The 134,204-nt window shown below is 40.8% G+C and overlaps 6 protein-coding genes across 8 annotated transcripts; 4 read left to right on the forward strand and 2 right to left on the reverse strand.

Moving 5' to 3' along the window:
* The first annotated feature begins 6,877 nt into the window (after positions 1-6,877).
* On the forward strand, positions 6,878-34,422 carry eppk1 (epiplakin 1). The gene is given in 7 exon segments (XM_034124993.1): positions 6,878-6,971; positions 16,295-16,401; positions 17,527-29,762; positions 29,764-31,230; positions 31,232-31,672; positions 31,674-31,736; positions 31,738-34,422. Coding segments are annotated over 5 exon segments (15,960 nt in total). The 5' UTR covers positions 6,878-6,971; positions 16,295-16,401; positions 17,527-17,540; the 3' UTR covers positions 33,505-34,422.
* On the reverse strand, positions 34,411-41,461 carry fbxl6 (F-box and leucine-rich repeat protein 6). The gene is made up of 10 exons (XM_034125005.1): positions 41,413-41,461; positions 39,577-40,180; positions 38,748-38,906; positions 38,577-38,640; positions 37,927-38,058; positions 37,072-37,179; positions 36,841-36,954; positions 36,001-36,232; positions 35,068-35,311; positions 34,411-34,871 (listed from the first exon to the last, which is right to left on the reverse strand). Exons 2-10 carry the CDS (start codon positions 40,104-40,106, stop codon positions 34,745-34,747), a joined length of 1,710 nt encoding a protein of 569 aa, XP_033980896.1. The 5' UTR covers positions 40,107-40,180; positions 41,413-41,461; the 3' UTR covers positions 34,411-34,744.
* Positions 41,462-41,541: 80 nt separating this feature from the next.
* On the forward strand, positions 41,542-46,057 carry LOC117478102. 2 transcript variants are annotated; one of them, XM_034125006.1, is made up of 3 exons: positions 41,542-41,627; positions 42,835-42,896; positions 43,176-46,057. In XM_034125006.1, the coding sequence occupies exons 2-3, from the start codon at positions 42,845-42,847 to the stop codon at positions 45,695-45,697; spliced, it is 2,574 nt and encodes an 857-aa protein (XP_033980897.1). In that variant the 5' UTR covers positions 41,542-41,627; positions 42,835-42,844; the 3' UTR covers positions 45,698-46,057. The 2 variants fall into 2 exon arrangements, with proteins under 2 accessions (XP_033980897.1, XP_033980898.1); XM_034125007.1 differs by having other exon boundaries at positions 41,579-41,627; positions 42,820-42,896.
* Positions 46,058-47,019: 962 nt separating this feature from the next.
* slc52a2 (solute carrier family 52 member 2) lies at positions 47,020-51,227 on the forward strand. The gene is made up of 5 exons (XM_034125008.1): positions 47,020-47,027; positions 47,179-47,319; positions 48,139-48,988; positions 49,084-49,207; positions 50,564-51,227. The coding sequence occupies exons 2-5, from the start codon at positions 47,190-47,192 to the stop codon at positions 50,768-50,770; spliced, it is 1,311 nt and encodes a 436-aa protein (XP_033980899.1). The 5' UTR covers positions 47,020-47,027; positions 47,179-47,189; the 3' UTR covers positions 50,771-51,227.
* A 2,698-nt stretch (positions 51,228-53,925) lies between these two features.
* si:ch73-196l6.5 (riboflavin transporter 2) lies at positions 53,926-66,318 on the forward strand. 2 transcript variants are annotated; one of them, XM_034125010.1, is made up of 5 exons: positions 53,926-54,001; positions 59,584-60,596; positions 61,193-61,316; positions 61,418-61,664; positions 66,109-66,318. In XM_034125010.1, exons 2-4 carry the CDS (start codon positions 59,599-59,601, stop codon positions 61,625-61,627), a joined length of 1,332 nt encoding a protein of 443 aa, XP_033980901.1. In that variant the 5' UTR covers positions 53,926-54,001; positions 59,584-59,598; the 3' UTR covers positions 61,628-61,664; positions 66,109-66,318. The 2 variants fall into 2 exon arrangements, with proteins under 2 accessions (XP_033980901.1, XP_033980900.1); XM_034125009.1 differs by lacking the exon at positions 66,109-66,318 and having other exon boundaries at positions 61,418-62,139.
* Positions 66,319-69,033: 2,715 nt separating this feature from the next.
* Positions 69,034-113,978, reverse strand: nfatc1 (nuclear factor of activated T cells 1). The gene is given in 11 exon segments (XM_034125011.1): positions 69,034-70,495; positions 80,440-80,665; positions 80,667-81,022; positions 85,932-86,064; positions 88,001-88,056; positions 98,055-98,195; positions 101,850-102,022; positions 104,267-104,469; positions 110,926-111,085; positions 111,384-112,422; positions 113,710-113,978. Coding segments are annotated over 11 exon segments (2,562 nt in total). The 5' UTR covers positions 113,729-113,978; the 3' UTR covers positions 69,034-70,439.
* Between the last annotated feature and the right edge of the window lie 20,226 nt (positions 113,979-134,204).

Raw genomic sequence — 134,204 nt, forward strand, 5'->3', positions numbered from 1 at the left:
GAAAAGTTTCAGTCTGGCTTCAAACCCATGCACAGCACTGAAACAGCCCTTTTAAGAGTTTTTAATGATCTGCTCCTAGCCGCCAACTCAGGTAGCCCAGCTGTCCTGGTGCTGTTAGACCTGACAGCTGCCTTCGACACTGTGGACCATAGCATCCTGTTGTCACGGCTTGAACAGTCCGCTGGCATCACAGGCTCTGCCCTTGCATGGTTCAGGTCCTACCTGACAGACCGTAGCTTCTCAGTGCAGCTAGGTGCCTTCTCCTCAGCCATAGCCCCTCTTACCTGTGGGGTTCCCCAAGGCTCGATTTTGGGCCCCATCCTTTTTCTACTGTACATACTGCCCCTAGGTTCAATTCTCACAAAACACAACATCCCCTTCCACTGCTACACCGACGATGTACAGATCTATCTGCCACTCAATTCAAATGTTAACTCATTACAGCTATTGATGGACTGCTTAGCAGAGATCAAATCCTGGCTGAGCCAAAATTTCCTCAACCTCAATGAGAGCAAGACTGAGGTCATCTTTTTTGGACCGCAACCTCTAGCCTCCCAGGTTGATATTCTGGGCTCCTTCAAAAATAATATCCTCCCCTCTGTCACAAACCTTGGAGTGACCTTCAATAGCGCTTTTAAATTTGATAAGCAGGTCAGCAGCGTAGTCAAAACCTGCTTTTTTAAAATACGACTATTGGCCAAGACCAAGTCGTTTTTATCTTTTAAAGACCTGGAAAGGGTTATTAATGCCTTTGTTACCTCGAGGTTGGACTACTGCAACGCTCTGTACGTGGGTATGGACCAGGCGTCAATTAGACGCCTGCAGCTAGTTCAGAACGCAGCTGCACGTCTACTCACTGGCCACAAAAAGCGTGACCACATCACCCCAATTCTGGCCTCACTGCACTGGCTTCCAGTTCGGTTCCGAATTGATTTTAAACTCCTTTATTTGTTTTTAAAGCACTAAATGGGCTGGCTCCGGCCTATATAACTGAACTGCTCCAGCGCTACACCCCAGCCAGAGCTTTAAGGTCTGCTGACCAGCTGCTGCTGGTAGTGCCCAAGACCAGGCTCAAAACCCGATGGCACCGAGCCTTCGCAGCAGCTGGCCCGAGGCTCTGGAACACTCTGCCCCTCCATGTGAGGTCGGCCCAGACCCTAGGGGTTTTTAAATCTACTCTTAAGACACACTTCTTCTCCCTGGCCTTCTAGTTAGAGCGGAGCACGACTCCTGACTTTTCCCTGTGTTTTCTTTTTAAATATCTGTTGTAATTTATTGTCTTTTAGAAATGTGTTTTTATGTGATTGTAGTTATTACATGTACAGCACTTTGGTCCGACCAAAAATCGCTTTTAAATGTGCTCTATAAATAAACCTTGATTTGATTTGATTTGATTTGATTTGAAAGCTGTTTAACTGTATAGTCCTCAACCTGAACGCACTCCTTAGGTTCTTGGGAACAAAGGAGGGGTTCGGTCTGAGTGTCGCCCCGCTACGGTCACCCCGGATCAAAAGGCAACTTGGGTCCACCGACAGAGTGGTCAGCTCGGACACTCTCTTGGCTAAAGTCAGGGCAAGTAGCAAAGCTGTTTTCAATGACAGTGCTTTCAGGGGGGAGAGCTCCAGAGGCTCAAATGGTTCTGTGACCAGAGCCTCGAGCACCAGCGGCAGATCCCACTGCGGGGAGGAGGCCCGCACCACTGGCGCTGTCTCCTGACCCCCTGCAAAAACCGCGTCATAAATGGCTGACTGAAGGCTGACCTGCCGTCAAATCTCTCATGGCCGGACGAAATGGCTGCTGCATACACTTTAATTGTGGAATGAGCAAGCCCCCTGTCCACCAGTATCTGTAAATAGGACAGAATAGAGCCCAATGTACATGATAGAGGCTCTAGACTCCTTTCTTCACACCACTGCTGGAATCCCAACCACTTCGTCCTGTAACAGGCTGTGGTGGATCCTGCTCTTGCTGCCTGGATAGTCTGAATAACTTTGTCAGACAGTCCCTCCTGTCTCAGCCTGTCCCTCTCAGGAGCCAAGCCTGGAGCGGTTGGCCCAGAGTGGGTAACGCCCCTATTGTACCTGCGGTGGAAAGGCGTAGAGCAGCTATCTTGGCCATGGCTCTACCTTGGCAAAAATTATGCATTGAAGTCAATGGGGAGAGAAAACGTATCTTTCGATCCCGTTTGAATTGTGCCATGAATTACACATATGATGTTTGTCAATCTTAAAAAATCATTTCCATGTCAAAAAAGTCACAGTTTGTCGTAAAACTGTTGAAATATAAGACTATGAAAAATACGCAACTAGAAAGACTACAAATCTTTTGCTATTGCTTGTGCTATCTGCACAAATGGTTGACATTAAACATTAAAAAGACCAGGCAGTTCAGAGAGAATCAAAGGCAGGCAGGCAGGCAGGCAGGCAGCTTTGCATGACATTCATAGTGAGGGTAGTCAATCCTTTTTTTGACAAGACAGCAGTGACGGCCATCTTGGTGACGTGTGTTATTGTGCGAGACCGGAGATGTAGTTCATTGAGCGTTTCACACAACCAAATGTGTTACTTCACAGTTTTACGACATATTATTTTTTTTTTGACTTGCAAAATTATCTTTTAAATTGACAAACATTATGTGTAATTCGTGGCACAATTCAAACGGGATCGAAAGATAATCTTTCTCTCTCCATTGACTTCCATACATAATTTTTCCGAAATAAGGTCCCATGGAGGTCCACCGGAAGGGGAGGGACTTCGCCTCTCTATGCCGCCTCTTTGAAACGGACATTATGGGGAAATGTGGAATTGTGGAGAGAGATGACTCTTTACATTTACTTTACATTTACTCTGGGATGGAGGGCACAGCCAATCATTTAGGCCCTAAATGATTGGCTGTGCCCTAATTACTTATTTAGGCTTTCTACATTTTTACCTTGGTTAGTATTAGCACGTTGCCATTTACATCCTGAGGTTGTTAGCATGCAATGTTAGCATTTCACATTTTCGTCAGTTGCACACACATCTTAGCTAAAGAACTAACCGCTAGGCAAGATAATGGATGATTGGCTTGGACCTTATTACTAATTCAGGCTTTCTACATCATTACCTGGTTAGTATAAGCATATTACCATTGACATTCTGAGCTTGTTATCACACTGACATGAGCATTTCAGAGCATGGCTAGCATGGCTGTAGACTCTGGCTTTTTCCTTTGTTAAGTTGGATACAAAAATAATTTCTGACCCACGCCAGATATACAAGGAATAAAAAGGATACGAGGTAAGGCTACTAGGCAGTGGCACTGAAAGTGGTGGAAGACATTTCAGATCAAGTTAACTCTTAGTGCTTCTCTAACATGCATTAACTAGTAAGTGCTTTGAAGAAAAGTGAAAGGCTCTACCTCATTGCAAAATGGCTCCTTTTTAAAAGAAAATATGAATATAATTTAACAGTAGCTATAACTGAGAAACAGAAGTGAAATATACTTAAAGGTCCCATGACATGCTTTTCCGGTTATTACCCTTCCCCTTGTTATGTAGCTTTTTCTGCATGTAAACGGTCGGCAAAGTCACAAACCCTCAAAGTACACCCTGTAGCCAGTAAAACTCTAACACAGAAAAGACGTGTCTATGCTGCCCCAGAACACCTCGTTGGAGATTTGTCTTTTTCCATTTTTTTCTTCCGGGGCCTATTGACGTCACTAAGACCGCACACACACACACTCACTCAGCCTGAGCTCCACGGAGCTCCGCACACACACACACACTCACTCAGCCTGAGCTCCGCGGAGCTCCGCACACACACACACTTACTCAGCCTGAGCTCCGCGGTGCTCCGCGCAGCAACCAGGAAACGACACCAGTAATCCAGCTCACACTGTCCGCTCCTTGAGCCCCGCAACGTCCCGCCAACACGGCACCCAGACCCCATGCAGCATTCTCATCTGTTTGTCGTTACTGGTGTCATTTTCTGGTTGCTAACAAACGCCATTGTAACACATAAACACTGATGTTCAGCTGTAACGGTGGTTGACTCATCAGAACAGAGTGGGCGAGCTGACCAATCAGAGCACACTGGGCTCACAGGGAGGGGGGGGGGCAGGAGCTCCAACAAGCCGTGTAGGACAGAGAGTGAATACACAATACTATACAGAGATGCTGTATGAGAAACCAATGTGAGTTTGGAACATTGAACAATGTTAATCTATTCTAGTAGACCTCAACAATGGAATTATGATCAGTAGAAATGACCAAGACATGGGACCTTTAAGACTATTATCAATATTTTTGACGATAAAACAGAGCTAAAAGGAGAGTGTTAATTGGACTTTTAGGTCAAGTGATCACAAACAAGGCCAGCATAAATGCTAACATTGCTTTGTGCCTGCTGACGTGTGAATAGACAGGTTATAGGTCAACTTTACAAGATGATAATATGTCAGTGTCGTGTTCACAGATTGTTTCTGCTGCCCCCATGTGTCCAGAAATATACTTAATATACAGACTGGCACATTTCAGGATTTAATAATATAATACAAATGAAAACAATAATTTGTATTTAAGCATTAAGCAGCAGTTATGTATTTACTTAGAAAGGCTTAAATAAAGATGTATACGTTTGTTATGTAAAAGGTTTATGCAAAGTAAGTAAGGCTGTCAGATAATAAATAAATAAATATGTCCTTTATTAAGTTGCATGAAAACGAAATACTTAAGTAAATCACAACTACCTCAAAACTGTACTTGATTGAACGTTCTGTGCTACATTCCATCGCTGAAATTCAAGATGAACAAGTGCCTATTCTGTTCCATTCTGTCTCTTAACACATGGTACTTGAGCACAGCACTTGTTTCTCATTACATGCTGTTAAACAAAAATGAACGACCAGACTGCTGTTTACACGTTGACATCAAGAGGAACATGCTGTAAGGCAAGGCAAGGCAAGGCAAGTTTATTAGCACTTTTCTGTCCGCGACAATTCAAAGTGCTTTACAAGTCATTACTGTAAGTAATTGCTTTTATGTAACTGTCAATAAATTACATTTAGTCACACATGCTTTGTCTTTACAAGCATGCGTATTTCTTGTTAACCATTACAGCTTGTTTCAATAAACATGAATTGACCTGTGCCGATAAAGCGGCACAATTGTGGTTTTTGTGTCAGTAAAAAAAAGGCTTCATGTACTCATTTCTTGCCAGACATCCCGCATGCTTCCACTGAACTCCAACACATCAGTTTCTCTGTAAGTAAGTAAAGTAAAGTATGCATATTCAACTTTCAATTAGCAGGTCAAAAGACAAATGTACGTGTTGGTACAGAGATTCAACACTGAAGTTATGTTATATTCGCATATTATTCTGTCTCCACCTGCTCCTGACAACATTTCTTTCTCTTTAGCCTCAAAATGCTTTTTTCCTTCAAAACTAAAACTCCTGAAAGCTGATGGCATTAGCTGGTGGTATTTGTAATAAGCCTTGAAGTCTATAAACCATGGTGACCAGTTTTTGTTGACATTTGTTGTTCTCTGAAATCATTCATGTTCAGAATTGCACATTTCTTCTCATCAGCATTTGCCAACATTGAAATGTTAGCAAATAATTGCTACTGCTGATTTCACTTTTGTTCAAAAGAGCAATCAACCCAAAGACAGGGTGGGACTTGCCCTGCTGTGACCCCTGAAGAATGTGTCAATCTGGTTCCAAGTCACACAAAGGCGTGTTGCTGCTTCAGAAGGTTGTGGGTCACCCCGCCCCACTTGAACAAAAGCACCTGGAGTTTGAAGATTCTGTTGGAGAAATGTAAATGTCAGTTTATATGTCTCCACAGGTGAGATAACGCATTTGGTAGTCGTTGTGTAACCTACCCACTTTTTCCCTCAGGGGACAAATGAATCATCTCATGTAACTATAATTATTTATGACTTTTTGACATGAATGTCAACTGTCTGTTGCACAACTGATATTTTCTGATATATCCAGCCATTTACAATACAGATACTGTACTATGGGTCTATTTCATTTGATAGAAACACAAACTCATTATTTGAAAGAATTTAAAACAGCCTAAATCATTTTTTTTGAACTGATGACGTCTACTCTTTTCAGTCATGAATAGGAAGCATTCTCACGCTTGATCAAGTGGAATTTTATTGTCACTTAATGAAGCCACCTGGACAAAATGATTCCACCTGCACTTGCACATTAGTAATTGAACAACGTCAATGTTTCAACATGACACATGTGTCTGCATCTGGTTTCGGGAACATTTCACATGTCTTTACAGTACAGGTTGTTTTTTATGTTACGCAATGGATTGTTATTAAGGATTCAAAGCCCACCACTCCCTCCCCGTCCTGTCAAGGTTTTGCTTCTCTCAGTTGAAAACCTGCAAAACCTGAGGGACGTTCGCACACAAAGGCAATGCTCTCTGTAATCACAAGGCATCCTGTTCTGCATGTCACAACCTGGCAGGTTTGATAAGGATGATTAGCATCTCTGCTCACTTTTAGTTTGTAAAGGAAAAATAATCAATCCAATAACACACAAAGAGTGTTTAAGACTCCTGTATTTGGACAGAATAATCTTCAAGACTCACCAAATGTACAAAACATTATGTGAGCTTTGTTTGAATGATTGTCAGTTGAGCAAATATGCTCACCTCTGGTACAGTAAGAAAGGATCAATCTGCATGCTTGTTATTGTTTAAGAGCACAATGGTTATGCGCTGAGGAAATCTGCAGGAATTCCTGGCATCCTGTGATCAGAGCAAAGGGATCTCCGGTCGTTGCTCCCTCGCAGGCAGGAGAGGAGGGTGTTTCTCTGAAGGGGAGGGGCTTAACAGCTGGACCTGCTTTATATCTGACCAGTGAGCACTGAGAACTGCTCTGAGATGTTTGGAGCACCTCTAAACATCAGTGAATCTCACACCGGCTAACACTGACTAACCACAGTGAGACGTTCTACACACATCAGGTAAGAGCAGCCTTATTTATCTTAATGTTTGGGGATTTAAACTTCAATAATTTCTTTGTTTCTAAAGAAATAATCAGTCTGTATAAGAAAAGGCTCTTTCTAGGTAGTGAAAGTGTTGTTAATCCAAAGTAAAAACACTTTTTAAACTGCAGCTTAGTTGCTTTAGAGTGGGACTGAGATAGTGTTGAAATTGCTGATGTCAGCCAACACCCTTCGGATAAAAAGGGAAAGCAAACATTCCTCACTGGTTACCACACTTATAATAATAATAATAATACTCTTTTAACACAAGGAAAACCTGAACACCCCTGTTAAGGCTTATCTGAACATTGTGTCTTTATTATTAATCCGGCATTTTCCACAGTCACAGAAACTTTTATGCAACAAGTGATACTCCATTGCCTCACTCATTCCTATTTTTCATTGTCAAGAATGCAATAAGAAAGATTGAGTGTCTATAGTCGTGATGCAACAGGCCATGCAGACATTGTGTCATTCAAAGGTGAAAGACATTTGCAGTGGGTTGTTAATCTTGTTCTACTCCGAACATCTTAAGATAGATTCTTGGCTCAGTTAAAGCTAAAGTTAATGCCCTACAGCATATAACTCATTCAGACAAGTGGGAGTAACATGGTTTTACTCTAAATACATTTCATATAATAAGCCTTACATACCATTTCACATATTTTAATACTGGAATATGAGGTATTTTTTCAAAGGTCATCTATGTTATGAACCATCTAATATGTCAAAGGCATCTGTATGTTCATTACAAGCAAACATAATGAACACAAATGTAGTTATTATTAGAATCAGAGCTGCAACGATTATCTGACATGTTGATTTACAAAAAAATGGATTGACAATCATTTGACAGATGAATTAGGATATTGTAAAGTTAAATAAAATAGAGTATTATAAAAAGTCCTAGATTCCTGAAGATATCATATCAGGCATTTTTGTGATGGTCACTTTCCCGAAGTTTTACAGTTTTACTCATGGGCACAAATATCTTCTATTTAGACAGATTGTCCTGGCTAAATTGAAGCTAAAGTTAGAAGCCCTATAACTCAAGCAGACGAGGAGGTCATAATCAAATAAATAATCTAGATAATACGTAGATAACAGATATTGAGGTGTAACTACTTGCTTGTACAATCTAATGTAATCTGAAACACATGTCTACTTGTTTGTTTTTGCCGACACTGTTACAGAGGTGGTAATTAAATCATATGTTTTAGCCCTGTGGCGTTGTAGTTGGACTGCATTCTATTGAGGAGTGTCTTTAATATTATGCACCCACCTTCAAGTGTCTTAATATGAATAACAAAATAAAGGATGCAGTACGTGCCCAATATCAACTGTATATAACATTTACACCTCTCAAATGTCAATAAAAGCGGACCAGTTTATGTTTCTGTAGACAGAGTTCCCGCCTATTTAACACAACATTAACTTTATTGTCACTATCTCCTCTGTGGTGTGAAAGTTAAGTACAATAGGCACATTATTACCAGTGAAGCTACAGTATCTTCACATACTTCAGGCAGGTGGAGCATCACGATATGATAAGCAAACAGCACGGTGCAATAAATGTAAAGTAAATGTTCAACATCTAATTCAGGACACGGCCTCAAACAGCACATTGAGCAGCACTGCAGGACAGCTGTTGTCATACAATACACGGTCTGTGGTTCGGCATGTTGTAAAAAGTACACACCTTCAGTCTACTGAGAAATGACAGTAGTGCCACTTTTTACTTGCTTAAGGTGCGTGAATGGTGATTAACATGTCATGCGGAAAAGGTAATTTAGTTGACTTTCTGACACAATTTGCACAGTAAGTGAAATGGAAGTGATTATAAAGAGAATGGAGCCTTGTCTAGAGTTACCCTCTCTGTTGTGTATTGCAACAGTTAGCAGGTTTGTGAAGGCCATGAGCAAGTTCCATCCACACCTTGTTTTCTTAGAGTGTGTTTTCAATCCTCCTGAAGGCAATGACATAATGTATCACACAGAGCCTGAGCCACAAATCTATCAACAGAAGGTCTGGAAAATAATGTTTGAATGATGTCATTTTGCATCAGTGAAACGGTTAGAACTTGAATATTTCGGTTATTCATTGTCAGTCTGGTACTGTATCGTCTCATTCACATTTAATTCAAAGCTTTTCATAGGATCTAGAACACTAAAACACTAAAATATATTGCACTGTTGTTAAGTTTTATAGTGTTGGATATTTTTCAAACCTCACTGGCTCTCTGCCTGTTTAAATCTTGACCTTTCCCTCCCACACACTCCCACTTTCCCTACTTTTTTTTTGTATGTGTTATTTCTATTTGTTGAATGTGATCTATTTGATTGCATTCCTGTTTTCTTTGGTTTTCTTGGTTTGTGAAGCCACAATAGTTTTGAAATCCTATTATTATTAATATTTCCCAAATGTTATAAATACGGTCAGTTTTTTCCCCTCATCACCCGATGTATCATAATATGCAATGCGTCTATTTTTCTCTTTCAGCAATGAATCAATCTATTCTAAAAAACGAATATTATCCCCAACTCTACAGTTCCCCATTAGTTTAAAGGAGCATTTAAGCGTCTTTCAACTCATTGTTCCGGTTTACATTCACTACTCTCTTATTATACTTGTGTCAGCTGCAGCAGGCATGCATTTTAAGAAAAAAGGTTAACCTCTGTACACTGCCAGAACCAAACAGCAGACAGATACAGTTAAAGAGACATTTCCTTCACAAGGCGGTAGGGGGGGGAAACGGTTAAAAGGAGTGTAAACATTGATCATTATAATGATTGGGTAATAATGATAAGTAATTGTAACTGCAGTGTGTCACAAATATTTCTGAGCCTTATCACAACACAGGGCATTTGGCTGGACCAGTTCTGAAGCATGACGTGTTGGCATGCCAAAGCAAATACATGATTATTGTGAAACAAGTTCATGAATTGGCACAGATTCTTTCTGATTCTTAAACAAATATGACGAAATGGGAAGAAGATTCCTAATTTAATTACAATATTTATTTCCCATGCACACTAATGTAGGGATTAGGTTTGAAGAAGGGTGGATTATGCAGTCAGAAAAAATACTTTCAATAAATTGTAAGGTATGTAGAATAAAGACCTCCATTTGACTGTCATTACAGGTACAGTTACCTCTATTAGGTTTTATTAAACATATTTTTTCAAGTGTTTAAGAATACCTAAATTCATATTTTGATTTATGTTTCTGCATACATTACTTTTTATATATACACAAGATGATGTCTGTACCGTCAAACTAGATATACTATTGATGGCATAAAAACATTCTTTGTTGCTTAAATCAGGGGTTCCCAACCTTTATTGTGCCAAGGACCGGCAGATACATTAAAAAAAATCGCGGACCGGTTGTCAATTTTATCTGATTTTAATATTTACTCACCAGCAGGTAGCAACAGAGACTAATTGTATTTAACAGCCTGAACAAATACTAGAACAATATGCATCCAAAACATATTAGGCTTGTTTGAGACGAGCTGCGGCTCGCCTCGAAAGTAGACGAGAATAGCCGATCGCAGCCGGGGGAGGTCTCAAAAAGCTCGCCTGAAGTCGGACAGCTCGGAGTCGGCTTCTTCTTCTTCTTCTTCTTCTCTCGGTTTTTTGGCGGATTTCAAACAACTTTAAGGTGCATACCGCCACCTCCGGAGTCGGCTTGACTCGGTTTGCATTTATAAATGCACACGGCATCTATTGCACGTCTGTCCGTCCTGGGAGAGGGATCCCTCCTCTGTTGCTCTCCCTGAGGTTTCTCCCATTTCCCCTTTAAACTGTGGGTTTTTCTCTGGAAGTTTTTCCTTGTATGATGTGAAACGTAAGGACAGAGGGTGTCGTATTGTCATACTGATATTCTGTACAAACTGTGAAGTCCACTGAGACAAATGTAACATTTGTGATATTGGGCTATATAAATAAACATTGATTGATAAAGAATGGACAAATGTGTTTAATCGTTAATGTCAGGTAGTAAGTAAATACATTTGTTCCTGCTCAAGATTAGATTCAACTTTATTGTTATTGCACAGATTACAGGTACTGAGACAACGAAATGTAGTTTAGCTTCTAACCAGGAGTGCATAAAGCAGTAAAGTGAAAAGTAATGTACACAATCTACAGAATAAAATATAGAATGAATTGAATGATGAATAAACAGTGAGGGGTATGAATACACTATATACACAGTAGCCTAGCCTAGTATGAACAGTGTGTTGTATGAATATGCTAAGATATATAAAGTATGACAACGGTAAGCAGTGCAAGTATAGTATACAAATATATAGATATTAATTTAATGATGATAAACATTGTGGAACAATGATGAAAAATGTGAATGGAAGTGGCGACGTAAAACTGACACAAAACAACAACACACTTTTGCCGAGCCAATGGAGAGTTTCATCCCCAGCACGGGGTAAAACCCACCAATGAGCGCTCAGCTCGAGATACCAGCAAGTCGTTTCCCATCAAGCATTTCGCTTCCGCAGCCCGTGGAGAGAAACTGCGCCGCCTCGCCGCGCCTCGCTCTCAAGTCTGCGGGCGTCTTTGTCCCGCGAGATTTCAACGTCTCATGTAGGCGAGCCTCCAGAGCAAGTCGGACAAAATGACTAACCATCATGCAACGCACAAGCAAGACGTTGATCGCAATTGCGCAGGTCTGCGCAGGTCTCGCTTGTCTCAAACAAGCCTATTAACAACGTTTAAAAAAAAAAAAAAAACGGTGTTTTTCGGAAAAACGGATTTTGACCGGTCCTGTTTTAACTGCTATTACATTAACACAAAAACCATTAATCATCACCAAATGTCATTGAACACCCTTTCAAACTGTAAATATGTATCAGACAACTGGTATACATGAAAAACTGCAGTACATATACAAAGACGAGACACTGAACATGTATTGCGTGTGCCAGGTGTGATCCATGTGGGGGGATGGGCACATAAGAGCGGGAAATGTATCAAATTGTTCTGTGTGTGTGTGTGTGAGTGCCAGGTGTGATTCACATGGGGGGATTGGGCACATAAGGGGGGGGACACATCTAGAGTATGTGTGTGTGTGTGTGTGTGTGTGTGTGTGTGTGTGTGTGTGTGTGTGTGTGTGTGGGTGTGTGTGTGTGTGTGTGTGTGTGTGTGTGGGGGGGGGGGGGGTGTGGGTGTGGGTGTGGGTGTGGGTGTGGGTGTTTGTGTGTGTGTTTTATCTGATCCGGATGGTTACTAATTCCTTTTCTTTATGGCGGTCATTTTTTACCGGGAACACCATGGGCGTTACAAAGTTGACTAAATCATCCAAAATGTAATGAAAGTGGTGATCAGCCATTTGATATGTTCAATTGTCTACTGTGAAGGATATCATAAAGCCTTAATACAATCGAATGTAAAACAAAAAAGTCATGATTGATGAAAGTAGTAAATCGGTCAGATTTGACCCGAAGACAACAGGAGGGTTAAACTGTTCTGAAGAAGGTAAACACAGTGAAGGCGGTGTGTAAAAAGGCACAGCTCTTGGCGCGCTGGTGCTGCACTTCTCAGAGGCGGAGTTATACGTCCCACTGCCTCCTGATGCTGCAGCCATTTCATGAAGTGAAGGAGGTTTTCCTTCCATAAAACAGCTGCGGGCATCAGATACTGTGAGAGTCCCGGACATGAATTCATAGATCAAGGCAGACTGGTTTACTCTCCTGTTTTGCCAAACCGGTGCTTAAACAAATAGCTCTACACCCCTGGCCGACATGTCCTTAAAATGAAATCCGAGTTTGAAATATATCTCAAATAATGTATGCACTGCCATTTCCCCACATAAACATAACAGTCTGCAATGAAACGGTTGTCTCCTGTGTGCTCCCAACCCACTTTCTTCAGTCTGCGTACAAATGACACGACTTTACACATTGGAAATGCGTGCAATAGAATTTGAATTTCAAAATAAAGTCACCGGAAACAGACGTAGGCCCTTAAGGGACATTTCGAGCATCATTGCGATACACACCACACACCCACTGAACTGATTACCCAAGATCCTCAGCTAGAAGCTCGGTGATTGGATTGTTTAGCCGCAATGCACGTTGGGATATGGTGTTAATGCGATATGAAATCCGAAAAACATTTTTAAAAAAAGAAAAGAAAAGAATACTTTATTCCGAGTGTGCTTGCTTTTCTCTTTGAAAGTCATCACATAAGGGCATTGTAATACACAGTTCGGCTGCATTAAATATTACACATCTGCCGTAGTTCTTTATTTATAGAGCCCTGATTAGAAGACTTACCTGACGTGGATCATAAATATATCAGCAATTAAACAACATCTTCAATTTCTCTTAACACAATACGTCTCCTTGCAGTATCAACATTAATTCGGCTGACTTTTATATTTGATCCAATTGGTAGATTGGTTATATTTACACCATAACGGTGCACAGCTGATAGAAAAGGACTTGTAGTTTTTAAAGATATTACTGATTTTCTTTGAATATAAGAATGTAAATAGTCAGGGTTTTTGGGTGATGGGAGACACATCTATGGATTCAGAATTTCAATAGCTTACCATTAAATGACGGATATACCTTTATATCGTGATGTTTTACAAATCAGATATTAATGTGTAGAAGTAAAACATGTGAAATATAGCAATATCCTGTAAAATTATGTGAAAACATGAATAAAACGACATCTTCAGATGTTATACATACATAAGTGTCCTACACTAATAATACAAAGTTATTATTAGTATGTGTGTGTACGTTGTGTGCACCGCCTAGTGGTTAAAGCACGTTATTTAATAATTTTTGTCGAATAATTTGATGAAAAAAATATTAAGAGTACATACAAAATAGGGGGAAAGTAGAAGGTCAATGATAGAAATATAGAATATAAAAAATCAAGAAGATACTGTAAGTGATCTCTACAATAAAACAGTTTAGTGCCGGATGTACAAAGATATTAATAGGAGGATGTGCAAAACAGACAAACTAATTAACCTTTATTTAAACATTAAAGAATACTTTAAGTTAAGGTCTTCTTTTGAATAAGAAAAAAGCTTTGGGGGTATCTACACATAAATATTAAGCCTGACAAAGTACTTAACGTCTAATATATTGCTTTCCTGCAATGTTAACTATGTTGAAGCACTTATTTTAACTGATATTATACATATTAATTATAGAATAGAATAGAATAGAATCGGAGGGATGAAACCCCTCTTTATTGGTCACACATGCAGAGCACACAGCACACAGCACACAGTGACATTTGGCCTCTGCATTTAACCCATCCTAGTACCAGGAGTCTAGTACTAGGAGCAGTGGGCAGCTATTGTACAGAGCCCGGGGAGCAATGGGAGTGGGGGGGGAAGGGGGTTTTCCGGTGCCTTGCTCAAGGGCACCATGGCAGGGCCCAGGAGGTGAACTGGGACCTCTCCAAGTAGCAGGCCACACTCCATATTTAGGTATGTTCGGGGACTTGAACCGGCGACCCTACGGCTCACAGTTCAAGCCCCTACTGACTGAGCCACTACCGGACATTATACTCTTATGTATTTAGATAGTATAAGAAATGTGCAGAATATGACAGTTTAATGGTGGAGGTACACACATATTGATAGATGTCTTGTAATGCACTGTTGAGGAACCTGCGACCCAAGTTTTTCATTCATTGCATAACTACACCGTAGTTGTGTATATGATATGTCAATAAACCTTAGAAAATCTTGAAATCTTGAAAGGGATGTGCAAAATAGCCATTATATACAGTCTTTAATTAACTATTAGTAGAGAATAACGAATAATGAATTTACTTTATAGGGATCTGCAGATAAATGTTCGAGTCCAGTTTTGGATAGTCTGCCGTGGTTTCGTTCGATTTCAAAGAGCTGTTTGACGCTCGGCGTAACCTTGGCACACTGCCACTCCAACATCCAATCCCAGAGCTTGAAGATTAATCACGAGGTTTGTCAAGCAATGGGACTGTAGTCCCAAACGATAGCTGAGGATTATGGGTAGTGTAGTGTCTTCGGCCATCCTAAACTCTGAAATGTTTTTCGGATATCACATCGCATTAACACCATATCCCAACGTGCATTGCGGCTAAAACATCCAATCACCGAGCTTCAAGCTGTGGATCAAAAAGCTCAAAATGTCCCTTATAGGCCTACGTCTATTTCCGGTGACTTTATTTACGGCTAAAAGGTCCAAGATTATAGAATTAAACGAATAAATAAAAACAAGGATAATTGTGTGTTATAGTAAATACAGTAACAGTGTGTTATTTAGAAAAGAATAACAAATTAGAAGGAAAAAAAGATTTAAAAAAATACAGATTTCAGTATTCTGAGGCTCTGAGGCCCATTTCTTTTCCTCACAGATGGCAAAAAAAGTCAGAAATTATACGATTTAAATAAAAACAATAATCGTGGCTTGGTATTGAGTAAGAACATGTTTTTATGAACCACACAGCTTCCGGTCTACCAAGACCCGACCGGACATAAATAAGTGGTGCAGGCACGAAACGTGGTGTATCATATACACGCAAAATCGGACTTCTGCGTATCTATTGCACGCATTTCCAATGTGTAAAGTCGTGTCATTTGTACGCAGACTGAAGAGAGTGGGTTGGTGCTCCTCTTCCTACTTGCCGCACCGGTAACTTTCTCGTGCAAACGAGAGGCTGAGACCTTAGGCTGAGCCGCCGAATCCCTCGGAACATCATAAAAGCCATTTTCAACGGTTTTCTGGTGAAAGTTTAACTAGGCACTTTGGCTCGACCAAAAATCGCTTTTAAATGTGCTTTATAAATAAAACTTGATTTGATTTGATTTGATTTAGGCTACTGGATGAAATAATATGACTGGTATAGGTGCGAAAATTAAACACTTTTTGAAAAAAACATTATGATAAAATATTTTTATATATTTATAATCCTGCAAATATTACGATAAACTCATAGCTATTTCGCGGCCCGGCAGTAACACCTCCGCGGGCCGGTACCGGTCCGCGGCCCGGGGGTTGGGAACCCCTGGCTTAAATAATGTAATTTGTTGGCAAAAAAACCACATTTATAGTGGACTGAGTGCCACTATCCAATATCACCCTTGTTGTTATCAGGCACATTTACACATCAAGTGTGAGTGTGTGTATTTATTGAGTTGCGAGTAGCCTAGATAAACTGGGTAAACACAAAGGTACAATTTCAATACATGATAAAAAGACTAGGCTGATAACGAACATAGAGAGAGAGATTTGATGAGCAGAATGTTCATCACCTGCCTTATCTCAACAGGGACCGAGTTTCAAAGCTCTAACAGGTCGGGGTACCTTTGGCCTTCATCAGGAGCGGCCCGGAACCTCCGAGGAGCTGAGGCTGCAGACTGATAAGGAAACAATAAGGTTAGGAAAAAAACTTGAACTAACCAACTTTTTCTTGCACAGTCTGGTGATTTAGAGGCTTTACTATATTATTTTTTAAACTTCATGGCCTTAACTCAATTACCAAATTTCACTTTCAGTATTTTGCTGCAATATATTAGATATTCCTATAAGGGCCAATAGGCAAACATTAGTGTTAAGCCTTTTTGCATTCCCTGAAATGTATTAGCATTCAAAACAAACAGAAAACAAGTAAAACAGCTGCAATTCTAAATTGAAAAAGAGAGCCACAGTAAACCCTCATGTTAATATGTTTAAAAATCATCACAGTTGAAGTAGTTGCAACTGTCTTCCCTTCATTTAGGAACTACTTTACTACAATTATTAAGGCCTTTATACCCTACGACGTTCTTGAATTTTTATCTTGGCTTCTTCTAAAGATTAAATAATTGACAGTATGAAAACACATTGGCCAAACAATTTGTGATTCGAAATCAAGCAAGGTTTTCATGTGATGAACTTGTGGACACCACAACATAACCAAGGAGAGTAGCAATGCAAGTCCAAAGAACAACATAATGCAAAACAATTACAAATCATTTTCATTGATGGTTTGGTGAGATTTCATAGTAATATTAAGATATTTATATAAGTGTGCCTTGTTGTCTACTAATAGAGGAACTGACTATGAGCAAGAAGTGTGAAATAAATAAATGTATAGTTATCCTCTTAGCGCTTCATATTTAGAGAAAAATAATTTCACAAATGTAGATGCGGAAAACAATTAATCAAGTTCAGTTATGTTGAAACTGTTTTAAAAATATAGTAATAATACTTTATGGTTATTGTAGAGGCTGTAGTAAGTGGTGCTGTTCAATTGTACTGAATTAAAAAGAAAGGGATTTTAAGAACTCCAAACTTATTTATACAAACGATGTATGTATTCACTATTATTATTATTATCAACAGCAACATGAACTACAGTCTCCAGAATTAACATAATGTATATCCTAGGCTTGTACATTTAACAATGTAAAGACTTTCTTCATAGGAATTTCTGTAAACATTTGTAATGGACACAACAACTATATAACTCACAGAAAATGCATCCAAACCAATTTAAGCAACTGTTTCTGTGTTATACAGCTCTTGAGGCAAAGATGGACTCCAAGCAAAATGGCCACACACAAGTCCAGGGACCTGTGGGGGGCATCTTTTTGGAGAAAACAAAGGAGAAGATAACCATATATCAAGCCATGAAGAAACGTCTGCTTAAGCCAGGAACAGCATTAGCCCTGCTGGAAGCACAAGCAGCCACAGTAGGTATCGTAGACCCAATAAACAACAGAATACTTCCTGTTGTAGATGCTGTTAAGGAGGGAATAGTTGGACCGGAGATGAAAGAAAAGCTCCTCATAGCAGAGAAAGCTGTCAGTGGCTATGTAGACCCCTACACTAACCAAATGATATCTGTATTCCAAGCAATTCGAAAAGATTTAGTCCCAATAGAATATGGATTGAGGCTGCTGGAAGCACAGATTGCCACAAATGGCCTGTTTGATCCTCTTGAGAAGTCAACTATTTCAGTTGAATCAGCAATTCAAAAGGGCTACTATGAAAAAGGTTTGCTCAATGACCAGATGTCCGAGCTCAAAGTATTCTACAATCCAAGCTCACAAGAAAATCTAAACTACCAAAACCTCCTAGAAAAATGCACCGTGGAGCCTGACACAGGCCTGGTGCTCCTTCCTGTTTGCATCACTTTTAAAGGTCTGCGGAGAGGTATTTCCTCCACTAAACTTTTTGAGTCACAGATCATTGACAAACAAACATTTGATGACCTACAGAAGGGAAAGACCAACACACAGGATGTGATGTTGATGGAAACAGTGAAAGAATACTTGGAGGGCAAAGGCAGTATCGCAGGCATTGCTGAACTCTCATCTAATCAGAGAATGAGCATTTATGAAGCCATGAAGAAAGGTATACTGATGCCTGGAACAGCACTTGTTCTACTGGAGGCACAAGCTGCAACTGGATTCATGATTGATCCTGTGGAAAATAAAAAGTACACTGTGGATGAGGCCATCAAAAACAACGTTTTTGGCCCAGAATATCATGCAAAGCTGCGTTCTGCTGAGCGAGCAGTTACTGGCTACAAAGACCCATATTCAGGTGAAACTATATCCCTGTTTCAAGCCATGTCAAAAGACCTCATGGTTAAGGAACATGGGATCCGCCTTCTTGAGGCGCAAATTGCTACAGGTGGAATAATAGATCCCATCAACAGTCACAGACTACCAACAGAAGTGGCCTTCAAAAGAGGTTATTTTGATGAAGAAATGAACGCCATACTTGAGGATTCAGGGGATGACACAAAAGGTTTCTTTGACCCAAACACAAAAGATAACCTAACTTATCTTCAGCTGATGCAAAGGTGTGTCACTGATCCAATAACTGGACTGTGTCTCCTCCCTCTCCTCTCCAAGTCAGACTGCCTGAATTTCAACTTTATTGACTACCAAACTAAAATGACTTTCAAAGAGGAGAAGGTCAACGTGACATGCGGGAAGTACATGGGAATGACAGTATCTTGGTGGGAACTCCTCATGTCAGAATACTTTGATGAACACCAGAGGCGAGACATCATTCAAAAGTTTAGAGAGGGGAAGCTCAATATCAAGATGGTTACCAAAACAATTCTGGAAGTCATTGAAAAGTCTGTGAAAACAACAAACTGCGTCTTTGAAGGCATCAGAGAAACCGTTACAGCCAAACAGCTTGTGGACGCAGATATCATTAGTAAAGAGGTTATGGAGGATCTGGAAAAGGGAAAAACGTCAGTGAAGGAAGTGATAGCAGATGAAAGTGTAAATGTCTACCTACAGGGGAAAGACAGCATTGCAGGCATTTTGCTTCCTGATTCTCAAATCATGAGCATTTACCAGGCCAAACAAAAAGGGAGGTTGATGCCAGGAACTGCTCTGATTCTACTGGAGGCACAAGCAGCAACCGGGTTCATCATTGACCCAATCGGAAACAGAAAGTTTTCAGTGGATGATGCAGTCAAAGCAAAGATTGTGGGGCCTGACGTGTGTCAAAAGTTGCGCTCAGCAGAGAAAGCGGTCACTGGATACAAAAATCCATATGATGGCCAAATAATCTCATTGTTCCAAGCCATGCAAAAAGATCTCATCGTCAAAGACCATGGAATTCGACTCTTGGAAGCACAAATTGCCACTGGTGGGATCATTGACCCAGTGAACAGCCATCGCATTCCTGTCCATGTGGCCTATAAGAAGGGATACTTCAATGAGGAAATGAATGAGATACTGGCTGACCCAAGTGACGACACCAAAGGATTCTTTGACCCCAACACCCATGAGAACCTGACATACTTGCAGCTCATGGCCAGATGTGTTAGAGATCCTAGTACAGGTCTTTGCCTCTTGCCACTCAAAAGCAAAAGCAACAGAATTAACATAGATGAAAATATGAAGGAGACGTTCAAAGCAACAACAGTTACTGTTAAATATGGAAGGTTCAAAGACAAACACACAACACTTTGGGAACTTATCAATTCAGAGTATTTGACAGGGGACAAAAGACAGGAGCTTTTCAAGCTCTTCAAATCAAGGAAAATCACAATCGAGCTACTGACTGTCACCATTTTAGAGATCATTAAGAGTAAGGAGATAAAACAGCAAGCAGGGCTGAACTTTACGAGTCTCAGAGGAGAGGTCTCTGTGGTGGATCTTTTGCAACTTGAAATAGTGAATGAAACAACGTACAACAGTTTGATTGATGGAACGATAACAAGCACTGATGTGATGAACATGGACAGTGTGAGAGATTACCTACATGGGAAAAGTTGTGTAGCTGGAGTGATACTGCAACCCTCCAATAAAAAGCTGAGCATCTATGAGGCACAGAGAATCGGCATTCTCACACCTGGCACTGCCCTCTGCCTACTTGAAGCACAAGCGGCCACAGGGTTTATTGTTGATCCTTTGGAAAACAAGAAACTCACAGTAAAACAAGCTATCAGAGAAAAGTTGATTGGTCCACAGATGCATGAAAAGCTTTTGTCTGCAGAGAGGGCGGTCACTGGATACACAGATCCATACACTGGTCAAAAGATCTCTCTTTTCCAAGCTTTACAAAAGGATCTGATTGTCAAGCAGCATGGCCTCCGTTTACTTGAGGCCCAGATTGCTACAGGTGGTATCATTGATCCTCTGAAGTGTCTTCACTTACCTCTTGAGGTTGCATACAGGGAAGGGTATTTTGATGCAGAACTTAATAAGGTCCTAACAGATCCGACTGATGACACAAAAGGGTTTTTTGACCCACAGACACAACATAATTTGACATACATGGAGATGCTAGGTAGATGTGTACAAGATAAGGATACAGGACTGTTTCTCCTGCCACTGACTGACAAGTCAAAAGCTACTGAGATAAAGGTAAAAATGTACACGGACACAGAGATAAAGCAAGAGCTTCAAAAGACAACAGTGACCATATCAGTGGGACACTACTCAGGGAAATCTGTGTCTCTCTGGGACTTGATTCACTCTGGGTACTTTACCGAGGATCAGCAGCTTGAATTCATTGAGAAGTACAGAGCAAGAAAGATTACCACAGAAACCATAATTACATCAGTGATTTCCACCATTAAAAAACTGGAGAAGAGCAAAACTTCCAAAATGATAATGGGCCTGAGAAAACCGGTCTCTGCACAAAAACTACTAGATTCTGATGTTATTGATGCAGATACATTCAAACAGGTGAATAAAGGAAAACTCACTCTTGAATCAGTTGTCCAACATGAACCTGTGAGAGGATACCTTAAGGGAACCGGAAGCATTGCTGGAATAAAAGTTCATCCATCTCAACAAGTAATGAGCATATATGAGGCAAAAAAGGAAGATCTGTTGACACCTGGCATTGCACTTCTACTGCTTGAGGCGCAGGCAGCAACAGGATGGATCATTGATCCTCTGAAAAACAAGAACTATGCTGTTGATGAGGCAGCAAAAGAACAAATAATTGGACCAGATTTACATGAGCAACTTCTCTCAGCTGAAAGAGCTGTCACTGGCTACAAAGATCCATACACTGATGCAACAATATCACTGTTTGAAGCCATGGATAAACAGCTGATTCAAAAAAGCGATGGTATACGTCTTCTTGAGGCGCAGATGGCAACTGGAGGAATCATAGACCCAAATCAAAGTCACAGACTACCTGTTCATGTTGCTATCAAAAAGGGATATCTGGATGACGAAATCAGCAAAACTCTGTTGAACCCAGATGATGACGCAAAGGGATTTTTTGATCCAAACACTAAAGAGAAAATCTCTTACCATCAGCTGATAAAGCAATGCGAGAAAGATCCTGAAACTGGGCTACTTCTTCTACCCCTGTACAAAGAGCAATCCCATGTATTTCACACTGATGAGCAGATAGAGCTTACACTCAAAAACAAAGCTATCATCATAAATGCAGGGAGATTTAAAGACAAAGAAGTGACATTGTGGGAAGTGTTACTCTCTGAATATATTTCGGAACAAAAAAGGGAGCAGCTCATACAACAATACAAGAAAGGATCCACGAAAATAGAGGAGCTCATTGAAATACTCACTGTTATTGTTACAGAGGTTTCATCCAAAGAAAGAAAGTTTAAAGGACTACGAAAGCAAGTTTCAGCCAGTGAGTTGTTTGAGTCTAAGATTATCTCAAAAGAGCTTTTCACACAGATAATACAAGGGGAAATAACCGAAGATAATGTTGACAAGATGGAATCGATTCAGAAATACCTCGGAGCTACAAACTGTATAGCAGGTGTCAGAGTTGAATCTACAAAGAAAGTGATGAGCATCTACGAGGCCAAGACAAAACGCCTGCTGACCCCTGGGACATCTCTTGTACTGCTTGAGGCTCAAGCTGCCACTGGCTTTGTCATTGACCCAGTGAACAACAAGAAACTCTCTGTAGAGGAAGCTGTGGCTCAAGGAGTGGTTGGCAGTGAGTGGAAAAAAAAACTGCTTTCAGCAGAAAGGGCAGTGACAGGATACATAGATCACTACACTGGAAACACAATTTCCTTGTTCCAAGCCTTGAAAAAAGATCTTATTGTGAAAGATCATGGAATTCGTCTCCTTGAAGCCCAAATTGCCACTGGAGGCATAATTGACCCAGTGCACAGTCACAGAGTACCTGTACAGGTGGCATACACAAGAGGCTACTTTGATGAAGAAATGAACCAGATCCTGTCCGACCCTGATGATGACACCAAGGGCTTCTTTGATCCCAACACTCAAGAGAACCTCACATATCTACAGCTGGTTGAGAGGTGTGTCACAGATCCCATTACAGGCCTTAGCTTACTGGTGATTGCAAAGAAAGGAGAGTTTTATTTCTTTGTCGATGAGGCAACAAAACTCATTTTGAAATCTACAACCACAACCAAAGCAGGAGGAAAATACCAAAGAACAACAGTGTCTCTGTGGGATCTGCTCTACTCCAAATACATCACTGAGGAGAAGAGGAGAGAGCTTGTGCAACAGTACAAGTCTGGATCAATCACAATCGAACACTTCCTGAAAATAATACTGACAATCATTGAGCAGCAGACTATAACAACCTCGTCCTCCTCAATCGTCATGTGCCAACCACCAGAAAGACAAGTGGACAGCAGCACACAATCTACTATCAGGACTACAGTCACAAAGACAACTGAAGTTCAAAACTTCCAGGGAATAAGAAAAGACGTCACAGCTAGTGAGTTGTTTAAATCACAAATCATCAATGAGGACCTCTACAACAATCTTACAGCTGGAAATGTCACAGTGACAGAAGTAAGTGAAATGGATTCGGTGCGAAGGTACTTAGAGGGAACTAACAGCATTGCAGGAGTGTACCTGCAGTCCACCAAAGAGACCCTGAGTATCAATGAAGCCAAAAGCAAAGGCCTGCTAACTCCTGGTACTACTCTTGTTCTACTTGAGGCTCAAGCTGCCACTGGCTTTGTCATTGACCCAGTGAACAACAAGAAACTTTCAGTGGAAGAAGCTGTATCTCAAAGAGTGGTTGGCAGCGAATGGAAAAACAAACTGCTTTCAGCAGAAAGGGCAGTGACAGGATACAAAGATCCCTACACTGGAGACACAATTTCCTTGTTCCAAGCCTTGAAAAAAGATCTTATTGTGAAAGATCATGGAATTCGTCTCCTTGAAGCCCAAATTGCCACTGGAGGCATAATTGACCCAGTGCACAGTCACAGAGTACCTGTACAGGTGGCATACACAAGAGGCTACTTTGATGAAGAAATGAACCAGATCCTGTCCGACCCTGATGATGACACCAAGGGCTTCTTTGATCCCAACACTCAAGAGAACCTCACATATCTTCAGCTGGTTGAGAGGTGTGTCACAGATCCCATTACAGGCCTTAGCTTACTGGTGATTGCAAAGAAAGGAGAGGTTTATTTCTTTGTTGATGAGGCAACAAAACTCATTTTGAAATCTACAACCACAACCAAAGCAGGAGGAAAATACCAAAGAACAACAGTGTCTCTGTGGGATCTGCTCTACTCCAAATACATCACTGAGGAGAAGAGGAGAGAGCTTGTGCAACAGTACAAGTCTGGATCAATCACAATCGAACACTTCCTGAAAATAATACTGACAATCATTGAGCAGCAGACTATAACAACCTCGTCCTCCTCAATCGGCATGTGCCAACCACCAGAAAGACAAGTGTGCAGCAGCACACAATCTACTATCACGACTACAGTCACAAAGACAACTGAAGTTCAAAACTTCCAGGGAATAAGAAAAGACGTCACAGCTAGTGAGTTGTTTAAATCACAAATCATCAATGAGGACCTCTACAACAATCTTACAGCTGGAAATGTCACAGTGACAGAAGTAAGTGAAATGGATTCAGTGCGGAGGTACTTAGAGGGAACTAACAGCATTGCAGGAGTGTACCTGCAGTCCACCAAAGAGACCCTGAGTATCAATGAAGCCAAAAGCAAAGGCCTGCTAACTCCTGGTACTACTCTTGTTCTACTTGAGGCTCAAGCTGCCACTGGCTTTGTCATTGACCCAGTGAACAACAAGAAACTTTCAGTGGAAGAAGCTGTATCTCAAAGAGTGGTTGGCAGCGAATGGAAAAACAAACTGCTTTCAGCAGAAAGGGCAGTGACAGGATACAAAGATCCCTACACTGGAGACACAATTTCCTTGTTCCAAGCCTTGAAAAAAGATCTTATTGTGAAAGATCATGGAATTCGTCTCCTTGAAGCCCAAATTGCCACTGGAGGCATAATTGACCCAGTGCACAGTCACAGAGTACCTGTACAGGTGGCATACACAAGAGGCTACTTTGATGAAGAAATGAACCAGATCCTGTCTGACCCTGATGATGACACCAAGGGCTTCTTTGATCCCAACACTCAAGAGAACCTCACATATCTACAGCTGGTTGAGAGGTGTGTCACAGATCCCATTACAGGCCTTAGCTTACTGGTGATTGCAAAGAAAGGAGAGGTTTATTTCTTTGTTGATGAGGCAACAAAACTCATTTTGAAATCTACAACCACAACCAAAGCAGGAGGAAAATACCAAAGAACAACAGTGTCTCTGTGGGATCTGCTCTACTCCAAATACATCACTGAGGAGAAGAGGAGAGAGCTTGTGCAACAGTACAAGTCTGGATCAATCACAATCGAACACTTCCTGAAAATAATACTGACAATCATTGAGCAGCAGACTATAACAACCTCGTCCTCCTCAATCGTCATGTGCCAACCACCAGAAAGACAAGTGGACAGCAGCACACAATCTACTATCAGGACTACAGTCACAAAGACAACTGAAGTTCAAAACTTCCAGGGAATAAGAAAAGACGTCACAGCTAGTGAGTTGTTTAAATCACAAATCATCAATGAGGACCTCTACAACAATCTTACAGCTGGAAATGTCACAGTGACAGAAGTAAGTGAAATGGATTCGGTGCGAAGGTACTTAGAGGGAACTAACAGCATTGCAGGAGTGTACCTGCAGTCCACCAAAGAGACCCTGAGTATCAATGAAGCCAAAAGCAAAGGCCTGCTAACTCCTGGTACTACTCTTGTTCTACTTGAGGCTCAAGCTGCCACTGGCTTTGTCATTGACCCAGTGAACAACAAGAAACTTTCAGTGGAAGAAGCTGTATCTCAAAGAGTGGTTGGCAGCGAATGGAAAAACAAACTGCTTTCAGCAGAAAGGGCAGTGACAGGATACAAAGATCCCTACACTGGAGACACAATTTCCTTGTTCCAAGCCTTGAAAAAAGATCTTATTGTGAAAGATCATGGAATTCGTCTCCTTGAAGCCCAAATTGCCACTGGAGGCATAATTGACCCAGTGCACAGTCACAGAGTACCTGTACAGGTGGCATACACAAGAGGCTACTTTGATGAAGAAATGAACCAGATCCTGTCTGACCCTGATGATGACACCAAGGGCTTCTTTGATCCCAACACTCAAGAGAACCTCACATATCTTCAGCTGGTTGAGAGGTGTGTCACAGATCCCATTACAGGCCTTAGCTTACTGGTGATTGCAAAGAAAGGAGAGGTTTATTTCTTTGTTGATGAGGCAACAAAACTCATTTTGAAATCTACAACCACAACCAAAGCAGGAGGAAAATACCAAAGAACAACAGTGTCTCTGTGGGATCTGCTCTACTCCAAATACATCACTGAGGAGAAGAGGAGAGAGCTTGTGCAACAGTACAAGTCTGGATCAATCACAATCGAACACTTCCTGAAAATAATACTGACAATCATTGAGCAGCAGACTATAACAACCTCGTCCTCCTCAATCGTCATGTGCCAACCACCAGAAAGACAAGTGGACAGCAGCACACAATCTACTATCAGGACTACAGTCACAAAGACAACTGAAGTTCAAAACTTCCAGGGAATAAGAAAAGACGTCACAGCTTGTGAGTTGTTTAAATCACAAATCATCAATGAGGACCTCTACAACAATCTTACAGCTGGAAATGTCACAGTGACAGAAGTAAGTGAAATGGATTCGGTGCGAAGGTACTTAGAGGGAACTAACAGCATTGCAGGAGTGTACCTGCAGTCCACCAAAGAGACCCTGAGTATCTATGGAGCCAAAAGCAAAGGCCTGCTAACTCCTGGTACTACTCTTGTTCTACTTGAGGCTCAAGCTGCCACTGGCTTTGTCATTGACCCAGTGAACAACAAGAAACTTTCAGTGGAAGAAGCTGTATCTCAAAGAGTGGTTGGCAGCGAATGGAAAAACAAACTGCTTTCAGCAGAAAGGGCAGTGACAGGATACAAAGATCCCTACACTGGAGACACAATTTCCTTGTTCCAAGCCTTGAAAAAAGATCTTATTGTGAAAGATCATGGAATTCGTCTCCTTGAAGCCCAAATTGCCACTGGAGGCATAATTGACCCAGTGCACAGTCACAGAGTACCTGTACAGGTGGCATACACAAGAGGCTACTTTGATGAAGAAATGAACCAGATCCTGTCTGACCCTGATGATGACACCAAGGGCTTCTTTGATCCCAACACTCAAGAGAACCTCACATATCTTCAGCTGGTTGAGAGGTGTGTCACAGATCCCATTACAGGCCTTAGCTTACTGGTGATTGCAAAGAAAGGAGAGTTTTATTTCTTTGTTGATGAGGCAACAAAACTCATTTTGAAATCTACAACCACAACCAAAGCAGGAGGAAAATACCAAAGAACAACAGTGTCTCTGTGGGATCTGCTCTACTCCAAATACATCACTGAGGAGAAGAGGAGAGAGCTTGTGCAACAGTACAAGTCTGGATCAATCACAATCGAACACTTCCTGAAAATAATACTGACAATCATTGAGCAGCAGACTATAACAACCTCGTCCTCCTCAATCGGCATGTGCCAACCACCAGAAAGACAAGTGGACAGCAGCACACAATCTACTATCAGGACTACAGTCACAAAGACAACTGAAGTTCAAAACTTCCAGGGAATAAGAAAAGACGTCACAGCTAGTGAGTTGTTTAAATCACAAATCATCAATGAGGACCTCTACAACAATCTTACAGCTGGAAATGTCACAGTGACAGAAGTAAGTGAAATGGATTCGGTGCGAAGGTACTTAGAGGGAACTAACAGCATTGCAGGAGTGTACCTGCAGTCCACCAAAGAGACCCTGAGTATCAATGAAGCCAAAAGCAAAGGCCTGCTAACTCCTGGTACTACTCTTGTTCTACTTGAGGCTCAAGCTGCCACTGGCTTTGTCATTGACCCAGTGAACAACAAGAAACTTTCAGTGGAAGAAGCTGTATCTCAAAGAGTGGTTGGCAGCGAATGGAAAAACAAACTGCTTTCAGCAGAAAGGGCAGTGACAGGATACAAAGATCCCTACACTGGAGACACAATTTCCTTGTTCCAAGCCTTGAAAAAAGATCTTATTGTGAAAGATCATGGAATTCGTCTCCTTGAAGCCCAAATTGCCACTGGAGGCATAATTGACCCAGTGCACAGTCACAGAGTACCTGTACAGGTGGCATACACAAGAGGCTACTTTGATGAAGAAATGAACCAGATCCTGTCTGACCCTGATGATGACACCAAGGGCTTCTTTGATCCCAACACTCAAGAGAACCTCACATATCTTCAGCTGGTTGAGAGGTGTGTCACAGATCCCATTACAGGCCTTAGCTTACTGGTGATTGCAAAGAAAGGAGAGGTTTATTTCTTTGTTGATGAGGCAACAAAACTCATTTTGAAATCTACAACCACAACCAAAGCAGGAGGAAAATACCAAAGAACAACAGTGTCTCTGTGGGATCTGCTCTACTCCAAATACATCACTGAGGAGAAGAGGAGAGAGCTTGTGCAACAGTACAAGTCTGGATCAATCACAATCGAACACTTCCTGAAAATAATACTGACAATCATTGAGCAGCAGACTATAACAACCTCGTCCTCCTCAATCGGCATGTGCCAACCACCAGAAAGACAAGTGGACAGCAGCACACAATCTACTATCAGGACTACAGTCACAAAGACAACTGAAGTTCAAAACTTCCAGGGAATAAGAAAAGACGTCACAGCTTGTGAGTTGTTTAAATCACAAATCATCAATGAGGACCTCTACAACAATCTTACAGCTGGAAATGTCACAGTGACAGAAGTAAGTGAAATGGATTCAGTGCGAAGGTACTTAGAGGGAACTAACAGCATTGCAGGAGTGTACCTGCAGTCCACCAAAGAGACCCTGAGTATCTATGGAGCCAAAAGCAAAGGCCTGCTAACTCCTGGTACTACTCTTGTTCTACTTGAGGCTCAAGCTGCCACTGGCTTTGTCATTGACCCAGTGAACAACAAGAAACTTTCAGTGGAAGAAGCTGTATCTCAAAGAGTGGTTGGCAGCGAATGGAAAAACAAACTGCTTTCAGCAGAAAGGGCAGTGACAGGATACAAAGATCCCTACACTGGAGACACAATTTCCTTGTTCCAAGCCTTGAAAAAAGATCTTATTGTGAAAGATCATGGAATTCGTCTCCTTGAAGCCCAAATTGCCACTGGAGGCATAATTGACCCAGTGCACAGTCACAGAGTACCTGTACAGGTGGCATACACAAGAGGCTACTTTGATGAAGAAATGAACCAGATCCTGTCCGACCCTGATGATGACACCAAGGGCTTCTTTGATCCCAACACTCAAGAGAACCTCACATATCTTCAGCTGGTTGAGAGGTGTGTCACAGATCCCATTACAGGCCTTAGCTTACTGGTGATTGCAAAGAAAGGAGAGGTTTATTTCTTTGTTGATGAGGCAACAAAACTCATTTTGAAATCTACAACCACAACCAAAGCAGGAGGAAAATACCAAAGAACAACAGTGTCTCTGTGGGATCTGCTCTACTCCAAATACATCACTGAGGAGAAGAGGAGAGAGCTTGTGCAACAGTACAAGTCTGGATCAATCACAATCGAACACTTCCTGAAAATAATACTGACAATCATTGAGCAGCAGACTATAACAACCTCGTCCTCCTCAATCGGCATGTGCCAACCACCAGAAAGACAAGTGGACAGCAGCACACAATCTACTATCACGACTACAGTCACAAAGACAACTGAAGTTCAAAACTTCCAGGGAATAAGAAAAGACGTCACAGCTAGTGAGTTGTTTAAATCACAAATCATCAATGAGGACCTCTACAACAATCTTACAGCTGGAAATGTCACAGTGACAGAAGTAAGTGAAATGGATTCAGTGCGAAGGTACTTAGAGGGAACTAACAGCATTGCAGGAGTGTACCTGCAGTCCACCAAAGAGACCCTGAGTATCTAATGAAGCCAAAAGCAAAGGCCTGCTAACTCCTGGTACTACTCTTGTTCTACTTGAGGCTCAAGCTGCCACTGGCTTTGTCATTGACCCAGTGAACAACAAGAAACTTTCAGTGGAAGAAGCTGTATCTCAAAGAGTGGTTGGCAGCGAATGGAAAAACAAACTGCTTTCAGCAGAAAGGGCAGTGACAGGATACAAAGATCCCTACACTGGAGACACAATTTCCTTGTTCCAAGCCTTGAAAAAAGATCTTATTGTGAAAGATCATGGAATTCGTCTCCTTGAAGCCCAAATTGCCACTGGAGGCATAATTGACCCAGTGCACAGTCACAGAGTACCTGTACAGGTGGCATACACAAGAGGCTACTTTGATGAAGAAATGAACCAGATCCTGTCCGACCCTGATGATGACACCAAGGGCTTCTTTGATCCCAACACTCAAGAGAACCTCACATATCTTCAGCTGGTTGAGAGGTGTGTCACAGATCCCATTACAGGCCTTAGCTTACTGGTGATTGCAAAGAAAGGAGAGGTTTATTTCTTTGTTGATGAGGCAACAAAACTCATTTTGAAATCTACAACCACAACCAAAGCAGGAGGAAAATACCAAAGAACAACAGTGTCTCTGTGGGATCTGCTCTACTCCAAATACATCACTGAGGAGAAGAGGAGAGAGCTTGTGCAACAGTACAAGTCTGGATCAATCACAATCGAACACTTCCTGAAAATAATACTGACAATCATTGAGCAGCAGACTATAACAACCTCGTCCTGCTCAATCGGCATGTGCCAACCACCAGAAAGACAAGTGGACAGCAGCACACAATCTACTATCAGGACTACAGTCACAAAGACAACTGAAGTTCAAAACTTCCAGGGAATAAGAAAAGACGTCACAGCTTGTGAGTTGTTTAAATCACAAATCATCAATGAGGACCTCTACAACAATCTTACAGCTGGAAATGTCACAGTGACAGAAGTAAGTGAAATGGATTCGGTGCGAAGGTACTTAGAGGGAACTAACAGCATTGCAGGAGTGTACCTGCAGTCCACCAAAGAGACCCTGAGTATCTATGGAGCCAAAAGCAAAGGCCTGCTGACTCCTGGTACTACTCTTGTTCTACTTGAGGCTCAAGCTGCCACTGGCTTTGTCATTGACCCAGTGAACAACAAGAAACTTTCAGTGGAAGAAGCTGTATCTCAAAGAGTGGTTGGCAGCGAATGGAAAAACAAACTGCTTTCAGCAGAAAGGGCAGTGACAGGATACAAAGATCCCTACACTGGAGACACAATTTCCTTGTTCCAAGCCTTGAAAAAAGATCTTATTGTGAAAGATCATGGAATTCGTCTCCTTGAAGCCCAAATTGCCACTGGAGGCATAATTGACCCAGTGCACAGTCACAGAGTACCTGTACAGGTGGCATACACAAGAGGCTACTTTGATGAAGAAATGAACCAGATCCTGTCCTGACCCTGATGATGACACCAAGGGCTTCTTTGATCCCAACACTCAAGAGAACCTCACATATCTTCAGCTGGTTGAGAGGTGTGTCACAGATCCCATTACAGGCCTTAGCTTACTGGTGATTGCAAAGAAAGGAGAGGTTTATTTCTTTGTTGATGAGGCAACAAAACTCATTTTGAAATCTACAACCACAACCAAAGCAGGAGGAAAATACCAAAGAACAACAGTGTCTCTGTGGGATCTGCTCTACTCCAAATACATCACTGAGGAGAAGAGGAGAGAGCTTGTGCAACAGTACAAGTCTGGATCAATCACAATCGAACACTTCCTGAAAATAATACTGACAATCATTGAGCAGCAGACTATAACAACCTCGTCCTCCTCAATCGGCATGTGCCAACCACCAGAAAGACAAGTGGACAGCAGCACACAATCTACTATCACGGACTACAGTCACAAAGACAACTGAAGTTCAAAACTTCCAGGGAATAAGAAAAGACGTCACAGCTTAGTGAGTTGTTTAAATCACAAATCATCAATGAGGACCTCTACAACAATCTTACAGCTGGAAATGTCACAGTGACAGAAGTAAGTGAAATGGATTCAGTGCGGAGGTACTTAGAGGGAACTAACAGCATTGCAGGAGTGTACCTGCAGTCCACCAAAGAGACCCTGAGTATCTATGGAGCCAAAAGCAAAGGCCTGCTGACTCCTGGTACTACTCTTGTTCTACTTGAGGCTCAAGCTGCCACTGGCTTTGTCATTGACCCAGTGAACAACAAGAAACTTTCAGTGGAAGAAGCTGTATCTCAAAGAGTGGTTGGCAGCGAATGGAAAAACAAACTGCTTTCAGCAGAAAGGGCAGTGACAGGATACAAAGATCCCTACACTGGAGACACAATTTCCTTGTTCCAAGCCTTGAAAAAAGATCTTATTGTGAAAGATCATGGAATTCGTCTCCTTGAAGCCCAAATTGCCACTGGAGGCATAATTGACCCAGTGCACAGTCACAGAGTACCTGTACAGGTGGCATACACAAGAGGCTACTTTGATGAAGAAATGAACCAGATCCTGTCTGACCCTGATGATGACACCAAGGGCTTCTTTGATCCCAACACTCAAGAGAACCTCACATATCTTCAGCTGGTTGAGAGGTGTGTCACAGATCCCATTACAGGCCTTAGCTTACTGGTGATTGCAAAGAAAGGAGAGTTTTATTTCTTTGTTGATGAGGCAACAAAACTCATTTTGAAATCTACAACCACAACCAAAGCAGGAGGAAAATACCAAAGAACAACAGTGTCTCTGTGGGATCTGCTCTACTCCAAATACATCACTGAGGAGAAGAGGAGAGAGCTTGTGCAACAGTACAAGTCTGGATCAATCACAATCGAACACTTCCTGAAAATAATACTGACAATCATTGAGCAGCAGACTATAACAACCTCGTCCTCCTCAATCGTCATGTGCCAACCACCAGAAAGACAAGTGGACAGCAGCACACAATCTACTATCAGGACTACAGTCACAAAGACAACTGAAGTTCAAAACTTCCAGGGAATAAGAAAAGACGTCACAGCTAGTGAGTTGTTTAAATCACAAATCATCAATGAGGACCTCTACAACAATCTTACAGCTGGAAATGTCACAGTGACAGAAGTAAGTGAAATGGATTCGGTGCGGAGGTACTTAGAGGGAACTAACAGCATTGCAGGAGTGTACCTGCAGTCCACCAAAGAGACCCTGAGTATCTATGGAGCCAAAAGCAAAGGCCTGCTAACTCCTGGTACTACTCTTGTTCTACTTGAGGCTCAAGCTGCCACTGGCTTTGTCATTGACCCAGTGAACAACAAGAAACTTTCAGTGGAAGAAGCTGTATCTCAAAGAGTGGTTGGCAGCGAATGGAAAAACAAACTGCTTTCAGCAGAAAGGGCAGTGACAGGATACAAAGATCCCTACACTGGAGACACAATTTCCTTGTTCCAAGCCTTGAAAAAAGATCTTATTGTGAAAGATCATGGAATTCGTCTCCTTGAAGCCCAAATTGCCACTGGAGGCATAATTGACCCAGTGCACAGTCACAGATTACCTGTACAGGTGGCATACACAAGAGGTTACTTTGATGAAGAAATGAACCAGATCCTGTCCGACCCTGATGATGACACCAAGGGCTTCTTTGATCCCAACACTCAAGAGAACCTCACATATCTTCAGCTGGTTGAGAGGTGTGTCACAGATCCCATTACAGGCCTCAGTTTACTATCATTGAGAAAGTGAATGAAACCAAAGCTTTCTTCATGCATTTTATTTTCTGTTGTGCTTGCATTCTTAGATTTTTACTCAACAGAATGCAGGATGTTGAAACATGAGAGAAAAATACACGCATACTGTAGTTCTCCAACTACTGTTAGTTTGAATGCTTCAGTTACAACTGCTTGTTGTGCAGTGTAGATTATTGGAACCAGCACCCACACAACCAGTGACACTGACACAACTCCACTTTTAGCCATTCTTAACCCCCCTCAAAATAAATCAACTTTGAGAAATTTAGAATTTAGTGGCCGTAAAACTCTATTAAACTGATGAAATCATCTAATTTCTCAAAACATACATACAGATCTTACATAGATAAACACTTAAAATACAGCATATTGTTTTTAAATCTTTGTTTTCTGCATTCATGGCTGTCACTGGGAAATAAAATCTTAGATTTGCAATACTTTTTGGGGATTTTGTATTCTTCTGCAGAGCACTTGGGTCTGGATGTTTTAGAGTGCGTAATAAATAAAGTTGGATTGTATTTGTGGGAATTATGAATTGTATTATCGTATGTTGATGTGGGTAGATGGAGTTAAGCTGCGCCTATAGAAGCTAGACTTAGTTATGTTACCATTTAGTCCAAAAAGATGAACACTTAATTCTTAATTAAGTTATACTTTGCTTTCATTTGAAGTCAGCCCTGCTCTTTTTGTATTATTGTAAATGATGTTTTGTTGAAACTGTTTCATTATATGACCAACTAAACAAATGAAATGCTACATTTTTTGTCAAAACATCTTGACATTTTTGGAAGTTGATGTGTATTGAACAACAGACTTTAAAATTATTTCCTGATTGAAGAGTCCTCAAATGTTCGACAACTCTTCACCCATAATCATTTCTGTTCAACAACAATAAAGCAAATACAATGAAAAACATGTGTTTTATTTCAAACAAGAGTGTGAAATATGTCTCTCAATTGGAAACACTTAAATGTATATCCGTAACAAATGTGTGAATGCAGCAAGAAAGCATTTGGTCATTCTGTAAATTAAGCTAAGAAGTGCAGCACCCTCTAGTGTAGTGGAAGGACAGTATTACAAACTTTAAAGTGACATGTTCAAGTTTTATATTTAATATCAAAAACAGTTATTGACGACATTCCTTAAAAAACAATCCATGAGGAAGTGTGTTTTTAAGACATTGAAATAAGCCTTTCGGATTCTGATTTTTGAAACTCGAATAAATGTGACAACCACTACAGTTTGTCCAGCAGCTGGCGAATGTCTTCTTGGCCACGGTAAATTCTCTTTATTCCTCTTGGAAGATAGCGGCAGGATGAAAGGTTAAGGTAGCTAAGAGCCGTCGTTTGGCCGATGACTGGCCTGCAAAATAAAGCAAAGACACCAATTTATTATTATTTTGTGAAACCCTTGGAAAGATAATGAAAATGCTAAATCTACAATACTCAAGATTTACAAATGTCATGCTGGATTCATGATCAGTTCTGATGATGTGATTGTCAAACGTTTATTTGATTAATGGGACTGGTAGAGTCAAGAAAAACTATGCATTAAGTACCTGAGGGCAGGTGGTGTGATCCTGGTCCCACTCAGGTTCAGTGAATGGAGGGTATCTGCCTCTGAGGCCTGAGCGAGGTGACTCATGGCTATCTCCAGGTCCTCCTCGGAGAAGAGCTGATTTGCAATGTCAAGCTGTTGCAGTGTTCGACTCCATTTCTGGGTGACCATGTGAAGCTCCTTCTTCGGTTTTGATAACCCAACATTGCTGCAGAAATACTGTCCCCAGAACAGACACTCCAGTTCTGCCAAATCACAGCAAAAATAAAGAAGTATTAATTAATAAATTGGGTTTTTAATGACACTCAGATCGGATATTAAGAACACAGCAGGCTATTTTATTAGGAACTTAAAAATAATAAACATTCCTTTGTAAATGTGCTTAAAGATAAGGCAATCACAGGTAAGTATTTAATCTCATCAATAATAGTTCAAGTCATTGTGGATTTCATATGAAAAGACCAGCCTATCATAATTAGTTCCCATTATAAATCTTGCTTAAAGCTTTTGGGGTTATTATGTTCCTGTAGTGTGCTAAATAGGTTTTTTCTGCATGTAAATGATCTGCAAAGGTTATAGTCCCTGTGTTCCCTCCAGATGGAGTTTCTCCCCCCCCCCCTGCCTGAAATGTCTCCATTGGTCTCGTTTACTTCGGTAACATAATGACGTCACTATGTAACACTAGCGCTTCTATTGGCTATAGCGCTCGAACACATTGTACTTGATAAGCTAAGAGGCGGGACATCTCTGAGCGGTTGACCAATCACAACAGAACAGAGCCGGCCAGCTAACCAATCAGAGCAGACTGGGCTCTGGTTTCAGACAGAGGGTGAAAAGAGGTGCTGCATCACAGACAGTATGAGAACAATAAAGAGCTTTTTGTAATGCCAAATCAACAAATAAACTAAATATGTATCACATGAGTTAAGCGTACCAAGACAGGGTAGTGATGAGAGACCGGATGGTGTGATTCGTGAACAGCCTCGCAGGTCCAGCACCCGCAGCCTGGTGGAGCCAAACAGGATGTCCCACAAATCTTTATCAGTCATGTAGGAACAAGAGGTGGTAGCGATACACAGCTCCTCCAGTAACGGGAAGCCTAATGTTGAATCTGCACTATTACGCATCGTCTTATGCAGGGGCCTCACATTCAGCATCCGGAAGGTCTGATAGGAATTACAATAAAAGTGCAAGTTTCATGGGTAAACAATGTAAACACATATGGTATACTAATGTAATGGTATACTCATGTATTGTTCAGTGGCAGGTAGCAAGGAGAGTGAAACATTTATCGCTAACAAGCGGCTAAAATGTAAAACTGAACTTGCAAATAACAATTATTCCAATGGATTAATCAGCCGATGATTTCCTCCATAAATCATGTTGATTTTAAAATGTCATAAAATAGTGACGGTTAGTGTATTGTCTGACCAGCAGTCCAAAACCGAGAGGTTCAGTTTATTTTATTTGAATATCCTAACAGTAAATAAAGAGCTAGCCTGTTATATAGGAATGAATTGTATTGTCTGTCTTGATCGCCAGGTGATGTGAGGGGTTCACTTTTATTCAAGTTACCCTGTGATCGGTAGGCTATTATGTTAGCTTCTATCTTCATAATGTGTTTTTCACTGTAATATGTGACATGTCTGCTAAACAGCTTGAAAGTGTAGCAGCGGCTTAGCCAAGGGTAAAATATTAACACAATTCAGTTACATTTAGTCAAAAAAGAAATCACATTGGCATAGTAAACTGAAACTTTAGGTTATTTTCTTACCTTGAGTTTAGGGCATGCCATCTGTAGTGCGTGGATGAAAACAGGAAGTTCACAATCTTTACTGTCTAGCTTTGTGTTGACCTCCAACAACTCCAAATCAGGACAGCTCCCCTTCTGAAATAACAAATCCAATATGTTGAGAGTAACAAGTGTATCTGCTCTCCATGGCTTCAGGTCTATGTGTAATGCATACACTAAAACAACATAGCTGGAGGGCTAGGTGTGACTTACGGTGATCGCTGACAGAAGCCTGTCATTCTTTATTCCATGAGTGAACAGAATCTGCTTGATCTGGCTCCCATGGTTTTCAAGATACTCCAGGAGCCCCTCAACCTGAAACTACAACAAAAAAAGGTTTATTTAGAAATGTAATACCAAGCAGGTGGTGGGAATTGGTAATTGGACAATTACCATACATCATTTGAAGTCTCATGTTTTTCATATTTCACTCGGTCCTGTAAGTACACTTTCATAAATGTCTATAGTTGCATTCAAACTAAATCAGGCATTGTTACGGTTAGCACAGGGTTGTACAGCAGTATTGAGGGTGACTATGAGATCCTCATTGATCGCAAGTAATGTGATTTTTCACCGCTGCCAGGGAGGGCGGTGTTTAGCTTAGTTTTATCTTCTCTCTCTGCTGCTTTTTCACTGTTGCAGCCCAAACTCACGTCTTACATTCTGACGAGTGGTATGATTGCAGCCTAATTGTTGGATATTTTATTGTAATGCAAAATTGATTTAACTGCTCTCACAACAAGGTCTGTTAAATATTGAGTTACCAGGTCATCTGGAAAGAAACATTGCTGTTTAGTTCTTCAAATGTATTTATTTGGTGCCAAGTGACATCGTGTTCCAATATAAGAAATACATCTGAAATGGCGATATCTCAACATGGCCACTCAGCAAAACAATCTTGACTGACAAAAAGAACTACAAGTAAGTGTTAAAATGTGTATTTTTGACTATGGGGTTAATGGTGCTTTTAAAGATGACAACATCTAATAAATTCTAGGATGCATCCACCACTAACATGTTCTTTTTACAGTGAAACTAATTCAACTGCTGAGCTGGTCCTGGACATACCTCTGAGTACTGCAGATCTATGCCCTGCAGAGACTGGCTGTGCAGACCGAGGCTGTGGAAGGCTGTCGCTGCCAGGCCTGTACAGTAGGAGATCTTGAGGGAGCGGAGGTGGGGGCAAAACTGCGACACAACCTTCATTGAGCAGAAACACAAAGGGTAAATACAACATGCAATGATAAAGACGGCATCCTATGAATTATCAGACAATATTTTGTAACAAAAATGCATTAAAATGACTCTCTACTCCAAACTGGGCCATACTTTGTTACACTTTTTTTTTAGAACAAAACTATTCAAATACAGTTTATTGGATTCGGTTAACAATTACTTCTATAATTGACGCACCTGATGATTATTTTCAAAATGGACATTTTGTTTTTAAAATGTCAGACTATAATATTCCTGTGCCCAAGGTAATGTAGTAGATATTCAAACACTCATAATCTTTAGCTTTTTGGATATATGACAAAAATAGAACCACATTTAAGACACGAAAAACAGCAAGTATTTAGATAAAAAGTGACAGAAACAATTAAATGATTATCAAAATAGAAGCCTGGTTGCTTTCTCAACTGATTGGTTTATTGAATAATCTTTGCAGTTAAGAAGCTTATGACATAAAAGACAGATATCTAGTGTTGATGACTTACCTCCACTGCATAGGTGACATTCTTTTTCCAGTGAGAGAGAGAGAAGTTTCGTAGCTGAGAGAATCTAAAGAACAACGACTACATGTTATAAAAAATGTTTAATCATATCGAAAAATACAAGACCTACAAGCACAAACTAAATAACAGTTTATAGTCACTACAAATGCAGACCTGTTCTGTGCCATCCAGTCAAAAGTCTCCTTAATCTTCATCTCAGTTTTAGGTAGCTGGGTTTTCCCTGGTGCAATCCAGCAGTGACCCACAGTAACTTTACGCCACAGGACCGGACTGGAGGCAGCAGCGTTCCACAAACGACAAACTCGTCCCACCCTGAACCAGAACAGCAGAAGAAAAGTTAGTTTGGTCTGAAATAAACGGAACAGCAAAAAATGCATTACATACATACATACAAGTATGACTAGGCAACCACCATTACATCAAACAGAATTGTCCAGCAGCAACAACAAAATAAGTACTCAGTATTATCCATCATTGCATTAAAATCAAAAAAGTCAAACTGCATTATCCAGTTTTTTTGCCCCAAACCATAAGCATTTGATGTTTTTTTTTCTACGGTACTTTATTGAATACATGTGGAATTGTATACTGTATAATAACACAATTGCCTGTTCAGGCCTATAATAATATTTCACATGTAGCTCTTTGAAATTGTGATTAAATGTGACATTAAATGGATCAAATCTTAAATTATGTGATAATCTGTCATCTCATTTCAACAATTATGTAAATAATGATGGCAATCCTAATTTATTTATTTTCTCAAGTTAAACAACAATTTTGGAGTTATAGATTTGGACGACAGCATTTTTAAAAGCCATTTGATCATCCCATTATAGCTTTCCAATTAAAATAGACAAGGATAATGTTGTGTTAAATGATCTGCTCGATAAGCTATATCCTCATCGAATCTTAGTATACATTCGAGATATTTGAGTAGTCACTAAGCTAAGCTACATCAAATCAAATATGTGTTTATTACCTGCATAGAAATGGTACAGCGCCATCCTGGACCACCACCATCTGAAAAATACTGACTAGCACCTCCTCAGGGAGACTCTGACCCCATCTGTCGTCTGTTGTTTTCTGTGGTACAAACAGATTAGTGTCCTCTTTTTCCTTCACAACAGGATTATTTGCCACTTTAGGTTTGGGACGGACTGTCGTTTTTTTCTTAATCTGACTAGCTTTTCCTTTTCCTTTAGTCAGCTTCTTTTTTTTGCTTCCCTTCTTTGGGGGGGTCCAAGCCGAGCCGTGGTACTGAGAAGTGGAACTGGATATGACCAGAAGCATATCCTCCCCTTGATGCACGGTGTAGCCCAGCGGGACAGGCCGGGAGACTCTGGCCTTTTTACGCTTCTTGGCCTTTGCATTTGTAGGTTTACTAGTGGTCCTCTTCAGAGAGGCCTTCTTGGTCTTTGGTCCGTCTTCTCCTTGACCTGATGTACTTGATGTGCTCGGTGTGGTGTCTTCACTTCTTTCACTGTGGGTTGGAGCCTCTGCTTCCATCATGTACTAATAATTAGTCTTTATCAGAAGCTTTTGTCAAATAACCAGACAGTGGCTGAGAAGTAACATATCGGCTTCTGAAAAAAAGAAAACAAATAAGATTAGTCTCTATCTGTGTGGGTGATTTATTGTAGATAAGAATGATGTACAGAATGGTAAGACATGCAGCACAGTGGATGGATGTAAATTCAGAGTAACTTGTGAGATTGCAATCATATCTAGTGATTTACATGTTTTACAACTTTCTTAATACATAAAGCTTATGCTAATGTCATAGTTTGTCAGCTAAATGGGATCGTACAATATAGCAGAATCCTGTATATAGTGTCATATAATGATATAAATCCTACATGCTTTAAACAAATACAGTATATGGACATGCACACATACTGTAAATAATGATTCTTCACTCTGTGTTTAGTATTTACTCCGTTGAGCGATTTGTTTAATTTACAACAGAACAATTTAATTTTAGTGTTGGTCATTTGTGCTTTTATATGTATATATAGGCTACTGTTATTAAACAATTTGTTTGCATACTTGTCTACATAATAGTCCTGTCTGACCTTAACCTTTGTTGTCCTTGTTCCTGAATGTTATGTCTATTTTTGTGCAAGTACATAAAGAGTAATGTAAAAAAGAAGTCCAGTCAAATTCCTTGTATGTGTACACATTATTGGAAAATAAGGCTATTACATTTTTCTATGTTATGCTTTTGGGTTCCAATCATGTTGCCTTGCTCAAGTATCTGTAATATTGTATTATTAATATACACTATGGGAGTTTCGTAAAATCGACCAGCAAAGTTATGTGGGTGAATGGTATCTTTTGTTTTTAAACTGTGCTGCTGCAATATTGATCAAGGAAACTGCAGGAATCCATGGAAATGTAACGTGTAACTAACAGACTTATTTCATAAATGTGTCAATGTGCGTGCGCATCCTCGATTGTTTGTAAACGAAAGCTAGTCAAGCTAGTCACATCCAAACTATGTCTATGAAGTGATAAAAGAGAAGACTGCAAAAATTAAATTAAAAAAACAACAGCGTTCTGTATGGTGCTAAATACTAATTAAGCATTTACTTATAAGAGCACATTGCAACGTTGATTTGTTAGCTAGCTAAATTACTCATACCAGCTCATAATGTAATGAGCTAACGTTACTATCTAGGAAGTTGACGAGCCACCGTGCAACATAACGCAGCGGAAAGGTGGAACAACATGTGCAACTGCGTTGACAACAAACGATATGAACACACACACACAACATAAAAAAGTACAAATGAATTCGTTGCTATTTTTGCAATACCTGCTGCTGGTTCACCAACACCGCTGGCAACCGGCTACTTCCATCTTCTGTAGTATACCCACAATGCATTTCACATCGCTCCTGTGATTGGTGGAGACCTCAAGTATAGCCCGCCTTTGTAAAGCTATCCAATCATTGGCCAGCCTGCTGTCCATGTTTTGACTCCCTCACGCTGTGTACTGAGGTTCAGAAAAGCACGGTGGTGTTGTTTTGGGGTAAGAACTAATACTTTAGAACGACTTTTACTGATACTTGTCAATTTGAAATGACTTGTAAATGCTATAGTACGCAAAAAGGTCTTATTCTCTGGTATCATTCAAGATTTATTGCAGTATATTATGCTACATTTCCTGTACATAAAGTTGGTGCTAACGCTAGCAAGTTGCTAACATTAGCATGCAGAGCTATTGTAGCATTTGCAAGTTGAGTGTTAAGGCTTTTTTAGTTAAAGTTTATTTTTACAATTAATCACGGAAATTGTCTAGTGTTGTCCTTTATAGTATTTTTTGCAAAAGCAAAATGTATGTGCTCCCAGCTAATAATCAAGGCGAGGGACTCCCTGAGTGGATAAGACCCCATAACTATAGTGGCTCATAATAAACAGATGTATACTTATTTTCCTGTTGATAAGGTATACCATTCTAAACAAATATATTGTCTAATACAATGGCCCTGCGCAAAAAAACGTAACATTGGTTATTGCTTAATGTTTGGACGCTGATGTCTGTTTCACTGTAATTTGTTGTAATTATAATGTTTAATATTTTGTCCACTTTATATCAATGAGTGTAGATCAAGATTTGAGAAACATTCTACAACATAATATAAATGTACTTTTTGGTCAAACTATTACAATCTTTAGATAAAATGTAGCATCATTAACGTAAAAAAAAATGTTGGAAAAAGTTTACAACTTAGCTTGTTTTTTTTTCCGGCAAGGTAATGAGTGACTTTTCCTACAGAACTTCAGTATAGTGTTATTGTGCATGCTACTGTCAGGGGGAGGCATTCTTCTGCTTTCTCCACAACATCACTGAAAGTGATTTTTCTGTGTAGTTTCACCTATTGCTCATTCAGGAGACAGACTATAAGAACTGTAACCTTCAAAGTTAATCTTATTCTTACTAATGCCATGATGCCGTCTTACAGCATTATTGTTTTATATTTGTACTGGTAGTAGTTTCCAGGATGGTTTTCTTTGCTTTTCAGGATTGAAAAAATATGTGATAAACTGATACAAAAAAAACTATCCTTATCTAAAATACATGGAAACAGCCATAGTTACAAAATGATTGTGGATTTAAGGTTTTACACACCCGGGTATTTACCAAGACTTCAAGTATTGTTACACTTGGTGTGGTTATGCTTCTGAATGATGAAGATTCCCCCTTTTTCTTCTTTGAACGGTGACTCTCTTTTCAGACAGCACACAATGGAAGATTTCTCCCTTGGTGGTGAAGAGGCAGTAACAGAAGCTAATCTGAGTAAGTCTAACACTTTAACCATGCTTTTAACGTGAGTAAGCCCAACTTGTAGTTAAATTGTTATCAAGATACGATATAATGAAATTCACTATATACTGCAAGTCTTTGTGAACAGTTTTCTGGAATTATTTTTATATTTATAGCATTACAACCTTTCAGAATGTTTCCATCTTCAGTGGTTTGAAATTGGGATTTTTCAGAAAGCGCAAATTAATTAAATCCATTAAAATCCTAGATTTTGTACTTTTCTGCTCACTTGCCAATTTGTCTGTTTTTCAGGAGATGAGTACTATTGGAAGCTTGTTGCAGACTTCATTGGTCCTCAATCAGGAGAAGGATTGGAGCTTGAAAGTGCACCATGCAAGAACAGACTTTTAATTCAAGTAGGACTTCTGACCGAGGACAATAATTTTCCATGGATTGCCATTGTATCTTGGCTAATGAAAATCTTCCCGAGTCATTGGTCAACTAACTTTCGTTGTTTGGTGGAAAGAGGCATTGCAACCACTTTGAGTCTGGGAAGTGATGCAAGGCAAATCTTTCTTGATTCAGACGTCAACTTTAACTTTGTTGGCCCAATATGTGACAGCATTGGAGTTGAACGGCAACATCTTTTGGAAATTAGGGATTTTAGTGAGCGAGCACAGTCAATAGAAGTCACTAATGGGCTGATTCTCGAGTTGAGCAACTTTGTCAGCAGGGAGAAACTTGCACCAGTTGTTATAGTGACTTGGCTTAGAAACTTCAACCCTGAGTTTTGTAAGAAAGGGGATTTTCAAAAGGCATATAAAGTCCTTAGACCTAAGATAAAGAAGTTAAAACTGCATTACCGCAATTATGAAACAAGGAGTCACAGGAGGAATGCAGCGATGGAAAATCTGCTTCAAAGTCCATTTGAACTGGTGCGTAAGAAAATGCCCAAAGTGACTGTGAAGAAGCGCATGAGAAAAGACGACACCATCCATTTTGAAAAAGTTATAATCAAGGAGGAATACGAGAGCAATGAAATCATGGAAGGGGAGGAATCTAACATGAGAAGAGACGTAAAGAAAATAATTGTGAAAGAAGACGCCTCTATAAACGATGACAGTGATGAGGATTTGGACGAGTCCAACAGTGGAGAAGAAACGTCAGATAACAAACAAGATACCTCGACTCTGCTTGACATTGCAATGCTGTCTGTCCAAAAGCTGTCCAAAATGTATGGTGGGAAAACCGAAGCATCCAAGCAAGTTTGCTTGGATCTCCTCAAAAATCATTATGCTCTGACATGCAAGGAGCATCGAGCCATGGCAGAGTTTGAGCAAAAACTAGACACACTTTGTGGAGAGCCTTCACTTGTATACCCCGTTGTGTTTTTAAACTACAATGCCAATTTCCTTGTTGACTTGCAAGATGCTGTGGAGCAGCAGATCATGGCCTTTGAGAAAGAGATCATTCTATCAACCGGAGAGAAACTAGGCCGAGACAGACTTTCAAAATTCAAGAGCTTTGAGAATTTGTCTGAAAGTGCCACTTCACGCTACATCCACATGGCTTGTGATATCCTAAATACAACCAACCCTGGCATGAAAAGCTACAGGAAACACTGGGTAGCTTTCTGCGAAGAAAAGAAAAACCCCTCCAGAATTGCAGTAAATCCATCACAACGATTCCAGAACTACTTCGAAGCTGCAGCGGGTCTTATCCACCATCACAAAGAGACGGCTCTGTTCTTTTCTGATTTGCTTGCAATGACAAACGACACAAACATTATTCTGGAGTGCGTTGCTGCTGATGCTAATGACTCTGTGATTCAGAGCTTTGTGTGTGTCCTGGCCATTGTTTACTGCAAAGTCCTCGGTCCTTACTGGCAGCTCCTGAATAGCAGCGGAGATTACTCCCTCTTCTGCCAGTACATACTCTTCCTGTACCAAAAGTTCCTCGATTGGTCCAAAGATCCTTCAACACTGCTAGAACCTGAAGCTGAGACAAATGTTTTTCTGCAGTACCCATCGCAGGAGAAAACCTTTGATGGAGTGTTTCATTTCTGTGGCCAGTGGCACACTAATAGGGACCTTATCAGAGCTTGCCTGAAAAGGATAGTGAAGGTGATTGCTGCTGTCACTGAGGAACACCTGAAGGATTTCCTGCCAGGAGGAACGTTTGGTCAAATCCCTTCACCAGATCTGATCTCACAACTGGAAAGTTGCACATTTTCCGCCTTGATGGCGAAATATCCTTTCCGCACTGCAGAAGAAAGTCCCATCAAGAAGAAAAAACCTGACATGTCTTCCAAACGCTCTTCACAGAAGAACCTTCAGGAAGATGATGACCAATCCGGGTCCTCTGACAGCAGCTCCGATGAATCTTCCAGTTGGCAAAGAAGTGGCCAAAATGATGCCGACAGTCCCAAGATTAAGAAAGTAAAAAAAGTACAGGAAGAGCGAGTGGAGAACAACGATAGGGATTACATTGTAGCTAAAGTGAAAAGAAACGGAGGGCCATGCAAGACACAGCAGGATGTCGACAAAATGATGCTGCGCTTTGACGGAAAAACGAGAGATGAGAAACGGGAAGGAATCCGTTGTGAGATAATGTACCAGAAAATGGTTTTGGACAACACAGACCAAAACTTGGATGCTGCTTTCAGCAACACCTCACAAATGGTGTTGAAGCTGAAGATTGCACTTCCTCGTGTTAAACCTGGTTACTCGCTTGTTTGGGCCCCTAAAAAAACAAAGACAAAGCCTGTGGTTCAACCTAATGCTGCTACTGGATGGGATGTGACAACAGCACATGAGAATTTTCATGGCGTCTGAAAAAAAGTGTGGTTTTGGAGAAAAGAGAATAATTGTCACTCTCTTATGATTTTACATTTGCAAACTAATCAAAAATATAAACAATGACCTTTATCCTTTTTATTGTATGATTCTGTATATATCTATTGCAGCTGTCATGTGTGTTACTTGCTGTACTTCAACTGCCTTTATTTAAAAATATAAGGTTTGATTCTTGTAGATTATCATGTGCAGATAATTGTATAATTTGTACGGTGCTGTTTTGTAACCAGCCTTTCTTGAAAGGTAACATTTTCAGTTACTGGGGGAAACTCAGTTGATAACTGCTTACTTAAAATATGTTGTATAAACCACTAATGAAATAAACAACGCCTTAGTGCATAGTTTGTTATTTACTGCCTGTAGAGATTTAAGCTTATGTTTAGGCTCTATTTAACATCGTCTCCCTGGAATTAGGTCCCTTAATATCGTGTTTTTCTCAGATTTGAAGGGTATATACAGCACACTCATATTTACAACCAATTAGTGCATGAATCATAGTCACCAACGAATTGTCAAATGAAAGTCCTGAAGTGTAACATTTTTAAGGAAAAACCCTGATTTTGATTGAGCCGCCCGTATCAGTTGTCAGCGGAGGAGAAAACGAACGCACCAGCCAGTTTCATCCAACCCGTGGTCTGGGAATGGTTTCTTTGACGATGGTGCCTTCAAGTGTCTCGGGAAACTGAAATGTTAAATAACACAGGTACTATGCCTGGCAACAACAACAAATAAAGACGCGGTATAAACTGTTATAATTCTTTCAAGTTAAGTTGAGTGCCTCTTTTTCTGTCTAACAGCCAGTATACAGATAAAAGGATAGTCCATGGAAATAGCTGGACACTGGTAAGAATGCGGAATAAATGTTTGGAATGGCAAATAAATACAGTTAACCAGACGTTTGTAACCATTGGAGAAATGGGGGTACATTAACTCGAGTTCACATGTAAGTATTTATAGGTCTATTTTACTTAATATTACAATATTTATATTGTATCCTGCTACTTTTGAAACAATTGTGCTCCTTCTCTCCTTCATTTTAGTCATCATATTGTACTTTGTACTCCACTATTTAGACTGAATATCTTAAGTCACTTAAAGTTAATTTGCAACTTTAGATTAATAATGGAAAATATACTATTAATGCAGTGTATAATGCTGATGATCACAGTAATGCATATTTAATAATAATAAAATAACATTCAATTATTCTAAACTAGGCTGATCTACATAATAACTAATTTAGAGTCTTGTACTGAAAGTTGAATTTACGAGGCACACGGGAAGGCAACTGAAGGGGCGGGAACTTTGCGTAAGTGTCCACCATTCTTCAGGTTAAAGCTATATATATATATACAGTCTATGGGTTAAAGCAGTGTGTGAAGAACAGACAGTGTCGTTGTTCAGCCTAAACAAGCCGGTAAAACGTGGCACCAGCCTTTTGTTTGTTATTATATCCGCAGTCCGCAGCACCATGTCCGGCAGCTGGTGGAGCAGTGAGCCGGTGACCCACGGGCTTGTGGCTCTGTTCGCCATGGGGTCCTGGATTTCTGTCAACAGTCTGTGGGTCGAGCTCCCGGTGGTAGTCAACGTGCTGCCCGAAGGTCAGTGATGCAACTTACCTTACCTGACCTTTGGTCTATCACAATTGAGCCCTTATTAATGAATAAAGTCATATAATGTTGACACTTTGCTTTATCATTCATTATCTTTGGCTTCAGTGGGACTTTGGTACAAACATGAGAAGTTAGCGTGTACCAAACGACTACAGCTAGCTACATATTTCATTCAGTCATTCATGTACTCGTGTGATGCAGTATTAAGAATAACTAAATGTAACTGTGTTGAATACAGCATAGCTACGGGTATAACAATATCAATCAATAAATAATAAGAAACAGAATAATGGTAAATCTTTATCCATATTCCAGCTACACAGTAAACTATACCATATAACAATATAATCATATTTTCAATAACACGGAGAGGTCCTTCTGTTGCCTTGAATTAATTGAATTAATTTTGATGTTGCGAATTGTATACTTTTATATGAGATTTTTCTTACAAACTTTTACTTGTAACATTGTGTTTTTTATTCTTACCTTTACATTAGTAAAATATCGGAATACTTCCTCACATCTTATTGTATGTGTCTTGCAAGCTACATTTGAATGTGTTCATGTATGGTAACTACTGGAAATCTTAACTTATATTAAGTAGCAATGTAACAAAAGAAGTAGATGCCTAAAAAAACAGCTGCATGAGTGATTTAAAATAAGTACTTTTTCATGGAAAAGAGAAGTTCAAGTTTGTGTTTTTCATAGCTCCCATTTTCGATCGATTTCGATGTATTGTAACATACAAGAATATATAATATAAACCTATTCCTCATTGCCCTAACTGATAATTGTATCTGCTTTCAGGCTGGAATCTGCCTGCCTATATCTCAGTGCTGATAGCATTTGGGAACATTGGTCCAGTGGCAGTGACCATCACTCACCACTGTGCTCCGGGACGTTTAAACGAACGCATTGTCATCCACTGCATCCAGGCGCTGGCCGTGGTGTCCTCCGCTCTTCTGGCTGTCTTCTGGTCACACACCCTCACAATAGCTGGAGAAGAAAGGTCGCTGCCTTTCCTGCTCTTCACCTTTCTGCTGTCTTTTGTTTGCTGCACGTCCAACGTCACCTTCCTGCCTTTCATGTTTAGTTACCCTCAACAGTATATTCGTACGTTCTTCATCGGTCAGGGCCTCAGTGCCTTGGTCCCTTGTGTTGTGGCCTTAGGGCAAGGCGTTGGCAAGCTGGAGTGTAAAACCGTGAATGGCACAGTGCATCCAGAATATTTAAAAGAGAACTTTCCTGCACAGAACTTCTTCTGGTCTTTGTTTGTCATGCTGTCAATCTCAGCTCTGAGTTTCCAGGCTTTAATGCAAAGACAGGTAAAGTCACAGGAAGATGCACCTGCACTGGAGTCAGAAAATGCAGCAACGGTGAAAAACGGAATGGAATCTGACCTGCTACAGAACGGAGGGACACCGGTGTCTGAGGAGCTGGTGCAGATGGAGGAAGTGCCACAGACATTTTGGACAAAGAGGAACATCTACCTGCTGTCTCTGCTCGCCATCTCAAACGCCCTCACCAACGGCGTGCTGCCCTCTGTGCAGAGCTTCACCTGCTTGCCTTACGGGACCATGACCTTTCACCTCTCTGTCGTCCTCGGCAACTTAGCCAACCCCCTGGCCTGCTTTGTAGCAATGTTTGTTGTTTTAAGGTGAGAAAATGCATCTATTAATTACAAAGTTGGGACTTGATTTTTTTTAAATATTCAGGTACAGTGTTTTGATTAACCCCATGTTTGTTTTCCAGGTCCTCCACTGGTCTCAGCTTCCTGTCTATCGGGGGGATTGCGTTTGCTTCATATCTCATGGCGTTGGCAGCAATCAGCCCCTGTCCTCCACTCCGGGAAAACTCTGCAGGAGCGGCTTTAGTGGTGAGTGGGGATAAATGCCGTTTTTTTTAACACATTTTAGTCTGAAGGAAAGTAAAAGATGAAACACTTACACACACAGAAAACTGTTTCGTTCACCAGCTTCTAATTTAGCCGTTGGAAATGAACACATGTTTTGACTGCCAAAGTTGTGTTTTGTTATTGCTTCATACCTAAAAGATTTATGTATGTAACAAGTTGACTGCAAAAAAAGGCGCACATGTTAATGTTGCAACATTAATACCGAAATGCTGCAAGTAGCACACACACAACCATGGAAACTGTTTCAAGAGGACACTCAGTGATTACTCTAATCACTCAGTGATTACTACGTGTTTTATCTGTTAGTTTTGTTGGAAAATTAAAGTTTTTTTTTGGTGGGATGACATCCAAGTCATGTGAGCAAGGTCATCACTTTTTTTGTTCCCTTGTGGCAATTGCATGCTTCTGCTTCTTGCTGCACGTTTCGGTTGTCTTGCTTTGCATGTGTTGTCAAATGAGTGAATTTGTTTTTCATAATTTGGGGTGTGTTAAACTCCTACAACAACAGCAGGGTATCACACATTTTTTTGAACCTATCAGGATTGAGCAAAAAGGATTCCTGTTCTCATATTAGATCTGACTTAAAGCCTTAGGCGCTTTCACACCGCAGTACTTTTCCCACAAAGGTTCATCAGAACTTAGTTCATGAGCACTCTTTAGTTCTCATGAACTAAGTACAGATCGCGTTCACACCGGAATAAGTCCCTGAGGGAGGATTAGGCAAATGAAGCCGCTGACGTCACTTCTTCTTCTTCTTCTTCTGCTTTGGGTTTACTGGCAGGCCGCAAACCACTTCACGGCGTATACTGCCACCCGAAGTCCCCGGAGTTGGGGACTGGCTTCAGTAGAAGCTGCTGGGACTCCCAGCAGCTTCTACTGAAGCCTTCAGAGTAAATCGCCAGAATGCAGACACCTCATCTCCACCGCTCTCATGTTTTCTTTTGTGTTGCCATAAGTTAGTCTCTCTGCGTTTGTGCGCTGGGCTAATGCTAATGCTAATAATGCTAATGCGAGGATAATAAAATGGCGGCTTCACAAAACTTTTTGGAGTTTTACGGGGCGTGGTTTGCAATCCGCCCAGCCAATCAGAAATAGGAACCTTTTTCTCCCACGAAAGTCCCTGCTCTCTAGCAGGGACAGAAAAAGGGGTAAAAAGGTTCTGATGAACTAATTTTAGTTCTGGATTTTTTTGGTGTGAACGCAACATTTCGGAACTAAAGTGGGAAAAGTACTGCGGTGTGAACGCACCTCTTGTCTGTTTTACCTCCCTGTTCATGTCCCCCACTGATTCCAGCTGCTTGCTTGTGCCCCCTACAGGTCATCTCCTGGATTGTTTTCACCGGCCTCCTCTCATATGTGAAGGTGGCGATCGGGACTTTGCTTCACAACGCGGGTCACTCGGCCCTGCTGTGGTGCGGCATCTCCATCCAGGCCGGCTCACTGATCGGAGCCCTCACCATGTTCCCCCTCATCAACGTCTATCAAGTGTTTGAACAGGGCCGAGATTGCGTGAATAACTGCTGACTGCAGGAGTGAGAAATGTAAGGTTTTATATAGGCTCAATTCCCATTTATACGTAACAGAATGACTACTTTAACACAGTTTTCGCGGCTCCGGAGTGAAGAATCTTCTTTTCTAGTGATGAAGCATCCTCTCCTGAACCAGAGGCATCTGAGCCTGTGACAACATTCCCAGATAATGGACGCTTTGTACGCTGCACATTGGCCAGGGGGAAGTAAAAAGCGTATGATGCCGTTACACCACAAGTGCTTTGTGTGGTGGTTTGAATCCCTCTAGTTGTTTACTGTTGCAAAAACAGCAGCTGATATTTTCACAACACAACAGTCTATGGGAAAAGCTCTTTACTCAGGGACACAATCATTAACTTATTAATTTACATGTGCTGCTCCTAAATATAATTCATAATAAATATTTACACTGTTAGTTGCTTATTCCAGACAAGAAGTATTTTACTTTCATCTTTTTTCAAAATGTTGCCTACCTCTTTGCTTTTCATTCCGTTGAAGCACATGATGCCTTTTTGTCTGGTATACAATTTAGTATTGCTGAAGCCAGCCGTATGAAACGTTCATATATTTGTAATGAAGTTACATAAACAGTTTCATAAATGAAGTGCCATTACTTAGATTTCACGCCAAAAAGATTTTTGCTATGTTAACTTTTCAAAAGAAGGTTCTCGTAATTTGAATTTTCCTTTACACTTGACAATGTTTCATAATGCTTTATATGTTGGAATACTAGTTTATTTACTATTATTTTTGATTGTCATTACTTCCAAATGTACAGTGATGTTGTGTCACCTTAAGGGAACAATAGCTGGCTTTGATGGGGAGTAAAGAGATTCTGTCATCCCAGTCACTAAATTAACAATAATTGATATCTTTGGTACGCATAAATTCCTTGTAAGGTAGTTGTTTCAACTATGCTGCTACAGTAAATCTCATTTAATAACTTCATTAACTCTACAGAAGTTTACAGAGGAAGAATATTTGTTAATGTTTCCTCAACTTTATGATTGCAATCCCATAGAGTAATCCTGCATTTTTTATATATTAATAATCGGTTTAATTCTTTGCCATCTTTAAAAAATGTTTTGAAAGTTAAATTATGTTTTTTATGTATTTTTCTTCGTATCTGGTGATTTTTTGTTGATTTTCTTATTTGAGTTGATATTCAAATGGCTGAAACGTTTATTATGAAGGTTATGGAACAACTTGGAAATAATAAAGATTTGTTGAAATAGTTTTTGTCTTAAAGCTGCAGTATTTGATATATTCTGGCTGTTCCCCTTGTGATCTGGGAAAGGTACAGGATGCACCTTGCTGTCAGCTGTTATCCAGAGCAGGATGCACCTTGCTGTCAGCTGTTATCCAGAGCAGGATGCACCTTGCTGTCAGCTGTTATCCAGAGCAGGATGCACCTTGCTGTCAGCTGTTATCCAGAGCATTAAGGCACAATGCACTGTCAAACCTGAACCACAGTAGAAATAACTGCAGTTCTAAAGAAACTTGACCTGGATTTATTATATCTTGCAGTGTTTAGTGTCTACATTTAGAGCAGGGGTCTAGTTTCAGATTTTGGGACTCGCTGACAGTGTTGGTTAAAAAAACTGTCAAACCCTATTAGTTTACCTATCAATTTCCGGATGCTAATGGAATTAGAATGATGTTATTGGATCCCAAAGACCCTACAAAATTACTTCAAATGAACTATGGCAAATGGCCGACTAATCACATTCTGTGTAGGTGAGCTTTCAAAGTCACCAAATTGCAGATCTGCTGAAGAATATTGGACTAGTTTCCATTTATAAAATGAGAGAATAAATATGTATTTTACTATATATATGAAAATAAAGTATATATTAGGTAAACAAAACAACGTTGTAATATTAAAGGAAAACTTCTGCTTAATTTGTTATAGGTTTTTGAACATGTAAATGGTCTGCAAGGGCCAAAATCTCTGTTTTCCCTCCACAGGTATTCTATCCCAGTAGTGACATCACTGTGTAACACTCGCGCTTCTATTGGCTAGCGCTCCAACACATTGTACTTTATAGGCTTAAAGCGGGACATTTTCGACACATCTCTAAGAGGTTGACCAATCACAACAGAGCTGGCCAGCTAACCAATCAGAGCAGACTGGGCTCTGGTTTCAGACAGAGGGTGAAAAGAGGTGATGCAGCACAGGCAGTATGAGAAACATAAAGAGCTTTTTGAACATTAAAGCATGGAGACATGTCCCAGCAGAGACACTACATACTGATATGAACCTGAAAATGAGCAAAACATGCCCCTTTAAAGAGATAGATTTTAAGATAAATAAGAACAAAATAAAAGTGATATAAATCTTTTTGTCTACGAATATCTAATATAAATTGTTAATTGTAAATTGTTAATCTATTCCTTTTACTTTTCTTATTTCCTTTCTGCTTTAGTTTTTTGTTGCTGTAAATACATGTTTGCACTTTTTTAAAAAGCACTGCTGTAAAAAAAAGTGCTTCATAAAAACATTTAAATTATAAATATAACAATAATTATTGCATTATTATTGTTATTATTATTTGTATTATTATTATCTTTTTTGATTCCTCAGATTATCAATTTAATCATCAGTATCCTTTTGGTAATTAAAACAATAATTGTAATGATTACATAAGGTTATATAGATCCTTTTATTAAATCAAAAATAATTGGATGGAGATTTAAAATAACATGCCTTTGAATCAACTGATGAAACATGTAGTTGTGTAACCGGTAAGCGTAAACACTCATTTTCAGCTCTGCTCCCATGATCCCCTCAGGAATTCTGTAGATTCTTGAATCATCGCAGTCATTCGCCGACTGCCTCAAGGTGAGAAGAGTGCAAACTGGGGGAGGCAATCAGAACATGTGATGTCTTCTGATGACCCTAAAAGTGACTGATGTGAAGGTACTTTAGTTTGAGACAATGATCGGTTAACTAAACATGTGTACATGCTCCCACACCCACTAACCCCAAGGAGGGTTTAATCCCTTGGCGCACACACACACACACACACACACACACACACACACACACACACACACACAAACACACAAACACACAAACACACACACACACACCCACACACACACACACACACGCACACACACACGCACACACACACACCCACACAGACACAGACACACAGTATACTGCACAGGACTTTGGCTTCCTCGTCTGCAGAAAACTTCAAGTCTCTCCACCAAACAGCATGTGAGTATCTGCAGGGGTGCATACCAATATTTTATTTAATAATACTGTAGTGTTTGTGCTACAGGGTAAACTTTGTAATCTATGTACAGAGATTTTATAAGCCACTATATATATATATATATTGTTATATAACGAGCTAAAAACCATGTCTCTGCTTCCAGATCAAACTGAGAATTCTTATTATTTTAGCTTTGAGGACTCTTCTAGCCGTGTATTGTTGATCAAAAACTTCACAGCATGTAGTTTCTTTCACAATAAACAATGCACTAGTCAGATGTTTTCATAGATGATATAATAGTTACCATAGGTGGTCATGTTTCTTGCTGTATGCTTAGTGTTTCAAGCGGGCTTAACATACCCTGAAAAAATGAAAACAACTGAACATAACTTGCACGAAATCTGGCACTTTGCATGTAAAACCTTGAGCATGTGTAGCAAGCTACAGAGATGGAAAAAGTACTCACATCTAGTACTTCATTGTAGGAATACTCTGTTAAAAGTAAAAGTCCTGCATTGCAAATGTTACTCAAGTAAAAGTACATAAGTATTATCATCAAAATATACTTTAAGTACCAGAAGTAGTCATTGTGCAGAGTGACCCATTTCAGAATAATATATATTATTGATCATGAAAGTGTTCTCAAAGCTGGTAAAGGTGCAGCTACTGTAGTTTGAATGACTTTGTATACTGCAGGGTAGCTTGTGAATTTACTCCAGGTGGAACTAAAGTATGATTTAAGAGTCGATTATATTTATAAGTAACTAAAGGTATTAAATAAATGTAGTGGAGAGAAATTAAGTGATTTGAAGTACAAAGTAGCACAACAATTGAAATACTCAAGTAAAGTACAAGTATCTAAATTGTGCTTAAGTACAGTACTTGAGTCAATGTACTTAGTTACTTTTCAGCACTGTTAAGCTCACGTGGCAACTGAGAATCTGCACAACATAAAAGCCGTCCAGGAGACAAGACAGTATAGTACACATTAATCAACTACAGGAGTGAATCACATACTGTACTTTAACGAGTGTTAGCAGCTTCTCATGGTAACACATTAATCTGCGATGCTGAGTTTTCCTTTGACATATGCAACTCTTTTGTAACATGTCGTTTTAATCATTTCAAGACCTTGTCATTCTTTGTTGGTTTACAGTTAACCCAGAAAAAGTATTTAATGTTTAACCATCAGTAGGCCTATTAAACAAAGCATGAATCAAAAATTGTATTTGTCACGTAGGACATTTAAATACTTAACCACGTGCCGTCTGTCGCTTATCTTTATCATAACCAAATATTTGGATGAAACGAGGGCTTACGTATGGTAACCCTTGTTATATAAACACAGGCGCGGAGGTGTGCTATGACGTGGAGGACTCCCCCCTCCTGCCCTAAAGCAGGGGGAAAGAGTCCTCCAGCCCCCTATGGGCCCATGTGCGCGTCACGTCCCCCGGGGCCGGGGGAAAAACGTAAGCGCATTACGCCCGGGGAGGGGGTCAGATGCCCACTGACCCACAGCCCCCCCTCCCTCCTCACCAGTCCTGCGTTGCCCCAGCAAGCACAGACGATGAAAAGGAGCCAGACATGTCCAAGAGATAAAACTTTATGAAGGGGCCTGGCGTTGACCAAGACGCCGCCGTGCATATGTCCTCCACACTCACGCCGTTAAATAAGGCTGTTGACACAGCCATGGCTCGTGTAGAGTGTGCACGGACCCCCGTGGGGAAGGCTCTCCCCGCCTGTCCGTAGGCATGTGCAATGCACTCGCAGAGCCAGCCTGCCAGGCGTTTCTTGGACAGAGCTTTTCCAGTAACCCCACCCCCGAAGCACACAAACAGCTGTTCCGTGCGTCTAAGGGCAGCCGTGTGCTCCACATAATATGCCAGCGCACGCACCGGGCAGAGGAGGTGTAATTTAGCCTCCCTCGCCTCACTATGGGGGGGGAAGATTAAAGCCCCCCAACTGAATAGCCCTCGACCTGAACGCACTCCTTAGGCTCTTAGGCACAAAGGAGGGGTTCGGTCTGAGTGTCGCCCCACTCTGGTCACCCCGGATCATTAAACAACTCGGGTGCACCGATAGAGCGGTTAACTCGGACACTCTCTTGGCTGACGTTAAGGCAAGAAGCAATGCTGTCTTCCACGACAGTGCTTTCAGGGAGGAGAGCTCCAGAGGCTCAAATGGTCCTGTGACCAGAGCCTCGAGCACCAGCGGCAGGTCCCACTGCGGGGCGGAGGCGCGCACTACTGGGCGCAGCCTCCTGCGAGGTTGGCCCAGAGTGGGTAACGCCCCGATTGCACCTGCCTCCTGAGAGATCGCCCCCCAGACTTGGGGGAGCGCCCAGGGCTGGCCCACCTTCATTCGTTGTTGTGTCCCTGGGCAAGACACTCACCCTAAAACCCTAAACCTGTGGTGATTGCCCACAGTACTGAATATATGTAACTCACGTCTAATAAGTGACATGCAGTGGCGAGCCGTGACTTTTATACCTAGGCCCTCTGACCCTCTCTATTTTCCTCCATACCCAAATCTCTAAAAAAGGGGCTGCAACGGATCTGATCAAAACTGATCCAGATTTGAACACTTCTATGTCGTCACAGAAGTGGCGCTACGGCTATTGGGCCAACTCTCCACCTATCAGGGGAATGTGGGGTTGGGCCACGGCCGGCCATTGCCGCTCGAAAGCGCTGGAGACGCTGTAGTACATATGCCAGGCCTGTAAGTGGCGCTGTAGTCTGCCACAAAAGCAGCGAAGAAGACTTCCCGCCCATAGTTACCATGGTTACCCTTCTGTTTATTCTCCGCTGTGGCTTTTTTTCTCCCTCCCAGAGGCAAGTGTTTGCTCCCGCTGCTTTAATTCAATGCAATCCCTCCCCGTCGAGGCAAGCACTGTAATTCTCTCCGGTTAGTCCACCAGCAGATGACAAACACCCACCTCTCCGCCTCTTCCAAGGAACGAGGAGACCGTGCGGCAGAGTTTCAGTTTCAGTTACTTTCGCCGGTCAAGATGTCCGTTAAAGTTTAAATCTTCCGGACAAAATTAGAAAAGTGCCGGTCAAAGGTCTTCTTTGTTATTTATTGAGCTTTAAAACAAATGAATAACGACTCTATATAATATAAACACGGAGGACGGAGATCTCTTTTTCTCCCCCTCTTCTGACAGCCCAGCAGCTGATCAGAGCACGCTCCCCTCTCCTGCAGGGGGGCGTGGTCAGCAGAATCAGACCCGTAGACAGCAAACAACACATAGAGCGAAATGAGGCATGGCTAAAATGCATGATCTGTTTGGTATTTTGAAAACAGAAACGTATAAATATACCTTATATAGGTATGGCCCTATTTAAAATATAGCATGATAGGTCCACTTTAAACACAAAGTCCATCCTCCTGTCCTTTTGGATGAAGCACTTGATGGCGGGGTCATGCAGCTGATCCTTTGCCACTCCAGTTTATCATTGTAACTCAATCTTGAAAATGACTCGGTTAATAATTTCGCAACGATGTCATCACTATCACTGAAATGAGCCATCATGAACGAACTTATGCTAATCAGAAATCTATCGATCAGAAATCTATCGATTAGATTTATGATTAGAAAATAATAAAAGTAGGGTAGACATGTGGATATTATCTGGCTGAACAAAACGTGCATTTATCTAACAGGTTCGTTTTCCACAGACCTTATTTCCAGCTATTACATCCATGAGAAATCCCATTGCTTTTCTGTCGAGGGAACCCGAGCGCAGCTTACTTCTGGGTTTTAGGACGCATCACTGCACCACTTGCATAAACCTCACAGCGGGCGGAACTTGTCATAAAGTCCGCGAAAATAAAGCCCACTCATTTAGAGGGAAGATATGATTGGTCAATTGTACTGTCATTTGACATTACTCTCTCATTGAGTTACTATAGCTGGCCCTCTGTGAATGTACAGAGGGACCAACAAGCTCTCCCGTCTTCACAGTAACTCGCAGAGACGGCATTTAACCCTTCACATTCCAACAGAAACTGAACAGGCAGATTCGAAGGATTTATTTATTTGGAAATGTTATTTTAAATACAATTAAATCAAGTTATTTTGGTAAAACTAATGAAAAATGTAAGAAAAAAAAATATTAAAAAAAATATTTAAAGGTGGGGTAGGTCATTTTGGAGAAACCAGCTCGAGATCGCTAAAATTTGAAAATACACGACCGGAGAAAATCTGCCACTTCCTTATAGAGCCCCGCCTCCAACACACACGAACGCGCACATGACCAATGAGGGCACGAGATAAGTTTGTGCACAGATGGAAGGCTGACAGGCAGGTTGGCCATCCAGTTATTTTAGCCGGGCCGGCTCAAATGATTGGTCGTACTTTTTACAGTACTACGGCTTCCACAGATGACATTTTTTTATGGATTTTTTGTCAAAGCACTTAAGATATTCATTGCTATCGGGATGTTAAGAGCATTCCATGGAATATAACAAAAAGTGTATCTCGAGCCGGTTTCTCAAACTTACCTACCCCACCTTTAAAACAAAATGTTTTTTTTTTTAAGTTTTCAAATATTATTTTTTTTTACAAAGCAAAAATGCATAAAACACTATCTGAATATCAATGTTCAGCTTGAGCTAAAATGTCTGTTGTTTGCAAGACAGGTGTACAGCCATGCTAGCAGCTATGGGGTTTGTGCAAAGAGACAGTCTTAAAGGTGGGGTAGGTCATTTTGGAGAAACCGGCTCGAGTGCGCTGGAATTTGAAAATACACAGCCGGAAAAAATCTGCCACTTCCTTACAGAGCCCCTCCTCCAACACACACGAACGCGCACATGACCAATGAGGGCACGAGATAAGTTTGTGCACAGGTGGAAGGCTGACAGGCAGGTAGGCCATCCAGTTATTTTAGCCGGGCCGGCTAAAATGATTGGTCGTGCTTTTTACAGTACTACGGCTTCCACAGATTAAAAATTGTTATGTTTTTTTTGTCAAAGCACTTAATATATTCATTGCTATCGGGATGTTAAGAGCATTCCATGGAATATAACAAAAAGTGTATCTCGTGCCAGTTTCTCAAACTTACCTACCCCACCTTCTTAAAGCTAAACTGAAAATATGAATATATTGATATAAATAAACATCTGTAAAGTTTACCACATTATTGCCTTCTATAGTAAACAGCTCAAATATTATAAATTGCTTTGGGAAATGGAACAAAATGAAAATATATAATATCAAATGCTCTTTTATTAAAGAAATTAAACATTGAACTGAACATGAAAGGCACCAATAAAAAAAAGAATACTTATTACATTACAAGTGCAGTTACATACATTTACTCTCCTTCAACTTACTTAAAGAATCCAGAGGGTAATATTGCAAATATTAGCACAGCAAAATGAAAGGAGAAATCCCAGGGAAAGACACCACACACACTTTCAGAGGGTCATTAGTGACGAGAAAGACAATTGTTATGGGTCTACACATTATTCTGCAGTAAACCAAGTACACATTGTGGCGTTAAGGTCATTTGATTAACACGTTTGGGGTGAAACTAATGTGAAATGTTGCATTTCCTTCCTTTCCTTCTTCCCTTCTTCTCAGTAACACACCTCCAACATGTCCCTCCTCACACACCTGTTGGCGTGTTTGTTCGGGATGGGCTCCTGGGTCTCCATCAACGGCCTGTGGGTGGAGCTGCCCCTGATCGTGCCCCAGATCCCGGAGGGTTGGTACCTGCCCTCGTACCTCTCCGTCCTCATCCAGATGGCCAACATCGGGCCTCTCTTCGTCACCCTGATGCACCGCTTCCGGCCCGGCGCCCTGAACGAAGCAGCCGTCATATATCTGATCATCGGGGTGGGCACCGTGGCAACCTTCCTGATGGGATTCTTCTGGAAGGAGACCGTCGTTGTAGGGGGGGTTCCTCGCAGTGTAGCCCTCCTGGTCCTGACCTTCTTCCTGGCGACTGTAGACTGCACTTCCTCCGTCACCTTCCTGCCCTTCATGATGCGCCTGAAGAGTCAGTACCTGACCACGTACTACATCGGGGAGGGGGTGAGCGGCCTGCTACCTGCTCTGGTGGCTCTGATCCAGGGGGTGGGAGTGGTCCACTGCATAAACAGCACTCAGTCTCTGAACCACACCATGAACTCCTCCAGCTCTGTGACCCTTGACTTCCGGGCCGAGTACCAGCCAGCTAACTTCTCAGCGGAGGTGTTTTTCTTCTTCCTCAGTGCCATGATGCTGGTGTGCCTGCTGGCGTTCCTGATGCTAAACTACCACCCATCTGTGGCCAGGGAGCACCCCAGTGGTCGAGTGAAGGAGAAATCTCAGAGGAACAGGAAGTGGGCGGAGGAGAAGCCCATGATGGATCCATTCAGACCCGAAAACACGAAGCGCAGGAGCGGCTTCGGGGCAGGGTCCTACAGCTGGGCGCAGGTGGTTTATATCTTTGTGGTCCTGGCCTGGGTCAACGCTCTGACCAACGTGGTGCTCCCCTCGGTGCAGTCCTACTCCTGCCTGCCGTACGGGAACAACGCCTATCACCTGTCTTCCACCATGGCTGCTGTGGCAAACCCTCTCGCCTGCTTGATCGCAATGTTCTTCCCTATAAGGTCAGTGTGCTCTTTCATAAAATAAATAAACCAAATAAATCCATTACATTTACATTGCTCAAAATCACAAAATTGTCTTTTGTTTTCAATCTGGACAGCTGTTACACTGTTTGTATTTCAAAGAAAGTACTCAAAATAGCAAAATACTTTATGTTTATAGTATGCTTTTTTTAAATTTGTTTAAATGTGGACATACTGTGTTCAACTTTAATATGATTTTAAAAAAAAGTGTATGATTATATGTATAAGATATATTTAATAAGGTTTCAGTGCAAAATGCATATAATGGATTATATATTATTTTTAAAATGTGTTCAGTACCAAGGAAACAGGTTGTTATTGAAAAAAGACTGAAATATTGTCATAGCGTTGGTCAGATCTCTGGTATTAAGAAAAATCATGTAAAATAAATGATAGCAGACTTTGTGTACATAACCCGATAGAAGAATTCAATTGTTTGGATGAGAAGGTGAAATAATGAATAATATGTAATTCTCTGACAACATTAATTTGAACTTTAACTATTTGTCAATAAGCTTGTCCTTTCTTAATTTAGATCTGTGACATCTCATAACATTTCCAACGTGTGGTTTCAGATCCCTGCTGTTGATGGGAGCGCTCACAGTGACAGGAAGTGGAGTTGGAGTGTATATAATGGCCATGGCAGTGCTGAGCCCATGCCCACTGCTGGTTAATGAAACCTCAGGGGGGGTCATCATGGTGAGTCAAGCTGCTTTAACTTGTGTGTGAATCTAACTAAGAAACCACATGGGCATACAAAGAGTATTTTTGAGGTTTCTAACTCAGTTTTCCCTCCACAGGTGTTGGCCTGGATCCTGTTTATCCTCACTCTGTCCTATGTGAAGGTGATCATCGGTGTGATCCTGCGCGACGAGGGCCACAGCGCCCTGGTGTGGTGTGGAGCGGGGGTGCAGCTGGGCTCTCTGCTGGGGGCTGTCACCATGATTCCAGTGGTCAACGTGTACTACTTTTTCTCATCAGGGGACCCATGCAACACAAAATGCCCCTGAATGAAGAAGTGATGAGAAGAGACTGGAGGCGGATTCGGTAAAGACACACCCTTATTGGATCCAAGATACTCAATGGAGGCAATCTCTAAACGCTTTTTTTTCCTTTTTATTAACATGATTGACCTACTTTGAAACATCTGAATTTCCCATTTAAGTAGTACTGTGGCCAAAGCAAGCATAAATTAGTTATGCCTTGATTATGCTGCCGTAGACAAGAGGAAACGTTTGCAGATGTACAGAAGATACTCACTTGCAAGTAGTAGTCTTGCTTTCAAACCCTAATAATATGCCCTCAACTTCATGTAAATAAAGTGTAAAAATGTACTAATACAATTTAAATAACTAAATGTACTAACTTACTTTATTACCCAATCTGAAAAAACATTGGACAGGAAGTGGAAGACAATGTTTTGTATTTTGTAAAGTAACTAAAGCTATTAGACAAATGTAATGGAGAAAAAAGTACAATTTCTGCCTTTGAAATGTCGTGGAGTAAAATACATAGAAAACAATAAAATAGGAATACTTGTAGTCAGGGCCGTCCCTCCCTACAGGCCGATCATGCAGGCTGCATGGGGCCTCACATTGCGCAGGGGGCCTCGCGCAGGGGGCCTCGGCTTATTTTTTCATTTAATTTCAAACCTTTATTTATCCAGGTGTATCCCATTGAGATCATTGATCTCTTTTTCAAGGGAGACCTGCTCAAGTAGGTTCCACATGAAACATAAAAACATAAACAGAACAACAAAAAGGACATCATACAGTATCATTACAGGGATTACAATTTACATAACTATCCACATGAACAGGTACCAACAGCTTCCGATTGAGTAGCATCCAACCGAGCTTTAAAAACATTTAGTGGCACCAGATTGCTCAGTTTCCATTTCAATTGCAGACTATTCCAAGACAGTGGAGCTGCGCATCTAAAAGCTATCTTCCCTAAGACAGTCCTAGCAGTTGGCACATTTAATAAAACCACAGCATGCGATCTCAGGCAGTAGCTACTTACAATTCGCCGTGAGATCAGGGAGCAGATGTAATGATGTTATGAGCTCGGCTTGTGCGCAGTTCTCAGCGCAGTTCCCCCCCGCTGACACGCGAGAGTGAGAGCTGACAAGGGGAGCACGTCTGTAACCCGACACCGTTGCAATGAATCGACATCTGATCAATAACGGCTTTGATACGGTCACTAGTGCAGGTGAAGAGATGTCAGCGATATTTACCATTTACCTCACTGTATAAAAAAGTAACTGTGTTGATAATAATAATAAACAGGAATTATGTTTGCGGAGTACTTTGTTTCCAAAACATTTGTTTCACTCCTGTTGGCTGGGGGGGGGGCATCATCTCACAATGTCGCTTGGGGCCCCAAGTTGGCCAGGGACGGCCATGCTTGTAGTAGTTCTAGAATTGATCACATTGAATTAAGAAAAAAGCATGGGGCAATTCTCTATTTTAGTTTTGAAGAAAACTTTAAAAAAACAAACATAGAAGCATAATTGCTATTCCAAGCTTTACATTATACTCATTTGTATGTACTGGTCTTATTTTTCGACCATATGGACTGACCGTTTATCTAGTCTAAAGTGTAATTTCCGTGTTCTGGTCAACCGGGCAGTGTGATAAAAATTAACAATATCTGTTACAAAACATCTGTTACAATAACAACAAAAAAAGACATGTATTGAAACGATAATAATCAAGCGGGCACATTATTGTTTTTTCTACATGTGCTTTAATCATATTTATTGAGACGACATAACAGTATAAATATATAATTTCAACATTACTAAAATACTTACACAAACTGGACAATCAGGTATCACAACATGTTCTTATTCTCTTCCTAAAGATTGTTATTAAGTACAATAAGGTATAAATAGATCATATTTTGGTGGATTACATGGAAAACACACATTGTTAAATAGTCAGGTGGCAGCCCGTGCCTACCCTTAGTGTTTTCTTGTGGCCAAAACATGAGAAACAGCCCACACACAGATTGACGGTATACAAAGGTATGAAGACGGACATAATGATCATCATATTTAGTATATTCAAATCAAGAAGAGTCTAAGTTTCTGCCCCACACACTATCCCCCTGCCTAAAACCATGAATATATAAAAAAAAAAAACCTGTATACAGCGACATAGGCGGGGTCCCGTTCATTCCTATAATGAACGGGGCCCATGAATAGTTGCTCTGTGGCGCGTGAAGCTCAAAATGGTGCGACTGTAGATTTCAAAAAGGATATCCAATGTGCACATCATTGTTCTGAAGTACAGCCTCTGATCTCCCTCTCTCGTCTCATCATTTAACAAACCTTTAGACCCTAATCATTTAAAAATAAGGGCTATAAAAGTGTTCTGGGAAGTTAATTTAGCTATAAAATTAATATATTGATTAACAGTGGTCTCTTCACTGTGAAAGTCTTTTTGGGCCCAAATTACGTTACAGAAGAGCGCCAAATTTGCTTTGGCGCTCTTCCTGGGGCATCGCCTGAAACGCCTCCATTGGACTCCTTTGTTTACTTACGTAACATAATGACATAACTATTAATCACTTGCGCTTCTATTGGCTAGCGCTCCAAGACATTGTACGTGATAGGCTCTGGTTTCAGACAGAGGTTGAAAAGAGATGCTGCAGCACAGGCAGTATGAGAAAATAAAAAGACCTGTGTGAACCAAATACAAAATATGAAACTGAAAATTAGCATAATGTCCTCTTTAAAAGTCTATTAGATAATGTCTTCAATCAAAATTTTTTTTTTTTTAAGAACACAGATGAGTTGCATGCAGGTATATCAGCCTTAAAGTGGACCTATCATGCCATATTTGAATAATATAGTGTAGGACCATACCTATATAAGGCATATTTATACTTTTTTTTTTTCAAAATACCAAACAGATCATGCATTTTAGCCATGCCTCATTTTGCTCAATTTGACATTTTTTAGCTCTGTTTTTGCAAGGGCAGATTATGTGAGAACAGCACCACCTACAGGCCTGGCATATGTACTACAGCGTCTCCAGCGCTTTCGAACGGCAATGGCCGTGGCTGTCTCCTCCTGATTGGTGGAGTTGGCCCAATAGCCGTAGCGCCACCGTCCTGACGTCAGGACAGTGTTCAAATCTGGATCAGTTTTTATCAGATCCGTTGCAGCCCCTTTTTCAGAGATTTGGGTATGGAGGAAAATAGAGAGGGTTGTGTTTTCTGACACTTGCTGAGTTCCCTGGAACACCGGGGACACATATTCATGTATAAAAGACGTACAAAAGTGCATTTTGCATGATAGGTCCCCTTTAAATTAAAATCAAGTGGCTTTCTGTTCACACTTAAAGAAGGGAAACAGCTTCCTTTGAGTGTAGAGATAACACACTGGATGCACAACACTCGCAGCAGACAGCAACACTAAACATATAGGCATAACTATACAATGATGGTTTCCTTCATTAACCATCTTATACCATTGTGTTGAAGCAACTCCAATGTAAAAGAACAGGGCGATGGAGGAAGTGGCACAGATTGTTCTAAAGGCTCTCTTCTTGGCCGGATGCAGCTGGTCTCTCCCCTGACCGGACCTCCTCAGCACATTCACAGTGTGGAAGCTGCACCACACTATTATTGGAATCATCACCATCATCACGCCGCAAGGAATCATTTCGATAACTTCGTTTTTGGAATGGAAAACTCTGACCAGAGCAGTGGGCACAGAAAACCACCACACTGTGGCGGAACAAATCTCCCTGTATCTGTACTTCTTGAGCAGAGGATAAGATGTGGGGTGAATGACAGCAACATACCTCTCCAGGCAAATAAAAGTCAAACTCATTGGCCCTCCGATTAGTACATACACAAACAAAAAATAGAGGACGAGTTGATGCTGTTTTGGCAGAAAATGAAGGACACATAAATGCAAGATGGAAATCAGGTACTGCATGTTGTGGAAGAGAGCTAAATTACAGTTTAGGATGGAGGTCTTCCTGGATGTGAAGGTGACCAACAGAAGTTTGACGATCACTGGCTGTCCAATGAGAAGACACACAATGTCGATCAGACCGAGAAGCACAAGATGAAATTTTCCGACCACACAGGGGAAGTCATCTTTGGTGGAGTTGCCTGTGATCAGAGCTGTACAAGGACAACATTATCTGTATCTGTTTAACCAACAAAATGATTCCATGTATTCATATAGAACACTGGACATGGTTTACAAAGGGAATAGAGTTAAATCGGATAAATTGTCAATTTTTTTAACCTAATAAATATGAATGCAATGCCATTTTTGGGCCTGTAAAGCTTGACATTGATTTGATTTGTGGCCGTATTATCTTCATCCTAGAATTTTAAACTATCCAAATCCCACCATCCCTTTTGCACTGAACTTTTAGAAACTGAATAATCTGTTAAACCTGTGGCTGATACACATTGACTATGCATCATATCAACTGATTTACATTGCAGTATTGTTTCCTTACAGGTTCTAAGGTGCATTGGGAATGGCAGCAGCCTGCGACTAAAGAATTAAGTGATGCATTTTCAAAAATGTGAAGTAAATAAAACAACCACAGTGATATAAATTGAAATCTGTGATTTTCCAAATAATGTATTTGGATGGAAATGATTACCTGAGATATTGCTGAAGGGCCTCTCCATGTCACCAGAGATATTCCCAGAGCTAAAGAAAAACATCAGGAAGAAGCTGCTGATGGACGTGAAAATGGCTGTGTGTTTATTTTTTAACATAAAATAATAAAAGGAACAAAACAGGGAGAACAACATTCTTAATGCCTATAAATACAACTTTTTTACAGAAGTAAAATGTATTTACTATCATGAACAAGACCAAATAAATCAGATCATTGCAATACAATAAAGAACATTCTTACTTTATCCTTCATTTCAGTAAAATAAGAATAACAGCAATGTACTAACACATTTCTTTGTTTTTAAAAGGAAGGTTTTACAAGAGACTTGATCAAATACACTTTTGTATATTAAGATACTTTACAGGATTTTATTTCCAATTGAAAAAAGTGTTTGGTCTCTGTAACAAAATAATAGCGTATATAGTAAACATTGAAATTAAGATTAGATATTAACCATCTTCAGTTACTTTTAGCTGTCAATAAATCATACAATTAGAAAGAAGTTGACATGAAGACAGAGCTTACCAGGTGTGTTCAGCAGCTTCTCGCCAGTTACCAAAGAATGACCTGTGAAATAGTTGAATAGCTGATTTTCCTAATGGAGTTATGACAGGTGCGGGGCAGACAGGCAAAACCAGCAAACTGTGATCCCGTCACGCCATGATTTCCATATCAGCACGTGTTTCTGTCTCGGCTGTGACATAATACAGTATGGAGAAATAAATCTAAAAAACCTACAGTAAACTAATAAGTGTTTGTCAGCTCTGAACCATTCAATGTGTAACAATCCAGCAGGACCCCTGCAGACCACAGGGTGTCAGTGTGCCCTGCAACACAACCTCCACCAGTGAGGAGGACAACCAGGATCACATCATAAACAGGTTTGTGAGATAGTTATGTAAAGCAGGTTCTTTATTTTTAACACTTTACAGTCTTCTCAGTGATCTTTCTCATGTGTGTTTGAATAACATTGACTGTGCAACAACAGGATTCAGAATTCTCAAGGAGGGACTTAAACATCCAGCACACTTTTACACAAAATTCTAATTCCACATATGTTTAGAGTTTGAATAACTTAGTGTGAATAACTACTATACCTTGTCGACTTAAACTTCGAAAGCACCCTATAGTGTAAGATGTATCAGGTATTTGTTCATTCAGCGTTTGATGTGCTTTTTTGAACGATAAGAACATTAGAAAGCTGACTCTTACCTTGCTTTGTATGCTAGATGCAACATGCAAAACCACTGGTATTGGCCTTCAACATAAACTCCTGCCGTGCAGCTAGGACTCTGCCCGCAGAAGATATTTCCACACGAACAAATCGATATTTGTTTGTTATTATCATTGTCTGTATTTGGGTAAACATGAAATGGATTTAAATTCTGAAATCGGTGGTTGATACATAGGCCTACATCATGTTACATCCTATAAGGATGAATATCGACTGTAACACAAGGTGTGACGACCCCTCCACACCACTAGAGGTTCTGTTCAGGCTCTGTGCTGCCTGTTGCAGGTTCCAGTGGGGGGGGGGGATGGATGTATAATAAGAGTGGGGCCGGCATTGGCTGATGAGATCCACCTGGGCCCAGTGATGCTTAAAGATAGGCCTTTGAGATTTCCCCCCCTCTCTCATTTCTCTCACACTCCCCATGTGAGCCTCCCAGCCTGTGTTTGCTTATTTGTGCTTTTTTAAATAAACGATTGTTATATATTCATACCCCAATCTCGACTCCCAGGCATTGAAAGAAAAAAGTTGATGATGTCCTTCTGCATAAATAGCCATGTGCTTGTGTTTGTTGCAGAGAGAGTGTGTAGGAAAAATGTACTTTTTATTAGATTGGGGTCCATTAATGGGCCATTGAAATAATGGACCTTTGTTTTCAGGATAATGGGCAGTTGGATAAATGGGCTTTCGTTCCAATGGGTCCGTTTCTTTGTCTGGGGTCAAATAATGGGCCATAGGGATACTGGTTTTTGTGTACATTCTAAAAGGCAGTTGCACACATTGCATCTTCGGGACACTTTTTTGGTTTGTGGTCAAGTAATGGCCCATCGAAATTATTTACATTTGCATTTGGATAATGGGAATGCACCATCAGAATAATGGCTGATTGTTTTTAGGATAACGGGCAGACGGACAAATATGGTTATGATCCAACGGGGCTTTTCAAAAGAAAATTGGGTCAAATAATGGGCCATTGGCACATGGGTTTTATGATTTTACTATATTGGTCAGTTGCACAAATGGAGCATCAGACCAATGGGACCATTTTTGGATAGCGATATATTAATAGGCCATCAGAAAAATGTAAGTTTGTTTTCAGGGAAATGGGCAGTTCCAGTGGGATTGTTTTTTAGATTGGGGTCAAATAATGTGCCATTGGAATATGGGTTTATATTTTCAGTATTATGGGAAGTGGAACAAATGACATTTTTGGTTGAATGGGACATTTTTTGGATTGAGGTACAGTAATGGGCCAGAATAATGAACATTTGTTTTCAGCAAAATGGGTAGTTGGACAAATGGGCTTTTGGTCCAATTGGACTTTTTTTGGAATGGGGTCTTTTGACCCTCCACAATACTTAGAATTTATTTTAAGAAATGACTGATGAAGCCAATCATGGCTTTTTTCCTGAATAATAACTAGCTTATTTTCTCTATTTGTGCTTTCCAGAATAACCTACATCCCCAACGCAAAGTATATATTGATTGGTTTTATGTTCTCTCTATGAAACAGATTATTCAGATATAAGAGATGAAGCTTATTTATTGACAAATACACAAAATAGGTCACAAAGCAGAATGACGAGTTGTAGACTTACAATAACCCCCTCTGTAAACGTATCAGTATGGCTTCAGTTACAAGGATTAAGACTCATAAATACATATAAAAACTTGAAACTAAATGTGTAAGCCCATTAAGTTTTACTACAAGAGTACAAACAAATGAGTAGATAAACCACATTATGTAGGTAACCATGTAAAAGAGGCTGTCAGATTAACATGAAGAAACAGAGCACATGCTACGAGAATAAATATGAAAATACAAAAACCTTAAAAGAATTTATATATTCGTATTGCTGTGTATTGTTAAGTATTCTTTGGATTGGAGATGTATTTGAGAGACTACAGGCAGATTGCATAGCTTCCAGGGAAATGTCAAACTTTAAAAAAACGTTTTCTCCAGAGATCATGTTGTTTTTAAGTCAAAATGTAAAAATAACTCAATATTCTGTGACTACTACACACAATTTATTTAACCAGGAATTGTTATTAAGTGAATTAATTGACAGTAACTTTATAAACTACAATTAAAACCATACCACAGGTGTAGTGGTTAAGTGCCAATTGTTGGTTTACACAAAATGTATTCAATTGTGTTAACCGTAGCCTCATTTTTACAATCAAATAATGCAAACCAAATATAATTTAAAGTGAAATGATGCAGCTTTCGAAAGAAAAAATGCAAAGTTGAAAATTTGACGAATAAAACGTAACCTTTAATCAATACACTGTGGTGTTCATTGCTACAGCTTCTCCTGGTCTAGTACGACCAATATGGCTTTTGGTGGCTCGTCTCTATTTGTGCTACTGTTAAACTTTCTTTCATCATTTAATATTACTTTACGATTACCATTTGTCGCGACTTTTCAGGAAAAGTAACATTATCTTTATAAATTGTTCTCAAGTTGAACGTGTGTCGCCAAACTAAGGCCACATCTTTCCAGTCAAAAAGGCACTTCTCTTTTAAATTGTCCCTCTGTAAAGCCAGATATGCAAACTGAAGCATGGCAGATACTGTATATACAAATAACGTAACTCACAGGCACTGAATCATTTACAAACTGCAGCAAAAAAGACATTTCAAAATGTTTTGGTCCTCTAAAGCATACGTTGCTGTGGGGTGGCGGGTTTGGTTGCTATACTCAATGTACAAAAAAAGTCAGTCATGTGCTAATTTCTGAGTAAAGGCATAATTATGTAAGAAAAACAAGGCACACGTTGGACCCTGGTCATCTGGACATTTACATTTGTTCTCTTTGCATTTCCTTTTGATGCTTCCAGCACGCTGTAGTCCAAGCATGAAAAGCACAATGTCAAATATTATTTGGTGTTTCCCTTTATTTTTGTTTCCCGCGTCAGTTTCGTGGGAAACTACGCGTGGCTGTGGACGGTGATGCTCGACAGGTCGTTCCTGATGATCTCATTGACTGTGGATGAAAAGAGAGGAAAGGATGGTGAGTAATTATGACCTGACCATGCTGGGTTTAAGCATGTACAGTACAATGTAACATTACAAATCTTTTAAGGCCTTAAAAAAAGTTGTTAACCTCCAGCTGGTGATAGGTTGACATGAACACAATGTTTTTTTCCAAACTTAAGCTGTGGTTTTTTTCAACCAGCTTTCAGCTTAAGCAACTTAATATTGCATTGATAGATTTTTAAGAAACACAACAAGCTTTGAACAAGTGTTGTGTATTTTCTCAAGAAAGAGTTTCCTCGCAGGAAAAGGCATCAGACCTGTAATACAATCTATTGCAGTAGGAAGCCTCATGCAGACCCAGATACATATGTTTTTATTAATCACCACTCAATACAAGATATAGACATACATTCATATACTATAAGTCACTGACTTTTGTAATTATATTATTAAATGTATTAAAAAGGGATAGACCATCACCATCAACAATATGTTGAATAAAAAAAAACGTATTTTACTTTGGATGAAAAAAAAGAAGCTGTAATTAAACGTGTAACCCGATGCTGATTTTGTATGTTAGCAAAGATGCTAATTTACACATATAGCAGAAAGGGAGGAACATTAGCATTTGTTTGAAGTTTCTGACCAAATAAAGTCCAATAATGACTCTCCTTTTATTCCTGTTTTGGGGGACACATGTTGTTCTTGAGTTGGTCAATTTTCGACTTTGATAACCAACTAGTCGCTAACTTTGTCGGTTAGCCATTTGCTAGCGAGCAGGTAGTGTACAGTGGGTTTATCAGATTATCAGATCAGTGGTGAGTCGGAAGAAAAACATTAAAGTTACAAAACGTAACACAAAAAACCATAACCTGAAATTTTACACATTTATTTGATTGTAATACAAACATATGTATTTAAGGATAGCTTTAAAGTAGCATGCCTCACAACGCTCTGAGCTCTGTAGACACTGTTACTCCTCTGAGCCAACCTAATAGAATCAGTGTTTATCTGATTTCCCCAGACCTCTTTTTGTTGCATCAAGAGAGATGATGCAACCTCCTGCTGTCCCTCAAGGATCCAGGTGCACTTGTTTATCTGTTTTGATCAGCTGTGCTCTCCAGCTGACGGATGGGGGAAGAGCGGGGATCCAAGAGCAACAGAGCAGAATAACTGAAGCCTAACCAGGACAAATACAAAATATCACGTACTGACAAGAGAAAAAGGAGGAATCATGTTTTCTTTACACACTTAAGGAGATTCAGCAGGCTCATTTTGTAAAACAGTTCTTATCTGTGAGCTTATTTATTACTCTTAGAGATAGTCTGCACATTCCCTGCCTCTCTAATCAGCCTCCAGGTTCAGATCAGGCCCGTTTCAGCTCTCACAGGGATGAGAAATGTGAGAGGAAGGGGGAACACCCCTGGCTGGGTCCGGCCTCTGAGAACCGGAGCCAGCCGGGCCGAGGAAGGAATTCCCTCTGACTGGACGCGGCCTTGGAAACCTGAGATTTCCCTCCACACAATGGAAATACTCCTTTTGTGTTTGTGTTTAATTTCATCAGCAGCCTTTCCCTCAGTGACCCTGCACTGGCACAGCAGCCTCCTACCAGAAATACCAACCGCTTCCTATTACGAAAAAAGATGACGGGGTGTACAGGCCTCGTGAAAAGTGGAGGAGGCTGCCATGGGGAAGGAAAACAAAACATCCAAGTGTGTCATTGTTACCTCAAAAGAATAACTCAGGAGGAGGTCAAAGGAGCACAAAGTGAAAGTGTGGCCGCACAACAACAAATCAGCCGGCGCAGAGCGATACGTTACACTCGTCTAGACATGAACTTAATGTGTTTGGCTGGCCGATTGACGGCTATTTATACAGCAACAGGAAGATCTCTGGAGAGGGTTGATAAAGTGCAGCGGGGATCTCGCATGACTGTGTGACAGAAACACGTTGAAGCTATTATGCGACTTTGAAGACAGGGTGACACTCACAGCAATATGTCTTTGTGAAGAACTTGGCAGGGTGGAAGGTACTTGTCAATTTATATTCAGGTGCTCTCAATCACTTCCTGTTGATTAGGAGAGGGCTACAAAATGCCTCATCATCCCTGATTAAAAGTGTATTCTCAAGGCTAGAAACTACAGGCAAAAAAATGATTTTCATGTCAATTTTGATATAAGAGTGATTTAAACCATATTAACCTGTATTGTTTATACATTTATTAAGGCTGTTTTCTAAAAAATTCCATAGATATCCATTGACTCCTTTGCAAGACAGAACGTTTGCCAAAGTATTCTCAGCTTGTGGCTGTTTTCTTCATCCTACAAAAATAGAGCTTTGATTAAAAAATGATACGAGTAGTTTCAAGTTTTTGCAAGTTGTTTTTTTCTTATATACTAAAACAGAAGCTCAAAAACTACTTAAAAGCTTGGTTTGCTCATGTTTTTTTGTCTTTCATAGGCAATCAGATACAATATGCAAAGCCATTGGTTCATTTTAGCTGTGTAATATATATCATGGATAAATGGCTTAACCCAAATGTAGTAAACTAAAGACTAAGTTAAACCTACACCCTCCTTAAGCTACAGTTTGAACTTGGTTAAGGTAACAGCAGCCTTAGAATAGTAAATATTGTTGTGTACATAGTAAAATAAAATGTTTGTATTGCTGTTGACAGTATATATATATATAGGGAGGCTGTGGCTCAGTGGGATTGTGCGCTGAATTTAGTGCGCTGAACTTTGAATCACGGGGTCACAGGTTCAAACCCCACTGCAGTCAGCATGTCGTTGTGTCCCTGGGCAACACACTTCACCCCAAACTGCTCCTGTGGGGATTGTCCACAGTATTGAGTATGTAAGTCGCTTTGGATAAAAGCGTCTAACAAGTAACATGTAATGTAATATACACTGAGATATTTTTACAAATTTTGCAAAACACAGAATTGTTTTGACTTCTTGTTAAAATGATGGCTGACATGAGCATTTCTGACTATTGAAAGGTTTCAGACACGTTTCAGAGCTTTACAAGTTGCCTGTATAATAAAAATGAATGTAGAAAAAACCACCTTGAAAAATAAAAGTTGTCTATTTGATTTGGTTTTATAGGCAATGGGCTAAAACATGCAAAGTCACTTGTTTTGACCCTTATTTAGCTGTGTAATATTCATCATGGATTATTGGGTGGACCCATCTGTTAGAGTACAGTATAAAGAAAATGAACCTGAATGAATCAAACCTAAACTCTCCTTTAGCTTGAAGCTACAGTTTGAGCAGAATCAAGAGAAACTCTGTTAAGCACAAGGATTACAAATGGTTCATATTTCTGTGTTTATGGTAATGCTACATGTTTTCTGAACTAGCTCATCAGAAGGACACTGCTGCCAGAAGCCATGTGAATGCAAGAATATGACCAATATCACCAAGAAGACATAGTTGAACCAGAATAAATAAACAGTCTAACCTCATCTCCACCCTCCTACAGCGGGTCGTTGGGCTGCCATGTGTGCTCTTCCCGGCCCAGACTGAACTGACTGACCTCCTCTCCTCTATTTGATCTGGCTTTGACCTTCTGCGCATCTGGAGGTGGAAGGATATAATCTTTGAGTTCAAAATCCTCAAGGGGACGTTATTAAAACCACTTCTCTATGCGCACATCGAGCCAGGACGTGGACTGTAAATCTAGGACATGAAGACATCAGACCTCAGCATCACCTGACGGTAGCTCTCAAAATCACAGAAGAATTATGGCTTTCAGATCTGTTTCCTTATGGATCATAGTATCCATATGTTGTAGAATAGCCTTCACGTGATAATGAAAGAATAAAAGGCAGAATTCAGCAGTTTCTCGTGACCTGAAACAAAGAAAGGCCACGCAGTAACACTGTTATCTTTGACGCCACAACATTGACTGTTTACGTGTCTGTTGCCATGGCCCACTTTTCATTGTGCCGCCACATTTGAAGTGGAGGATCTAATTGAAAAAAGTCGATCTATTGATCTCTAAGTGTGTTTACAACAAAGTCCTACAAATAGTCCCAGCACTGGAGTGACATCTGTGTCATGCGGTCACATCGATCTGCGTCACACACAGTGGAGCGACAGAGAGGATCAAACATGCTAACACCACCTGAGCTCTGGGCTAGCATCCAGAAGAAACCCAAAAGATTTGCAACATGTTCTTACAGTACTCTTCAAAGTGTACCTAAACTAAAGGATACCTATTATTGTACAAAAAGTCATTTTAAATTGAAGAAAATATGATAAATATAGTTTTAAAAAGACTAAATTCAAGGTCAATCTATTCTACAGGTTTCCATCATATCACATGATAGCAGAACCTGGAAGATTGTTGACATTCAATTGGATCCATTTTCTTTTTCTATACAGATGATCTTTTCCAACATTTGGACTGTTCTATATTGTAGATGTATTACCACGTCTGTCTGTCCTGGGAGAGGGATCCGTTATTTGTGTGGTTTCTTGGGAGTTTTTCCTTGTATGCTGCAGGGGTCTAAGGACAGGGGTCTAAGGACAGAGGGCTTGTATGCTGCACACAATGTAAAGCCCCCTGAGACAAATGGGTAATTTGCCGTTTTGGGCTATATAAAAACATATTGAGTGCTCAGTTGTTTTACAAATGTTCAATATTTCTCTACAGGATTTCTCATTCATGATTGATATGATTTATGAATGACTACCAGTTTGACTAATAAATGAGTGATATGTTTTATCAACTGCTGTTTCTAAGGTCAATAATAAACTTCGATTTTTAAGCAACATGGAAAAAAAGTTACTCAGAAAAGTGGACATTTGATCTACAATCCTGTGACGTATTGGCAAACTCCATCAGTTGAGGAAGACCATGTGACCTGATGGAAAGCCCCAGAACCTCTGCTACATGGACATTGTGGAGAGATTGCAAATACAACAATTAAACAAAAAATGCTGTGAAACTAATAAACTGAACTGTGATTATTGATAACATGTTAAAGTAGAGGAAATGCTACTTACTGTATATTACTTTATAGGCTGAATGGAAAACATATTAGGAATTAAAAGACCGCATTTACATTACTTTAACAGTCATTTCATACTTAAATAATTATTTTTTGTCATATCATTTTTTTGAACATGTAAATAGTCTGCAAAGGCTAAAATCCTCCTTGATAGGCTAAGGAGCAGGACATCTCTAAGTGGTTGACCAATCACAACAGAGCCGGCCAGCTAACCAATCAGAGCAGACTGGGCTCTGGTTTCAGACAGAGGGTGAAAAGAGGTGCTGCAGCACAGGCAGTATGAGAAAAATAAAGAGCTTTTTGAACATTAGAGCATGGAGACATGTCACAGTAGAGACACTACATACTGATATGAAGCTGGAAATGAGCAGAATAGGGCCCCTTTAAAGAGACATAACCCTACAAACATCTCTGATTAAACAGAACACATGGCTTTTAATTTAATACGAGCACTGTGATGTTGGTAAGTTATTCATTAGACTTTACAGTTAAGCAAGTTCCTGGAAGGTGGGGTTTGATATGAAGTAATCCAAGAACTGCTTTCCTGTCCCATGGAGCTCCACAGCAGCTGCAGCTGACTGATACAGGCTCTGAGACCAGGAAACCCCCAACACGAGGAACTCCCGAACAGTTATCAGGACACCACTGTTTGCCTCATTAAGGGCCCGAGCGCGTCAATGTGATCCGGCCGATAACAACACAACACATAATCTCTCTGATCGCTGTGAACGTCAGGGACAGGAGCTGAGACAATGAGAGAAAAGCTGAGGAGGAGAGGAGAAACCCTGGCCCCCCTCCCCATTTACCGCCACGTCAATTCCTGACCACAAGCCACGAGATGTTCTTGGCCTCACAATGAGCCTCCTACTGGGTTACTGCAGATCTGAAGTTCACCACACACTCTGCCAAGTTCCTCCTTAAACCAGGTATTATTATTATTTAAAGCAAAAATGTCTGTGGACAATTGCTCTTTGGAAATGTTGTAGGCTTCAAGAAAATAGAATAATAGAAATGGAGAAGCGAATTATTGCTATAATAAAAATGTTCTTTCAGACTCGAAGAAAAACAGAAAGCTCAATGTGGTAAAAAAATGAGTTTTGTGAACAATGTGTCATTGACATACTGTACACTTTCCAACTCTTGCACCAATGTCAATTATATTATTGTGTTATATTATCAGTTTTCTATTGTATCCATGTGTTAGTTAAAGAGGCCCTGCTATGCTTTTGGGGGCTTCCCTTTCATGTAGTGTGTTGTATAGGTTTTAGTGCATGTAAATGGTCTGCAGAGGCTCAAATCCCAAAGTTCTCTCCAGAGCGAGTTTGTCTCCCACGCACACGCAGTGTTGCATAGCATTATATCATACTTGTATTTTTTTTTTCATGGCCAGTCATTTATTTAGAAATGCAACTATAACTAACTCGGAACACATAGCAGATGTTGAAGAAAATGCAGTAAACCAACACAATATTTCCTCCAAAAATACTAATGTTAATGCTAACTACAGCTTCTTTTTGCAAGTTTTGGCTGTAAGTTATTTGAGGAACTATATGAGTTTTCCTTTATAAAATCAGTTTCAGGCAGAGCCTTCCCACAAATGTACTCCCAAATACCTTTCCTATGATCCTGTGAAGTCTCTGCTCATCAATCGTACTGTTCTGACATCTAACAAGGCCACAACACGCCATAAAAAAAGCCTATCGTAATGTTATTTGGCTCACACTTGACTTCAGAATGCACATATTGCTCGTGTTACCTCACCGCTGACTAAAGTCTCCGGCACACTACTGTGCAGCAGAACGTATGGCTTTGGCCCCCTCCTCCAGACTCTCTGAGCCAGAGGGAAGCGTGCAATCCTCTGAAGTCAGCAAGTTTTATGGCAGCGTGGCCGGACCTCATCTCTGGCAGCCTCAGCAGCGCTGGACTTCAGACTGAGCACCCTGCAGCCTAAACCTCCGCTCTGAGGCCAGACAGGGAGTCAGACTTTCCACGAGCAGACAGTTTGTAGGCTCCCAAGGGACGGGGTTAGAAACGTGAAACAGAAGAAGATCCTGAATTATCAAAAGGGCTGCACAAACAGGAAAAGATAACAGCTCTGATTACCAAGGGCAACAACAAAGCTCAAGTGGGACCTGAATATCACATTCATTAATAATTGAAGTTTACTACGGCTACTTCACAAGATAAGGGGTTAAACAGTCATGCCTTTAAGGGACTTTATTTGCGTCAGATTGTGTTCTGAAGGCAGAGGCAACAAGATGTTGGTACTAGAGGTTTTCTGAAATGCATTTGTTGTTCGAGTTGACCAATCATGTTGGAGCAAGCTATGGCTAAATGCAGATAGACAGTGGATGTGAAAAGCAGAAGGTGGAATTCATTGGCGAAAATGCATCGGATATCGTCTGACAATCACTTTTTATGTTTTTTTAGGGGAACGTTATCTTGTGACTTGGCTTCTTCTGAAACAATCCTCTTGTATATGTTTTTTTGCAACTCTAACTTCATTCTAGCGTCATAACTTGTTAATTGGACCGACCCACGGAAAAGGAAGTGATGGGCACATATCTGCTAGCTACACCAGATTCTCCAAAATATAGCTCCTTGCTTGGTTCTTGAGAATGCACTACATTAAATAAAACAATGCCCATGATAAATCTTGTATTCTGGAATAACTCCAATTCAATCTCATAAACACGATTCTATGTTTATAGATAGTCAGTGCCTCCGAAAAGGCTTAGATAACATGTATATTGAGAAGGGCCAACTTCAAATGACTGCAACACCGCACCTGAGTGAGGCCAGGAATCATAAAGTGGTTTCAAACCCTGCCAAAAGTTTTAATGAAGTTAGAAGCCACATTAAGTATGGAATGCCTAGTAAAACTTCCATCGGTTTGCCAATGAAAACAAATGTAGTTGGGGCTCAGCTCCTCAACATCCATTTACGTTATGGTAGCATCGCATACTATAAACACGGTTCCCACCACATTCCCAGGCATGACATGTAAGGACTATTCAAGGACAAATTGCCTGAGATTCTAAAGCCTAACTTTGCATATTTCAAGACATAAATCAATAAAAGGTACTGTAGCAATACTGGATAAGCAGTCTTCAAATAGGCTCACAGAAAAAAAGATCAAAAGAAATAAAATGTCTATTCTTGCAGAAAACTTAATTTCAAGGTTTTTTTAATAGCCTATTTATGACTTTGTTCCAAAACGTTCAAGGCCTTTGTTTCTTTCCTCAAATTTGCGAGATTCTAAGGAGCTGAAGGAGCCAAGGGGAACCATGTATCAAACTTTTGTTGAACACGTTCCTAAGAGATGTATTTACTTTAAATACACCTGGTTTAACCAATAAACCCCTTAATAGCCGTGAGCACCGGTCAGGATATAATCAAATCTGTGGCTCGAGCCGGCCAAATCCCCCCGCAGACGCGGCTAACAAGTGCTAATGTATTTACCCAGACTGTTCACAGGAAGTGGCATGGGAACAGTCTGCAGTCTGCGGCCCAACAACTCACTCTCCGTCCCCAGGAAGCCGGGCCAGACTCTGGTGACGGATCAAAGCCCCCCCGCTCCTCCGCTGATAGTTAGGGTTGCTTCATCTACTGCACTCCTTTTCTCTACAGGACACACAGCCAAGGACTGTTTCTTCTTACCCTGAGGAAGATCATTTATCCAATTTATTTCAGCGCAGAACCTCAGCGGTGAGAGAGAGGGCCAGAGCAGTGAGATCATAATGTTGGTTCTGTGAGATGAATAGGGGCTCACAAAAAACCGAATTCATGATCAGGGAGCTTCAGGCAGGCTTGTCTCATTGCAGGGTCTGAAGCCAGATATATCAAACACTAGACCACCAGGTTCCTTTCATGCAATAACCTCAGAAATACAGACGAAGAAAGCCCTAAGGGAAAAGTAGTAACACAAAAGATATAGAATTCGTAAAGAAATATAATTCAAGATTCCCAACAGCAGTGATAAACCTTTTGGTACAGTTTCACTTTCACATAAATCTACTCCTCCCACAGTGGCCTGTAACTGACACAAACAGTACTATCATGGTTTCACAATAAAGACAAGTGAGCGTGTTACCCAACAGAAACACTGACTGAAGAGTATAACTAGCACTTGGCTGAATTCTGTTTCCATAAAACGGCATTATCATCTACTGTAATCCGCCTTCTCAGGTCAAATGAGTTGAAATGGTGTTTCTTACCATCTGCTACCTGTCTAGGAACCCCAATGACACTTACCCCCTCCATATAGACACTATGCATTATATTACTGCACATCATCTGAGCAAATCTTGTTCAAGTTAATATCATAAACACTAACTCTCTCAAAGTAACACTTTTTCTCCACTATAAATTCCATTACAGCATATATTTTATTTATCCCAGTATTTTATTTTTAACTGTACTTATACTGTACTGTACCTTGTATATTTTGTGCAAATATTTATCTTTCATTTTCGCTAAACGTTAGATACCCTGCTGATACCCCATACTGTTTTTCGTACCCTTTATAAGACTGTACGGGTTAACCACTAATGTGTTGATCTGTGAGCTTTAGAGGGGTTATTAGGGGGATTTGCTTACCTTGAGATTGAGCCAGGAGCTGTTTTCCCTGTTGATGCTAAGCTATGCTAACCAGCTATAGAATCAATGTTCTCATTTAATCAACCATCAACCATAACGATAGTAGGAGTATCCCAAATGTGGATCTAAGTTTCAACTCCCTGCAAAGTGATTGGTGAGTCATACTGCATGACATTGATCAAATATCTCAGCACTTATATTATGATCAATTTGTGCTGGAGGCCATAAAACAGTCTTGTTTATTTAATAAGTGGGTAGTTTGATTTATAATTTTGAGCACCGTGTTAGAAACTAAGGCTTACATTTGTTTATTGATCAAAAATAATTTCACTGACCATCATCGAGGTACATCTGGTCCAGCTCCTGCGGTTCCTGTTTGATGCTGACAGCCAGCGGGGGGGGGCTGCCATCCTCCTGCAGCGAGCCCCGCCCCCTCTGTGGCACCTTGGGGTGCTGCTGCGCTGCCGGGCTAGTGTTGCCACTCCCCGGCTGGGGGGCGGGGGTCAAGCACAGGGCCGGAGAGAAAGGGCCGTCAGTCGGGGTGGAGGCCTGCGAGGTGGGGGGGGGAGGAGGAGGAGGAGGAGGAAGAGGAGCAACTGCTGGGAGGGTAGAGGATGGGGGGCTGGTAGCGCCCGGGGGTCTCCTGGATGATGGAGACGTGGGGGACGGGGGACTGTTGGCCCGGGAGCTGGAGAGCTGGACCCCCCCCCAGTTTGGGGCTCGTGGAGGAGGAGGAGGGAGGCAGGGACGAGGGCTTGGCTGCCAATCTTTGCTGGCTGCCAGAGTAAGCCCCGCCCACCACGCAAGGCCTGAGGTCAGAGGTCACCATGGGGGTCATGACCTGTGAGGGGAAATATGGCTTTTGATGCACCAGAGGGCCGTCGTAGTCGTCGTGCGGCTCCGTCTTTATCGTCGGAACTGAGAGAAGAAGAAGGAGAAGCTAAATGAGTAAACATATTCCAGCCGTGTGTGAGCGAGAGAGTGGGTTTGTGGCTAGGATACACACGCTGCCAAACAAACACTCGCATCAATGAGACTCTGTGTCTGCGCCCCAGCTCTCCCACCCCGCTGAAAATATTCACAAAAAGCAGGAAAAAAGGGATGAGTCATCAACACCAGAAGCATCCAGCTGCTTCTATAATAAAATGCCTATTTTCTTTGGATCCTGCTCTGGCGCTAACATCCACCAAACGCGCGATATGAAATATGTTGCTGTAACTGCAGCTTTATATCAGCTCAGTAGGGTTCGGTCATTTAAAATAAATTATTGCGCACTTATTTAGACGGAGAGGAAAAGTGAAGCTGCTTTCCTTAACCAAAGATGTAAAAGACAAGATGGAAACTCCAGGGTGTGTGAGGATAGTGGAGTTGAAATGAGGCGGGCTGTTATTAGTCACCAGCGACTTGGCCTCCTGTCCAGATCCCAGAAGACACATGTTGGACACCAAGTTTTAAAATGTGGTCAAATGTGTCTGCAGCCGATCTGACACGACATTAATCTTATATAACAAGCGTTTTAGTCCAGTTACAAGACAGCGACAGCACCAATCTGACTCTGAGCTTCATCACATCACTGGATCAGTTTCTTCTTCTCTTTTGTGGTGACGCTGGTTTAGATTATAATAGGAAGCATGTGCTCAGTTCTCCATCAGCAGCCAAAACCCTTTTAAACCGTGCAATGCAGGATTTGTTTTTGTATTAATACTAATACACCACTGTAAAATTGTATTACAGTTTTCAAGAAGTGCATGGTGTCCTTGGCAACCAGTGACATTATTGAGGTGATAGTGTTCAAAGGGGGAGACAGAGGGGGTGACATGCGACAAATGGTCCCATGCGAAGGGCCCAGATGCAGGTTATTTTTAGGTTTAAAAGAAAATATATATATATTTTTTTTTTGGGACATTTTACTTAAATATTTTGTTTATTTAAATATCTTTATTTATTTTATTGCATATTCTTACTGTCACTTCTTAGGTAAATAAATATAATTATTATTATTTATTTTTTTACATGTCTTTTTCTCATTTAAAATGGAGCAACTGTAACAAAAAATCGATTTCCCCTGCGATTAAAAAAGGTATTTTATTTTTGATTCATGTGCAAAGCTGAGGCAATAAAAACTCATACCTTAACTCATAACTTTTTTTTCTTGTATTTGACTGAAACACTTTGTTAATTGTTTGTTGTTTCTCTGCATCTCTTTGCTTGCCTAGGGAAGTCTCTTGAAGAAGATATTTCTAACTCTACAGAATAAGTGAATGAATAGACTCAAAGGAGTGAAACTAGACATGTGATGCCTCTCTGAAGCCTCCACTGTAAAAGAGGAACTGCGATGAGATGGTTACGCAGACCGCAGTCCCAAAATAGCACATGCACCCCTATTCCTGGCTGTTTGGAGGAAGTGTGTCTGTGGAGGGGGGGGGGGGGCAGATGCATAGAAAGGGCACAGAAGAAGTGCAAATGTTTGTGTTGCCACAAAAAGCAGCGTGCCCCTGGGTTTCCGGAGTGTGGAAATCAGCCGTGTGTGTACTGTATGTCCCAAAATAAATCTGCTGTTTTTCTACGAGCTGTGTTGTAACACCTGCTGCGGCAAGAAAGTGATGTGATTTGAAAAACAGGAAAAGTGAAATACATTTACATTTCATCATTGCAAAATAGATAGATTTGTGTTCCACCTGTGTTTCTTTTACCAGTGGTTATACACAATATTGAGATGTAGACAAAGTGTAGCAGTACTGTTTTACTACAACGGTAACAGAGTATAGAAATACACTTTATCATAGTACAGAAGTATCAGCATACAAAAAGAGTATGTAACATCTAAAGTACTCACATAGGTGTAAAGTAACTAAGTACATTTACTCAAGTTCTGTACTTAAGTACAATTTTGAGGTACTTGTACTGTACTTGAGTTATTCCATTTAATGATACTTTGTACTTCTACTCCACTACAAGTCAGAGGTGAATGTTGTACTTTGACTCCACTACATGTATTTAATACCTTTAGTTACTTTACAGATGTGGATGAATGATGTGAAATCTAATCAAGTGTTAAATCAGACTTTAGTTCCACCTGGAGTAAATTCACAAGCTACCCTGCAGTATACAAAGTCATTCAAACTAGCTGCACCTTTACCAGCTTTGAGAACACTTTCATGATCAATCATTATAAAACATATCATATATATTATTCTGAAATGGAACAATCTGCACAATGAATACTTTTACTGTCGCTACCTTAACTATATTTTGATGCTAATACTAATACTTGAGTAACATTTTGAACGCAGTACTTTTACTTGTAACAGAGTATTCTTCCACCTCTGAGTACTCATTATGGTGAATTGCTTTTTTAAATCTTTTTATCGTAGTGGATTTTCAAAAGTAATTACTTTTTATATACCTAATATTACATTTAATGTTGCAGCTGGTAGAGGTGGAGCTAATTTCTATTATATTAAATACTGCTGGGTATCTCATCCTGTAACGCAGTTATATAATGATTTATAAGTCACTAAATACTATATATATCATATATATTATTATTATTATATAACTTCTAAATATGTGTTGAAAAAATGTAGAAAAAGTAAAATATTTCACTCCAAATTATATCGCAAAGATTAAAGTCAAAAGATAAAAAGTCAATTTATTTAATCATTTTTTATTAATTTTTATTTATATTTTTAATGAGTTCATATTTGCATTATTTTATTTATTTTTATTTTTTTTCCAAGTATATTACTTATTTAATTTCCAAAACTTAATATAACACTGTCGTTTTTTCAACATTTTCTTGGTGACTTTCTGAAGACAGAGTTCATGTGGATGTCTCTCTGTACTGACTCACCCTTTAGGAGACACTGACCAGACTACCGTCCCCTGTCTCCCCCCTCCCTCACACTCTCTGCATCCTGAGGACAATGGTCCACTTTCACAGCGGGGCACTCCGTCGCCCCCGCGCAGGGCTGGGCCAGTCCACTTGAATCACAGCTTTGAACCACCCACTGGATTTTCTCTCCAAGTCCCGGAGCGTAATTAGCAAGTGGTTTTTACATTTCAGTTGGTGGGTCAGTGTTTATATTTAGCTTGGCAACAGGTTCTCTATTCAAATAACACACGTTTCCCAGGCCTCTCTTCCCGCCCTCGTAAGTTCACTCGCTGCAGTGTACAGGTACGGAAAAGAACAGATTTTATAGATTTTTCTTTTTTACAATGAAGGAATAATAGCGTTGCTTTGTTCCTCCCTAGCAAACCACAAGACGGGGGAATACAAACAGTTTGTTCTCGATTTTAGATGTAAAATGCTGGCTGAAATGTTTCTAATTAGTCTGGGATACGAAATGCGAAGAGCAGACGGAGAGTGGTGAAGTAAAAGAATAAGTGACAATGTGCTGAAGGCTTAGAGTTAATGAGGGGGTTCCCTCTTATTCTGGGCACACATTTGTACGGCAATTTAATGTTCATGAAGTACTCTGGTTTTTCGTTTTTACCAGATTTTAGCCCAATTCCTAACCTTACTGAAAGAGGCTATGGCTGCTATGGATTGGCTGACAATCACAATACAATCTTTCCCAAGTTGGGATGTCCCATAGAGGGGCAGCTCAAAAAGTCCTATTTGTATTGTGCAATTTCATCAAAAAGTAAGTTAGGTAGACAAGAGAAGCAGCTTCATGCTTTGACTCAAAATGAACATGATATTCAACATTTTCTAGAAGACTATAGAATTATTTGTAGTTAAAGGTGGGGTAGGTAAGTTTGAGAAACCGGCTGGAGATACACTTTTTGTTATATTCCATGGAATGCTCTTAACATCCCGATAGCAATGAATATCTTAAGTGCTTTGACAAAAAATCCATAAAAAAATGTCATCTGTGGAAGCCGTGGTGCTGTAAAAAGTACGACCAATTATTTTAGCCGGCCCGGCTAAAATAACTGGATGGCCTACCTGCCTGTCAGCCTTCCATCTGTGCACAAACTTATCTCATGCCCTCATTGGTCATGTGCGCGTTCGTGTGTGTTGGAGGAGGGGCTCTTTAAGGAAGTGGCAGATTTTCTCCGGTTGTGTATTTTCAAATTCTAGAGATCTCGAGCCGGTTTCTCAAAATTACCTACCCCACCTTTAAAGTGGCAATAGCTAAAACAAATTTGCTCCATCATTATGAAGAAAATGTTGATTGCACAAGGCAATGGCTGTAGAATAATGACATCATCAGTTGGTGCCCTGTCAGCCTCTCTTTACAATGCAAGTCTGTCCCCTTCCATGTCCGGATCTCCCTTTCACAATAAAAGCCCTAGACACATACATGGCATCACTGCCTACCTGGGAGCATTTTGCTAAGAGGCTACTCATCAAAAAGCTTACAACTTAATAAAACACCTTACAGTAGCTAACCCCAGGCATCGAAAAAGTAGAGTAACGTTAACTGTTTAAACTATACCCGCCAAAAGAGCCCCGTTGACAGAGGATAAAAGATGAAGAGGGGGAGTGATTCAAAAGGTTTTATCTAATAAGCTAGATCATTAAAGCACAAACCTGCCTACTTAATGATTCATAAAGGTGTTTATTCTGCCTTCATTATAGCACTGACATCACAGTTTCAGTTGGTGTCTTGCTTTGGACATTAGCGTTAGCTGCTAGCAGCCTTGTTGCTAACAAAAATCTAAAGACAGAAAATGTGTACTAAGGTCTCTGGTATGCAAAAGTGAAGTGTAATGTTTTGTTGGCAGCTCTGAGTAAAACATAGCCTCGCTAAGGAAATGTTGCAAAGTTGTATTTTTCCACTTTAATCAGCAGTAAATGTGTATGGGGAGTAGAGCGTACCATTGGCGGGGACGTAGGTGAAGCGCTGGTACTGGCTTCTTTTCCTCTTGCCATTACAGACGTAGAAGTTGACGTGGACCGGAGTGGAGAGTCTTTGGTTCCGATAGGGAGGGACTTCAATGAGTAGCGAATTCTGCAACAAAGTAAAATAAAGTAATTCATATTGTTTGTAACAAAGAGACAATGCAGAGGTTATTGTCCATTGCATGAAGCCTTTTTATTTGATTAGTTGTTTTTTATCTTACTGTTTTTCATCTTTGTTAGTGTTCTAGTTCCCTTGATCTTTTTCTTAACCCTTTTTGTGTCTCTGCCTGTATGTCTCTTGTGCTGCTCAATCACTTCATTTGTCACCTGATAGAGAGATAAGGCGTTTTTATCTTAATAAAAAAATGCATTACAGGAGGAAACTGGTCTTATTTTGTATTATATATTAAAACATTCATAAATTGAATTACAGTTAATGTTCTGTGGTTTAAAAGGGAGAAACACAATTGGGTTTTTGTTTTGTTTGAATTGAATTCTTGTATTCAAACAGTTGACTATTTGCTGCTAAGCATGAGCAAAGAAATCATATTTATTCTGTAGATGTGAGGTTGGGACTGTACTTCTTTCGTTTAAATCCAAAGCCTGAGGTTGTGTAAAATGGAGGCTGTGGATAAAATCAGAAAATCTGGTTCTAATCCCAAACCAGGGAGCCACAGAGAGACCATGAACTGAGGTTATGGAGAGCCATGGTTATTTGCACAATGAATAAATTAAAGTGGGGATTGTCCAGACAGTTTATTTCCCCAGCAAAGCTTCCTGCTGTCTGAGGGAGAGCGAAGGCCAGGAGCACGTTCATCAGCTCCATGTGTGTGTGTGTGTGTGTGTGTGTGTGTGTGTGTGTGTGTGTGTGTGTGTGTGTGTGTGTGTGTGTGTGTGTGTGTGTGTGTGTGTGTGTGTGTGTGTGTGTGTGTGTGTGTGTGTGAGAGAGAGAGAGAGAGAATGTGTGTGTAATGGAAGACACAGAGCAGGTGCAGCGCCTCACACAGAGACACCCTCGTATCCCCTCCTCCATCCCCCAAACACACACCACTACATCCCTCTATCTTTCTCTCCCTCTTTCTCTCTGTCTCCCTCTCTTTCTCTCAGTCCAAGACATGACACACTGCCCAGCACAAACTCCCACAGGATGAAGGGTGAACTTTTGAGAACCTTTCAACACTTTTAAAAAACACAACACTGCTGTTCCCCCTTGAGGCTGAGAACATCTACAGTCACATTCCAGTTACACTTCTGTGCGTGTGTCCTTAATGCTATCCCATGCTCATATCAGCCCTAAGGAATGCATGATTTACCACTATTAAATGTGTAAAACATCATGATGGTGCGATGTTAAACAACCACACTGCCATCATGGACCTTATCAGCCTATGGAGTGCATGATGTATATATATATACATATATATATATATATATATATATGTATATATATATACATATATACATATATATATATATATATATATATGGGCGTGATACATTCTAATCTCAAGCAAAGTTTATTGTAATTGATTGTATGTGTTATACAGTTATATATGTTTTGGTGCAGGTAAATGGTCTGTTCACTCCCACCCTGCCTGAAGTGCGCCCATTGGACTCCTTTGTTTACTTCCACAACATAGCAACATCACTATGTAACACTAGAGAGTTACATAGCACTCCAACACATTGTACGTAGCAGGCTTAGGGGCGGGACATATCTAAGCACTTGACCAATCACAACAGAGGCAGCCAGCTAACCAATTAGAGCAGACTGGGCTCTGGTTTCAGACAGAGGGTGAAAAGAGGTGTTGCAGCACAGGCAGTATGAGAAAAATAAAGAGCTTTTTGAACATTAAAGCAGGTAAACATGTCGCAGTAGAGAAACAAAACACTAATGTGAGCCTGAAAATGAGCATAGCAGGGCCCCTTTAAAGTGATTTGACCATACAAAGTAGGAGTTGTGTAGGTTATGATTCAGAACAACTGCTTTAATTCTGAAATTAAACCGGATTGGTCACGTTAAGAGTGTCATGTGTATCACTTACAGCCTTCGAGACGTCTCTGTCTACCTTGGCCTCAGTCTCCCAGAGGTGGTGTCCATCTGAAGGAAAAAGGAAAATGACTTTTTAAGAGACAAATCAGAAAATAAGAGATGGCATGAGCGATGTTATTATTATCTGTTACATCAGTGATGAATTAAACAGCCGCACCACGTATCGTCTCTCCCGCCGCCATGAGCTCATAGTCTAGCAAACCTGAGACAGAAAAACACTCAGACAGAGAGAGAAATCTAACGCAATCCTAAAAAAAATCGAGTCATACCAAAGAGATGAGCGATATCTTTGGTGGAGAGAAACCTTGACTTCATCGAGGAATCCCAACATGCGGCAGCAGCTGCAGGACTCATTAAAGCCGGACGACTGGAAACTCGCCTCAACTCTCAAACTCCTAATTCCTTGTGTTCTCATAGGAATCGTTCTGTTATCCCCATATAATGATTGTTAAATAGTAGTTTTCCCATTAGACAGTAAAGAAACGAGGCATCATGTGTTCTGTTGGAAAACACTTTTGTCTCCCTGCCCAGTGAGGTGTCGGAGTAAAACTACCAATTCATTCAACACAGAAGGAAACCATTGCAGTTTCTTTGGACGCATTAACAAGGCCCTAAAAAAGGACTGCGAAAGGACTTTACGTGGAAAGGAAGCCACAGTTTAAGAAGAAAAGAAGAAGAAAAGGTCAGCTGTGGCCACGTTTACTTGTAGAAAATGAAGTGAGATATGTGTTTTTACAGGCTGCAGTTTGATAAGTGGAGCTTTTGAATTGAGCACACAGCACGTCGCAGATGGACGGGTATAGAGTTTGAGAGGTGGCACAGCTGGAGGAGGTGCAGCTTGGCAGTGACAGCTCCTATTAGGTCTGAGAAGACACAGGAAACCTGCTCCCGTTCCGTTATTTTCCCACACTGTCTGTCAGCTGTGGAGCTGCTGCTGCTCTCCAGAAGAAAGTTATAAAATGTGTGTCACCTTAGAGAGAAGGAACCCTCGACCCCAGAGGAAAAACTCAGTTTGGTTGCCAGATCTCCGGAATGTAGGCACAAAATAAGCTTAGAGAAGGAGCAGAGATACAGTGGGCTGTCATTTAATGAGTAACTGAAGGGTAGAACTGAAGAGGAACGGCTCAGCTGGGCATTGAGCTGCTGATTTAGCCAGTCAGCTAAACTATTTTCTTTTTTAAGTTTACAGACTTCTTTTGAGTAAATAAATTGGTCACTTATTTAGTGCACCTGCCAGAGATATGGACTTGAGTTGTGTTGTGACTGGACTTGAGACATGATGACTGAAATTACTTATTTGTGTACATTTTAGTTAGTTTAAATGCCAAATTTTTTAAAACATTCAACATTGTCAAAGTTGACCATTCAAGTGTCTTCGTAACGAGACCCGGGAATGGCAATTTGGAAAATGGAAAAGATTATTGTCTTTGCTGATTAAACATTGGTGAAGACAGACAAAAGGCTTTGTGTCAAACAAATCAAAAATACATGAAAGTATGTATTCCTGGTAACAGAGAGGGCAACCTAAATTCCACACCCTTAAACCGAACAATAATGAAAAAACCTTTGTTTGAATACATTTGAAGCAAGATAAAATGAAAATTATGCATTTCCTGGGCACCCCATCAATCGGGATTGGTTTACGACATCTGGCGAGCAAGAAAATACCCAACGGTGTGTGGAAGCATGAATCAAACAGAACATTCACAAACCATGTAGCAGGAAGCCTGTGTGTAAACAATAGAAATGAAAAAAAGAACGGCTTGAAGGAAGTTGTACAGGATACGCTTCATAAAGAATCCAATGGTGGTTTTATCTTTGTGTTGTAAAGGCATATTCTCAAGGAAGAAATGCTCCTTCTTACTACTTCTAACATATATTCGTTAGGGTTCAGAGCAGAAAATAAACTCTTAGCTCAACCAATAATAATATTTTTTCCTCTATGAAAGAAGTTCTTTCTCTAAAAAATGTCTGTTTTTCTGTTCCCTCCTGCTCTCTTCACTTCGGGAACGTCTCCAGAAGGGAAGCCTTCCCCGCCGATGGGGATCCACAGGAGGTAAACATGTTGTTCAGATCTCCCTCTGTCTCTCTCTGCTTCTCCCTGTCTGCTTCTCTCTCTCTGACTCACATCATTTTTCATCACAGAGATAGAACAATCTGATTTAGCACTTTTCTGTTTTCTGTGCTCGGCTACCTACTGCCAGGAAACTTGTCAAAAAGAAAGAGCTCTGAACGCGTGGGTTGCCTTTGTTTTGAAAAAGAGCGTACCGGATAATTGATAACCACAGAATGTAATTGATAACCGCAGAATGTTCCAGAGTTATAGGGCACCATCTGCACAACGCCTGCAATGAAAAACCCTTAGCTCTCCAGCTCAATATGGTTTCTAACTCCCTGGCCCACTGTGCTGGATCATTTCCAATATTGTCTAAGTTAAACAACTCAGCCTAAAACCTCTCCCCCCAAAACCACCATATAAACCCAGTACCCCTCTCCAACTCTCACAACGCCCAAGCTCTTCTGGCATTGGCTGCGTCCCAACCTCGCAGAAGTCTTGCGATTCACATTTCGTTAGCAATGGTCAATACAAATCATTACTTTCTCAGAACAGACATAACACAGAGCCGTCAATGGCGCAGCGGCAGTGTGCTGTACAGAGCCATGGGGATCAAACAATATACAATACGCTTATTTGTCATGTTGGATTTATAAAGGGAATCAAACAGCTCCTTGTGCTCCTTAATTGGGGCTGGGTGGAGTAAAGCGCCGGTGCCCAGAGTGAAACAGCGGGGGTGGCGTGTGCCCAAGCCCTCATAACGTACAGTAAATATAAACACATGCTCTACCCATGCTCAAAGAGTTCCCTTGTCCTCTGACTGATGACTGAGACTTCTTCCTTCCTCCCGCCTCTGAAAACACGTGGGGATTTTGAAGCTCCATGCAAGAGGTTGCAACTCTGGAAGGTGTGAGGACCGAGCTGATAAATGGTAGCAGAGGATAACCAGATCCTGGCTTCACTCTGGTGCCTGTCACTGCCCAACGTCATCCGAACGCAGGGCAAAGCTTTCATCAAGAAATCATCTCTGGAGTTTCTCAAGCGGTCTTGCCATTTTTATGTATCATGCACTGTAATTTATGAAAACCTAATCCACTCTGTTTATGCATCTGTAATTGATTTGTTTATGAAAACAGCCATTGTTCCCAGAAGTGTCACAGGCAGCCAAACCACCGAACGGCTTTGAGTGGAAGTCATTGTTTTTATGAATGCAATGAAACTGAAGCTTGTTGACCGCCCTTCCCTCCAAACCAAACCACTGCTCAAAGCTAGCAGAGCTAACGGAGCCGCCACATGTTAGAAACAGCCTCTGCTGATACATTACGGTCATCCTGCTCACAGCTCTCATGGGGCTTAAAGGAGGATGGTTATCTGTAATTTTCTAAAGGTAATTCCAGACACCATCTGGCAGCCCTGCAGAAGGATAATCCTCTCCAAGTTCAATTTTCAGGTTCCTGTTTCTTGTGCGGTTGCTCTGGCCAATCATAATTAGGCCCAATTGTTAGTGTCTTCCGGTCAGTTAAGGAAAACTCGCAGAGCTTTCTTCTTCCTAAGACGCTCCAACTCATCAGCTGAGGAAAGGACGGACAGGTGGGCAGAATGAGTCAACAAAAAAAGACCCCCCCTACAGCTGAACTGAGGGGGTTTGATGGAGCAGGAAAAGGGTTATTCACAGCAATACATTGCAGGTGTTCAGAGCAACAGGCCAGATGTGAAGTCCTCTTTCCCAAGGGGGTTTCTCCTCTGCAAGGATTTCCTGCAGGGTATCTCACCCAAGTTAAGCTTATGTCAATTATGTTTTTTTAAACAGACTTGAAAAGACAGTAGAAAGAGGCAATACCCAAAAGTAGATCATGCAAATGGAAACACTTTGCACCATGGCCATAACGTATTGGGAAGACCTGAATTCTATTGACTGGAAGTTATGCATTATTTTCAGATAACTGCATACTTCTGAAACAGAGGCACCAATATCGGGCCCATCGGCGACAACAAGCCTCTTGGTGCAAAAGCTAATATGTATGGGGTTCCGGTGTAACCAGCAGATAATGGATTTCATCGTTTATAGCAGGGCTATTCAATTGGCGGACTGCGGGCCAAATCCGGCCCCGGGGTGATATTTACTGGCCCTTTGAGTATAATGTTAAAAAGTCATCAATTTTTTTTTTTTGTGCCATAGTGCCTTTATTCCAGAGAGGGTGTTACATTGAGAGATAGAGGGGTAGACAATGCCTGAAAACTTCGACGGGCTCGGGTTTCGAACCCACCTACTATACTGTAGTGACAACTCCTGTCATTGATTGCATCTCTGCGTGAATGATTAGATAATTTCACCTAAATGAAATCAAATGAAACATGTAGGCCTACTGAGTTCTGAACTTGCCATTTAGATCTATAAAGGCCTTGGGGCTATGTTGTTTGATTGAATTAAACACAATATATGCACTCCACTATGCTGTTGTAGTATTTACTGTATCTGAAGCTCTTCAATATGATTGCTCATATTTCAAGCCATCTTTTTCCCGGCCCCTTGCTTTGGATCATTTTCATCAACCGGCCCCCATTCCAAACTAATTGAATAGCCCTGGTTTATAGTTTAATGAGCAACTTGAGATACGTCAATTACTTTACTCAATTTGCCAGTTTAAAAGATACTTTAAAGCTAATGAAAAGCCAGATTGTCGTCTTAAAATAACAGATGTTATTGGATTTCTGCCAATGCGTCCTCTCTCCCTCTTTTCTCTCTACACAGTTTGTTACCTGCATTCAGCCAAACCCACTCATACATGATCAATATTACATGGAGCACCAAGCGGAAACCCTCCTATCCCAAATTCCTGTTACCTACAGATTTGCATTTATATGCAGATATTTGTTAATAAAAACAAAACACCACCATTGTTCTAAAGTAACACTCATATTGTGAAGACTGCTATTCTCATTTCCTTTTTTGAATAGTGACGTAATCTACATCAAAATAAGCTTTTTATAAACCTCTTCAAATCCTGTGTCTCCTGTAATGCACACCATGTGTTTTTACTGGTTTGAACCAAGAAGTAACAGCTTCTGGTTGAAGTTATTTATGATGTCTGCCTAGCAACTGAGTACACTCACTAATCAGTCATTATGAACCTATAAGTAGCTAGGGGACAAACACTAGTATTGAAGACAGACAAAACAGGAACATAAATAAGGAACTCCATCATCTCAATTCATACATTTTAAACATAATAGTACAACTATACAAACATACTTATTATAGCTTGATTGCTGCCAAGTGGCTGGACAATGAGGGTTATTCTTCTCTAACATGTACCGTTTTGAGAACTTAACTTAACATGGATTTACATTTGATGAAAAATGCTTCCGTTTTGCTCCACTTGCTAAATGTTGAAAGCTAGTAAGTAGAGCTTTAGGCTACACTTGTTACAGTTACATATGTTTCTAGTCTAGTTTTGTTTACTTAATTTATGTGTTTAATTTACTCAATCCTATAATGTCCTCTACTAAGCCTACACTAAATATAAACACTGTATAATACTCTTGCTAGGAAATGCTATGGTAATACATTTTCCAAATTCTCATCAATACTCCCATTGTCAAATTTGGTGATTTAGACATTTCGAGATAGACATTTTCCTGCCTGTTCACTAAACAAACCATAATAGATCAGCGGAATAATGCATTGTCACAAAGATAAGAGCAGGGCTGTTTTATTCTTGAACATTTCAGATTTTTGAGGATACACGCTCGTGCCTGCTTGAGTAGTCTTTGTATGTTTTGAAAACACTCTGCCTTTCAATTATTATTATTTTAGAACTTTGGCAGGTTTAGCCTTTTTCAGCCAATACATTATATCTGTGAACCAAGGACACCAAACAAAAAAAACAGAGTTGAATAAAGGACAGGAGGGCCTAATTTTACAAATGGAGTGAGTGGTACTTATCAGAGGCATCATCTTCTGGGCAGGCCGGGGGCAATTGAAAGCAAGGTGAGATGGAGTGAGATTTGGATTACAGGCTGATGTCTGCAGCGCTCAGGCCGTACCATAATCTCTGATGACAGATTGGCTGTAACCAGGAGTGACAACTGAACTGATCCTATCTGGGATATTTCTACTGAGGCGGGACACGGGAGGCTCCGGGGGGCGTGATCGAGCAGAGCTGTTACTGTTGTCAGATGTTGTGCTGAGACACAGGAACATGTGACAGAGTTTGTCTCTATGGGGGAAGCAGGGATTTCCTTCTTCGTGAGTCATACAGTATAGCAACATAACACACTCGAAAATATGAATGAGAAGTACTTATAAGCGCCCCAGTGTCACTATCTCTTCCTAAACACAATGTAGATCGGACACAAAAACAGAAAGCAAAATAAATATGCTTCAGTTTGTTTGACACTCACACACACATGCTATAGGTTGGGGTCACATACAAACACACAATATGTCAACGCCCACACGTTCTGTTACCGCAGCTTCATGAATGCTACTTTGCGAGAGTGCTTTATTGGATAATTGTCAGGAAAATAATAAATCGGTAAAATTAAATACCCTAAGTTCTTTGTGGCAACAACATCAACCAATCAGGGTTTATGAGTTGATCGTTAAAGTGTTTCCCAGAGCTCTGCTTTGGCACGAATAAAATAACAATATAGCATAACAAAGGGATAATTAGGATGTTTTGAGTGGGGTTGTATGAGGTACCTTTCCGTAGTCAGTATATTATTTACAGTAGATGTACTGTAGGTCAAAAGATTGGATAATTGATCAGCTTAAGTTAACACAAATAATATATGCATTTACTGTAAGTGTATGCTAAATGTATCACTTTTTTACCGCTTTAGGTTTCCGTGAGCTGGAGTACAGTCTACGTTCAAGAAGCACCAGACTCCATTAAAAAAAACATAATTTTAGCTCACAGGACGCAGGAGTTGCTGGTCCACCACTGCTTCAATCAGTTAGTTAGCTTGTGTTATTTTGTGACCTGGGTGAATCTGAACCAACCAAAAGTCAAACAATAACACAAACAAAGTAACAGATTGAGGCAGCGGTAGACCAACAACCACTGTGTTCTTGGATGTTTAAAAACTGATTTATTTTTAATGAACTCTGGTGGCTTTGGGGGGAAGACTGATGGATGTTAACGCTTCAGTTCTATGTTTGAAATAGCTGTATCACTCTGAGGTAAAGGGATGAAAATATTCTGAATATAGGATACACTAAAGCTCTATTGTTTTTTTAAAGGTGGGACATTTTTTATGTGTCTTAAATAATTTTTTTTAATTTTGGCGTGATGACCATTGACCACTATCTACTGCAGGTAATATACGACTATGGATAAGTACCTCATACAATCCCACTTCAAAACATCCTAACGATCCCTTTGAATGTTCAGATTCAATCAGTTATAAGCAAAGTTCTGAATGCAGAGATTAGTTTTTAATATGCAAATAAGTTGTTTTGTATCTCCCCAAACTTATCTCATTACACCAATGAAGCCATTTCACCCCAGAGACGACTGATGCCTCTAATTGTCTACTGTACCTATTCACCACTCTATTTATACAGATACCAAGACCTAGCATGATCCATAGGGAGCAGAATTAATGAACTGGTGGCACAGAGGCAGCTTGGATAGAGATGTGGAAGGGTTGAGGGAAGCAGAAAAGGGGGGGAGGGGGGGGGGGCAGTGTAGTGGAAGCCTGGCTTAAGGGTGTTTCCATGGTAGGATTGCCCGGGAATCTAATGCTGGAGCCAGACGCGGGGGAAACCCTCATCAAAAGCAAGAAGCACACCCATCAGCATCAGTCCAGAGCCGGCACATGGCCCGAAAGTCAGTCAGATTCAGAACAAAACGGAACCAGAAAACTGGTACTGACAGTATTTACATCTGGTCATTACTCTCTTTCTGCTTACGAAACTAATTACCCAATTCATTGATTTATTTTCAAAGAGGCAGAGGTAAATTCCTTGGTTAGGTTATGGTTTACATTTGCAAAAGTAATCAGCACGGTCAGACTTGGGAGATTGTGAAAAATCAGAAATGGTAAAAGAGGATAAAAAAATGTGTATTTCTGGACTTTGGAAAAAGCAGTTTGACAAAAATAAATCTTGACCTCCATTTATTATTATTTTTTAGAGTGAACATTTTACAGCATAGCACCTCATGGTCTTCCTCACCAAGGCTGTTTTAATTTGTATTCTTAATATTATGATGGTATATAAATTATTATCACCAGATTAATTCGTCAAACATTTTGAAATGCTGAATTTCGAAAAATAATTTGCTTTTTTTAATAAAAAGTTTTATGAATTAAATGGATATTCTTTCCTTTAATACTATTTACTTGAGATTGCTAATGGAAGCATGTTCAATTCCATAGTTTAAATTAAATATGAAATGATCTTATATTAATAATTTCTTTGTACTGATCTTGGGAAATATTTGATCTTGCTCATGCATCCTGTAAGTGAGTAGCACATGCACAACAAAACAACATTGTATTAGCTTAAAACTGAACTTTACTAATGATCTGATTTTTAAGGCTACTCTAGGTAAAGCGAGCATAGCAAAGCTATAGAGTAGCCAAGTTAACTTTTTTACAAAATATGGCAAATTAACTTAAAAACACAATACTAATAAAATGATTAGTTAGCATACTGTAGCATAAAGTCAACATTTAAAATATGATCAGCAGGAGGCCAACTAGTCATGCTAATAAGCTAGCTTCCTTTTTGCTTTAAATTGAAACCAGAACTTTATTTTTGCTAGCTGGCTAACTTGTACTGTAAACATTTGTTTTTTTTCTCCTTATAACTGAAGTTCAATCCAACCAGTGACATTGTTGTTGTCTCCAGAGCAGCTTCAGGACACACAACTCAAACACTCCTCTCAGCAGGGCCGGTTCTAGCCAATTTGCTGCCCTAGGCGAAGTTTTAGCTGGCGCCGCCCCAGATGCTAATAACAACAGCACCGGTACCGGTGCGCCCTCTCTCTCTCCCACGCTCGCTCCCATGCTCACTCGCACTTTGGCTGTGAGCTGCGAGCGCCTGATAAGCCAACATCCCCCACTTTCATCACTTACAGCGCCCATCGTACAGGGCAAATTAAAAGTGTAACCCGGGTGAAAAGGGTGTTACATTTACTTAATTATGAATGTTGTTACATCAAGGCCGAAAATTAGGATGAGCACCAACGGTCAAAAATCTTTTTTTCCCTCCCAGAGCTACCAGCGCAGCGCCCCCCCCAGATCTGGTGCCCTAGGCGACCGCCTATGTTGCCTATGCCAAAAACCGGCTCTGCCTCTCAGGAAGGATCAGGGTTAATCAAAGGGGCCTCCGCTGATCCAATCACTTCTTGTTATGAAAAACAATCTCACTTCTCCATTGTACAGCGCTGGAGGGGGTAGGGGGTCTCTGTGCTAGGACAGCCTTGAATTCTTCCTTTCACAGGTGGAACAATGAAAAGGCTTCCCTCTTTTTTTTTTTTATGAGTCACCGGGCAGATAGGATCACATGTGTTTACATGGCTCAGCCCCGGCATACACTGTGGCTCACGTTGCTTTGCTGAGGCTAATCAAGGAAATTGCAGTTTGTAAACCTCCACGCATCGACATCTGGCGGCAGTCCCCTGTGCCTCCAAACCAAAACGGCTTAAAGTAAAAAAAAAAAGAGAAACAAATAATGACGCATGGCGCACACAAAAGTGCATGCGTCCACACACACATTCACGCACGCATACACACTGCATTGGTGATCCATTCCTCTGCTGAACAGGCAATGGAAACTTCTGCAAATGTAAATCTGCTGGGTTAAAAATACAGCGCATTAATGTGCACCACATGTGGCTCTTTGGCAGGACGGAGGATATTTTGACGGCGGGGGGAGAGAAGAGGGGGAGGCAGTGCTGGGGTTTCTCCAATAAGGGAGAGGGAGACACACACAGAGACACACAGCTGTACTAAGAGTCCAGAACTCCTCCTGTTTTACCTTGAGCCTTCTCCACGAACACCACCTTGGAGTCGTGCTGGAAGTTGTGTCCGTCGATTCGCATCCTCTCGCCCCCGAGGGCAGGACACGTCTCCAGGCTCCGTTTATCCACCAGAGGCAGCTCCTGGGCCGATCTCTGGGCTGTGGGAGGAGGAAGAGAAGCCTCAGCGTTTAGTGATACACACCCACTCCCCATGCAGACCTGAGCATCCAGGCTGAGGCTGAATCACTACCTAGACAGCTCTCTCAGTCTGGACCGCTGTAAACCTCCACCTCTTTGTGTTAGAATGAGTTGCCTCTAAGTAAAGACAGGCTCCATGTTGTGTTTATTTGTGTTTTCCTCAAATATGGTGGATGTTTTGTCTCGCATATAACTATCTTACCGCTCCTGGTATTTGTTTTACTTCGCTCTTGTTCACTTTGGCTCCTCAGTCTTTGCACATTTTTTATTTTTGTTGAAGTTCTTTAAGTATTTGCAAACATTATCTGTCTAAATGTAATGCTAATGTCTTAGGTTTAGGGTCATCGTGAAGGATTGCTGTATTTAATCGTGACCACCCGGGATACATAAATAGAGGTTTAATGGGAACCTGAATCCTTTTCTCAAATGAAAATCATCTTTAAGTAATTTGGTTCTTCTTGATTTGCATACAACTCTAAAGCATCAATCTTTACCACATCTCTCTGTTTCGGTTTCTTGCACAAAGAGAATTTGGGTCAAAACAATTGCTGTGTGGCAGCCGTTCAGAAACTAACAATGGTCTATTTGAAGGAGCTGAGATCATGGTTTAACTACTGTCTTTCATTTACCTCCTAGGGTTTAATCTCCATGGCAGCGCTCAGGGCCAGAACCACATACAGTGGTAGATCAGAGTGACTTTGTCCCGGTCCAGCAGGGGTCAACTCCAGGGCAGCACGAGGGTCGATAGGGCTTATTGAGCACTGGTGAGTTAAAATGTAGCTCACGATCACATGCACCAGTTGTTAGAGTGCTGCATTGAATGATTACGGCTTTGGGTTAATCTAATGCTCGTCTTTTGATTGAGAGAGTAATCGTTTCGTCTTTTACATTTTATACATGAGTGACACTAGTCTATTGGCTAATTGATATATCTAGTTCCCAAACTTTTTGTTGAGTGTTTAATTGAGAAACTTCTACTTGCCAATCCTTGTGTCATGTGCCTTTGAGGGTTTTCTGAAATCTTGTTGTTTTCTTTCCCCACCTTATGTTGTTGAATGTGGGTAAATATAAGCTGCCTAAATGCTATCTAGTCTTTACAAAGGAAATAGTACGATTCTACTACATGCTTGCTAACAGCTGTGTTAGGCTACACTTAGAAACAGTGATGATTCAATCTAAATGCTCTAACATGTTCACAATGACAATGCTAACAGGCTGATGTTATGATATTGTTTATCATGTTCCCTATTTTAGCTTAGCATGCTAGCATAATGTACAGCACATAGGTCATTATTTGTGAAATAAACCACTACAGGGTGAGCAGAAGCTAGCTGCACATGACTGTATCGAGCTACTTTCTAAATGAATCAAATATTTAAAACAAAATATTTATTTATTTTGTATCTATATCTACTCGCTGTATTTGGAGATCAGAAATGTGTCCATGGCCCATCAGAATTAATTATTTATCGAAGCCTTGAAATAATTAACACATTACAGCTGAGGCTGATGGGAATTAGAGGATTTTTGTAGGTATTCTTTCATAAACCAAGTATTGCAAAAATGAACAATTTAACATTATGATAGCGCTAGATAAAAAAAACATAGAATCAGCAAAGTGTTTACTGTTCATCCTGCGGGGAGCATAATACATCTGAACATAATTTAAGAGAAAACTATAAAGTATTGAAGAATATCAAGTTTTGCGGTAATGTTTTTTACTTTTATATACTTTAGATCATCCTGACCACCTTGTAGGTAAGTCATAAGTCAATTAAATACCCTATTAAGCACAAAATGAAAAGGCTGAGGAGTTAAGGCGATATGTCAACTTTATAAAAACACATATCGACGGTCTAATAAAACCAATTACTATGCTAGTGAATCAATCTATCAGCACGAGGGAAGTTCCATCATCCTGGAAGGTGGCCACGGTGACACCGATCTTTAAATCTGGGGATAAGGCAATGATGTCCAACTACAGACCAATCAGCATCCTCCCCTGTGTCTCTAAGGTAGCTGAGAAATGGGTGTCAAAACTAATCACCAAACAAGACAAAGGCTTCGCTCCACTCCACCCAATGCAGTTTGGTTTTCGTGCTCACCACTCCACTGAGACAGCTAACTGTGTCTTTGTGGAAAAGGTTAAATCTATGTTGGACACGAACCCATATGTAGGTGCTGTCTTCCTTGATCTCAGGAAGGCTTTTGACACTGTTGACCACCAAGTGCTCCTTACAAAGCTGACTCATTTCAATTTTTCGGCAGTTTCGATACATTGGTTTAAGTCTTACTTATCGAACAGAAAACAGTGTGTTTTGGTCAACGGTGCCAAATCCCCCTACCTTGTGAACCCTGTTGGGGTTCCACAAGGTTCCATTCTTGGACCGTTACTTTTTTCACTGTACATGAATGACTTGCCTAGTTGAATGTGCAAATGTATGCCGATGATGCGGTCATCTTTGTACACGGGAAGAACACTGAAATAATCACATCATGTCTCTCAAATGCATTGGACAAGGTTCAACACTGGCTGAACAACATTTGCTTACAGTTAAACTTAAAAAAAAACAGTATGCATGATGTTCAGTAAACGACCAGTCAAAATCGAAGGATCCAACGTGTTTTTAAACGGAGCAGAATTAGAACTAGTCTCCCACTTAAGTATCTTGGAGTCATACTGGACTCAAACTTGACTTTTAAGAAACATATTAAGAAAGTATCCAATACTATTAAATTCAACTTGCAACATTTTAAACAAATCAGACCTTTCTTAACTGTCAATGCTGCAAAGTCATACCTCCACTGTATGATTCTATCCCACATTGAATACTGTTTTACAAACTGGTCGTTTGCTTGTGCCACACACCTGAAACCCATAGAACAGCTGTACAAGAGAGCTATCAAGGTGTTTGACAGAAAGCCATATTCATACCACCACTGTACCATCCTAGAGAAACACCATTTCTTGAGCTTTGACAATTTTAAGTCTTTTAAAAGTATGTGCTTTATTTATAAATGTTTACATGGACTGCCCCCCCCCCCCCCCCCCTTAGGGGAATTCATCCACAAAAAAGACACTGGACGCTGCACTAGGTCAGAAACCAGAGGAGACTGTGAGGTCCACCGCAGACGGACCACTTTTGGACAAAATGTCCTCTCCGTTAAAGGCAGCTCATTGTGGAATAGCCTCCCAACTGAGATACGGGATTGTCCCACTCTCAATAGTTTTAAAGGTCAACTCAAAGAATGGTTGAGAAACAACCAGACGTACAATCACCGCTAAATGCACTTTAACACAGGGGTATCTCCTCTTGCACTTTATGTAGCACTTGTGTCTTCTCTTGCACTTTATATGTCGTTGCTGCTATATTGTATTACCATGTCATAAATACTTGTGTATGCTGCTCTTGCTCTTTTGCATATCATGTATTTAGTTTTTGCTATGTTTGTAAAATGTAAACTTCTTAAATGTTTAATGTGAGGGACTGCGGATAGAAATGAGCTCAAAGCTAAATCTGGCACTGTTACGCTTGACACATGTTTGAAGTGTTCATTACTGTGCATTGTCCCTGCCAAATAAACGATTAAATAAAACAATGAAATGTACTCACAGCACTCTATGGGGTTGGAGGAGGCCTGCAGGGACACGGTTCTCCCGGTGTTCTGGTTGATGTGGACTCTGAACACCATCCGCACACGAGTGTTCTTGCGTCCAATGTCAGTCTCCCCCTTCCTCAGCTCAATGTCCGAATTACGCAGCTTCAAGATCCCAGCGCAGTCGATTCTGTTGAAGACAAAAGATAAAGAGTTTGCCATGAGCCAAAATATCACATGCATCAACGATTTTCACATGTTCACAGTTCATCAGGATGTGATTTATACAGCATTGCAGCCACACAAATGCGTTTTCACTCCATCAATACAGAGGCTGCAGCCATGTCAACAGAAGATTAACACCCCCAGCCCCGAAAGAGCTTTTACACCTCAGTGCATCCACTCTTGGGTGATATTCAAACTTCATAGAAATGAATTGCTGGGAACATTCATCACGTAATATCTTTGTTATGACCCACAAGAGACTGAAATACTATTGCCCGTCTACAAATCTTAAAGCTGTAATGATTTCTTTCACAGTGTCAGAGTCTTCATCAGACACTTACAAAAACACATGTTTCTATCTGTACTCATCTCAATCTTTTTCTTACTTTAAAATACCCTTCATAACAGTTTCTGGCTTTTCCATCTCTGTGCTACTTGATGCTGCATTCCACGAAGCCTAGTTAATGTCAACTTTTACACACATTTGAACACTCCCTAACATTCTTCACTACAGAAACCAGGGCTTGCTACACTGGAGAAGTAATCAGGTGTTGATGTGAAAGACCCCAGCTGTTCAGCTCTACGCCCACGCTGTAGGGCTGAGAGCAAAACACTAAATACAAATAAAAAAGAAGGACGATACCAAGAAGTATGGCAGAATTCAACGTTATCATTTCATTTATTGAGAAATAATTGGAGTCATACCAAGCTGACCAAAGTGGCTACATATTAGCTAACTGATTTAGATTAATGATTTAATTTAAAGCACGTCGTCGTGAGTTACTGTTTCAGACATATAATAGGGCCCGTTTCTAAACCACATAATAAAACATCTATATGTCACACTGGAGAGCATGTCGTAACGAATAAATCTCCCACAAATCCCAGAGCCTTCACTGTAAGAACTCTGAGGCGTGAGGAGAGAGAAACCGTATCCTGAGGTGAAGTCGTTGTATAACGGGAGCTTATGTGTTACATCCATTAAATCGCAGAGAAAGTGCTGATGCTAGCAGGCTGCAGCTCAGACAGAGAGCTCCGGTCCCAGCCAGGAGCTTCCCCAGTAATCTGATCTCTGGCTAATAAAATGGGAAAGCCACCCGTCTGTGTACAGAGTGTAGCGCGCTGTGGACACACACAGAAAACGTTATATTTCCAAATGGTTAGGTATTCTAGAAAAGCAGCTATCTAATATGTTACAAAAGGAACACGATTTCCCCCTGAGGCCTGGATGGATACCTCAGTTAAAGTCAACTCATAGAATTGGAGTTTAGAAACAGTGATGAATATGTTTGCAAAGCAGCTGCTTCAGATGTTCACATGGCAGGAGTTATTTTATAGTCTTGTGGGAATTTAAGGTAAGTTTCAAGCCATTTTAGACAGGGCACGTCCAAGTTATGACACGGTGAGGACTTTGATGTTCAGATACTTTTGACTTTTTTTGGTTTTGTGGGTATGGATTGATCACAAATGACTTTAAACTTGATGTGGACTTGCCTGAAAGACTGAAATACAACTCTAGATATCTTAGAAGATTACTTTTTTTACTCAACTATACTAAAGCCCTTTTCACACGTGCACTTCAACCACAAAATGATCAAGAAAGTAGCCAGTGGAGCTGTATCTGAGGAGCAAGAGACCCAGTAACGAGTCAGGGTGTTGGATAGAGCCCATGTGTGAATATGATGTTGTTTGTTTTAACGGCAGGTCAAAAACTAAAGAAATCTAACATCCAAGGGTATATAAGAAGGGTCATTTACAAAGAGTTGGCACCAAAAAGGTCTAAATGGAGAGACGACAAGATTCAGGTACTTTTGGTTGAAGGACTGACCCAGAAATCCTCAGACAAATGTAAGGAATAGCAAGAGACTTGGGTTCTTGTGACAAAATGACACACCAATATGTGACAATTATGTAATCCCCGACATGTCCTGCCTCCTGCACGCTCTACCCATACAGTATGCACCCTCCACCTGAATTGGTTATTGTCCAGAGTTCCAAGGAAAACGGCTCTGAATATCTTTATACAAGTCCTTTGGGGCAAGTCCATGTCAATTCTTCGTTCCAGACTCAACATTGAAGACACACGTTTAATTACTTGAGACTTGATTTGGGAGACGTAAAACAAACACTAATTCCAGTCCAAACCCACTGTCAACATTTGATTAGAATATTTGAACCTGTGAATAGGAAACCTCCCTGTGACACTCACATGGCCCGCATGTTGTTCTCCGGCAGCAGGGGGATCTCCAGGATCTTGGTGTTGGTGTGCAGGGCCTCGTGGCTTGGGGTGGACACCGTCTTCCCGGTGATGCGGTGGACCTGGTAGAAGGCGTGGGGCCTCAGCAGCCTGTCGTCAGCTGTGCCAATAAACAGCTGCAGGGTCAGGGGCTCGCTCTCCATGTACCCGTGGAGCTAAAGGGGGGGGGAAGAAAGAAAAGACTCAGTTGTGGTTAAGCCCTAATGTCCTCCCAAAAAAACGTCCATCTGCAAATGTAGGTCCTTCAGAGGTCAGGCTCTCAGTGTGATGGTTTTCAAACAAAGCACCCATTTAGGATCTTGTAATCACCCTTTTAATCTTCTTTTACTTACTACCACTGGCCCGTACACACTTCCTCCATCAGTTAGTGTCAGGCCTGCCAAGATGTTGATCCTACAGTAGCTGGCCCTCAGGGAGCGCCGCTGCCAGAGAGCAGTAAAACCACCTACAGTGAGCAGCGCTGTGATTTGTGACAAGACTAAGCTAGTGTTTCAGAAAAGTCAAAGTCATGTCAGCTCCACCGAGCCCCGGCCAATCAGGGTCAAGGAAAATTCTCTCCTCTGATTTTATCAGTAAAACGATCCCGGCACGATGGAGCTGGAGACAACACAGACGTGCTGCTCGCTGTGTGCTGGGCTCGACCCAAAGCACTCCCAGACCTCCAGAGGTGCTGCTGACAGGAGGCCTCCTGCCAGGATGACCTCAACCACCCAAACTGCAGGGTGCAGGCATGCAGCCCAGACCAACAGAGGGAACCTGAGAACACAGCTACCACTGACAACGTCTGAGAGTTACGTTTGTTATCCTCACAGTGTGACGGGGAGGAATGATAACTAACTTTTGATGACATTATAATTTAAAGAAACACAATTTGTATAATAGGAAATGAAAGGAATTGACTAAATAGTATAATTGGGGACAAAGTTTCAAAATGTAATTTTGTTTCAAAGGCTAAAGCTGCAATCCATTGTTTTCGTAGCAGAGATTGGGGGGGGGGGGGGGGGGGGATTTTGGGGTGTTTAATTTTTGAATCAGTTTTGTGTTCTGTTTTTAAAAATGTCATAATTCAAGCAGGTGGGCAACACAAACAAATAAATACTGTGTACTACACATTGTAAAGGATCCCAATAAACCTGATCAGGGTTTTCAGCTTCCAGCACAATATATACAGTGTATGCTTTAGTGTTTGGCCAAATCCCTTACTATAAAGACTTATATCATTATGATATAATAAACAATATTTTTCAGATTTTTTTCATTCAGATATGTTTACCTATAGTAAAACGAAAGTGCTGCATTTAAAATGATACTGAAGTAAAAGTATAAATTGCAGAACAATAACCCCTGTGTAAGCTATTACATATTATATCATGAAATGTTAATACATTTTTAAAAAATGGTTTAAAGGACATCAAGAGAAAGTCAAATGACTTATTGGTTAATCGTCTAAATGCTTCAGCTCTACCTGTATTAACTGTCCTGTAGTTAATAAGGAAACACATTTTATCAAATCTTCATGTTTTTATTTATTTATAATACTTTTTTTAAACAAGTAACTAAAGCTGGCAATAAGCAGCATGTGATTTGGAGGAGGATCCTGTCAGGGTGAAGAGTCTGCAGCAGCAGGCCTGTGTATTTGTGTAAGGAAATGGGTTGCTGCCTAGCAATGCTGTTTATTTAGGCAGCAGGAAGGAGTGTGATGAAGTGAGGAAGCCCGCTCATAAGGTTTTACTTCTCAAACTGTAATTACAAACAGATTACTGATTATAAACTTTGATTTATTATCAGAGTGAGATACTAAGCAAATAGAAATAATCAAACTTGTTAATGTTACCTGAATGATTTCAGCTGTTCCTGATTGCTTTACTTTAAAAAGTAGGCCTTTCTGCTTATGTCAGCATTTTAGGACATAACAATGTCAAAGTGGCACTCTTGAAATCAAAAAGCCTCACTGCTCTGTATCATCTGTTTCATACAGCAGCTGCAGCAGACAACAGTTATGATTTGTTAGTGCAATTCAATCCAAATGATCCCGCTGCATGTAAAGCCTCCGCTCCTCCACTCAGTTGGACATTGGCAATGCAGCACTCCTCCTAGTTCATTTTATCACCCACAAGAGGAATGCGGAGACTCCGGCTGCTCAAGGCACCAAAGAGGAGGAGAGAGAAGGGGTGAGGGCAAAAAAAAGGGTTCTTCCTGAAAGTCTTAAGCTGTCTTCCCATGACCAGCAGTAAAACGCTGCTGTTCTGTTCCTATGGAGAGAGCCATACCGCCCGACAAGACAGGATGCTACCCTCAGCATGGCATACACTCAAAAATGTTTTCCAGTTCAAAATATTTCAACTTTGACCACAATTGCTGTTGACCTTTTGACGTACAACCATTCAGATAAACGAAGAGCCGTTTGAAGCGCCGCCAGCTAGCACTGGAGGTCACAAGGAGGCGTTTTCACCGACAGGCTCTGCGCCCTACATCGCAGTGAGCAAAGAGCAAATATCGTATGATGTGAAGGCGGATTTAGGATTCTAACCAGAACAATTTGTTTCGAAATAACCTTTTTTCCAAGAACGGGTTCTTTGTAAGACTAAGGAGGAGCCGTTTCCATTGAAATCATATTATTTTGGAAGAATCAGTCCTTCAATGATTGCGGCAGTGAAGTGAAATAAAAACTATTTATTAGCTAAATTGAGGTTAAGGTTAATCTACCCACAATACACAATACATGGAATACCGTAGTTGTTTGCCACATCTTTCATAGAACCATCAGGAGATGGTCTTTAAAATGTGCCTATTCTTAGAACCCCCCTGGTTGGGGTTTAGATAGAACCCTTGGGATATAAAAGGTTCTCTGTGGAACCCCGTGTTTGGATCTTGTTAGCACCTTAAAAAGGTGGAAAGATTCTCAATAAAACCCATAAAGAGGGTTCTTGGTCAGGGGTCAAAAAATGTTTTGCTGCGTGACAAGCCAAAGAACTCTTACGGTTCTTGTTAGCATCTTTATTTCTAAGAGTGCATCAAAGAGTTTCCCAGCTCTGAAAGGATGATCAAACAGACACGCATAAAATATGCACTGCTTTGTTTCAATTTAGTTGAAAGAGGGATAGTGTAACCGGCAATTAATCCTGTCATGCTTTCTGCTTCACATGATATTTGTTTATTACATTTTTGTCTGAAATCTAAATTTGATCAAGGCCATGAAAATGCACATGACTCCAGAATATTAATCAACAACAATGCACTTGAAACAGCTCTTTCGACAATGGGCTGATCATGAAAGCTGAACTTCAGACAGAGAAGAAAAGACCTCACAGACTTGAAAAGGGGGTATGTCCTCTCCACCAAAGTACAGCATGAAACCCTGAGCATTAACTGTGGTGAGGACTGCACACAGCACTTCAGAGGGGCATACTTTAGTCTGCTGCTGGTGTAAGGACGGGTGTGGTTGAGGCAGGCAGCCGCGACGGGATTGAAAGAGAACAGAAAATAGCTGGCTTAGCTGTGCTGGAGTGGAGAGAAAAGTGTACCACACAGACGAGGACCTTCCAGAATAAACTCTGTAAAGTCTGGGCAGGGTTTGAGTCAGAGGGCGGCGGGACGAGCCACAGAGGCTTCGTCAGCCAGCGTCCACAGCAGAGGCAGCAGCCTGTGTGTACCATGTAATCAGGAAGTCACAGAGATGGGGCGGCCTCCAACATCTCCATCACAGCCTGCCAGAAACGTGTGTGGTTTGGTTGCTGCCGCCTCCGCAGGACGCTGCGCGCAATGATGTCAGCCAGTACACACGGGAACTTTCCTAAACAAAGGGAAGTCTGTGTGTTTGGGGTGGTAGCTGGCGGAAAAGTAGGGGAGGGGGGAAGTTTGGGTTGAGGTTTAAAAGAGAACACACACTCTCCTTTTCAGCCCGGGTGAGCCCAGACCCCTGTCATTAAATCATTAGCACCTTCTCATGGACAAATACACACGTCCTGTGCAGATGTGAGTGTAGCTGCAACAAACTGCATGTAACATGTTTTGGTTTCCAAATGTCATATTGGTGCATACTAATATAATGTCACAGCAATGTTAAACTTAAAGCATTTCGAATGATGGCTTGTCAGCAATCCTACTCTGTTCATTCTACATACTAATAGTACAAAATCATTACTATCCGTATTGTTAAATAAGTATAAACTGCATTTTTTTGCAGTTAGAATAAAAGAGCTGAATCTATTTAACCATTTGTTGTCACAGGAAACTATTTATACAAATGTATTGTTTTATAAAATCTTTCACCCTCACTAGGCAATATTATAATATATCACTAATCACATAATGTATTTTTATTATTGAGGACATTTGGAAAGCGCTGTATCATAACGTGTAACTTAACCTTAATTCTCTGTCTAGAGTTGTTGTGTGACTGTGGTTGAAGAAATGTTTAACTATTTTAGAAATGTTTGTTTTTCTTATCATATTTTTCAACTTGATTAAATATATATATATATATATATATATATATATATATAATATAATATATCAACATTTGTATCAGCATCAGCAACCCCTTATACCTCAGGTATTAAACCTGCATACGTTTCTAATCACTTGAGGAAAAGAATACAAGCTATAATAAAGAGCGCATACAAAGCAACATTAAGCTAACGTTGGTGATTGATGGTTCTAGTTCCTTTAGAGCAGGGATGGGCAACTTGGATGGTGGTGGGGGCCACATAATGTATGTATTGGCCACCAGGGGGCCGCAGATTCACTTGGAACACACACACAAATTGCATGTATTGTATGTAATTGTAGTTGTCTAACTTGAACCTAGCTAAGACACTCTGCTGTTCCTCAGCGCCGCTCCACCTCCCTCCCGCTGAAATTATGAATGAAAAGCGTATAGTAATCATAGATAACACGGCAGGGTCCGTGACAGTTTGTTTTCATCTGATTTCAAATAAACAAAGTCTTGGTTTTTAGAATATTAAACTTGTTTCGCCAAGTTCAGATGATAAATACAACTTTTAAGCTTGTAACGGCATAATTACAAGCGGTAACTTAACGTCACAGCAGGCATAACAACAGCCAGTGTTTCTTGTGAGTGTTTCCATGGGAAACAAACACAATACACACAAACACGTCACAGATTATATTGCGGTATTTGGCTGCCGAACGAAATCATGTACGCAGCTCGCGACGTAACTAGGAGTCTAGTGGACGGTATCAGTACTACAAGTAAAGAAATACTTTTTTTTCTTTTTTTTTCTTTCTTATTAATTACGTTGTTTATACATTAATCTGAGGGCCGCAAAAAGAGGAGGTGGGGGCCGCATGCACCATTTGCCCATCCCTGCTTTAGATGTACTGTCCCAAAATATGTGTAACCTTTGTAGAGAGAAATAGAAGACAACTACTCGCACTGTTTTGGATCGTATATTGACTTACACTAACTCCTGAGGGAAAAATCTATCCCATTAGCTGCTAAATGCTCAACTATGTTTACTAGCTTGTTGCTAACTTCATCTCACTGGCTCTAGGGGGGGAGAGTACTAGAACACTCTGGTGAGTACACTTCACTTTGTCCGTTTTCTGGTGAAAACATTACTAACTCAAAATCTTCTGAGAGTAAATATGAAGTATAGCATTATTTACACATCTGTTTCGTCCTTTAAATGTTTGCTTAGCAATGTTAGCATTCCCCATTCAAACTACAGGAAAGGGTTAGCTAACGGCACCTCTCTGGCAGAAAAGTACTCAAAAGTCATTTTATCGGAATTGAAAGCCAAACACAAAAAAAACTATTCCCCACATGTGACGAATGTCTGGTTAACTTGTAGAATTATTGTAATGTTATAATAAAATGTCAAAAGGTATAAATTAAACAGACGGCCTGGCTCACCGCTCACTTTGTCCAACTCGGCGCTGCAGACCCTTTATTTATTCAAAGAATGAGGTCAGCGGTGTGCAGTAATGGTTGGGGGACCAGATGGGTTTAAAACCAAAACATATCTGCAGTTGTCCACATTTTTTTTCTTTAGACACGACCACCAGAGCTACTGTGGTTAAAGCTCATGACTAAGCTCTTACTGGACATGCTACATCACTTTGTAACTGTCTGCACTGCACTCGACAACGCAATGGAAAAGTCTGAGTCACTCTTGTCTGGACAGGAACTGACTGAGTGGACTGTTCTCTCTAATAGCATACCTATGGTATTCCATTCAGAAATATGACATCTTTTAATAACATAACAGCAAGGCTATGAAACACAAGTTGCCCAAATCTATTTTAACACTCGGTATAAAAAAACAGGAGGTTTACTGTTGAGGCGAGACGTGACGAGGTAAGGAGAAATGGGTCTAATGGCTGCACCATGTGTTGGTCTAATCATCACAGGAAACCAAACAGTCTAGCTTAGGGGTTCTCAACATTGGGTTCGGGCCCCTGAGGGGTAACAGCATTAATCTGCAAGATGATGTGAAAATGTTGTTGATTTTTTTGCTTGCGAAAACACTGGATCATTTTACTTCAAAATACTCATATGGCAATTCAATGACAAAAATAGAGTGTTTCAGATAGATGCTGCTTTGTTTAAAGACATCACAAGACAAAGAAGCGCGAGTTAAGCAGACCTGCACGACGGGGTGTCCTCCTGCCAGGGCCTTCACCGCCCCCCTGCTGCCCTCCGTCTCATAGTGGGCTCGGTGGTGGGACTTGGGCTGCAGATCGACCTTCAGGCTGTACGGCCCCGAGCTGGACGGCAGCTGCCAGTCGAGAGCGGGCAGGGACGGGCTGTCGGGGTGAGAACATGTCCAACATGTTAACTTAACAAGGTGGGAGGAGGGCTTATTTTAGATACACTTATCAAGGTAGAATGTGCAGAATGTGAAAACACTGTGATATGCACGAGTTTGGGATAACCCTTTTTCACAAATATGTTTAAACATGCTTCTCGTCAGTAAGTAGTCTGTTTAATGTTTTTATTTGTATCGAGCAAACAAAAGTCTACTCCCTTCAGGCTTTATTTCAAACTAATTTGACCTCAAGGTGAATTAAGTCGTCTTCGACTCAAACCAGGGTGCTCGCTTACCTGACATATTGCTTTGGCTTGGACCAGGAGTACGGATGCTGCGGCACATCCAGAAACCCTCCGCAGTAGCCCTCCTTCTTTAATGGCATCCGTTGTTCATCCAGACCGAGCTCCCCTGGAATCAGGTCCTCACCTCCAGGCTCCAACTTCAGGTTGATGGTGGGGCTGTGCTCCAGGCTGGTTTTCCGGGCTTTGATGGGGATCCCCTCCCCGAGGTCGGTCACCCCATCTGTGGTCAAGGCATTGATGGCTGCCAGGATGGCCGAATTGGTGTACTGGTTGGTGTTTGGCAGCCAGCTTTCCTCTGTGATACTGAGGCGAGGGGAGGTCTGCGGGGAGAGTCCAGGGGAGTGATTTGGTGAGTACGGGTATTGCTTGTGCGCTGGTCCGTTGCCGTTAAAGCTGTACTTCCTCTTTGCACCACAAGGGGAGTTTGGCCTGGAGCCGCGCTGACCCATCCAGGTGTCGTCTGTCACGCTTGTGCGAGGAGAGGTGGAGGGGGAGTTGCGAGGAGATCCACCAGAGGTGAAGCCATCCCCTGGCAGGGTGAGGGTGGACCCCTTGGGGGACACAGAGGGCGACTGCCAGGGAGAGTTCTGGGGCGAGTTGTCATAGTTGTAGGAGAAGCTCGACTCGTAGGAGGAGGCGTCGGAGTGGCCGCTGCGGGATGAGATGCTGCTGGCCGGGCTCAGGCAGCTGGGGTCTCTGTAACTGTCTGCACTGGGGAGGGTCAGCGTCACTATGGAGTTGACCCGCTTGGCAACAGGAAGGTTGGTCTCCTCCACCTCATCCTCAGGAAACTGACTGTAGGCTGTGATCTCGATGCGAGGGCTCTCAAGGGTCGGGGCCCCGTTTGGGCGGACGCTGGAGGATGAATAGTAGCCGCCCGCTCTCATGTCCTCCTGGGAGTCATAACTGTGAGGCTCTGTGACGGAGACAGATATAGTGGGGCCGGACTTGAGGCTGAGGTACTGGGAGGGAAGACAAGGGTTGCCCAGTGGGAGGGAGAGACTGACATTTGGCGTGTAGCCATATGCATCTGGAAGGCAAACAGATTGACTTTGTTACCATGATAATCAAACACACATTCACTGGCACGCTCACTGAGTGGGACACAGCTGCCAAGTGGAGTCTTATGAGAGCTGTTGAAGAGGTGTTGCCTAATGGCAAGAGAGCTGCTTGACTACCAGATTTGGCCCTGGCTATTTCCTAATGCATGCAAGTTAAAACATCACTTAATCACACAAAACATCCCTGAATGGATCAAATTATACAAAGCAGAGTTGGGTGACACAGATAAAGGTGCCAAAAATAACTCCAGACTAAAAATAACTAAAGCCAAACCCAGGTGGCTTTTTTACCACTTCTCGATGCCAAATGTATGCCACTTAATGCACATGCTGTAGCTCATAAACTCTAACATTATGAAAACACACCAACGCTGTTGTTGGCTGGTTTCATGACCCAACAGCCATTGAAAATAAACACAGGAGGGACATGTTTAGTTTATTTGCATGCTGTAAAGCTGCATGCTGTACCCAGCTCGGGGGAAAGCTCATGGTCTTGTGCCAAAGCTCCCGCTGGGTCATATGAAACTCTGCCTGTCTGTGGCAAAGGCTGAGGTCACAACCAGGGGCATGGGGGGGTGGGGGTGGACATGGGAACAGGAGTTGTGGTTACATGCTGCATGAAGCTGGGTGAATGTGCCCACAGTGGAGCACGTTGATATGGATGGAGATGCAGACAGACAGTCACCACAGCTCCTGTCTGCTGTGAATTAAAGAGAATTAGGGGCCCGCCATAAAGACTATGACATCAGTGCAGCACCATGTGAATCCTTGTAATAAAAGAAAAATGATGCTTACATTTAATTATGCTTGTGGTGTGTGACACAGAAGCACTGAAATGTTTATTTTCTATAATTAAACTGCTGCCAGTTAGCTGACAGGTAGCCTGAGGGGCTATGCCATCAAATGACTCTCGAATCACCCACTATTTTACCCACAATTCCATGTCAATTAGTAGCAAAAGTTACATTCTGACTATTTTGGGAACACTTTTTAGTCTTGAGTGGCTCACAGAAGCAGAACCACGCCCACCATGCCCAAATCATAGGGAGGGGCGCACAGTGTATATCTCCACCACTGGTTTAACTGCACTCTGAATACAGACATTTAGCAGGGCAAAGTGCTGCTCGTTCAATGTAACATCACAGCTCCATGTATCACATCCGGGTGTAAAGTGTCAAAAATGTACGAGAAGTTAAATAAATGCACTGTTATAATAAAAAGGAAAGCATTCTGAAATGAATAAAAGTCAAACTTACCCTCTTCTGCGGACTTCATTTTCTTCTTCGTCTGGAATCAAACCGCTGCAGATGCCTAATCCATATAGCGGAGTTTATATATTCCACAGCTGTTGCTCAGGATCCACACGCACTGTTTCACCGCTAACAGACAACGAGATGAGAAAAAAAGTCGCATCCAAAAGAAAAAATGCGAATAAAAATATTAAAACATGTGGAATAAGTTCATGGTCATAAAGCTATTTCCGTCGCGGTGTGGAGACGCGGGGGACCCTGGCTCTGCTGCTGGCTGTGACGCACTGCTCCGGCGCACGGAGGACTTCTGCGCTTTTAAACTCGGGGATCACCTCGGCGGCGACGCACCGCCCCTCTCCAAACTCTGACGCACACACACACACGCCCGGCTACAGGACGGGTCCAATCGAGATCCTCTCTCACTGGCGCTTCCAGGGGAGAAGGAGGCTAATTAGAGAAGCTGGCAGTGAAAGCCTGAAAGCTCCTATATTGGTAAAATAAGCCCTCGCGACGGGAGAGTTGAATACAAACCTCCAGTGATTGGAACAAACATCCTGTACACTGCCTGCTGCTGAACGTGCTGGATAGAGCCAGGGTCAGAGGAGGAAGAAGTACCACTGTTTAGGAATACTCTGTTACAAGTAAAAGTCCTGCATTCAAAATGTTATTCAAGTAAAAGTACAAAAGTATTAGCATCAAAATATGGTTAAAGTACCAAAAGTAAAAGTAGTCATTGTGCAGATTGGTCCATTTCAGAATAATATATATGATATGTTTTATAATGATTGATCATGAAAGTGTTCTCAAAGCTGGTAAAGGTGCAGCTAGTTTGAATGACTTTGTATACTGCAGGGTAGCTTGTGAATTTACTCCAGGTAGAACTAAAGTCTGATTTAACACTTGATTATATTTCACATCATTCATCCACATCTGTAAAGTAACTAAAGGTATTAAATAAATGTAGTGGAGTGAAAGTACACGATTTACCTTTGAATTGTAGTGGAGTACAAGTACAAAGTAGAAACATTTTTAAAAACTCAAGTAAAGTACAAGTATTTCAAAATTGTACTTAAGTACAGTAGGCTACTTCTAAATCTACTTAGTTACTTTACACCACTGGCCAGGGTGAACATCCTTGAGAATAAACAGTGAAGGGTTAAACACCATGGTTTGTTGGGTGGCATGTCCCCATTATCCACGGCTGACTTAATGAGCATGAAGGACATTAATCTGGAGTTTCCACCCACTTTATCTACAGAATCTGTTCCTCTTGGCAGCGTTTTCAAAGGAGCCATCACTGCTGCTGAGAGACACTGCACATGGAACCCCCAAATCAAGATTTATGAGCGGGGTAATCCTCACAAGCGTTTTTACATTAAACTGCTGCCATTTTCACCCTGAAAGAGCCATTCATCATCCGGTTATACAGCTGTCGGATGTTCAGTTAAAGACTCCTGGGTTTTTTTTCTTTCTCAGATTGCAGCTGAGAACAGGTGAGTGCAGGGAAACATGCCAGAACATAAAGCTACAAATGCTGCTTCACATGAAGTTATTGCAAAGGCAAATAATTGCTTTCCACTTCCTCCTGACAGACTGCACGTCTGCGGGCCACACAACACATAATTATCCATACTTTCATAGAAGTACTATATAAAAATCAAGTCATATACCCAGTCATTTGACACGCCGAACTGAGAATCTTCACAAAGTTTCCCACATGCCGCTCTCTCTGCGGTTGGTGCATATTATTCGGCCTCTCTTCTCCACGCAGGCCGGGCTGAGGCTATCTTTGGCAGGTCTGGATCTCTCAGCAGCTGGCAGCAGGCTGGTGCTTTTTCTGTGATGACAATAGTCACATGCTGGCTCTCCATCCCTGGAGGTGTGGGGGGGGGGGGGGGGAGGTGGGGGGGGGGGGGGGGGGGGGGGGGGGAGCTACATGGCTGCACTACAGCGTCTTATCAGCTGGCACTGTTGGTGTGATCCACTCTCAGCCAGAGGAAGGGTGAGGATGTGTCTCAGATAAAGGTCATAACTCCTTATTGTTTTTTATATCTGTTGTAAAGAATGTTCCATCTGGTGTGGTACATTTGTAGTATGCTTATAGTATTTAATTTTCTTTTGGGACTTCTGCATCTCATATGTCTTAGGCAGGTTGCATATATAGAGCAATTCATAAATTGCAGACTGCTGAGTCTTTTTTAAATATCACCTCAGACAAGTATTATTTCTTTGTCAAAAAGACAAGCAATGTCCTTTAAATGCCTTCCCTCTTGAGTTGATTGATGTAGCGGTAAAGCAACTGATGGCAGTTATTAGATTAACAGCCTCAATAACACAAATTAAAATGTACTAAGACTGCGGTTGAATAGTCAACACAAATGTTGTCCTATGTCTTTTCCTAACCACTCTTACAGCACTTGACCTTAATGGAAAACGTTACCAATTCAAGGAAATAGACAACTGGGATACTGAGAGAATCACATGAGAATCATTTCATTATGTGATGGTGCTTTGGTTGACGAGTATATTCCAAAAATTCTAACAATTGTAAATTAGCACTGATAACAAGGTACAGCTGAGCATGATTATTATAGTAATCCAGATAAATCACTCAAAGCCACAAATGTCCACCTTCTCGTGGCGCGAGAGGAGTAAGGTTCCATTCGCTGGGCACCATTAATATCTGTGTAAAGAATCCTCCAACAGTTATTGAGAGGCTTCAGTCTGGTCCAAAGCGGTGGACTGATCATCCAATTTATATTCTAAGAGCAACCACGCAAGTGTGGCTAATAATTCATACTCTAAAGTAGAAAACATGTATGGGTTAATAAATGTATTTCAAAAGCATCTGCATGTACCAAGTCATTTTATTATATAAAAGTTGAGGGCCTGTATACTGGGGCTTGCTACCCGTGGAGGGCGTTTGAATCTGGTCTTGGACCATTTACTGCATGCCATCCCTACTGTCTCCCCTTCCAACTTTTTATCTAGGCTTCTTTTACTGTTTTATGTGTCTGAAAGAATGGCACCTTTTGACATGTCTCATTGTAAAATACTATGTGAAAAGACAGAGCAAAATACCAAGAAACAGCAAGTTCTGTCATGTAAGATGTAGATTTGACTTGTTTGTGAGGTGCAAGCTTTCAAATACTAACTGCTTCTGTAGTTCTTTCCTAAACCGCGAATACACAACTGCACGATTATCAAAATAACACTCTATCCCTCCTCCTACTGCCATATTCATACGGACACTGTTTCAGACATCAGCTCTTGATCCATATTTGTCTCCATTGTGCAACCCCACATCCAAAGCAATATTCCCTCCTCACCCACTGGGATGTGATTCTGGCCGAGCCCCTCCCCCCCGCATCAGAGGATCTGAGGGAGTGACGACACTTGTGAAATCCTATCCATCTGTTTCATCATGGGGACGTGGCTCGGTGGCTCCCCAATCATCTGAAGAACCCCACACGTTAGTTTGACCTCATGGAAATCTCTCATGGGATCTGGGGGGCCTGCCAGGGGCAAAAGGGGGGGGGGGGGGGGGCTCCAAAGTTATGTGTAGCTGAAACATGTGCTGCAGTAAACACTTCCACCCGTCTGCAGTTAATAAATAGCTCCTCTGCTGATTGACTCGTGGACCCTCGTACGTCAGAGCGGTGCTGGTCTCGTCGTCTCTCTGGCCAGGCCTGGTGCTGGTTAGTGGACACCGTGGTAACAGACACACAGACCGGATGGATCCAGAGCCACAACTGAAGGAAGAGCACAGCAGATAATGAGAAACAACAGCATCGTCACGCGTTGATAATGTAGACACGGCAGAGTGGACTGTGGACTCCCTTTGATATCAACAAGCTGCTTTAACTGCTGACACAACAGACGCTGAATTTATTCAATATTGGAGCTGTTTTTAGTTATCATGGGACGAGTCTTAATGAAGTCTGAGGTCAGTTCAGAAAAGTTAACATGAATAATGGAGTCTACTCGATTCCTGCTAGGCACCCAACGTTAGACAGACAAAAGGTCTATTCCACATGTGCATACTATATAATATACTGTATTTGCATTTTGGCTATTGGTCCACAAACAAACTTTGTTTTATTTAATTGAATACATAACTTTTGTCTTGCAGGGTGAAGCTTTTCCAAAACTCGGTTTCCAAAACTGAGTTTTTGGTAACAACTGTGCGACATAAACTCAAGCAACATATTATGCAACGACAGATGTGGCAAGAAAAAGATCTGCTTCCACCTTCACTAATAGGACTTTTAATATGGTTGCATATGTAGTAGATGTATACTAACTCTTTCACTTTACGGAGCTGTGTGAGTCCCTGGACCCGGAAGTCAATATTTGAAGGTTACTACATGAGTAGTAACTAAATGAGACTCCTAGACGCCATCAGGTCAAACGTAAGCATGCTGGCAACATGAATTCATGGTTCTCAGTTTAGCCTTCCGTTAGCAAATCGAATTTGAGCTTCGACTATTATAAAAGTGGTGTTAATATCTAAATATGCCAGCACTCTTAAGGAACAGAGGTGTCAGAATGTGCTATTGAGGTCACTGCTAAATTATCCAACACCCCATGACACAGACTCTGCTGTCAACTTGCCGAATTTGGACCTGTATTGTGTGTGTCTGTGTTTGTGTTTGGCCAAACCCCCCTACTGGCCTCAAGAGCGCTTTAATTGTGTTTCGCACTTTCGTGTGTTTCACAACATTCCTTGAGAGGACGATATTTCCTTTGAGAACAAAGGAGAAAGACAAAATAATGATTTAACATATCTGTTTACATGTGGACTAGGGCAAAGTTAGCAGCTAGCTTTGTGAATATTTGTGAGACAGATACTTCTCTCAGGGTAGGAGGAGATCAAAAGAGAGCTTAAAGAAAGTGAATACTTAACACACATTCATCAAGTGTCACAAAAAAGGCTCCAAATAAGTGCTAATGGTGCTCTGAATCTGCTGGATGTTTAAATACGCGACTGTTTCCTACCATGTTCACCATAAACATGTCTTATATGTAAATTAAATCCGTTGCAGTTTTACAAAGTTACTTCATACCTGAAGATGGCTGAAAGCAGCATTTGAATGCAATTCAAATGTGTAGGTTTAATGTTTACTGTTCAGTGTAATCACCTGTAACCACACCCAGCAGTGATGTACATGTCTTCATCACTGAAGCAGTGAGAAGTGTTAAGTTGCCCTTTAATACACAGTATTCAGGGTGTAAGGCAGTGATACACAGGGCAGTTGTTGGGCAACTTGGATAGAAGGCAAAAAACTGACTCACTTCAATCCCGCAGGAACATCCTGTCACCATGAAAAATGAACAGACACACTTTTTTTCTTGCCATAATTGCCAGGGAACGTAATTTTACCCTAAAGATTTGAGATGTTTGACATGTCAAAATATGTTTTTGCCATCATAAAGCTGTCGCATTATAACTGTAGCAGGTTTCAATCCCTTGATTCAAAGTGTGTTAACAGTGAGTCCTTCACACTGAGCCAATGTGTGACCTTCACTGTGAGCTAACAGAGCCGCTCAGTGAGGACAACACAAACACATAATAACACACACCAGATCCTCTATGGTGCAATACTTTTGGCTATTGACACAATCACATTGCTCATTTAATCACACTGTAGATCATCTTAGGGACACATTTAAATACTTGTTTTACCCCGCGTCACTGTGATCCTAACTGCATTGCTCACTGAAGTTTGGCCTGGTGTATCATCATGTTAAGCTTCAGAGGGGTAAAGCACGGGGTTGGGGTGGTCTTACAGTCACAAACCCACACATTTTTGTCGTCCGCCATCCCGTATATGGCCACTGCCAAGTTTGCGAATACTCTGCCCGGTATGACGTGGTTTGGCGGCGGCGAGGTGGAAAAGACCTCAGCTCGCCTTTCTTTCCACAGCTCCAAACCTCAAAATCCAGTGCCTGGCTTTATTTGCGTCTGAACAAAAACACGATGGAACATTGGACGCCGTTGTAAGTTATTCATAAAGTAAGAAACAACCCAAAATGCTGGCTTTCCCACTGCTGAATCACCTGTTTGTTTTGGAAAAATGAATTGGAAGGAAAGTAAAACAAATATTACTGTACTTCTTTGTGTTTTCTAAGCCTGCTCACACCCCCCTCTGGCCACATGTGCACTCATAATTGCTATTTTATAAAGTGTTTCTTGATGTAGAATAATAAAAGAGTATAAATAGTCTCTATAACCATGAGTTGAGTTCAGTCTGTGCCCAGAAAAACAGTTTCAGGGGACATTAAGTAATGCGCAACCACTTTTGGCGACCAAAAAAAAAAGAAGAAAGAAATATCGCTAAAACTTCAAAAGGGCTATGGCACAGCTTCCAGTGACCTGAAAAGACACGAGAGAGGAGGAGAAAGGTGGAGCTGAAATCAAACCAACATGTGTGGTGTTACACATCACCACCAGAAACCAGTGGTGGAATGTTTCTAAGTACAATTACTTAATTACTGTATTTAAGTACACATTTGGGTTACTTGTACTTCCATTTAGTATTATCACATTATACACTATATACTTTTACCCTACTACATTTTTTAGGCAAATGTACTTTTTACTTTACATCATTTATTTTCAAGCACTGTTTACTAGCTACTTTAAAGTGGACCTATCATGCTATATTTAAATGATATATTGTAGGGCCATACCTATATACAGTAAGATATATTTATACGTTTCTGTTTTCAAAATACCAAACAGATCATGCATTTTAGCCATGCCTCATTTCGCTCTATGTGCTGTTTGCTGTCTACTGGGCTGATCTCTGTGAGCTGCAGCTGACCACGCCCCCCTGCAGGAGAGGGGAGCCGTGCTCTGATCAAGTCAAGAGGGGGAGAAAAAAAGATCTCCGTCCTCCGTGTTTTATTTATATATACAGTCTATGGTTTTATTATATTATTATAGGCCTATAGAGAGTCGTTATTCATTTGTTTTAAAGCAAAGAGATTTGGGTATGGAGGAAAATAGAGAGGGTTGTGTTTTCTGACACTTGGTGAGTTCCCTGGAACACCGGGGACACATATAAATGTATAAATATTTTGCATGATAGGTCCCCTTTAAGTTTGTTCAAATAAAATATAAATCAACTAACCTTTTTATTATAGGTTAAGCTCCCCAGCAGTATATAAAGTACATTTAATAAACTACATTTGTACCAGGTCCAACATTTAAATGATAAACACAATAATGTATTTATTGTATTAATAATTAAAATACATTATTACATGTTAAGTTGAATACTCGATTCGGATTGGTCAATTTGGACATTCAAGAGGTTGTTCATTCTTGGTAACAGACTGCTGCTTAAGGAGAGCGGAACTTCACAAAGGAAGATCAAGGGACTATTTGCAGTCATATCAATCGGCAGAAAGAAGTCCGGTAAATTGAAAAAACATTAGTTTTCATCCATCAGAAAACACTGTGGAATTCTTTTTTAATATAATGTTTTCATATTTGCAAGAGCACAACACTTTGGATTCAGGATGGCTAAACTGTCCCCAGTAAAGAACAGAACAAGAGAACAAGAGTGCAAGATAAGGAAAGACGTTAAAAGACAGAGCGATGGACGTCAGAGAAATGAACAGAAGAAGAAAGACAGGAAGTAAACAATAACAAAAATCATGGGTTGCAGTCAAATTGTCAAAAATCAGCTCCTATCGTCTTTTCCAAACCATTATTCCTTGACCTCTGTGTGAAACACAGGGGTTAAGGAATAGTGGTTAGGAGTATTCAAAAGGTCTTAGGAAAAGAAGACCGGGCTTCAAGAAAATCCGACTGCACTTACACTATCTGACACATTTTTGATGAGCCAGCAGATGTTATTATTACAGCTAGTTTCCTGTGGGGAAACTAGAGTTTTCTATACAGAGCATCTAGATACTTTGCACCATGTGCTCTTATGGTGTGGTTTTATGTGGTTTTATGGACATGGACAACGTTGAAAAATATATTCTTCATTAGGTTGGAACTGCAATCAAAAAGTTAAGTGGAACTTAGTGTTGTCACTCTCTGGTCCACATGTGTTAATCATCATAAATCCCAATACGTATGATTGTATGAAAATATTAAAAAAGAAATACAATTGTATTTGTTATAAACGTGTTAGGCCTTAACATCTATCACTGTGTATATCACCATTCAAACATGTTTAGAAAAGTTAAAGAAACGCCACACAGCTCAGTAAACACTTTGAAATGTGAACTTTATTTGATCATTTCAGTAGAAAAGACACTTCGTCAAGTAATGGTATAAGTTGTAAAATGTTTAATAAGCACCGTAACTTTCATGATACGCATTTCTCGGTCACGATCGGTTGTTTCCGTGAATGGCCGAATCTTGTGCCACGGCAAATGTTGCGGCCGCAAGGCATTGTGGGGCAGCATTTTGTCTTTCCTTTCGTAAAGGAAAGTCCAGTGTTTCCTAAGCTAAATGAGGTTCTAAAGGAAGTTTTAAAGCTCCTTTCCTATCATCTTCTAGAGAATTTGAACAGCTCTTACCATGGCTGATGCTGAGGTACATCCGGGTCATTTCACTCCGTCAGGAACCTTCCTGAAATAATCTGAAAACGTATACGCAACCGTGGTCTGATTACAGACTGGTTGATGACAAAGAAAATGTGAACTGACATGTCACAGAAAACCCTCGATCAGTGCTGCCGCCATTTAAGTTACATTGCTGTTGTTGCAGTTCCAAACTTTGATAAGCAGTAGAGTGGACCTTTAAAAAAAAATCAATAACATATTTTTAAATCAATGTTGTGAGTCAAGTCGGTGGTTATTTAAAAGATTTGTGAAAAGGGATCCTGATCGCCATGTTTTTTTTTCTTTCTTCATTAATTACCGCCTTGCTGCTCATTATCCCTTAAATAATTGAACATATATGATTCTGAAATGTTTCATGGAGCATTAGTACTTTTATTGTACCAAAACTTGATAATAATACTTATACTAATATATACTTAAGAATCTTTACACAAGTACAATTTTCAATGCAGGACTTTTACATGTAACTGAGTATTAAACACTTTTATATTCATATTTAAGTAAAAGATCAGAGTACTCCTTCCTCAAAAACACTTTAATTTTGAGATTTGGACGGCTAAATTCTCCCCACCTGACGAGTCACTGCTGTTAATCAACTTAGTATTTATATTACTGTCAGTCTGAGGAATTAGGGAGTCAATATCTTTCTTTTTGCATCTCTAAAGAAGGACTGTTTGTGTTTCTGTTTGGGTAGGTTAGATATTTAGTTGTTGACCCCCCCACCGCACCACGCCCCGCCACCACCCCTGCTCTCTCTTACAGGCAAACTTCCTGTCTCCCATCAATGTTCCCCTTTTTTCTCTGCCGCTGTGACAGAATCCCCTGCTCTGTTTCCTGTTGTGAAGGCCCGTTGCCTGGTTACAGCCGGGGGAGGAGTTTTCAAAGCCGAGGGAGCGCCTGTAGAGGGCCGGGGGGGTTCATGTTCCCCCCCTGACGTCCCAAAGCCGGCATTAACTGGGGCAAAACGCTGAGCAACAGCCCCCCCGAGGAGGCACACAGCACTTTACCATCTCGGAGCTGTTGGAAACGGCTCCACGTGCCCAAGGTCGTTCACATGAATCAAGAATGGAGCGAGTGTAGGGAAGTGTGTTGCTGTGGGACACGCTGAGGAACACACTGAGGCAGTTTGTCCCTACATGATCCCAGGATAAATAACATCCTTACAAAAATCTTCACTGATTCGCTCTGGTTAGAAAATAAGTTTACATTTTAAGTGATCTGAAGAAAAGTGTGCAAAGAGAATAAACTGTATCACGGTCCAAAGTCAGAAAGTAAAGAATTGATGATGAACTCAGAACATTTGAGACCACAAACCCATCCAAAGTGGGAGGAATAACTAAGGGGTAATGTACATCAGGGCGGTCATTGACGAACAGAGAACACTGACATGGTGATCAGGATCCTTAGGTAAATTTAAAGGTCACCTATTATGCAAAATCCACTTTTTCATGTCTGTTCTACATCAACATGCCCCCCCCCCCCCCCTCTGTGTAAAGAGACTCTGAAAGTTTCAGGAAAAAAGATTCTCTCTTTTTGTCCTGATCCATTTCTATAAAAACCTGTCTGAAAATGAGCTGATCAGATTTTGGCCACTTTATGATATCATAACGATTTTTTTGTCTTGTGTAACCATTAGCCAATCACCAACCAAGGTAACCCCCCCCCCCCACCTTATCACCTGAATCTCCTCCTAGAGCACCATTGAGTTATTTTTAACCAAATCTCTCTCAGAGGGGCGTGGGGAGTGGCTCCTTATTTTCATCTAAGGCCCCGGCTCCACGAGGACAAATACGGCAAAACGCATCGGAGTAACGCAAATGCAACCGCAAAAAACCTTCCGTCCCCACGCAATATACACCGGATTGTGTCAAGCTCCACGAGACGGCTCCGTTTACATCCAAACGCTGGAAAAGCTGCAGTACATATGCCGAACCTGTACGTGGCGCTGTAACTTCCTCCACAAAAGCAGCGAAGAAGAATGGTTGTCATGGCTGCACTTCTGTGTATTCTCCGCGGTGGGGGCCGACAGAACCGGGCAGAGTTTTTCGCCGGTCAGCGTGTGTTAAAGTTTAAATCTTCCGGACAAAATTATAAAAGTGCCGGTCAAAGGTCTTCATTGTTATTTATTGAGCTTTAAAACAAATGAATAACGACGATATAATGATATATAATCATAAAATACACGGAGCCTGTCTCTTTTTCCTCTCTTCTGACAGCGTCAGTGTCTGTCTCATGCAGCAGCTGATCCTGTAATGAGTGACCCGACAGTAAAAATGAACATATTTATAACTAGTTTAGGTAGTTTGAGAGGTAATTAAAATAGCTAAGGGTGATGATCTGACTTGAAGTGTGTGTTTTGCTCCTGCTGCATCACAGCGGCAGGAGCTGCGTGTCTCCGTCCTGTCAGATTAGACTTCACTCGCGTTTATGTCCATATCGAGATAAAGATAAATAATCTGAATTCAAGGAGGAGCTCCTGTAGATGTTGCACAAAGAACTGTAGCATGGTCAGTAGCGACTGGAGCACGATAGCAACCCTGCGGGGGAGAGGCGGGTCTATGAAAACGAATGACCGTATAGGCGACTCCACGGCCCCGTTGGACCCCCCAGAGCGCTCCGTTCCCAGATCTATCCACCTTTGGACCCGTTGTCGTTTGCGGGGTCTGTTTCTACGTTTCCCTTACGGCCTCGTGGAGCTTAGAGGGCTATACGCATGAGAAATATGCGGATTCAACCCGTTTTCGTCCTCGTGGAGCCGGGGCCTAAAGTAACAGACAGAGAATCAGCACTTTTGAAACAGGGCTGAAACAGAGGGGGTTATGGGATGCTGCAATGATCTGTTTGGTGTTTCAGACAAACACTTCAGAGACATGTTTGTATATATCTGAGACCTATAATATATTGATGAAAAACAGTATAATAGGGGACCTTTAAAACAATTCACTCGATTAAAAAAACTACAGAAGACGTTTCATAAGATTTACAGTGGGTGGGCTCTTTTATTAACAATTTAGGTGAAACACTGTAAACTGTCTAAAATGTGCTGTTTTTTTTAATGCAGTAATAACTTTAAATTGTTGGAAGGGTAACAGCTGGAAAAATGTTAATAGCTGGCTAAAGAGTAAAATGAAAGCAGCTTAAATATAAGATGAATTCTAAGACAAGACAGCAATTGATTTGTAATCGTAATCAACCTGTTACATTTGTAAGAAATTGGGGATTAATAGCATGATTTAACCTTAGTAAAAAACTAAATAGTGAATATAATGTATGTTGTAAGAGGATCAGATGTTAAAAGGGTTGAACTGTTAACAATGATAGCCATTGAATATTAATTTGAGGTTTACGAGCCAGAAGCAGCGGTTTAGATGCCAGTTATTATGTAAGCACAAACAGCAGTGGAAGTAGCTGAACAGTCAGTTGTAAAGAAAATTAGTTCAAGTGTGAGTTGACAGGTAAGAAAATAAAACTTTTTTTCTTCTGGATAGTTTATGTGAACCCTTTGCTCCACACTCAAAGAGTTGGCAAAACGTATACAGTCACCAACTGACTCACAATCGTGCAAATGAAAGAAAACAATGTTGTAAAAGTCATCTAGAGAACTTACAGACGCTGTTTAGAAGCTACAGTAGCTGCAATTAAAACTAATGTTATTTGTATGGGTAAATAAGTTAAAGGGGCCCTCTTGTGCTATTTGGGGTTTCCCTTTCCTGTAGTGTGTTCTATGGGGTTCTCTACATGTACATGTTCTGCAAAGGCTAAAATCCCCCTAACATAGTGACATCACTATGTTACACTTGCCCTTCTATTGGCTAGTGCTCCAACACATTGTATGTGATAGGCTAAGGGGCGGGACATCTCTAAGCGGTTGACCAATCACAACAGAGCTGGCCAGCTAACCAATCAGAACAGACTGGGCTCTGGTTTCAGACAGAGAGTGAAAAGAGGTGCTGCAGCACAGGCAGTATGAGAAAAATAAAGAGCTTTTTGAACATTAAAGCCTGGAGACATGTCACAGTAGAGGAGCAAAATACAAATATGAACCTGAAAATGATCACAATAGGGTCCCTTTAATATTTTACCAACAGGAATAGTTAAATAAGGAATATTCTTCATCCAGTCAGAAAATATCATTAGCAGTAACTGTATCTCTGGTTGTTGTTTCTTAATTCAAAAAGGGTGCTGTGGATTTTTACAACAACCTCAGTCAGATGGAATATGGCTGCAGAAGCCACTTAGCCGCTTAGTAACAAGATAGCATAATGGCAGGTCTCCCTCCAGCATATAAAAAAGTGAAAAACATCTGATTTTCTAAATGTTCCATCTGAAATTCCTGCTGTGTAAGTGTTTTGTATCCCCACTTATGGCTTGGATAAAATCAAGTTTATCCAGAGAAGTGTTTTTCAAAAAACATGGCATGCAGCAGGGCTTCAAATTGAGTTATGGACGACAATTTGCTGAAGAAGAGATGAAACACTGCATCATACGCTACCATTTTGATAATGTAAGAGCTCCACTGTTGTTTCTGCACTTAACAATTATAAACCTGAGCTTCTTTTACAGAAGAAGCTCAGAGTTGTTTGCTTTGCAGTCTGGTTTACTCTCATCTGTGTAAATTTACATAAAGTCTGAACTAAATGTATGAAAACACATTTGAATGCCAAGGTAATGCAGGCACTGACAGAAGAAGAAGAGCTTTTATAAAAATAAACCAAGGAATACACAAATAAATATGCCTTTTTATGGTAAAAGAGAGCCTACATAATTTTATCTTAAAATAGTATATATATACTATATCAATATAAGTATCTACCTATAAGTATACGGCCTGTACGTTTTTACAATCTAATATTCTTTAGGGCAGAAATAAATCACAATACAAAAAGATGATTAAATCGAAGCAACCAATGCTGGATTTTTTATATAAATCTTGTAAATGAATACATTTAATTAAAAAAACATAAATAAACATAATTAATAATGATTTAAGTATGACAGTCTTTTTTTATCATTCCTTTAAGTAATAACAATCTAAAAATGTTACGACTGAAATAAATCTCAATAATAATAATCATAAAATAATGACTTAACCTATGCATGTTTTTATAATTCCTGTAAGCTATAACAATGTAGTATTCTCGAGAACATAAATAAATCACAATAAATAAATAATTATAAAAAAAAGAATGATTTAACCCAAGTATCTCAGTTTTTTTAATTTTTGTAAATAATTACAATCTAGTACTCTTGGACAGACATAAATAATATGACAAGGATATATTAAATGGATTTTCAAATTTGACGCAGGGTTTAAATGGAACTTTTTTATTTTAAATGCGTTATTCTTATTGTTAATGATTTGTAATTTTTATTTTATTTGCTTGAAAAGCGCTATATAAATAACATGTTTTATGATTATGTATTCCTTATCATTATTTTAATATTCAGGTATGGTTGTGACAGATGTTTTCTCTGTATCTGAGGTAGATTTATTTTTGTTACCAGTGGTTTTTTTCTGTAAGAGCACCTTAAGGTTCCATGGACATGTGAAGTTAACTGAGCACTTAGCCTGGTCCTTGTTCTCTGTTAGTTATTTACGGATGACTTGGAATACTTGAGCTCTGTTTTCCTGTCTCACTGGGGAACAAACGCTTCAGATGGAGCTGAGCGCTGTGAGTGATGATGGAGCACAGACCAGTGAACACATCACTCTGATCCGGCATCCTCACTCACATCAACATCATGTCATCCTTTAACACTCAACGCTGGGAGCCTTTGGGAAGTTTAGGTGTCAGTAGAGCAGTCTAATCCACATGCTGTTGATTTTATTAAATTATCAGGAAAAGTCCAAAATTACCATCCAACCAAATCAATAATCTCTATATATTTTTAATTAAAAAGTATATAAAAAAGGATGTGAATTAACTTTGCATTAATGCTTACAAAATAAATTAAAAATGTATTGATTCTGTAAAACATTTTTAAGCCATTTCTGTTATATCTATTCATTATATATATATTTTGTTATTTGATGCATTTTTTCAATATTTTTTTTGTAAACTAAGTTCATCAAGGGGTAAACTACGCTCAGAAAACAAACTCATGTCTTTACTTTAAGTATACAAAATTCACACTAAAAAATGAAAAATGAAAATAAAAATAAAAGAAATAAAAAATGTAAACAGTAACATATTTAAAGTAAGATTAAAGCTGATAACAGAGCAATGATACACTAAGATATGGTCACGTTATGTCTCCAAGTTGCTTCAATTCATTCTTTATTAAGGGTAAAACATTTTCATTCTTTTTATTTTAGAATTTTGTAAGCACTTATTCATACGATCTCCTAGTTTCTTCCCTAAAATGTCATCATTTACACAGAAAAGACAGACATATTTGAGCGCAAAATTATGTCATGTAGAAACCATAAATTCGTTTTTTTTTAAACTTATTGAAAAGAGTATTGTCCCAACAAAGACAAACTGTTCTCTATTAGTATAATAAATCATTAGTCACATGAACATTATCCTCTCCATCAAAGCTCCTCATGCAGCGCATTAAGTGCAGCTGCTTTGGAACACACACACACACACACACACACACACACACACACACACACACACACACACACACACACACACACACACACACACACACACACACACACACACACACACACACACACACACACACCACACACACACACACACACACACACACACACACACACACACACACACACACACACACACACACACACACACACACACACACACACACACACACACACACACACACACACACACACACACACACACACACACACACACACACACACACACACACACACACACACACACACACACACACACACACACACACACACACACACACACACACACACACACACACACACACACACACACACACACTATTGCAGCACTCCCTGGATGCGCAGCTACAAAGTCAAAAGGAGAAGATGAAACAGAACATTTCTGAACATGTTAAAGCCAGCGGACCATCACATTCTCACTGGGTCACTCCTCCATCCACAAAGTGTTTCCTCCTCTGTGGGGAATAAATTGATAACACATTTGTTTGCTCCATGACTTCCTCAGATTACATGGTAAACTATATATTTTGACTTATATCTCCTTCTACTCTGTTTGCATTTAAACACACAATCTGTAATTACTCTTTGCTCGGGCTTGTTCTCCTGCGTTGGCTCTAAAAGATCCCCTATAGAAATGTTTATCTGATGTTCTTTTTTCAACAAAACGTTCAATTACCTCCAGACATGTTTTGCATAATAGGTGACCTTTAAGCTGGCTTCGACTACAACTTGTGTACATGCTTTAATGTACAAAAAACACATTATGTTTCTCATAATGTAGGCCTGAGTATTGCTGATTTTACCCTCTGTCGGAAACGCTTCGTTTTAGGGCCTGTCTCTTTAAGAAGCCTTCCGAAAAAGCATCCTCTTCTCTGATTGGTCAGCGTTTTCAGTTTTTGCTATGTCGCAGACGGGGACTCACTGGCTGCGTCTCACTTCGGTAATTTCCTCGCTCCTCGGTCTCGGTATCACCGGAAGTTATTTGTGCCGGAGGACCGAGGATCGAGGAGCAATAATCGAGGAACCACCAGACCATCCTCCGGTGAAATCCTCAGACACTCGCCCCGCCCCCTTACTGTATATCGCTCACCGATTGGACGATGCAGCACATGCACTGATCTGGCTGCTGTCAGACGATCAGCTGTGCGGCGTCAACACAAACAGACGTCGCTTCACGTGACGCTCCGGAGGAAACAACGTCCCATTGCTCTGGGGCTGCATCTCAGGTCGGTTATTTTCATTTCCTCGCTCCTCGGTATCACTGGAAGTTGATTTGTCTGCGCCATCTTGAGTAGCGTCCCATGGCGCTTATTTCTGCCGGAGGACCGAGGATCGAGGATCGAGGAGCGATAACGGAGGAGCGATAATCGAGGAACCACCAGACCATCCTCCGGTGAAATCCTCAGATATTCGCCCCGCCCCCTTACTGTGTATCGCTCACTGATTGGACGATGCAGCGCATGCACTGATCTGATGCTTCTTGACATGAGAGCAGTTTCCCAGTGGAGAAAACACATGAAACTCACGGGACTCACTCCTCAGTTTATACTGTGTTTTGTTTCAATTAATGTATCATTTAGTTACAAATAAGTTATATCTGAACAACGAAGTGGTCAAAAATTATTTTATTCATTTATTGGAAACATTTTCATGATCGCTTTTTTCGTTTATACATTTTAAGAATGCCGTTTATCTTTTTTGAGAATGAGTTCTTATTTTATTTAATGTATTTGGGTCTACAACAGATGATACAAATGTTTGTGTCAGTAAATGTGTACTAACAGAGGCGGGGGTGTTTGTGAAAACAACGGGGACCGAGCTGGCTGCTGTCAGACGAACAGCTGTGCGGCGTCGTCACATACGGACGTCGCTTCACGTCACGCTCCGGAGGAAAGGACGTCCCATTGCTCTTAAAACTCATTTCCCTGCTTCTCGTGGTTTCCTTGCGTCTCTCCATGCTTCCCTGGTGGGAGCCACTGTCATGGATGTATAATAAGAACTGGATACAGCGTGGGAGGCGGGGCCTCGTTCATTCCTATGAGAGTTGCTCATTGGCGCATGAAGACAAAATGGCCCAACTTTTGAGAGAGCGAAACGTCACGAAAGTATTCATATAATCATATAATCCGTTCTTATTGTGCATCCATGGGTAAAGGTAAAACTCATGTAGTACTGAACACGTCACATGAACGTGCCGGGCGGCGCGGTCCCGTGAGTTAGATCCGCGTTCATAATGCAGAGGAAAATAACTCTCAGATTAACGTTATTAGCACATTTTACAACTTGAGGACCGAATGTTTTTAATAAGGGCTATACAAATGTTCATACTGGGTAGTTTATTTAGTTTAAAATAAATGATCCAACGAGTTACAGACGTCTCTTTCCCAATGTTAGTCAATAGAGTGGCGAAGTCCCTCCCCTTCCGGTGGACCTCCATGGGACCTTATTTCGGAAAAAATATGTATTGAAGTCAATGGAGAGAGAAAGATTATCTTTCGATCCCGTTTGAATTGTGCCACGAATTACATATGTTTGTCAATTTAAAAGATAATTTTGCAAGTCAAAAAAAAAAAAATGTGCCGTAAAACTGTGAAGTAACACATTTTTTTGTGTGAAACACTCAATGAACTACATCTCTGGTCAACAACACACGTCACCAAGATGGCCGTCACTACTGTCTTGTCAAAAAAGTGATTGACTACCCTTACTATCACCACAATGAAACACGTCCAGAAGAATGTCATGCAAAGCTGCCTGCCTGCCTTCCTTTGATTCTCTCTGAACTGCCTGATCTTTTTAATGTTTAATGTCAACATTTGTGCAGATACTGTAGCATGAAGTAGAAAAGATCGCCGATGCTAATGTAGCGTTAGCGTTAGCATTTCTCCCCCGGGCTTAAATTGTGTATTATAGAATGATCACACCGGTGACAGTACTCTTCAAAGGGTTCACGAAATATGACTACTACTCTTACTGTTTAACATTTTGGGTTACTTAATGTTACTTCATGTTAAGGCTAATAAAAATGACAAGGCTAAGCCGGCTGTAATGCTAACTAACGTGCTTGCTACTAGCTAGGTAGCTAACTTGATCACTCCTGGTCCTTTCATCAGACGGGAAGCGAAAGAACGAGCAAGACCCATTGCTGGTATGATAACAACCTGGTACTAAGCACACACAGGCATCTTGTTAAAGTTATCTTATCTGAGCTATCTCTATTTTAGTGGAGGAAAACAATTGTGACATCAGGTATGAGTGACATCACTCTGGGATTTGTAGTCTTTCTAGTTGCGTATTTTTCATAGTCTTATATTTCAACAGTTTTACGACAAACTGTGACTTTTTTGACATGGAAATGATTTTTTAAAATTGACAAACATCATATGTGTAATTCATGGCACAATTCAAACGGGATCGAAAGATAATATTTCTCTCTCCATTGACTTCAATACATCATTTTTCCGAAATAAGGTCCCATGGGGCGGAAGTAGATGGGCGTGACTTCGCCACTCTATAGAGTGGCGAAGTTCCTCCCTTTCCGGGGGAGCTCCATGGGACCTTATTTCGGAAAAAGTATGTATTGAAGTCAATGGGGAGAGAAAGATTATCTTTCGATCCCGTTTGAATTGTGCCATGAATTACACATATGATGTTTGTCAATTTAAAAGATCATTTTGCAAATCAAAAAAAAGAAATGTGTCGTAAAACTGTGAAGTAACACATTTTTTTGTGTGAAACCGCTCAATGAACTACATCTCCCGTCTCGCATCACACACCAAGATGGCCGTCACGTTGGCACATTTCACCTCTTTCTTTCAGAATGAGGCGGAAAGTATTAAAAGAGGTGAAAATCACTACAAGTCTGGGCATGTTGAGAGCTGTACATACACACAAGGGGAGTTAGTCGGTTCCGTAAGAGCCAGCATGCGGGACCGGGATTCTGGAATTTGTAGTCTTTCTAGTTGCGTATTTTTCATAGTCTTATATTTCAACAGTTTTACGACAAACTGACTTTTTTGACATGGAAATTATTTGTTAAGATTGACAAACATCATATGTGTAATTCGTGGCACAATTCAAACGGGATCGAAAGATAATCTTTCTCTCCCCATTGACTTCAATGCATAACTTTTCCGAAATAAGGTCCCATGGAGCTCAACCGGAAGGGGAGGGACTTCGCCTCTCTATGGGAAAAAGTATTTCAGGGCCCAGCGACTGATACGGAAGTGTAGTACCGCCGTTTGGCCACAACGAATATTTTCCTCAGAGTCCGGCGCACTTCCTGGGGGCTTGCTCACTGTGCGTGTCAACTACACAGAGTAGAGCAGGGCTATTCAATTGGCGGCCCGCGGGCCAAATCCGGCCCCGGGGTGATATTTACTGGCCCTTTGAGTATAATGTTAAAAAGTAATCAATCTTTTTTTTTTAAGATTTTTTTTTTTGTGCCATAGTGCCTTTATTCCAGAGAGGGTGTTACATTGAGAGATAGAGGGGTAGACAATGCCTGAAAACTTCGACGGGCTCGGGTTTCGAACCCACCTACTATACTGTAGTGACAACTCCTGTCATTGATTGCATCTCTGCGTGAATGATTAGATAATTTCACCTAAATGAAATCAAATGAAACATGTAGGCCTACTGAGTTCTGAACTTGCCATTTAGATCTATAAAGGCCTTGGGGCTATGTTGTTTGATTGAATTAAACACAATATATGCACTCCACTATGCTGTTGTAGTATTTACTGTATCTGAAGCTCTTCAATATGATTGCTCATATTTCAAGCCATCTTTTTCCCGGCCCCTTGCTTTGGATCATTTTCATCAACCGGCCCCCATTCCAAACTAATTGAATAGCCCTGGAGTAGAGCATCATTTATACCGCTCACTTTAGCTGTGACATCACAACCTAATGGGACGGCCATCTTGAGTGGCTTGACTGTTTCTCAAAACAGACTGCATGCATTTCACTGTGGATTTAGAATTTTAAATGAATAAATAAATGATATCACATTACAAAGTTTGACCCAAAGTTGTTCCATAATTCCAGCTCAGATTTTGAACATGAAAAGGCAAATTAAGCGGATAAATTGACACAAGCTAAATGTTTTTAAACAAACATCAGTAAGAACCATCACCACACAGACTGCGCACATGTCACCGGCGTTGATTTAGCATTTTTGACACTTTCACAGTATTTGTATGGCTTCTAGATATGCTTTATAATCGAAATAAATCTCACTTAATATACAATGGGATCTTTAAAACATAAAAATACAAATACAATTTCAAATTTTATACAAAT

The sequence above is a fragment of the Trematomus bernacchii genome, unplaced genomic scaffold, assembly GCF_902827165.1.
Source record: "Trematomus bernacchii unplaced genomic scaffold, fTreBer1.1, whole genome shotgun sequence".
Classification (NCBI taxonomy): domain Eukaryota; kingdom Metazoa; phylum Chordata; class Actinopteri; order Perciformes; family Nototheniidae; genus Trematomus; species Trematomus bernacchii.

Coding starts and splice junctions, on each gene's coding strand:
- LOC117478102 (XM_034125006.1), top strand. CDS start 42,845: ATGGAAGATTTCTCCCTTGGTGGTGAAGAGGCAGTAACAGAAGCTAAT. Junction 42,897..43,175: donor AGTAACAGAAGCTAATCTGA/GTAAGTCTAACA, acceptor TCTGTTTTTCAG/GAGATGAGTACTATTGGAAG.
- si:ch73-196l6.5 (XM_034125010.1), top strand. CDS start 59,599: ATGTCCCTCCTCACACACCTGTTGGCGTGTTTGTTCGGGATGGGCTCC. Junction 60,597..61,192: donor GCAATGTTCTTCCCTATAAG/GTCAGTGTGCTC, acceptor GTGTGGTTTCAG/ATCCCTGCTGTTGATGGGAG. Junction 61,317..61,417: donor CCTCAGGGGGGGTCATCATG/GTGAGTCAAGCT, acceptor TTCCCTCCACAG/GTGTTGGCCTGGATCCTGTT.
- fbxl6 (XM_034125005.1), bottom strand. CDS start 40,106: ATGATGGAAGCAGAGGCTCCAACCCACAGTGAAAGAAGTGAAGACACC. Junction 37,180..37,926: donor TAGATCTGCAGTACTCAGAG/GTATGTCCAGGA, acceptor TTTTTGTTGTAG/TTTCAGGTTGAGGGGCTCCT. Junction 34,872..35,067: donor ATCACACCACCTGCCCTCAG/GTACTTAATGCA, acceptor TTTATTTTGCAG/GCCAGTCATCGGCCAAACGA.
- slc52a2 (XM_034125008.1), top strand. CDS start 47,190: ATGTCCGGCAGCTGGTGGAGCAGTGAGCCGGTGACCCACGGGCTTGTG. Junction 47,320..48,138: donor AGTCAACGTGCTGCCCGAAG/GTCAGTGATGCA, acceptor ATCTGCTTTCAG/GCTGGAATCTGCCTGCCTAT. Junction 48,989..49,083: donor GCAATGTTTGTTGTTTTAAG/GTGAGAAAATGC, acceptor TTTGTTTTCCAG/GTCCTCCACTGGTCTCAGCT.